At 43.9% G+C, this 133783-nt stretch overlaps 1 protein-coding gene and 17 non-coding genes across 18 annotated transcripts; 13 read left to right on the top strand and 5 right to left on the bottom strand.

Annotated features, from left to right (window-relative positions):
- Nucleotides 1-38962: 38962 nt before the first annotated feature.
- Nucleotides 38963-39034, top strand: Trnac-gca (transfer RNA cysteine (anticodon GCA)). The gene has a single exon. It is a non-coding gene; the product is annotated as a tRNA-Cys (tRNA).
- A 5404-nt stretch (nucleotides 39035-44438) lies between these two features.
- Nucleotides 44439-44510, bottom strand: Trnac-gca (transfer RNA cysteine (anticodon GCA)). Its single transcript has one exon. It is a non-coding gene; the product is annotated as a tRNA-Cys (tRNA).
- A 5178-nt stretch (nucleotides 44511-49688) lies between these two features.
- On the top strand, nucleotides 49689-49760 carry Trnac-gca (transfer RNA cysteine (anticodon GCA)). Its single transcript has one exon. It is a non-coding gene; the product is annotated as a tRNA-Cys (tRNA).
- Nucleotides 49761-53543: 3783 nt separating this feature from the next.
- Trnac-gca (transfer RNA cysteine (anticodon GCA)) lies at nucleotides 53544-53615 on the top strand. Its single transcript has one exon. It is a non-coding gene; the product is annotated as a tRNA-Cys (tRNA).
- A 12307-nt stretch (nucleotides 53616-65922) lies between these two features.
- Nucleotides 65923-65994, bottom strand: Trnac-gca (transfer RNA cysteine (anticodon GCA)). The gene has a single exon. It is a non-coding gene; the product is annotated as a tRNA-Cys (tRNA).
- Nucleotides 65995-70138: 4144 nt separating this feature from the next.
- On the top strand, nucleotides 70139-70210 carry Trnac-gca (transfer RNA cysteine (anticodon GCA)). The gene has a single exon. It is a non-coding gene; the product is annotated as a tRNA-Cys (tRNA).
- Nucleotides 70211-71101: 891 nt separating this feature from the next.
- On the top strand, nucleotides 71102-71173 carry Trnac-gca (transfer RNA cysteine (anticodon GCA)). The gene has a single exon. It is a non-coding gene; the product is annotated as a tRNA-Cys (tRNA).
- A 3587-nt stretch (nucleotides 71174-74760) lies between these two features.
- Nucleotides 74761-74832, top strand: Trnac-gca (transfer RNA cysteine (anticodon GCA)). The gene has a single exon. It is a non-coding gene; the product is annotated as a tRNA-Cys (tRNA).
- A 1036-nt stretch (nucleotides 74833-75868) lies between these two features.
- Trnac-gca (transfer RNA cysteine (anticodon GCA)) lies at nucleotides 75869-75940 on the top strand. The gene has a single exon. It is a non-coding gene; the product is annotated as a tRNA-Cys (tRNA).
- A 7665-nt stretch (nucleotides 75941-83605) lies between these two features.
- Trnac-gca (transfer RNA cysteine (anticodon GCA)) lies at nucleotides 83606-83677 on the bottom strand. Its single transcript has one exon. It is a non-coding gene; the product is annotated as a tRNA-Cys (tRNA).
- A 2055-nt stretch (nucleotides 83678-85732) lies between these two features.
- On the bottom strand, nucleotides 85733-87498 carry LOC127194188 (sentrin-specific protease 2-like). The gene is given in 3 exon segments (XM_051151512.1): nucleotides 85733-85809; nucleotides 85812-87026; nucleotides 87029-87498. Coding segments are annotated over 3 exon segments (1749 nt in total). The 5' UTR covers nucleotides 87486-87498.
- Nucleotides 87499-89746: 2248 nt separating this feature from the next.
- Trnac-gca (transfer RNA cysteine (anticodon GCA)) lies at nucleotides 89747-89818 on the top strand. The gene has a single exon. It is a non-coding gene; the product is annotated as a tRNA-Cys (tRNA).
- An 895-nt stretch (nucleotides 89819-90713) lies between these two features.
- On the top strand, nucleotides 90714-90785 carry Trnac-gca (transfer RNA cysteine (anticodon GCA)). The gene has a single exon. It is a non-coding gene; the product is annotated as a tRNA-Cys (tRNA).
- Nucleotides 90786-95070: 4285 nt separating this feature from the next.
- Trnac-gca (transfer RNA cysteine (anticodon GCA)) lies at nucleotides 95071-95142 on the top strand. The gene has a single exon. It is a non-coding gene; the product is annotated as a tRNA-Cys (tRNA).
- A 1028-nt stretch (nucleotides 95143-96170) lies between these two features.
- Nucleotides 96171-96242, top strand: Trnac-gca (transfer RNA cysteine (anticodon GCA)). The gene has a single exon. It is a non-coding gene; the product is annotated as a tRNA-Cys (tRNA).
- A 7665-nt stretch (nucleotides 96243-103907) lies between these two features.
- Nucleotides 103908-103979, bottom strand: Trnac-gca (transfer RNA cysteine (anticodon GCA)). The gene has a single exon. It is a non-coding gene; the product is annotated as a tRNA-Cys (tRNA).
- Nucleotides 103980-108735: 4756 nt separating this feature from the next.
- Trnac-gca (transfer RNA cysteine (anticodon GCA)) lies at nucleotides 108736-108807 on the top strand. Its single transcript has one exon. It is a non-coding gene; the product is annotated as a tRNA-Cys (tRNA).
- A 2962-nt stretch (nucleotides 108808-111769) lies between these two features.
- On the top strand, nucleotides 111770-111841 carry Trnac-gca (transfer RNA cysteine (anticodon GCA)). Its single transcript has one exon. It is a non-coding gene; the product is annotated as a tRNA-Cys (tRNA).
- Nucleotides 111842-133783: the final 21942 nt, after the last annotated feature.

The following is a 133783-nucleotide window of genomic DNA, read 5'->3' as shown; positions in this document are numbered from 1 at the left end:
TCCCCTCTCCTAGGCCTGTGACAGAAAGGGACCACCTCCCCCACCATATGATCACAGCCTATCAGGTCTTGTCCTGGTAGCCTGCTTACCCTTCCTCTGAGTGCCACCAGGCCTCCCCACCAAGGGGAAGTGGCCAAATAGGGGGGCAACAGAGTTCATGCCAGAGGCAGTCCCTGTTCTCCACACAACTGTGGGGAATGCGCTGTCCATTGGCTAGATCTGAATAGAGGGAGAAGGGAATCTTTTTTAAAAAAAGTTATTTGTTTTATTTATTGCATATGAGTGATTTATCTGCAGAAGAGGGCATCACATCTCATTATAGATGGTTGTGAGCCACCATATGGTTGCTGGGAATTGAACTCAGGACCTCTGGAAGAGCAGATGGTGCTCTTAACCACTGAGTCATCTCTCCAGCCCGAGAAGGGAATCTTAATTGGAAAAAAAAAATGCCTTTAAAAATTTGAGCTATAAGCAGACAAGCCTCGAGGGCATTTTCTTAATTACTGATCCATTGTGGTTTGGGCCATCCGTGGGCTGATAGTTCTGGACTCTATTAGAAAGTAGGCTGAAAGCCGAGTATGGTGGCACATGCCTTTAATCCCAGCACTTGGGAGGCAGAGGCAGAGGCAGAGGCAGAGGCAGAGGCAGAGGCAGAGGCAGAGGCAGGCAGATCTCTGTGAGTTTGAGGCCAGCCTGGTCTACAAAGCTAGTCCAGGACAGCCAGGACTACAAAAGAAACCCTGTCTCGAAAAACAAAAACAAACAAACAAACAAACAAACAAACCAAAACCCAAAACACCCCACAAACAAACAAAGAAAGCAGGCTGAGTAAGCCATGAGGAGCAAGCCAGTAAACAGCACCCCCCCCCGACCCCCGTGGCCTCTACATCAGCTCCTGCCTCCAGGTTCCTGCCCAGTTTGAGTTCCTAAACTGACTTTCTTCAGTGGTGAAGAGTGGTGTGGAAGTGTAAACAAAATAAACCCTTTCCTCCCCGAGTTTCATCGCACCTAAGACACTGACTGAGGTCTTAACACTCCTCTGTATCCTCTCCTCACCTTGTGTGGTCTGTAGGGGTGTGAGAAAAGATGGAATCATTAGAATGCATCCTTCTTAGTGTGTAAAAATTGAATTTCCCTGGGGACCACCTGGGGTGAGCACTTACTCTTAATATTTGGGGTGTCTGGGTCCCCAAATCTAATTTTCCTCTCTTTCTGCTAACTCAGCTGTGTTCTGAGGTCTCTAAAGTCTTGGGATTGCCTCTCAAAAGAATCACCTGAATCACTCAATCCTTCAAAGGGTGGAGTCCACCTCTTACCCTTACTGTAGGGAACAGTTCCAGCATCTTCTCCAAGCTCCTTTCCTATTGTTTCGGTTGGTACCTCTTCCAAGGAGGAATTACTTCCCCTTTCAACACATCCCCTCTGATGGGCTGAACCCATATGTGGAACTGAAGTTTTCTAATCCAGAGGGAAGATGATAAGGGAACACACCTGACAAGAGTCCAGCAGGTGAAATGCAGGTGCTCAGTGGTCCGTGCTTGTTGGCTTTGCTGCAAAGTCCTGGGCTGAAAAAGGAAAAGCAAGGGCACCTCTCCACTGAAGAGCTGCACCCACACTTGGTTCTTACTTTCTGCAGCTTATCTTCCAGAGGCCCATAGCCATGCTCTCAGGTGTGTTTTACTTTCTCCCGAGCATCTATCTTTCTCCTAACCTTTGTTTTTAAGCCCATATTAAATATCTTATTAACTTCAACTCTTCTTTATTAAAGAAAAATCCAGGATTAGAGCAATGGCTCTGCAATTAAGAGCACTGTCTGTGCTTTCAGAGGACCTGGGTTTAGTTCCCAGCACCCATCTGGTGGCTCCCAACTGTCCATAACCCCAGTTCCAGGGGATCTGATGCCATCTTCCTATCTATAAATCCAAAGATACCAGGCATACACACGGTACATATACCTACACACAGGCAAAACATTCCTGCACATAAAACAAATAAATCTAAAGTAATCAAAGTCAGCAAACATTTTAGAACAAACCCTTCTAGTCTGAGAGATAAATCTCAAAGGCATTACACTGATCATGAGGATATGAACAAATAATCACAGAGAGTGACCAACAACTGGGTCACCGCTTAAACTGTGGGTAGCAAACCTTTATGGGGTTGTGTAATTAAATGTGGGAATCCTGAAACATCTGTCAACAGCAAAGGGTTTCTGAGTGGATAAAGACCAAAAAAAAAAAAAAAAAAAAAAAAAAAAAAAAATTCAGGGGACCTGGGAGCCAAAAAACCTGCAGCTTCTGCCATTAACTGCCAGAGATTCTTGATCAAGTCAGCCAGTCTCCCAGGGATTTCTTTGTCTCATGTAAGATGGTCACCCTAGAAACTTACTTGATCTGCCTTCCTTTTGTTTTTTCTTTTGTTTTGTTTTGTTTGAGGCAGTCTTTCTATGTAATCCTGGTTGTTCGGGACCTCACAGAAATTCACTTGTATTGCCTCCCTCCAGAGCACTGGTGTTAAAGGCTGTGCCACTACGCCCAGGAGATCCTAACTTATTTTAATACTGTACCCAGTTGAAGCCCAGTAGTCCCTCATTCCTTCCACTGTGGAAGGACTCCTTAAACTTTTAAAGTTAAAAGCATTTTTATTTTATGTGTAGTTTGCCTGCATGCATGTTGGTGCACCACTCACATGCTTGCTGCCGTTGAAGGATAGAAGAGGGGATTGGATCCCCTGGAACTAGAGTTATAGATGGTTGTGAGCTGCCATGTGGGTACTGGGAATCGAACTCAGGTCCTCTGGGAGAGCAGTCAAAGTCTTAACCACGGATCTACCTCTCCAGCCCCAGCTCTTAGATTTTTTTAATGCTTGAAATTGTTGAGAAAATTCTACATGACCCTAGGTATATACAAATGGGTTTCCAAATCAAGCATTTTCTCATAGTAAGTATACATTTATCCTAAAATAATTCTTTGGCACCTATATACTCTTATCACTTATTTACAGGGAAAGCCACTCTGTACATGGATGAGGTGCTTGTGCTTATTTATTTTTGTTAAGAATTAAATCTTGGCTGAGTATTTGATATTGCAGGATGTGGAACTACTTCCATGCTTCTCAGAGTGGATGAATGTTTTGATTTTGTAATTTTCAATGCCGAGAACTCCACTTTGCATAAGTATGTAGTGCAGGATGGCAGAAGTTTGTTTAAAACCACTTCAAAAATTGTTGGAAATTCTACCCTAATCTCAAGCCAAAATTCATTCACTGATTCTTAAAAATGAAACTCAATTCATCATTTCAAACAGTAGTTTTAAATTTCCAATATTCACATATACAAGAATCCAAAGATATATTATAATACAGTATGAAACTTACATACCAAGAGGTGATGGTAGGACAATATAAACAGTCTTGTTTTTTGTAAACCATTGTTTCTATATAAGCAGAAAACTGGTGAAGCAATGCAGTTTATAACACAGTAGTAGTGGTAGTCTGGGCCAAGGTGTTTCAGGCCGTGTTGTTGGTACTTGGTACTGCATGCTGTGATGGCCTGTGGAGCACAAAGTGCGTATGTCGACGACCGTTCAGAACCCAACTTTCAGTGAGCTTGTTCAATGCAACATAGGCAAGTGATGCCAGAAGCACCTGGGATTCATCTTGTGTTTTGTTTGTTTATTGATTGTTTTGAGACAGGCTCTCGATGCATAGCCCAGGCTTATCCAGACCAATTTGGCCTTGAACTTACAGTGGAGATCCTCCTGCCTCTATGTCTGCCATGGTGGGCTTATAGGCATGAGCCACGATGCTGGGCTGTACATTTGCTGCTGAATTAACTTGTTGTCTTCATGACCTCAGAGGCCTTTCACTGTTGCCAAATGCTACAGGGCCTCCAACTGAGTGTCATGAACCTCACATTCGGTGTCACACCTTTGTACAGAGCGCACACCTGCTGTTTAAGAAGCTGTGGCCCGGTTGCTGGTCACTTTGTATGATCATTTGCTTATATTCTCAGGCTCCCTCCTACCCTTGCCCCAGTGTAGTCTACTTTGGTCTTGAACTCAGGATCACCCTGCCTCAGCCTCCCAAGTGCTGGGATTACAGGTCTGGTAGACCACCATTCCTGGCAGGCCAGCCCACTTCATTTTGTCTGAATAACTGCTCAGATTATCTTGGAGAAAGGGCCTTGCTTCTGCTTGAGGAGAAAGAGGTGTCAGGTCCATGGTGTTAGCTTAAGGAATCCCACTGCAGCCTTGGTGAATGTACATGGGCTCCTTGAGGACACAAGCCTCCAGATAGGGTGTTGCCTGGGTTTAGAAGACCATCTGTGAGTCCTCCAATGGGGCTATGGAGGAGGGGATCTGGTTGTGTCAGCTCTTGCCATCTAATACAGGGCAGAGTTAAAAGCATGGTACTCAACAGGTGGGAGGGCAGAACAGTCAGGCACCTGGCACAGATTGCCAGTGACTTTACATAAAGAGAATCACCCTGAATTACTTTCTTTCAAAGGGAGCTGCGGGTGTGAGAACCCTTTAACTTTCACAGACCTCTTCCAGTTTGCATCCCATTGTTTACTCTGGCTTTTTGGGCATGGGTGTTTCACTAAGCTATGGAAGAACCGCAGCTTGCTCATCTTTGTATCTCCCAAGACCAGCCAACTGCATAGTATACAACTGATAAGAAAGTAAGTAAGAGATGGTTGTGTTGAATATGTCTTGGAGCTGGGGAAGTGACTTGGTGGTTCAGAACACTGGCTGCTCTTTCAGAAGACCTGGGTTTAGTTCCCAGGACCCAAGTGGCAGCTCACAACCATCTGTTCCTGCAGTTGGAAAGGATCCATCACCTTCTCACCTCCATAGCACACACATGGTGTACAGACATACATCGAGGCCAAACACCCACACATGCAAAATAAAAATTTAAAAATAAATAAATAAATAAATAAATAAACATTTTATAATTTTTTTCTTCCAAATGGTAAGACTTTATCGAGTAGATAAAAATTGAACTGGATCTTGTTGAATAGGCAGAATTTTAGCAGAGAGAGTTTCACACCAGAGGGTGCTAATAATGGTGGGAGCTGGTGTCAGCCTGGGAAAAACTTGAGGCAGAACGATACAGAGCATTTTAGGAAGGGGGGAGAAGTCCACTGTGGCCTGAACAATAGAAGGAATAGGCTATTAGACAACTTTCTGTTACTACAACCAAATACCTGATACAATGAACTTATTCAGAGAAATGTTTATTTTGGCCTAATTAATTTTACTATGTGTGCATTTATGTTTGTGTGTGTGTGTATATATCTGTCACTGTATGTGTGTGCGTGCATGCGTGCGTACGTGCGTGCGTGCTTGTACCTGCCCGTGGAAGCCAGAAGAGAGCATCAGGTCCCATGGAACTGGGCTTACAGGTCCTAGGAATCGAACTCTGGTCCTCTGCCAGAACAATAAGCACTTTTACAGATAAGCCACCTCTCCAGTCCTTTGGCTCACAATTTTAGAGTTCCCCTCCAGGACTGGGAAGACTTGTTGCTTTAGGCAAAATGGAAGTGCACAGAGAAGCAAAGCCACTCACCTCATGGCCAGTAGGTCATTGTGATGAGTGAGCTAGGGTGCTACAATACCCCTGGACCTTAAAATTTCCAGCTCCACCATTTCTCAATAACACCACATTGGGGCCAAGCCTTTAACTTCATGGTCATTAGTGGACATTCAATATCCAAACGATAGGCATCTGGGAGACCTGGGTTGTGATGTCTGTGGCTGCGTACCTAGGAAACGTTCTATGCCAGTGCACTGGAAAAGTGAGCATATAGGAGCTGGAGGGATGGCTCAGTAAATAAGAGCGCTTGTTGCTGATGGAGAGGACCTAGGTTTGACTCCAGCACACACATGGTGGTTCGCAACCATCTCCAACACCAATTCCAGGGGCTCTGACACCATATTCTGACTTCCTTGGGCATCTGGCACACAAATGGTGAACATATATGCACATAAAATGAGATAAATAAATATAAACAAAATTTTAAATTACTATATGTCATGCAGTGGTCCTCAGGGCCAGCTGTATTGAGTTGTCGCACTGTAAAAATCTTTTTAATCTTGTAGTCTCCTCTATACAACTTCCATGCTTGTTTGCATTTTCAAAGATTATTTGGAGAAAGCTCTGGAGAGATTGCTCAGTAGTTAAGGGCATTGGATTCTCTTCTGGACAACCTGGATTTGATTCCTAGCATCTATATGGTAGCTCACAACATATGCGATGTTTTGGGGTTTTTGTTTGTTTGTTTTGTTTTTGTTTTTCGAGACAGGGTTTCTCTGTGTAGCCTTAGCTACCCTGGACTCAACCAGGCTGGCCTCGAACTCACAGTGATCCACCTGTCTCTGCCTCCTGAGTGCTGAAATTAAAGGTGTGCACCACCACACCCGGCAGCATATATGATGTTAATTACAGGTTTTATACATTCCATTCTGGCCGCTACCAACTCTAGTCATGAAGGCACAGACATGTGGGGAGGTGGGAACCACCACTACCACCACCACCACCACCAATAAAACCCCCCAAAAACCAAAACCCATACACATAAAGTAACAAAAATATAATTAAAAAACTTTTTATTGACTCTTTATGAATTTCATATCACACACCCAAATCCCAATCCCACTCATCTTTCTGTCCCTTAGTATCTGTCTTCTGCCCTTGCAACCTCCCCCACTACCAAAGGCAAAAAATAACACAGAATAGAAAAAAAAATCACGTCGTGGAAGCTGTAGTATGTCACAGTGTGTCCTGCAGTATATATCTTTTTGTCCACACAGCTTTACTTGCAAATGTTCATTGCAATGAGTCATTGGACTGGTTCAAGATCTCTGTCTTCTGCTACACTGTCAATACTGGATCTTGACGGGGACTCCTCTCAGATATGTGTTGTTGTCCTGTGTCATGGAGACCCTACAGCTTTAGATTTGGAGGACCGACCCTTTCACGCACTCCAGCAGATTATAGATGAGATAGATGTTGGAGTGGGCCAACTTAAAGCCTTGCATCTGGGCCTGGGAGGTAGGTGAGTTTGTCCCGCCAGCTGTCCTGCACCCACACCATCAGGGTGAGCTACCTCACCCAATGCTGCAGCTGGCAAGGGGCAGGGTCAGCTCTCCTGTTCTCATGTCCTTGAGGCTGGCTCACCTGCATCACCCCCGCCCCGACTGCCACCAGAGCCAGATCTACTGTGCTGCTCAGGTGAGGTGCAGGGCCTGCTCTCTCAAGTGCTGCAGCTGGTAAGGGGCAGGGACAGCTCTTCTGCCTGCTGGCAGCAAAGGGAGGGGTTGGGGTGGGGTGGAGGGTATCTCTCCCTTGCCCATGCCACCCCATGGCAGACAAGGGACAGGGCTAGATCTCCAATGCTCATACCCTGGGGCTGGCTCACCTGTGCTACCCTCCCAGCCCCTCAATCATGGGTCAGCTCTACTGTGCTGCCCAGGTAAGGAGCAGGGACAGCTCTCTTAAATGTGGTGTCAAGAAAGGGTCAGGGTCAGCTCAACACAGTGCCTCAGGTGGCAGGCAGGACCAGGGACATTTGCATGACTTTTGGTGGTAACATGGCCCTGGGACAACAATACAGACCTCCAAATTTCCATTGGACCACGGCCCCAGACATGGCCCGGATGTCCCCATAGCCTCTGGCAATAGCTCAGGCCACTCAGGTCAGCATGCACCTCCCCGCCCCAGGCAGCATGACCCTCAGATATCCACATCTTCTCTGGTGGCATCCCAGAACACGAACATCTGCCTGGTCTTTGGTGGTTACTTGGGCCACAGACCCCAGCTGCAGTAGGACCATGGAGTCAGACATGACCCTTGGTGGCAGCCCAGACCAGGACCTCACCATGGCTTCCTCGTATCTGCCTGTTCCTCACTGCTGTCGTGTTTAAACTTTATTAAAGTTTTATAACTTTATTTTATTTGGGGTATTGAAGCCTCTACCTCCCTTCCACCAATCCTTTAACCCTGGGTAAGAGAAGTGGAGAGGGGGGCACAGACCCCTTTAGTTCTCCTGGCTGTTTAGGGTCAGTTGGGTTCTTTCAGGGCGATACCAATCTCCATCAACAGCAAAGGCAGCAAGCACTCTCCTTGAGCCACTGCTGTGCTGAAACATTTCTCTCCGTTTATCTCCAAGCTGCCATACCATGTCTCAGGTCTCTCCAAACTGCAACACACCACCCTTTCTATCTCGAGGCTCTTCTATTTATCTCCCTCAGAATCCTAGACCACGCCCCTCTCCATGCTGCCTGAGGCAGGCTGTTACAAACTGCTTGGGTGTCTTTTTTCTGTCATGGCTGAGGTAGGCACTTGGGTCAAAAACATACTTAAAAAAAAAGATTATTTTGGTCTAGAGAGATTGCTTGGTGAATTAGAGCACCTGTCTTTAGGTCTCCCCATGGAGCTTCAATCTCTGAAACCTACATGGTAGGAGAGAACCAGTTTTCTGACCTCCACATGCTGCTACGACATGTGAGTGTGTATGTGTGCACATGCATGCATGTGTACACACATATAATAAATATATATATACATAAACAAATGTAATAAAAATTTAAAGGATTGTTTTGATTTATTGACTATTGGAAAACAATCAATGATGTGCTGCTTTAAGATACCTCTCTTGGGCTAGAAAGATGGCTCAGTGGTTAAGAGCACTCATTGTTCTTGCAGAGGGCTCAGGTTTGATTCCCAAGACCCACATGACAGCTACCAACTGTCTGTAACTCCACTTCCAGGGGATCTGTCACAAGTGCACAGACATATATACAGGCAAAACACCGATACACATAAAATGAAAAAAAAAAAACAATCTTAAAAGAAAAAGCCCCCTCTGGTTCCCACATCTCTAAATGCTCTGGGTACCACTCTTGGAGAGCCTCACTCTGAGAAATGTAGCTCAGAGGCATCTCAAATGTTGTGGAATTTCCATCACCCTTGGACCACCCGTGGAGAAAAGATCTTTTTTTGATGTGACTTTGAATCAGGGATGTGTGGAAGAAAATCCTGATGTCCTCGATTGCCTTTTGTTTTCTAGGAACCTCTGTAGTCAATTACTGTGACAGGCTGATGTCAGAGATTGAGTATGACAAGGGTGTCGGTGACTGACAGCTGCTTAGAGGGTTGGCCCATCCTGCGGCATCTGTGTTCCGAGAAATAAAGCTCTGATCAGCAGCAGGAATTCAGGACACAAGCTCATGGCCATCCAGGCTTCCTCTACAGGTCGAAAGCATAGGCTTTTGGCCTAAGCTCTGTAGGACAGAAGAGGGGACACTTTGCTCCAGCAGAGAGGGAGAATGTTAGAATAACCAGGTGGGCCTGTCTTTAAGTAAACTTCAAATATGAAAAAAATCTAGACACATGGAAGAAGTATCAGGTTTTGTTTAGATTTATTTTAAATTTTCAGTAACTAAAGTTACTGAATTTCCCCATAACAACTGTCATTTAAGCTCTAAATTAAAGTAATCCTTCTCAGAGGAAGGAGAGAGGAAGGAGACTCGCAAGACCCGGGAAGCTCACACAGTCACAAGATTGATAGGCCCCTTGCCTAAGTTGAGAAAAGCTGTAACCACTGCTGAGGGAGGGAGCACAGTCTCTGATGATGCTGACTGCAAGGTGTGCAAAGACCTCCAGGAACGCATCCTTGTGAGTCACCCCCACTTTGGGGTGGCTGTCTGGTGGTGCAGCTGCCTCTGAGTCCTATGTTCAACCCCAGTAAACTCATTGGCTCACCAAGCTAGACTTGGGTGGAAGAGTTTCTTTGGTATACTGGAGGGACGTTTGTTCACATCTTCCCAGGAAAAGTCACATAGTGGCTAAGTTCTCCACTTAGCCTTTTGAGAATAATGGCCTAGGTATAAAAAGTTGAATTTTTTTTTTTTACCATGTAGTTCAGGAACACCACTGTGCAGAGTTCAGTTTGCTCCAGCAATGACATTAGTAATTATAATAGAGACAAGCTTATTATTTGGATCCTGACTCATATTTACAAGACATTTTGAAGTTTTATAAGGCTGGCCATTGAGTCATCAAGTTTTGATGACCTCATAGTCAATACAACACTGCTTTATAACTTTTAGAGTGGGAAAAAGATGTCACATCAAAGGCTAATCATAAATAAAGACTTCTTTACAGGGACACGGAGTCCTTTCCAGCTTGGGTATGGACAACTGTACTGAGCAGGAGTTAGTCAAGTTTATATGGAGTTCTCACTGGGTCCTCTGGCTGGTCTTAGGTATGCAGGGCAGGCATAAAGTCAAGGAGCCCATATCTTCTAATCCCAAACTCAGGGATTCTGGTATTTTAAAGATTTTTAAAAATGACATGTATTGTTGCTGAGAGAGATTGGGAGATATAGTCTGGGCCCCAATTATAGAAAAATCGAACATTTTGTATATCCATCTGGGCAAAAGATTATCTGAGAGTATAACTGATCGAGGTATGCATGGTCATTGGTTCAGCACAGCTGCTCAGGCTTAAGCAGAACGTTGAAAGCCACAGTCCTTGCCTGAGGGAGCTTGTTGTGTAACGGTGTGCGAATCAACGTTAAGTGCACAGCGCGGGGCGGGGGGGGGGTCGTCTGGAGTTCTTGCAGAGGATGCAGGTGTGGTTCTCAGGACACACACGGTGGCTTGCACTCATCTAAAGATCCAGCTCCCTCTTCTGACCTCCTCTGGGAGAAGGCATGCAAACAGCTCCCAGACACACAATGCAGACAAAACGCACGTGCATATCAAATAGTAAATGCAGACCACCGCTGATTTAGAATCTGGGAGGCAGCTGGTACACTGGGAGGAGCTGGGACTGAACTATGGAATAGATGTTTGACAAGGCCACCCTTGGAGTTGTATGGACAGTTGCTTTGAGGGGAGGAGAGCAGATAGTAAAAGGTAAGAACAAAAGTCCAGGTGAGACACACAGAGCGGATGGATAAATTGAAGTCTCCAGCTTCCAAGGAAGAGAGGTCTTGATAAACAAGACACCAGCATACCAGACTAGCAGCGGTAAACACAATAAAAAGAAAGTAGGTGAAATTTGCACATATTGTAATTTAAAAAAGAAAATTCTTAGAGATATTTCATAGCAAGGCCAAGGTCAGTACAGCAGAAATATGTGCATATTCAAGTTTTATTTTAAAATTACATTTTTTATTTGTGTGTGTGTGTGTGTGTGTGTGTGTGTATGTGTGCACACATGCATGTAGGTGACATATATCACCACCATGGCACATGTGTGGAGGTCAGAGAACAACTTGCAGCAATAGGTTCTCTCTTTCTATCATGTGGGTCCCTGGGATTGAACTCACATCATCAGGCTTGGTTGCAAGCGCCTTTACCTGTTGAGCCATCTAGCTGACCCCATACTTAAGTGTTTAATGCAAAACCACCATTGTACTGAGAATTTTGTGATTTTTTTTTTTTTGAAAGAATACAGAGGGCTGGAGAGATGGCTCAGGGTTAAGAGCACTGTCTGCTCTTCCAAAGGTCCTCAGTTCAATTCCCAGCAACCACGTGGTGGCTCACAACCATCTAAAAGGTGATCTGGTGCCCTCTTCTGGAGTGCAGATATACATGCAGGCAAAACACTGTATATATAATAATAAATAAAATCTTAAAAAAAAAAAAAGAATACAAAAATGTTATGGGAATATGTTTTTGTTTTAATCCGAGGTATGGGGATAGAGAGCTACTTTGAAGCAGCTGACTATGATTTGCCTTGTGCTCTCTCAGGGGTGTGTGGTTTATGCCAGCTGTGAGTGTGTGATGTTTGGAATCTGGGAACTCTTCAGAGGGTATATAAATGCTCAGGGCCCTGAGAGGCGGGGCTGCTGTTGTTGGCTGGGTGTTGGATGTATGCTGTTGGTTGCTATTTATCAAGTAGTTGTGTGCAAAGAAATGAGAAGAAGAAATAAGATATCCTGATGGAGGTCAAACTTGTCCCAAGGAGCTCGATGCCCCCTAATCAGCAGGAAGCAGTCTAAGGATGACATCACTCTCTTTCCTCTTTATCCATTTTTCTCTCCTATCTAGTGTTTGGGGGCTAATAATGGTGGAGAAGGGTGGAAGAGAGCAAAGAACCCACAAAATAGCAAACTCTGGCTATACACCATAGCCTCAAATACATATAAAAGTGAAAATTAAGAGAACTAAAGGAAAAACATTCAAATACAACCATGATGGGTGATTTTTAACAGTTTCTCCATATAACTGCAGATGAAAAATCAGCAAAGATGGAAGACTTGAAAAAAATCACAGCTAATTCTATTTAACTTATAAATTAAGATGATACCCAACAATTGGGAAGACAAACCCAATTCAAGGTACAAAGACAGAACACTAACCCAAACAAATTGCTGAGCCAGAAAGTTAGCTTTGGCGGCATGCAGAGGACAGAACTGGAAGAGTGAGTACATTCTTCGTGCAGAATAGACTGGACGTGAGTAACAAAAATATGAGTAGACCATATAAAATGTTTAGAAAGGGGCTGGAGACATGGCCTATCAGTGAAGAGGACATATTGCTCTTGCAGAGGATCTGGGTTTAGTTCAAGAAAAGTAGATTGAAAAACCAATAATATAAAGTAGAAAAAGAACCAAAATAAACTCAATGAATAAAAAAAAAAAATGAAATAGTAGGAATAAGAACAGAAGTCATGTCCATAGATAGGACCAACAGAGACAAAGTTTATCAGTAAAAGAAACCAATAAATTGATAAGCCAGCAGCAAGAGTGACCAAGTGAAAATAAATGGAATCCTCAGAGTATATTAGAAAGTATAAAATGAGAGAGCACAGCAGGGCCTGGAGACTGTGAGAGCTCAAAGAGGAATATTACACACAACTTGATGCCAATATGTCAAAAAAAATTGTCACAGAAAATTTCAAACTCTGTGTAAAGCATAACGTATTAACACAGACCAACAGAATTGGGTGTGGCACAGTGCACACTTCTAATGCCATCACCCAGGAGTCACAAGAAGGAGAATCAAAAGCTTAGGGTCATCCGCAGCTTCTTACTGAGTTTGAGGCCAGCCTCAGATACATGAGACCCTGTGGAAAAGACAAAAACAAACCACCATTGAAATAATGAAAACAGAGTGCTTTTATATCTGTCAAATATTAGGTTCAAATATTGAAAGCCTCTTGAGGAAGAAAATTTGCATTTCAGATGGCTTCACTGGTGAACTCTTCTAAATATGTGTGGGGACAATATACACCTTGTACATAATTCTAGAGAAAAAAAAAAAAAGGAACTACTATCCAGTGAATTTCACAAACATTTGTGTTTACAACTATTGCTGTTTAAACCTGTTAAAGACAAAAGGAGAAAAGCAAGCTGGATGAAACTATCCTAAACAAAACACAGCTGGCTCCAACAATATGAAACACCATAACCAATTCTACTTATTCCTTGAATCAAGGCTGGTTTAACATCTGAAAATCAGCTCTGGTCATCAATTCGTCATTAACAGACTAAGAACTGTAATCATAGCCATCTTAATAGGCATGAGAAAATCACATGAAAAATTAAGCCGGAGCTGGAGAAATGGCAGAGCAGTTAAGAGCAGGTACTGCTCTTCCAGAAGACTGGAGTGTGGTCCCCTGGCCTCTGCCTCACGAGTGTTGGGATTAAAGGTGTGCACTACCATGGCCCAGTTCAAACTCTTATCATTACATGGATAAAAGATATCTCCTTGTAGCTCCTTTAAAAATGGCCACAGAAAACTGGGCATGGTGGTGCATATCTTTAACCCCAAAACTCAGGAGGAAGAGGCAGGTGAGGTGGATCTCTGCTAGGTCCATACCAGCCCGATCTACATAGTGAATTCCAGGACAGCCAGAGCTACAAAGTGATACCTTGTCTCAAAGCAAAGCAAAGCAACTCCCCTCCCACGACACCGCCCCCCCCCCAATACCCTCCCTTGCCCCACACATGAGGCTGGGCTTTTGGGAGGCAGAGGTTAAGTGGATTGCCTATGAGTTTGAGGCCAGCCTGGTCTACACAGTGGGTCTCAGGACAGCTAGAGTTCCACAACAGAGACTCTATCTCAAAAATAAATACATAAAAGACCATGACTCCAACAGCACAGTACTATTCTCCAGCTCTGGGAGCCAGAAGGTGAGCATCAGTGGTAGGCCCAAAGGGGGTGGGGTGGGGGATATAATTCCTTGCCAGTCTCCGCCTCTGTGATCATGTTGGTCGTCTTATCTGTGCCAAATCTCAAGACACGTGCGTGTCTATGTGTGTTCCTTGAATCATTAGAAACATGACGGGAGTATCTCAGTATGTAGTCTCTAAAAACTCACGCTTTCTTTCCCAAGCAGTGTAGCACTGGCCTGTAATCCCAGCACTAGGGAAGCTGAGGCAGGAGAACGACAGTTCAAAGCCAGCCTGGGCTACAGAGTGAGTTCCGGTCCTAAATGACAGGAATCTTTCTCCTATAGTACAGCCTGAAGATATTCAGACAGTAGACAAGTGGCATAACCAGCCATTGTACAACCCATAGGCTTTAGGCTGGAGAAATGGCTCAGCTGTTAAGAGCTTGGTCACTGTTCTATTGCTGTGAAGAGCCCACGACCAAGGCAACAGTTAAAAAGGAAAGCATTTAATTGGAGCGGGCTAACAGTTTTCAGAGGCTTAGTCCACGGCAGGGGGCAGGGTGGCGTGCAAACAGGCGTGGTGCTGGAGACGTAGCTGAGAGCTTTACATATAGTTTAAAAAACGTATTGGTTCTTTGTGAAATTCACATCTCGCACCCCAGTCCCACTCATCCCCCCCCTCCCCTCATACCTGGCCTCCATCTTTGCAACCTCCCTTCCAAACAGAGAAAAAGAAATCTTGTTGTGTAAGCTATAGTGTGTCACAGTGGGTCCTACAGTATACCATTTTGCCCACACATATTTACTTGCAAATGCTCATTGAAATGATTCGTTAGCCTGGTACGACCTCTGGCTTCTGCTGCACTATCAACACTGGAACCTCACTGGGATTCCTCTCAGATATCCTGTTGCTGCCCTGTGTCATGGAGATCCTGTAGCTTTGGATCGGTAGGACCAGCCCCTTCATGCACTCCAGCAGTTCATCAGTGGGGCAGATGTTGAGGTGGGCCACTTCAAAGCCCTGGATCTGGGCCTGAGAGGTATCTCAGCCAGTCATCCTGCCGACACTCCCACTCTTGTACCCTTGACTGGGCCAGTTCTACCCTGCTGCCCAGATAAGGTGCAAAGCCTGTTCTATCAAGAGTTGCAGCTGACAAAGGACATAGCCAGTTCTCCTACTCTCATGACCCTGGGGTAGGGGCAGCTTTTCTGTAGAGAGGGACAAGGGAGGGGAGGAGGGTATCTCTCTGTTATCTGCACCACTGCATAGCAGACAAGAGGCAGGGCCAGCTCTCCTGCACTCATGCCCTTGAGGCCAGCCCACCTGCAACTCCCACATTCAGGGCCAACTCTACTGTGCTTCCCAGGTGAGATACAAGAGTGCAAAACACACACACACACACACACACACACAGAGAGAGAGAGAGAGAGAGAGAGAGAGAGAGAGAGAGAGAGAGAGAGAGAGAGAGAGAGAGAGAGAGAGAGAGAGAGAGAGATATTTTTGAAACCTCAAAGCTCACTCCCAGTGATACATCTCCTCCAACTGGGCCACACCTCCTAATCCTTCCCAAATAGCTCATCAACTGGGGACTCAGCGTGGGTCACTTTCATTTAAACTACTACAGAGTACTTGCTAAGGTTGCTTCCCAGCACTCATGTGGCAGCTCACAACTGCTTGCAACTCCAGTTCCAGGGGATTATACACCCTCGTTTGGCCCCTGTGGACACCAGATATATATGTGCGCGCGCGCGCGCGCACACACACACACACACCACATCTGTGCATGCCTGCATGTCTACACACACATACACAACACCCCCCCACACACACACACCTAAATCTATAGCTTGGGCTAGAGAGATGGCTCAGCAATTAGGAGCACTTGCTGCTCTTCCAGAGAACCTGAGTTTGGTTCCTACTACATACATCAGGTAGTTCACAACCATCTTTAACTTCAGCTTTAGGGGATCAGATTCCTCTGGCCTCTAGGGGCACCTGCACTCACATGCACACACCCACATGCACACACACACACATACACATACACACTCCTCTCTCTCTCTCTCTCTCTCTCTCTCTCTCTCTCTCTCTCTCATACACACACACACACACACATACACACACACCCACACGCACACACACACACACTCCTCTCTCTCTCTCTCTCCCTCCCTCCCCCCCCCTCTCTCACACACACAATTAAAAATAATAAATTAAAAAATTTAAGCCTTTATTTCTCAATGATTGAAACAATGCCACTGAGAGCAGCCTTTGGCTTGCAGAGCATGAGCTCAGGGTCCTGGCTTCAGGGACTCCGATCACTTTAGCCTTCTGATGCCCGAGGAGCCGAAGCTGGGTGCTTTGCATTCTGCATTCAGCACAGGGTCACCAGCATGGCTGAGTCTCACAAACGTAACACTGGGAGAGAGAATGCGTACGCCCAACAATGGGACAAAATGTAAAGCTTATTTCTTCTGTATTGCAATCTTATCCTCTGGCTGATTACTAAGGGGTGGCATGCCCGTCGTCAGCAGGTTGTCTGCTTATCCCACTGTTGTGTAAGATGAATGTGATGCTTTAATTAAAGTGATGTCTGACATACTTTATCATATTCTGTTCCCCAAGAATTCTTGTCTATAGAAATTGGCATTTATCAATGATTCTGATCCAATCCAATGATTAGGATGGTCACTATAGAATAGTGAATCTATAAGTTTATCACACCACCTACATTCTTTAACTTTTTAATAAAAAAAACCCAGTGTTCTTTTGTCCACTGTAAATTAAAAGGAGCTATTAGCAGGACTTCACGGGTTCTTTAATGAGCAATAACACATTTTCATAAGTTTGGCTCAAGTTGTCTCAAATTTAGCTAGTGGTGAGTCTCTTCAGGCTGGTTCCATGTTGCCCTGGCATGTCCCCTTGGACTTCTGAGCACACCCTTAAGTTCTAGCACAAATGTTCCAGGTGCCATAAAGTTTCTGGATTCCTGCACAGCCCTGAAGTCCAGCATTTTCTAAGAGTTCCTAACTTCTTTCCAGGGCATCAGATGGTCAAGACATGGAGACAATTAGGAAGTTTGTGGTGTGTGTGTGTGTGTGTGTGTTTTCTAACACCACCATACTTTCTTGCCTCTTTCTATTATTTGTTTGCCCAGTGTCCCACAAACAGAACGACAGTCCCTCCAAATACAGACATATGCTCTTACCTAAAAAAAAAAAAAAGCACATTTGTGCTCTCAGGAGGCTGAGGTAAGGGTCATTCTCAGCTGCATAAATGACTCTGAGGTCAACCTAGGTGACATGAGGCTTGACTGAAAAAACAAAACAAACAAACAAGAAGGAAGCTACATTCAAACCACCTCTTGAATAAAGTTCAGTATTTCATTGTAGCTAAATGTCTCTTTTTCCTTAGATAATGTCACCAGTGGATCATGCTATGAGTGTAATTGTACTACTAGATTTATTGCTTTTGCTTATTTAATTTTTTCTTTCTTTCTTTCTTTCTTTCTCCTCTCCTCCCTCTCTTTCTCCTCCTCCTCCTCCTGCTCCTCATCTTCTTCTTCTTCTTGAGACAGGATCTCACTGTGAGGCACTGGCTGTCTTGGAACCTACTACGTAAGACCAGGCTGGCCTCAGACTTGTAGAGATCTGCCTCAACTTTTCGAATGCTGGAATTAAAGGTGTGCATTATCATGTTCAACAATTTTTATTTATTTTTTTTAGATTTATCTCCTCATATCTGTAGCTTTATTTTTGGAAATGTAAAATATTAAAGTGATTTGAAGTTGAGCCAAACACACAGAGACACAGAGACACACACAAAGATACACACATACACACACACACACACACACACACACACACACACACACACACGAGGCAGGTGAGAACAGGAGGAGAGAGGAGAGCCATTTGCCACCTTGTCTCTTCCAGCTCATATTCATTGCTACCTTGAATCATGTTTTGTCTCTTGATTTGGATGTGAGGTTATGCATGTAATTTTAAAAAGCATTTATATAGCTGAGTATTGATGGCATGCAGACTTGTGGATGTTTTATGCTTATATAAAAAGTCAACTGGAAATCCAGACAGTGAAGTGGGATCAGTAAGCATCACTGAATGAAGAAATTGTTATAGGAATAAGATCTTGCATGGTTATGGGGTGAGTTAAGATGCCCAGAAGGGGGAGCTGGGAGATCAAAGAACAGTCACTAACCAGCCTTTCTGTTCTCTGGAGAGGTGGACCAGTTAGTCGCAATAAAGGGAGGATCTGGGGATCCACAGTCACTCAGCAGCTGGCATGGGAACATGAAGGGGGCTGGTGGAAGACTCAGCAGTAAGTTACCTTTGCTTTTCTTCCACTGTAGATGCTCAGCCACGTGTTTTCCGATGGCCTCAGCTAATGGACGGGGCTGGCTGCTGGGAAGAACCTGGACAAGGATCGGACGGCTGCCCATCTGTGAGTCGCCTGATACACGTTCAGAGGGTGACAGGATTCTTTGATCTCACCTTTACTTGAATCTACACAGGGAGACAATATTGGGACAGTAGTTCCAGTCATATGCCAAGTTGTCACAGACCAAAATGCCACATGAGAACAGATGGTGGTCCTCACCGTGAGTAGAGATGGGAGACAGGTGAGGTAAAGTTGGTTAGACTCAGTGGTAATTAGCTGTACCGGGTTATGGAAATGGACATCCAAGAATTGGCCCATGCTCTGTCTTAGACAGAAAAAGGAAAAAGCACAAGAAACAAATGTAGACACAGAGACATGCATTTGCACACACAGAAATCCCATAAAACAAAAGCCCTAATATATACACAAATGACCTGTAAGGTCAGAAAATAATGTCCTATTTAACACTTTAACAAAGAACCTTCAAACATGTTGTTTGTTTATTATGTCTACTTTGTGTTGGTCATCTACTGCCAGGCATTGGGCTTGCACTTAACAGTTGTTTGTTTCCTCAGTGAGACTTCCTTGGAGAAAACTAATTTTTCATTTGTAAATGGCTATCGATTGGAGATAGCTTCTGGGTTAGGGATGGGGGCATGTGTCCTCTTCTCTAAGCTCTGGGACCCCGTCTGGTCCTGTGCATGCTGCCTCACTCTCTGTGAGTTCATGCGTGTACCATCCCTGTTGTTATGTCTAGAAGGCTTTGATTCTATGGTGTCCTTCATCCCCTCTGACTCTGATACTCTCATCTGCTTCCTCTTCTACAGAGTTCCCTGATCCTTGGGGGTTTGGGGTGGGGGAGATTTGATGGAGACATAAGGCTGAGTGCTCCAAGGCCTCTCACTGTCTGCACACTGTCTGGCTGTGGGTCTCTGTATTTGTCCCCTCTGTTGCAAGAGGAAGCTTCTCTGATGATGGCTGAGCAAGGTATGGATCTGTTTCTTTTACTGGCATATCTGGTGGTTCCCCCCAAGATAGATTTTTTTCCAAAATAGATTTTAAAAGCAAATTTAAACTACAGAGTGCTTTCAAGGGATATATTTAAAATAGACAAATGTGTTAAGCTTAAAAATAAAAAGAGAAAAGTCAAAGTCCATTTAAACATTTGTTATATGAAAGCTAGACAGGCTATGTTGCCAAACTTAATAATAAACACTTATATTTATTTATAAATAAGTAGAGTATTTTACAATGGTAAAAGGTTCAATTAATTAAGAAGAGACACTTTAAATGTGCTGGGCCTGGTAACACAGACCTGTAATCTCAACACTTAAGAGGGTATAGTAGGAAGAGTGTGGAAAGTCCAAAGCCAGCCTGGGCTACATAGTGAATTTAAGGAAAGCCTAGGCTACATAGTGAGACAATATCTCACACATACAAACACACACACACACACACACACACACACACACACACACACTGAGAGAGTAGGGAGAGATAGAATAAATTTAGAAAGATTTAAAGCAGGCAAGTCATGTTTATAGATCATAGATCATATATGAACTACATGCCATAATAATATGGTATATAGATATATCCACAGTTGTATATTTTCCAATATTTTTTTATTGATTATTTGGGAGTGTCAAATAATGCACTTGATCACCTTCCCTTCTCTGTCATCCCAGTTCCATCACCCCTGATGACCTCCCTCAAAAAGAAGAAGAAAAATAAATAAACAAAGATGCCAAGTTCAATTTGTGTTGCCCATATGCTCACTGGAGCATGGTCAAACTCCCCATGGCCAGCCCCTTAGAGAACTGAGTCCTCCCCACCCACACCCCTGCCAGAAACCATCAGCTGTGAAGAGCTACCCTCTAGGAGCCCTATCCCAGTTTTTAAGAGTTGTCTTCAACGGCTTCCTGCCTAGACAGTTTTTTCTTTCTTTTTTGTTTTGCTGTTGTTTTGAGGTAGGGGTCAGGGAGGGGGAGAGAGGTTGTCACAGAAGCTTTCAATCTTTCACTCTCAACTGTGAGTCTGCAGTCATCAATACCACAGCAAAAGAAGCTTCTTTGCTCTCGACAGCCAGCCACAGCACAGACATGGACATCAATGCAGCCTTCAGTGGTAACACGGACCGTGGACAACAGCATGGCCTCCAGTAGGAGCACAGACCATGGCCACAGCCTCTAGCAGCCACACAGTTTTGTAAATTAAGTACATTACTTCCTCATGAGTCGAAAGAAGAAATTGTAAAAGAAACTTTGGACTTAATGACAAAGTTGAAGCAACACTAAGAAGAATTGTGTGCGTGTGTGTTATGTGTTGGTGCATTCACATGTGTGAATATGGGTGCATGTGTGCAACAGTGTGCATGTGGAGGCTCAGAATGTAATTAGAAAGTGTGCCCAAACTGCTAAAAGCCTCAGAGCTCAAAATGACCAGTGCATTAATTTTCAGAAATCTGCTACGTTCTGCCAGAGAAGTGAACAAACCATTTCTGGCAATACTAACTTCTCAGCAAGAATGTTTATGCTTCCAGGAGTTTGTAGATGGCGCCACAAAAAGGGTCATTTGACTAGTGAATGCATGTCCAAGAGAGACATGTGAGGTAACTTCTTGCTGTTAGGAAGCAGCTTTGGAGTCCTAGATCGAAGCTCGGCAGCTGTTCCAGACAAGAGCAGGTGAGAGTTATCAGGTTATAAAAGAAACTATGATTCTAAGAAGTGTTTGGGTCTTGACAATCTCCCTTTAAGAAAACAACATTTTAAAGGCCATTTTTTAAACAAAAAAGGGAAAATGTTATGGAGGTTTTGGGTTCTCCTTATGTAAATGTTTTTGTTTTAAATCCCAGGTGTGGGACATGGGATTGTCCACAGCAATAGACTATTTGCCTCCTGTGGGTCTGAAAATGGCATGGTCTTTGCCTGCTGCAGTTAGTTTAATTCTGAGGACTCTGGAGAGGGGACAAACTCCAGAGCCCTCCCCAAAAAAATAGAAGGCAGGAGGCTTAGAAAAAGAAAAAGGCTGCTGGGTGTGTCATTATCGTCAGAGAAAGACTGCTTACTGTCTTGATGCTCATGGCTTGCTTATCCTGTTTTCTTATAGAATCTAGGATCACCAGCCCAGGGGCAGCATCATCTACAATGGACTTGGCCCTCCCCATCAATCACTAATTAGTAAAATGCCCTACAGGCTTGCCTATAGCCCAACCTTATGGCAGCACTCTCAGGGGAAGTGAAGCTGAGCTGTACAGAAGACTCTCCGACAAAAAGCTGCTTGGATGAGGTTTAGACCAACTGAGGCACTTTCCAAATTGCTGAGCTGCCTGCAGGCTGGGCAGTGTGCTCTGTGTTTCCCAGACTTTCCCCAGCTGTCACTCATACTGGGGTGGACTTAAGTAATGCAGCTGTCTTTGAGTCATTTCTGCTCTTGTAAGCAACCCCTCACCCATATTCCTGTAAGTAACCCCAATAAAATACACTGATTCACCAAAGTCTACTTTGGTAGTATCTGTACTTTGGTCTGTCATAGAATTCCTATCTGGAGTGAGTTGATGACTGCTTCATCTCCCCAGGGAAAATTTAACACAAAACACCTGACTGTTGAAAGCCAGATTCTGACTCTTTATTAAGCCTTCTGTCTCTTTACAATGCCTCAGAAACCTAACAACACTCACTTTATTTCATCCCAATTTAAGGTTAAAAGACTAGAAGAAAGAACCAGAGCTGTGGAAAGTAGTTGATGTAAGTGACATAGGTTCTGAAAGAACAGAATTTTTTTTAATGGTAAGCTTTAAAAATAACATTTGACCTTTGTCTTAGTCAGTGCTCTATTGCTGTAAAGAGACATCATGACCAAGGCGACTCTTACAAAATAAAACATTTAATTGGAGGCTTGCTCTCAGCTTCAGAGGTGTAGTCCATATTGTCATGGCAGGGAGCATGGTGGTGTGCAGGCAGGTGCTGGAGCAGTAACTGAGCTTTACCTCCTGACCTGCAGGCGCGCGCGCGCGCGCACACACACACACACACACACACACAGAGAGAGAGAGAGAGAGAGAGAGAGAGACAGACAGACAGACAGACAGACAGACACACACACATGCAGAGTCAGACACACAGACATACACACACACACAGAGACAGACAGACAGACAGACACAATGCAGAGACAGACAGACACACAGACACACACATACTCGCAGACACACAGACACAGACAGACACACAGAGAGAGACAGATAGACAGACACAGAGACAGACACATAGAGACAGAGACAGACACATAGAGACAGAGACAGACAGGCACACACACACACACACATACACAGAGAGAGAGAGAGAGAGAGAGAGAGAGAGAGAGAGAGAGAGAGAGACAGACAGACAGACAGACAGACAGACAGACAGACTGACTGACTTTGGGTTTGGCATGGGCTTTTGAAACATTAAAGCCATCTCTGCGAGACACACTTCCTCCCACAAGCCCACACTTCCTAATCCTTTAAATTTTTTCACATAGTGAAAGGTGACTAAGAATTTAAATGTATGAGTCTACTGGAGCACCATTCTTATTTAAACAACCACTTTCCACTCCCTGACCCCCATAGGCTTGTAGCCATATCATAATGCAAGATGTGTTCAGTCCAACTTTAAAAGTTCTCATGCTCTATCACAGTTTCAATGCTGTTTAAAAGTCCTAAGTTTGTGAGTTGGCGGTGGTATGCACTTTTAGTGCCAGCAGTCAGGAGGCAGAGGCAATTAAATCTCTGAGTTCAAGACCAGCCTGGTTTACAGAGGGAGTTCAGGACAGCCAGGGCTACAAAGAGAAACTCTGTCTCAAAAAACAAAGAAACAAAAAAAGCCCAACTTTCAAAGTCTCTTCTGAGACTGACTCTCTCTTTCCCCCCCTGCCCCCCCATCCTGGGCAATCTCTTAACTGTACTCTTCCCCAATAAAATTAAAAAACAACACCTAAAAAGGTAGATCACATAATTCCAAAATATAAAAAGGCACAGAATATACATTACCATTACAAAAGATAAGAGAAGGAGCATAGTGAGGCAATACTGAGCCAAAGCAAGACCTAAAATCACCAGGCAAACTCTAAACTCTGCATCTCCTTGTCTGATGTCCAACTCCTTTCAGCAGTGTTGACAGCAGCACACTTCTTTCTCTTGGCTGGTTCCATACCCTGCTGGCAGATCTCCTTGGCAGATATCCCATGACTCTAGCATCGCCAATACCTTGTGGTCTCAAATAAAATCGAGGCTTCACTTTTACAGTGTCACAAAATGGCTCCTCTTGGTTTCCACAAAGGGAAACATGGCTGGCCTCAGTGGCTTTCCTTAGCCATGAGGAAGAGCCTCCATTTTAGTATCATTGACTAAAGACAGAATCATGTAGCCAAAGCTGCCAATTTCTGCAGTTTGATGGGGCTGGAACTTGGCCCCATTCTTGGGTTACATTTGCATCAGTTTCCTGCTTTTGATGGCTTCCTTCACTGCTTAAGCTTTTGAAAGATCCCTTTGCACAGATTGGAGGTGTCTGGATGGGCCATTGTCCTGACCTTTCTTTATTCTATTTAGCATCAGGCTCTTTAAAAATTTTTTAAAATAACCTTGAGCACTAAACTTGGCTCCAACATTACATTCCTTGGTGCTCCTTTTCTCCTTAAACTGTATATTTTATAATTTTCCTTGTTCAGCTTGCTTTCATTGTAGACTTGTATAATAGTAACCATTAATAACACAGTGACACAGTCAATATTAGACTGTCTTGAAATCTCCTTTGCCAATGTCACTAACCTAAAAATCTTCAGTTTAGCTTCAGGCAGATTTTTGAACAAAGGCAAAGAGCAGCCACATTCTTTGCCAAGCTATCATAAGAATGGTCTCTAGACCACTTGCTAACATTCTTCCCCTTTAAACTACTTGAACTTGCCCCCACAGTTCAAATTGCCCTTATCTCAATCTTCCATGCTTCTTCTAGTATAATCCATTAAACCCTTGCTTAAGGCATTCAACTTTTTTCCTAATCCAAAGACCCAAAGTCTATATTTCACCAACAAACAGCATGGTCAGCCCTAGCATAGCAATACCTCACTATCAGGCACCAAGTTCTGTGTTAGTCACTGTTCTATTGCTGTGAAGAGACACCATGACGAAGGCAACTATTATAAAGCAATTAATTGGTGCTTGCTTACAGTGTCATAGGTGAGTTCACTATTATCATGGTGACAACATGGTGGCATGCAGGCTGGTGCTGGAGCAGTGGATGAGAGCTACCTCCTGATCCACAGTTAAAGAGAGAAAGAAAGGAGAGAGAGAGAGAGAGAGAGAGAGACAGACAGACAGACAGACAGACAGACACAGACACAGACAGAAACAGAAACAGAGACAGAGAGACAGAGAGAGATTGGGCTTGGCATGGGCTCTTGAAATCTCAAAGCCTACCCTGAGTGGTACATTTCCTCCGAACAAGGCCACACCTCCTAGTCCTTTCAAACAGTTCCATTCCCGGGTGACTAAGCTTTCAAATATGGGAGCCTATGGGAGCTATTCTTATTCAGACCACCATGACCTTGAAAAACAATTGTGAAAGACACTCTGATATAAGTACAAACATATGCAAGACTAGACACATTCATGCAGTGAGATAAAGGTCACAGCAGAGCTGTCTCCAGAGGCCCTTTGTGTCTTCATTCTATGTCATCCTCATGATGGTTCTGAGAACTCCGTTGCTGTGCAGTCAGGACCTGGGAAGTCCGCAGCCTACTCCTGCCTCTGCCCTTACAGCCTAATGTACATATGCACAGGCCAGGGATATGTGTTTCAATGTAGACAATACAGGTGTCTATAAAGGATTTAGCCATTGGGCCAGGAGATGCCCCAAGCCTGAGTTCACCGTCTAGAAATCACTTAAAATGTGGGATACGGAGGCAGACACCTATAATCCTAGCACTCCTGTAGTGAGATAAGAGGCGCAGTCAGAAGCATCTGCCAGAGCCTGGCACACAGTGTCCATCAGAGGAAACAACGGAGACCCTTGCCTCAGAACAAGGCAGAAGGAGAAAACCGACTGCTGGGAGTTGTCCTCTGTCTGCCATCTGACTGTGGTTTATTTAACGTGTACTCACACGTGCACACATACAAAATAAGTAAATAAATGAGTAGGTATTTAAAGAAAGGAGTTAGGCACAATGCCTTCCGTCTTAGTTATTTTTCTATTCCTGAGATAAAACACCATAATGAAAGTCACCTTGGGGAGGGAAGGGTTTATTTCATCTTACCCTCTCACAGAACAGTCTCTCACCAAGGGAGAAACCCGAGGCAGGAAGAGGAGAGGAAGAGGCCATGGAGGAGTGCTGCTTACCGGGTTGTTCCTCAAGGCTTTCTGAGACTGCTTTCTCATAGCACTTAGGACAGGGAGCCAGGGCTGGCACCACCCACAGCGAACCTGGCCCTCTCACATCCGGCTGCCATCAAGAAAATGCCCAACAGGCTTGCCCACAGACAAGTCTGGTAGGGACATTTTATTAATTGAGTTTCCCACCTCTCAAGTGACTCATTTGTGTCAAGTTGACATTAAACCAACCAACACAGCTTCCTGTGCCCCACACAGAAAAAGGAGATATTTAAGTCCTAGAGGCCGCATAGTGCAGTAAATAACATCTGCTTCTCTGACAGACTGACCAAGAACTTACATACAGACATATGAACAGGTAGAGTTGTGTACATGGGACTGGAGAAAAACCTTCCTGGATTTGTTTGTAGAAGAATCAGTGCTGGTCTTACCAATTCTACAGAAGTAAGCAGAAACTTCCAACCTATTATGCAATGCTGTACATGCCTGCGACTATAAAAGGCTGTGAGTAGACCCTCATGGCAGGGCAGTTTGTGCTTAGCTCAGTGGTTTGAGCATCTGGTTTCAGTCCTTGGTGTCACCGGTTCAAATCCAGATGGCCTCTGCCCTGTGTTTTTTCTTCTTTTTCTTTTTTCATTTACAGAAGCTGTTGTCTACTCTCAGTTCTACTCCCTCCGCCCCTATTTATCCCAGTTATGGTCCTTAGCAGAGCTGGGAGCTACAGGCTTGGACACTTGTCATTTGATGGATGTCTGTCCCTTATCTTCCTGAAGGCTGAATGCCCTCCCTGCCCCCATTGGGCTGCCCTCTTGGCCCAAAGCAAGAAGCAGCTGACAAGTGAGTTAGGAAGAACAGAGTGGAGCCGTGGGAAACAAAGCCCAAGACCATGCAGTGGTGTGGGGATGAGGGTTGGCAGACGGAGAGAGCTGGACCTAGTTCACGGTTCCACAGGAGGGAAAGGAAGGGACGAAGGCGTGGCCCTCCGCTCAGGTGAAGCGCTGTGTCCATGTATTCAGCACGGTATCTTGTCACTGAACAGTTGCCTTCTTATTTTGTAATTTATGAGAAGTAAGCATGAGGGAATTGTATTGGAAGCACACTGTGGGTCTACTAAGTGTTGAGGTTCTAGAATGGCGCAGGAATCAGGAAATACAGTTTGCCATTTTCAAGTGAGGACTTGAAGGCTTGTATTGATTTTTATATCGACTGGAAGCACGTTTTTAGGAATTGTTGCTTTTCTTTGTCAGAACTGCAGTGGTTTTGTGGAATGAGTGTTCTAGTTTCTAAGTGTTTATATAAAAAACATGTGGGGGGCTAGCAAGATGGCTCAGGGCATGGAGGTGCTTGCGCCCAGGCTGACAACCTGAGTGACATTGCTAGGTCCTGCCAGGTGGCAGGAGAGAGAACTGACTCCTTAGAATTGTCCTCACTCAGTTGTACTTACTAACATTTCAACCTCACCCTCCCCACAAAACATAATGAATTGATGACAGCCAATACCAGTACAGTTCAAACTAAACAATAAAGTAGAAAAGAAAAAAAAAACCCTAATAATCCAAAATTAAACAAGCGGGACTTAATTTGATAAAGATAATTCAGTCTGAATAGCAGTGGTACATGAATACTCACACTTGGGAGGCAGAGTCAAGGCAGACCCAGAGGCCAGCCTGGTCTACATCTCGAGGAATTCAGGGCAGCCAAGGCCACACAGTAAGACTGTTTTAAAAACCCAAATGTATCTCAGATACCTTCAAAACAGTAGAAAGAAAGGCTGGGATGGAACCTGGTGGAATGGCTCAGTCGGTAAGGCAGTTGCCTTGCAAGCACGAGGACCAGGGTTCGATTTCCCAGAGTCTTGCTCACTTTACTGGGGCGGGTCCGCAGCAGTGGGTGTGGAGTTCTCAGCTGTGCGGAGGTGGGGGTAGGGCCGCAACCAGCAAGGGATTTATTTTCCTGAGATGGCACCAGGTCAGCATTGGAAATGGACAGGCATAGGATGAAACCCAAGAATGTGGAAAAGTCCAAGAAAACTCCGAGTCCTGTCTTCTTGGCAGTGTATTTCCTCTCAATGAGGAAATGGATGTACCTATGATACCATTGTCTTCAGAGGAAAGGCGTCTCAGAACCGGATCCTGGCTGTGTGTTTTTGCACCGCCTACCTACGGAGCTCGGAACCCCGGATCTAGACATACACACCATGCTTTAAATCTTACTGAGTATGGGTGTTTTGGCCTGCATGTCTAGACCTGTGTGTGAGGTGTGTGGGACCCCCAGTGGGAACTGAATGAGAACCATCTGCAAGAACAGGAAGTGCTCTTAACCGTTGTGCGCTCTCGCGCGCTCTCGCTCTCTCTCTCTCTCTCTCTCTCTCTCTCTCTTCTCCTCCGCTCTCTCTCTCCTCTGCTCCTCTCCGCTTCGCTTCTCCTCTCTCTCTCTCTCTCGGTTTTTTTTGAGACAGGGTTTCTCTGTGTAGTCTTGGCTGTCCTGGACTCCCTTTGTAGACCACCAGGCTGGCCTCGAACTCTTAAGACCCTTGCTCACCACATCCAATCGCTAACACTCTGGATAATCTTTGAAGTTTTAAGTGGTCTTTTTTTTTGGGGGTGTGTGTGTGTGTGTGTGTGTTGTTTTTTGTTTTTGAGAAAATAGGTTTAGTTTGTGTCCCTCACCACTGTTTCCTTCTATATCTGGCCTTTTCCTGGGCAGAGAATCCTTGTCCTTCGTGTACCGTGTTGCTCTGTGGGGTTGATACTTGACACATCTCTTTTCTTTTCTCTTTTCTGCCCCATCCCCTCATATTTTGAGATATGGTTTCTCTGTGTAGCCACAGCTGTCCTGAACTCACTCTGTAGATCAGGCTGGCCTCGAACTCACAGAGATCTGCCTGCCTCTGCCTCTCAAGTGCTGGGATTAAAGGCTTGCACTGCTACCACCACCAGGCTTGACACATTTCTTGAAGAAAGTCCCACAAATTTTAGGAACTGCTCACCATGCTTGCGGAGTGCATCTGTCAACACAGAAAGTCAAAAAAGAGTTGGGGGAAGGGAGGGGTTCTCAATATGACATTTGTTGCCTGCTTCAGACTAGAAAAATAACTGAAATCAAAGTGATAGTGAAACTAAAAAGAACTGAAAAATGACTCTGGAACTCAAAGTCAGCCATCTCTTCCAGCTCCTACCAATGATGACTATACTCGTTCCTGGGTTTTTAGTGAATCTCGCTTACCTCCTGCAGCCTCATCTTTTTCAGATTTTAAAAAAATTAAAAAATTAATTTATTATATATACACTGCTCTGCCTGCATGACTAGAAGAGGACAACAGATCACATTATAGATAGTTGTGAGCTACAATATGGTTGCTGGGAATTGAACTCATGTCCTTTGGAAGAGCAGTCAGTGCTCTTAACCACTGAGTCATCATCTCTCCAGTCCCTCTCCATCGGATTTTAAAAGTCAAACACTTGCGAGGTAGCTTTGAGTAAATTTAAACAATAATTCAAATACATCATGCTATGCAGTACTAAGGTGATTCTTTCATATAAGTTGATTAAAACGAATTACTAGAAAAATGTCTGATACTTTACAATAGAAATGTGTATGGGTGAAAAAGCCAGTCACTGATTTGACGTGAGAACTGTGATTATTTTGTTAAGCCACAAGGGTGTGTGTGCTGACTGGATGATCATATACTGCTAGGCGGACTAGGGCAGGGGCTGGGGAGATGGCTCAGTGGGTAAACTCCCTGCTCTCAAGCATTAGGACAAGAGTTCAGAACCCCAGGAGAGCACTAGGGACGGGGCAGAGATGGGTGGATCTCTTGAAGCGTCCCCTGGTTTGCCACCTAGAGGCTCAGATCTCTCAGAAGAAGTGGAACACTGACAGGGGAAGCAGAGATCCCACACTTGCACACGGAACAGTAATGTATCAAACAGGAATATTTGATAATTTACTGTAAATATAAGGAGGGAAACAGATCACTTTTAAAAAATATTTTTGAGGATTTAATATAGTACTACAGGCAAAAGAAACTTTTAAGTGGGCTTGGGAGCCAGCTCTGTCGTCAAGAGCATGGGATGCTCTTCCAGAAGACCCAGGTTTGGTTCCCATTATGGCTGACACCTGTAACTCCAGTTCCACAGGATACGACGCCCTGTTCTGGCTTCTGGGGGCTACAGGCAGGCAAAACACCATACATATTATTTAAAAACAAATAAATCTTTAAAAATCTTTGTTTTGCTCACTTCCCTTGGGAGGTCAACTCTTGTAGTATCTATTTTCAATTTGAAGTGACCTGGACTTTCTCTTCCATGAGTTTTTATTTCATTTTGTTTTAAGACATAAAAGGTCTTGTTTTTGCATTGTATTTGTAAAGAGAAGGTGTTTTTGTTCTTTTATATTTTTATTGACTTTGGTTTTTTTCTTTTAACTCCTGATGCTTGTGCCTCCACCAGCAAACGCTTATTAATTTTCAAAGCTTTTATTTGTCAGTGAATGTGCATGTTATCTGCACACATGAACTTATGCATGAGTGTGCACATGTGCCACAATTTGCAGTTCTTAGCTTCCTCCGTGGGTCCCAGGGATTGAACTCAGGCCATCATATTTGTGCAGCGAGTTCTTTTCTCTGCCAAGTGGGGTGCGTGTGCATGTGCATGCTTGTGCACTTTGTGTGTGTGTTTAATTTCATATAAATATATGGTGTGTATGTGTAACTTTCATATAAATATGTACTGTATGTTGGGCATATTCTGCATTCATAATGCTATTATTCTTCCTGCTATCACCTCTCTTATCATTTCTTTTTATCCCTTTAGACAGTTTTACTTTGTTCATGTCATACACACATACATGCTTTTACATAACTATAAGAATGTAGGAACACGTACACACTGAGTAATAACAAAGATAAATTTAAAAATAAAAGTACATGCAGTCTTTTTGTTCCATATTCATTAGCACAAGCTTTTGCTTTGATTTTTTTTTTTTCTACAGCTAATGTATAAATAGTTAATGGTCAATCAGTTTGTAAGTTTTCCTTAGTGTTGATAGTGACTTTTCTTTTGTTTTCTTTTTATTTTCTTTCTATTCTCTTTTTTTCTTTCTATTTTTGAGACAGTTTCTCTGTATAGCCTTGGCTGTCCTGGAACTCGCTCTGTAGACCAGAGATCCATCTGCGTTTGCCTCCCAAGTGCTGGGATCAAAGGTGTGTGTCACCACCACCTGGTGATAATGGCTTTTTTCAGTGATATCCTTGATGTTTTCATAAATGCTATCGTACTATCTGAAGATACAAATGATTTACTCTGCTCTTTTTTATTCTTATGCCTTTATATTTGTGCCAACAAAAGCCTTAAATATAACATTGTGTTATAGAATAGGGCCCCATACCAACTTCTAGTTCATACTAGTGACAGGACTTAAAATATTACTTTTCTCCATTCTGACCACAGCTCTGTGCTGTGTATAAGGATGATCTCCACTTAGCAGGCTGCTGTGGTACCACTTATCATGGTTCCTTTTTTCTTTAGGCAACTGTGTCAGTTATTCCCATTTGGAATACCCTGTAGCCATGGGCTTCCTCAGCACCCCAATAATAAACATATGTCCACTCATTTGTATACACCAGTTCCATAGGAAAGGTATTACAGTACAACTGAAAAGGTACTTATTAGGCACCTCACCATTTGACTGCAGATCAAGAGGTCCCTGGTTCAAATCACCACCTCCCCTGGAAGTTTAGTGCTTTATTCATATGCGCATACTTTGCTATCTACCAGGGTGAGGAGTAGTAATAGAGAGTGGCCAGGGAAAGAAGCAGAGGCAGAAGAATAGATCCAGTAGAAAAAGAGTCTAGTCCCATCTCCTGAGCTGGGGCAACAGAAAGCTCCAGAACTACTAATGTAGTTTGTGCTAGAACATCATCAAGTTACAAGCATAGACTTTCTGTTCTAGTCTGTTTTCAGGGATACTGTATGGAGGTGTAAACTAAAAGGTTGCTGAGTGTGTGAATTTGAGCATGATCTGGAAGTGTGACGCTGTGCTAGATTTCAGACCCTGTGATTTGTGAAGTCCAAGCTGCGGCCTGAGAAGCTTAGCTTGCAATAACACCTTTCCTTCCTCCTTCTCCTTCTCCCACTTCACAGGACATCAGATGATTGTCTGGAGTCACAAATTTAGCTCCTACCTGTTAAGTAGATTCATCACACAGGCTTATGATTCTGAAGTTTATACCACTTGTAAGAGTTCAGGGAGACAGAACACACAGACACAGACACACACACACACACACACACACACACACACACAGAGAGAGAGAGAGAGAGAGAGAGAGAGAGAGAGAGAGAGAGAGAGAGAGAGAGAGAGAGAGAGAGAATCCCACTGGCAAGGGATTCCCAGTGGCAGAGGAGAGCTGGAACCTCCTCCGTGTACAGCTTATGTGCTATTCAGGTTTCTGTTACCATGAATAAATGCCTTAGATAGACAATGGAAAGGAAGAAATGTTTATTTTGGCTTAGGTCTCATGGCCTCTTTCCATGCCCACGAGGCTTTGCTGTTCCTGGGCTAGTGCTAAGGTGGGTTATCACGAGAGGAATCATGGGACAGAGCCAAGCTGCTCTTCTGATAATGCCTGGGAAGAAGGCTGTTTAGAAAGGAGGGCCCTGCTGTGGTCAGAGTCTACCCTGGTTTAGGTGAAGGTACCAGAGACTCTTCCAGCCAATTTCATGCAGAGCTTTCCTCACCACAGACCACCTTATACAGAGGCTCCCCTGGTTAGTTGATGCTGTGGGTCCTGTTCTTGTGGTGACCTTGGCCCCTCTGGGTCCTACAATCCTTTCTCCCCACAGTTCCCTGTCTTATACAGGCAGGGACCATCTGCCTAGGAATAGTATCACCCTTCTGATGCCAATTAACAGTTAAAGGAATTCTACACATTATTGAAAACAAATTAAAAAAAAAAACCCACAACTAATGAAAATCGCAGAAAGATGAAATGATGGAGGCCAATCTGATATAGGCATTCAACAACTGAAGCTTCCTCTCAGAAGACACTGGGTTGTGACAGGTTGACAATTAAAGCTAAGAAGAACATGAGGCTGTCACTAACTCCAGGAAAACAGTCTTACCAGACTTCTTAGTTTTGCTTAGCATGGTGTAGGTGAGCTAGGAGCACTCTTAATTAATAATAGAAACAAAGAAAATTCAACTCGAAGTTGAGATGTAAATAAATACATCTGAGAAATGAGATAACCCCAACTATAGAAAGTGGCTCTGTCTAGGTGACAGGAGAGATACACAACGAATTGAGAGGAGTTTTTAAAAAATAATGGGTAAACTTTCAAAGCAATATTTACCCTTGAAAAACAATTGTAGAAACTATTTTGATATAAGTACAGTGAACACATTCGTGCACTGGGATAAAGGTCATGGCAGAGCTGTCTCCAGATGCCCTCTGTGGTCCTCGTTCTATGCCGTCCTCATGATGGTTCTCAGAACTCCTTCATTGTCCAATCAGGCCCAGGGGATGCACAGACCCTCAGTCTGGAGAGGTGTGTCAGATATAGGTACAGCAGCGGTCTCAAAAAAAAAGTTAGGCACAGTACCTTCCAACTGAGGTTTTGTGGCGTATAACATGAGGAAATCCTAGAGCCGCTGTGGAACTGTATATGTAGTAGATGTCTGCTGTTTCCATAGTCTGAAGAAATGGGAAGGCATGTAAGAACCGTAGAGCTGGGGACACTGAAGATTGGAGAAGTATCTCTCTGGGTTGAGTTTGGAAGAATCTTGTACTAGTCTTATTAACTCTTTTAAGATAAGTAGAAACTTCCTATTATGGGAAGGAACACTGTGTATATTTGTGACTATAAAAGCTGGTTAGTAGACCCTCATGGTAGGACAATGAGATGTAGCTCAGGGGCAGAGCGTTTGGCTACAGTCATTGAGGTTCCTGGTTCAAGTCTGGGTGTCCCCTGATTGGTGTTCTGTTTTAGTTTTGTTTTTTAATTACTACTTCTTTTTTTTAATCATATGAGTTATTGCTTATACTCAGTTCAACTTTTCTCTCATTTATTTTCATTATGTTCCTTGGTAGAGTTAGAAGCTACAGGCCAGCCCTTGAACACATGTCATGCAGATGAGTAACTGCCCTCTACCTCTTTCTGTGGTTTGAATGTCCATCCTATTCTTGGTATCTAGCTCTTCTGTCTCTGTATTTGTAATTTCTCTAAGTCTAGTGAACTCTCAGGGAGTAGGTGGGGGTTTTCTCTACATCAGAAAAGATATCTATGTGTAGAGGAATTTAAATTCAGAACATGGCTACTCTCTCAAGAGATCACATGCGAAGACTTTCTAGGTCTGTCTGATCCCGCTGGAATACAAACACACCTTTAATACAGGAGACAGAAGCAAACAGATCTGAGTCCAAGGCCAGCCTGGTATAGAGCAAGTATCAGGTAAAGAAAAGCTTAGGTCCAGGTCTGGTGGTTCATGCTTTTAATCCTAAACAACGAAGGTAAAGTTAGTTTGTAGAAGGAAGCACCCATGTTTGAAAGTGATGTCTAATTGAGTGGCAGAAAAAGTGATGAATCAGAGAAGGATTTGACAGAGTAGGATACGCCCAACTCTCATGAGTAGAGAGAGGAAAGAGAAGCTACTTAAGGGAGCAAAACAGAGAATGAGAGAGAGAGGAGGCATTTTACCAGAACTGTAATAGAGAGACAGGTTGCAAAGGAGAACAAGCTAAGCACAGGTGAAGACAGAACAATCCAGAGAATGAGAAGGAGCCAGGAGATTAGAGCAGATTGCTGAGTTAGTTTGAGGCCAAGAAGAGCAATTCAGAGGCTGAGAGAGAAGCCAGATTGAATAAATTCGCTGGGAGAGGAGTTTGAACCAGAACAGCCAGCCCAGAGCTCAGAAAGAAGAAAGGGCAAGCTTATTAAGCAGTAAGTTTCAGAGGCTGAAGACATTGTAGGCCTAGGTTAGATTGTATGGAGACTAGAAGCTTCCAGGACTAGACCTAGGTTAGCAGAAGGAGGCAGTAAGCCTCCCAGACAATTGAAACAGGCAAATAAAAGTTCCTTTTACATCTATGCACAAAGTCAACTTCCCAGGAGCAGATAGTAGATAACTCGAAGGTATTTCCATTTTCTTCTTGCCATACACAGTAGTTTGGACGTTGGTGGTCAAACTTAGGGAGACAATTAGCACACTCTGTTTTCTGTCTAGTGTGGATGCTTCTCATGTGAGCTGCTTTCTCTTATGCCAGCTCCACTGGATATTTCTTTCAACCTCAGTGTCCAGAAGTCTGGCAGGGAGGGATTCTGGAGTGTTGTTAACAGTGCCAACTAAGGCACTGAAAACATCTGAGTGATAGTCTGCTCTGTCTTCACAGAAGGAGGGAGGCACGTCTGCGAGCCAAAGCAGGAGACAGTTGGTCAGCTCATGAGCTAACCTGGGACAGTGATGTGAAATGAGGCCTACAGCTTGCTTCTTTCCTTTTCCTTGTCTGAAGAGCCTATGCATGGACAAGTCTGGAAAGCTGTAGATCGGAGGGATGCCATCTTGCTGGTCATGTCTAGCAGCTTCTAGAAAGTAGGCCTGAAAGGGGACATATCTGAGTGTTGCCACACAAGCTAAAATTGAGCCATTTACCACCGGGGTCACAGTGCAGGGTTATGGTATTTGACTTCAGATCAAGCAGTGTATGTGTCCAAATCCCATTATACTTTGTGCCTACCACTTTTGCAAATGACTTCGGTATTAGAACTTACCTTTATTTCCCTACCAGGTGGTGGGATATAGATTCTGCCTGGAAGAAAGGAAGTAGATAGGTCTGTCTGGTTCTACTGTGCATGGCTTCAGACTATTTTATTTTATGTGGACTTCTATCTCCCCGGCCTGTGTGGTCTTGAGAATTTGTCTTCAGATGTGAAAAGATCCCTTCCACACATAGAAGGATGTTGGGGTGGGTGTTGGTCTGGTGATATGTATTCCGATGCTAATTAATGGCTCCCAAGATCTAGCTGCTGCCCAGAAGAGCACTTTCTCATATATTGTGTGAAGCTTGCCTAAGAAATTATTCCTGTTTGACCAGTCAAAAGCCGATACCTGGGCAGGGTCAGAGGGAGGAAGGTGTGGTGAAGGTTCACAGGCTTTGGAGGGAACAGAAGGATCATGGGAGGAGAAAGCTGACAGGTATCTGAGGAAGAAGGAAGCAGGGCTGTCATAATGGGTTAGCATGAAGAGGAACACATGGCCGGATGGGCATGGATGGAGGAAAATGGCTCAGATGAAGAACATTAGCAAGTATTTTGGAATTACGGATGGGAGGTAGCCCAGATAGAAATTATTAAAACAGATGCCATGATGTGGGGGCTTGGGAGGTAAAGATCGCTTAGGAGATAATATCTGCCATGCTCCCCGGTGAAATAAGGCTATTATAAGATCTATCCATGTCTTTATTAATTGTGATAGCGGGTTAGATATTACCACTGTGATAAGTATAGGCTAGTAATAAACATTACTAGGCCACACTTTTAAATTAACAGCAACAGAAGGACAAGGAACAGAAACTTCTACTGAGAAGCACTTATGTCAGATAAAGTGAAACATCTATTCACTCTCCTGTGGAAAGTGGGAAATCTCCTGTGGGGCCAGGTTCGCCAAAACCTGTATGTGAACTACCGAGAATTTGCCAGTGGATCCATGGATTGGGTATGAAGTATGCAAACTTCTCATCTTAATCTAGATATCAGGACAACTAGAAGGCTAGAATGATCGTTTGATGAGAAGGGGGAAGACTTGAGGAGAAGGCGGGGGAAGAGGATCAATGTTGAATTTGAGATGCTCACTAACCTTTCGAGAAGAAATGTTGAGCTGATGTGAGAACAAGGTCGGGCGGAGGCCCTCTGTCCCTTCTGTGGTGGTGTAGCGGAGGGCTTTGCTATAAATACAGGTGTGTGTCTCATGGATCTAGAGGCTTCGAAGTCTGAGGGAGGGGCTGTGTCTGGTGAGGGCTGTGTCACAGCATTTGTCATTGTTCTTTTAACTTCTGTGTCCTGGGAATTCATTTGGGTAATTCTCTGTGTCGAACATCTCTATAGGATTGGTGGATATTTTTGTGGGCGACAGCTGCTGCCTTGAGTTTTCATATTATTTATATTGTGATGAGATCTGGGCATGAGGACTTTTTTTTTTTGTTGGCTCTGGGTCTCATATGGACAGAGCAGACAGGGGTAGATCCCAGGATGTGTGGGCCAGGTTGGGTCTAAAGGATGGGTATGGCTTAGATGGAATGAAGTCAGGTAGACACAGGGGCTGCTGTGTAGGATGTGTGTCCTGGTTTGAGCCTGGCAGGGAGGACTCATGAAGGAAAGGGCAAGAGCACTGTACTGACTAGACTTTGCTGTGACCGTCACTACATCTGCAATTAACTAAAACACCTGTGAGGGATTTTTTTCCTTTTCCTTTATTTATTTTTATATTATGAGCCTAGACTGATGTTTTGCCTGCATGTATGTCTGTGTGAAGGGGTTGAATCTCCAGGAACTGGAATTACAGACAGTTGTAAACTTCCATGTGGGTGCTGGGAGTCAAACTCAGGTTCTCTGGAAAAGCAGGCAGTGTTTTAAACCTCTGAGCCATCTCTCCAGCCCAAGGACCTTTAAAAAAAACTAAATAAATCATTTGAAGTGAGAAGACCCACTTTTAATCTGGATCTTTTGAGGCGAGAAGATCCACCTTTAATCCCAGCCAGTTTGTCATGAGGATGGATGGTTATCTCTGATCTCTTCTTACACCCTCGGCGACACCCACGTTCTTAATATCTGTCTGCCCTCTTCCTGCATATATCTGCTTTCTCTTGTTCTGTTAGGTTCTTAAAGAGAAGGCAAGGGCTACGACGGGGAATTTTTCTGGGATTTTCCAGGCACAACATTTATAGAATCAGCTTGTAGGGACCTGGAAATCAGCCCAAGACACCCTAAGACCAAGTTCTCAGCACAAGGAAGATTTATTTGACCCAGAGGGACAGAGGGCAGGGATTAAGAGACAAAGACAGGAGATAGAGGATCAAGGAGAAAGGAAAGGAAACAGGGTGAGGGAGCAGGGATATTTGTCACAGAGGGACAAAAAACTGCCCTGGACAGAGAGGAGACAGACGTGGCCCATAGGCAAATGGTCGGTTTATAGAGGAAAATGGAAAATTCTAAGTTAGAATTGGTGCTTAATTTTAATTGCTCATGTTAATCAGGTGAGCCAAAGGGGGCTTTGGATTGCAGAACTTTAACACTTTGAAAGCTGGACCTCTGTAGTCAACCTCAAGAAGAGCAAGGGGCCAAATAAGGGAATAGACCTTGGTGGCTACCTTTAGGAATGATTTTCTTTTGCAAGGCAGGGAGAATCAGGGAGAAGCACAAGACCTGCCAGAGCCACGCTCAACACAGCTGGCCAGAGAGTCTCTTCTCTGCTGGTGTCCAGGGACTAGGAAGGAAAGCCCAACCATAATGGCATCTCCCTCCATGGCTGTCTGCTGAGCCTGTGGTCAGAGCTAAGGAGACAACGCACAGAACACGGCTCTCTGTGTAGGGTCCATGTTTCCCCCATGAGCTTCTCTTCCCCTTCCAGAGCCCTCTGCTCACTTGCTTCATCCTCAAAGGCTAAAGACTGGATCAGCTGCTGTACCAGGCAGAGAGGGCCCCTGCAGGGTTGCTGCTGACAGTGTCAGCTAGGGCACTGTGTGAACCTCGTGGTGATGCCCATTCTGTCTTCAGGGAAGGAAGAGAGGGGTGTCTGGGGGCCCAGGTGGAAGGCATTGGCCAGCACAGGAGCTAACCCAGGACAGCAGTGTGGATGGGCTCAGGCTCTGCAGGCTGCTCCTCTCCTTCTCCTTGGCTGATGATGCTATTCAAGGATGGGCCTGGGAAGCTGCAGAGCTGAGGAAGGCATCTCACCAGTCAGGTCTGGCAGCTTCTGAATAGTGAGTCTGTGTAATCTGTAATTTAACTTTATAGTCAGTCATAATATATCACCAAACAGGTGAAGGTTATTAACTATGCACAATGGCACCAGCGGGGGTATAGCTCAGGGGTAGAGCATTTGACTGCAGATCAAGAGGTCCCTGGTTCAAATCCAGGTGCCCCCTTTTCACACGATTTTGGATGTTAATTGACCACACTCATGACGTAGACCTACTTTTCTTCTTGTCTTCAAAGGCTTGAGATTCACCCTAGTGAGGGCACAGCTCTGCCATTACCCAACAGGTCCCTCATGTGACAGCTGACTGTGTGTCACCATTGGATCTCAAGTGTTTCAGGTGATCAAGTCTTCAGCATTTTTAGAATGTAGAGTGAGTTCCCTAAACCTAAAAAGCAGGGCTGTATTAGGAAGAACCATTAGTGGTTCTCAGAGTGAGGAATCAACATACCAATGCATCAGGCAGCATCAAAGGACCTAAACAAAATAAAGTGGAGGATACTGGGCTGGTATTCCACCATAGTTGGAGACATCCAATAGGTGCATCAGAGCTGGGAATTCAGAAGCAATGCAGATAGAAGTTTGTTGTTGGAAAAAAGTGAAATTGATCTCTCTCCACAGCTGGAGGCCTTGACTAAATCAGTTCAAGGAAAGTAGAAAACACAAAGCCTTCCAGTTAGAAACATCCTTGAATGTGTGGCTTGGATGGCCCTGATGGAGACTGATTTTACTAAAGTGATGCCTGGTAACTTCTCTTAGATGGAAAAGAGCATCCCAGAAAAACAAAGACCATCCTCCTGAAGCCCAGTGTGTCCACATATATGCCACTGAGCTGCATCATGATCATGGCCATTGAAAAATGGGGTCAGATCATTGGATCCCATATGGGAGCTCTGATGAGCCTTGACTCTCTGACCTGCTCCCTACACCTGTCCAATCCAGACTGAGGAGAAGGCACAGCCTCTGGCTTACTGTAGAAACTCAAATTGTGATTCATGGTGGAAAAGAACCCATGAGATGAATGAGGGGCCTGTGGGGCTGGAGCAGGAAAATCAGAGTCTGAGTTCGCTGGGGATGGGTCAGCTTTACTGACATGTACAGCATATTATGCGATCCACAAGGTAACACAGGTGAAATGCACCTAGGAAACTCACACCACTTGGGTATTCCTTAAGTTAGAGTGTTTGACTGCAGACTCAGGTCCTGAGTTCAAATTCTGAAAATCCCCACTGTTGCTTCTCTTCATTTGTAAGCCTAAAATTATCTTCTTCCTTTAGGTTTCTGTTTATAAGTCACCTCCACACTGTTCTTTTTTCAATCCTGTCAGTGTCCTTTGGAAACATCGGCTATGAATCATAAGTGAGAATCCCATTAATGGTTAATGATCTGTGTCTATTTCAGAAGTTTTTAATTAGTTGCACCATACACCTTACATCTTGGAGGGATGTTCTGAATAAGACCTTGTTCAGTAATTTTGTTGCAATTTAGTCGGTCAGTTTGTCCCTCTCTCCATACTGTGTAGCACTATCATGTCATTCAGCCTTTTTCCTTTTTTTCTTAAATTTTATGTGTATGGGTGTTTTTCCTGAATGTATGTCTGTACATCACATAGTTGCCTTGTGCTCAAGGAGACCAGACCACTGTATCAGACCTTCTGGGGATGGAGTTAGAGAGTGTTGTAAACTGCCATGTGGGTGCTAGGAATCAGACCTGAGTCCTCTGCAGGAGCAGCCTGTGCTCTTTGCATTGAGTGTCATTCCAGCCCATCAGTCCCGTCTCATGTTTCCACCCTTCAGTTTTGTTTCTCTTTTCTTGGTGGTCAATTCTTTCACTTTGGTTTTCTTTCTTCCTACTGTGTTCCTTGGCCTATGAGTCCTCTGTCCTTCAGGGTTTAATGTCCCCAGTAATATAATGTCTGTGACAAAATCAGTTTGCTTTAGCCTCAGATACCAGATTACAGGATACCATATCTCTTGTCCTGGTCACTTGTGGCCTTCCAAGTTCCCCTCACACCACAAGCAGTGTGTGAGGAAAAGACCCAGGTAGTTGGGATTCATCACACAGAGGGAGCAGATCTGTCATCACCCATCAGCTTGCTCACCAGTGTAAGGTGCATCCCAGATGGCTGTATGTGTTTCTTGAATCTCAAATCTTTCCTGTAAACAAGTCTTCATTGTAGGTAGAAGGTGGAGTTTCCTAACCTGAGGTTGGTATGGAAGTGCTGGTTTCTTAGTTATGTTATGATAACATGTTTTTGCTTCAACTCCAGGTGTGGGATATGGGATTGCCCACAATAGCAGACAATTTGGCTTGAGCAGATTGAAAATGGTATGGTCTTTGCTAGCTGAAGTTAGTTTAATTCTGAGAAATCTTGAGAAGATATAAATGTGAGAGTCCAGAGAGAAACAGGTGTCTCAGAGAAGGAAGAAGAATGCTGCTGCTCCCCTACCCCTGCTGCTCCTGGTTGCTGTTGAGGCAGTATGAGAAGAAGTCAGAGATCTCCTCAAATGAAGACTGGACTTGACTCCAAGGAACTACATCCCTAACAGCAGGAAGTAGCTAAAGGGACCTGAGCCCCTTCTCCCCACTACCCTTCCTCTCCTACCTGGTGTTGGGGTGTTGGAAGTGATTGGGGTGCTGAAGGGAAAAAGAAATATAAGGAAACCAAAACAAAAATAGAGTCTACACTAGTCCATGGAAATTTCAGTAGAATGTACCAGAATCTTGAACCCTGTATGAAACCCAGCACAGCATCTCAAATGGGCAGCGAGCATTGACCCTAAAGAGATGGGGATGAAGAGTGGGCTGTTCTCTGCCTCTACTAGAGAACTCTGTTGGTTCTTCAGACCTGGGGATTGGGAATCCCAGGCTGTGAGGGTGAAGCAACAAGCCACCTGGATTCCAGGCTGCTCTTTGCCCTGGTGGGCACCCAATTGTGGCCTTTGGCTGTCACTTCCTCTAATTAGTCAAGATTTGCACTGTGGAAGCCATGCTTCAGTATTTTATGTTTCACTCCATAGAACAAAATTCCCACCAAAGATCTGAGCTTTTCACAGGCAGCATCTGGTACAACACCTTCTGAAGGGCCAAGCAAAGCCTGACAGTGCTGCAGCGCCGCTGTACAATGGACAGCTCCACAGACTTCAGGCTTTGCTGCAGACACAGAAGGAGCTGCAGACCCCTCTACTGTGTGGAGGCCTCAGCTGTTTCTGCATGGCGACTAACTAAGATTACATAAAACCAAAATTGAAAACAATAATCAAATTACCACAAAGCTGTCTAGTTGCTGACTCAGCAGGCATTCCCATTTGTGGCACTAGCCTGATAATATGACTTGGATATGTACATTTAAGTACATTTTCCTAACCTATATGAAAAAGACAGACATGAGGGCACATGTATGGGATCCAAGCACTCCACAGGAAGATGAGAGTTGGAGACAGGAGACCAGTTAGCCTGAGGTATGCATCCCACTTTCAACCAATAAGACAGACTCTGCTTCAAATAAAGCAGAAGGTGAGGTGTGATGCCCCAGGCTCTCCTCTTACCTCCCCACATACTCCATGACATATACATGCTCTGACATACAAATACATCATACGTGCACACCCACTCACCAGTTTCCCCATCTGTCTTACACACTCATTTTCATTAGTAGTGAGTCAGGTTCCCCAGGACACTGGAGATGAGAAGTCACAGAGCGTCCCCGGGTGATGCCGTATGGGGATGTGGTGCTAATGAGGAGAGCCTGCACAGGTACAGGGCACAAGTCTCTGGCTGAGCAATTGCTTACAGGTCAGACAATTCCTGACTCAAGCTTGTATCCTGCCAGACTCACCACTGTACTTGTCATGTTCCTGAGACCACAGACTCTGACTCTCTCTTCTTCCCACTCTGAGGAGTGAGTGTGTGTTTCGGGTTACTTCCTCTTCTGCTACAGTGAGGGATTCTGTAAATGGAGACCGAGACCAAGGAAGATGGAGACAGTGGAGGCAGCTCCATCCCTGCACCATGAATGTGACCCTATGGCTATGGCTTGGTTATTATGAGGTGTGTCTTGCTTGGGCCTGAGTTAATCAATGCTTTTTACATCTGTAGAATAGAATTGTTTATATAAAATTCCTAGGTATAAAGAACCCATGAAGCCAGGTGTGGTGGCCTGTAATCTGAGCACTAAGGGAGGCAGAGGCAGGTGGAGAGCTGTGAGTTTGAGGCCGGCCTGGTTCGCAAAGTGAGTCTAGGAAAACAAAGGCTACACAGGAAAACCTTGTCTCAAAATAAACAAACAAACAAACAAACAAATAAACAAAAAACCCTGTGCATCTCACACATCCCTAGAGCTTCTTAGAGACACAGGTTATCCTGAGGTTCTCTTCCCAGAGAATCTCGTTTAGGTTTTCTCAAGTGGGAACCAGTCTTGAGGGACTGTACCCTTGTGTGGGAGTTCTGTTAAGTTTTCTTAAGGGTGAGTCATACTCACAGAAGTCACCAATTCCATGTATTATGCATCTCAGACAGGGAAGCTATGGAGTTTATTCAGTACACCTCAACTAATAGAGACCTCAGAGCTTCACTGACGTCCCACCTAAGGTGAATGTGGTACGTTAAACATCAAAATCATATTTAAGAAAGGGGGCACCTGGATTTGAACCAGGGACCTCTTGATCTGCAGTAAAATGCTCTACCTCTGAGCTATTACCCCACTTACAAGCAAGGTAGCCTTTCAATCTCTTCAACATTAGCACCACACCCGGGCTATATATGTGTTCATGAGCTATTGCTTCCTCTAATGATCTTGAACCTGGCAAGATTTTTTCTATTTAAGTCTGCCCTCCACTCTTCTCCTATCCAAGCTTAGGTAGTCCACCTTGATGCCCATTCTCATGGGGTATGGTAAGGAAATCATCAGTTTTGACCTAATAAACATGCTTATCTGTGGGGTTTTCCTTAAGTTCACACAAAGTGGCCAACACAAGAGCTACTTGTTCTGTGTCTTCAATAACCCAAACCTGCACCCCAGAGAGAACGTTATCTGGCCTCCAAAACATCAGGAGGGTGCTCATTACTTTACCCCATTGTTTATTCAATAATAGCGGAACTTAGTAACTTCTGATCACTATCAACCATGTTGAGGATTCAAACAAAGATAAGTCTTTTTCTTTTGTCCTCAGAGTCTAAGTATAATTAGGAGTCAAATTCGTGGGTCATGTCTTTTCTGAGAAGTAGAAGGAGCCGAAACGCAGGTAGGAGAACTGGAAGTGAGGAGCAGGCTGTCTTGGGGCTCAGGAAAGACTTCCTGAGGGGATGGCTAGGGAAAGTTGACAGAAGAAGTCCATTCAACTTCACAGGACTCCTCTATGCTGCCCTCCTGCACTGGGTGAGCTTAACAGAGCTGTAGAGTGTAGCCTGTGCCACGTGTGACCCAGTTGTGTCTCACAGTGAGTTTTATACTAGCTCCTCTCAGAGAACAAAGAAACAAAGAATACACAGCGTAAGACAACACAATGTATTATATGTCTCTATGTTAATCAATGCTTCAATTTAGTCTTTTGTATCCAAAAAAGTCAATAAGAAGGGGGCACCTGGATTTGAACCAGGGACCTCTTGATCTGCAGTCAAATGCTCTACCCCTGAGCTATACCCCCAGCTGCTTCATATATATTTAATAAACACCTAACCATCTTTGAACCTGTATAGCCACTCCCTTATACATACTTGCGAATGCTCTAATAGAATGTGCTTTCCCCTGTGAGGCTCTGGATTGAGCCAACTCTGCACACCTGCCTACCACCTCCTCATGACCAGCTCCCTCCTATCCTAGTTCACAGCTGAGACAGAACACCAATACCTGGAAGTCTGCATTTAGTTCATTCTACAGACTCACTCATAAAAGCCAAACTGAAAGGCCTGGTGTTGAGCAATTGATGTCTTACCAGGGAGAGAAACGTGTGTTCTTTAAGGGTGTGGCTCATGGTAAGTCAACCATATGGCACTGGTTGGCTCCACACAAAGCTGCATATGGACAGCATGCATTGGAGGACAGAAAGCCTGGGGAGTAAAGGTGAGATGGCTCTGTGTGGAAAGAGTTAAGAGAAGGAGTTGAAGGTGAATATGGTTATGACACATTGTATAAAATACTCAAAGAATTAAAGGAAATATTTTAAAAGAAACATGTTGTGGAGAAGAACCAATAGCTTTGGGTATAGCTGGAGATGTGATGGTGGGATTCATGAGACCCCCTCTGGCCACTAATTCAACAAGATATAATCCACTACTTGCACTGGAGGTTTTATTTACTGTCACTTAAGTTCCTTTCCTATAACTATACATTTTGTGATGTTTCTACAGTAGTTGGTTTCTGTATAGTTTTTAAAAGAGCAAAGCTAGTTGTCCCTCCCCACAGTCCTTCCCTTATCTTCTCTCCCATCCTCCTTAGTATTTAAGTCTTGATATTCTAACTCCTCTATATGACTTTATAGTCTTCTATCCTACTTCACCTTCTTTAAGCAGATCCCTTCCTCCACATTGGTCCCTCTTTAGCTGATTGTTTCTAACTCCTTCCATTTTCCTGAAACTTTCAAAACTTCATTTTTCATAATGGACAAATAATATTACATTGTGTAAATTGCCATATTTCTATTATCCATTCATCAGTTGATAGACATCTGGGTTGTTTCCAATTTTTTTGACCATTATGAGCACAGCAGAAATGAAAATGAGATGAACAAATATCTCTCTAGTAAGATGAGGATTCTGGAGTATATACCAATGAGTGGCATACCTTGTCCTGAGGTAGATTGATTTTCTGAAGTTAAATCTTACTCATGTTGTAAAATACATAAAAGTTGGGCTCAACTCCTTTATCCCTACTGTCACGTGCTCACGGTGCTGGAAGGTACTCTGCACACTACCAGAGGAGAAAGTTCATCATAAATTTCACCCAGGATACAACCCTCTTACTGACCACAGTCACCTGCATATAGGACATACTGGCTCAAGACTGACACAACTGCTATGGGAGTAACAACAACTTTTTAAAAAGTTCATAAGGCCTCCTCCATTAGATGGAACCCACTAGAGTGGCCATTAGACTGAGACTAGTATATCATATGCCCTAGGGGGAAAAACTCCTACTATTATTCTAAAGAAACAGCCGGGCATGGTGGCACATGCCTTTATTCCTAGCACTCAGGAGGCAGAGGTAGGTGGATCACTGTGAGTTTGAGGCCAGCCTGGTCTACAAAGCAAGTCCAGGACAGCCAAGGTTACACGAGAGAAACCCTGTCTCAAAAAAAAAAAAAAAAAAAAGAAAAGAAAAGAAAAGAAAGAAAGAAAGAAAGAAACAAGAAGCATCGCATCCCAGTGAAATGACTCCTAATGACTTACTGCTACACCCACAGGCCAGTGCTTTGATCAACCCACATAAGAGAAACTTGTTCTTGCATGAGATGGACATTAACACAGACCCACAGCTGGACAGTGGACAGAGGTGAGAGACTTTGGAGCACTCAGACCTAAATGGGATGCCTTTATCAAACTTCTACACTCAAGTCAGGGTCTGATGAGGCAGAAAGGTTGGAAGAGCCAAAGGTGGTGGATGACTGCAAGGAAGCAGTGTTATTTGTAGTTCCTTGTGCTTCTTTTCATTGCAGATCTGCAAAGGAATGATCGGTAATAACCTATAACATCATTAACATGAGGTAGTCTTAGAATCTCCTCTGCCAACAATATTATTCCAAACTCTTCAATTTAGCCACTGGAAGCAGACACATAATTTGCCAAAATATCTTAAGAATGTTATTATTCCTTCCCTCTGAAACATTTTGATGCCGACCCTCACATCCTAACTGCTCTGAGCACTATTCTTTTCCAAGCTCCTTTTCAAGTGATCATTGAGTCCCATTGACAGCATTCACCTGCTTTCCTAATCCTAAGTCCCAGCCTCCCCCATATTCCTCCAATAAGCAGCATGGTCAGGCCTGCCATGTCAGTAACACAGGCTCTAGTGTCAGCTTCTCCTACTTACTATTCCGTGTTACTGTAGTGTTACATACATAGTTACTATACTATTCTATTTCCTCAAAGACACATCAATATGAAGCCAATGTATAGAAAGCATTGAATTTGGTGATGTTTACAGTTTCTGAGTTTAGCCCATGGACATCATGGTGGGAAGCATGGTAGCAGGTAGGCAAGCATGTCACTAGGGCAATAACTGAGAGTTTACATCTGATGTGCAAGCAGGAAGCAGAGAGGAAGATTGGGCCTGATGGGGATTTTGAAACCTCAAGGTCCTCTCCCAGTGACAGATCTCCTCCGACACGGTCACACCTCCTAAACCTCCCTAAACGATTCTTCCAGTTGGGGACCACACACTTCAATATATAAACCCATGGAGACAATTGTTATTATCTATCACATTATTGTATAAAATTAAATATATATGGACTATCAGTATATCGCGTGGATAGAAGCAAGGCCTTTTTAGGCATATGGAGGCTAGAATTTTACTTCCAGTCACTTCTAGAAGGAAGGGTTCATGTCCCAAAAGAAACAGGGTCATTTTTATTAGAAACTTTTAAGAACTTAGGATCTGGGAAAGAGACACTTCCACACAGAAGAGATGGTGGAAAGGAAGAATGCTCTGGTTAAGGTGAAGTTAGTCACAGGTCTTGACTGTGCAGTGTGCTTTGGGGGCAACAGGAACAAAAGGAGCAGGAGCCTGGGTCACTACTAGAGAACAGAAAGTAGAAATGTTCATTACCTGTGATGCATGCATGGAAAATTGTTCTGAAACATACCACATAGAGAAGTCAATGTTTATAGAAGATGTAGATACATAGAGTTAATAAAACATTAACTTCAGGAAAAACAAATCTTCCTGACATAAACACAGAAGGTCATTCAACATAATGTGGGAACAGGACTGTCATGAGAAAGTGAGAATGGATGAAGGCATGACAGTATGATCCTCATCAACAAATCAGTTACTTACTAATGTCTAGACACATTAAAATAAGGCCTGCCACTCAGAGGAAGGATGTGGCAGTCAGAGGAAGCCTAGCAGGCTACCAAGAAGAGACTTGATACCCTATGAGCACATACAGTGGGATGAGGTCCCCCTCAGTCACAAATATAGGGGAGGGGAATAGGGGGAAGAGGGAGGGAGGAAGGAATGGGAGGATACAAGGGATGGGATAACAATTTAGATGAAATGTGGATAAATTAATAAAATATATATAAAACAAAAAATAATAAAATAAGGCCTATCAGGCTATATGTGTTTTATGTAACAGCACAGGAAAGACTAGAAGAAAATAATTGAATTGTACAATACACTTTGATTAAAAATATATGACAGTGATATGAAGACCTGGGTAGAGGTCATAGCGTCAGCATTCCCTATCCCACTGTGTCCTCCTGCTCTGCTGTTAGAGGTCCTCCATGATCCTCTGAGGCCTGAAGAGACATCTTCTGTATCTACCCAGCAGACAACCTCAGAGGCTAACACAGAGATCATCCATAGGCAGGAGATATATTTCCACATATGTCTCAAAAGTAGTTAGGTAGGGTGTCTCATATAGAAGGCTTGTGGTATCTATTACTGAAGAGTTCAGGCATGTAAGCCTAAAAGACCCTTTTATTAGCTTATCTGCATATCTCCAATTCTGCTGTATCCACAGGCTGATCTGTGGGGGAGTAGTGACATGACATCAGAGAACAGAGGTGGAGACACTGTGGCCTGGAGGGGAACCAGTCTGGGATGAGTTTGAGGAGGCAGCAGTTCTGGTCTTATCAAATCTTGAGAGATGAGTAGAAACTAAATAATAAATTTTAGGAAATGTTGAGTGTGATGATGAACTTGAAAGGTTCTTACCAAAATCTGTGACAAGAGGCAGTCTAGCTCAGGCATTTGACTGCAGATCAAGAGGTTCCTGGTTCAAATCCAGGTTCCCCCTACATCAGTTCGTTTTTTATTCATGGAGATATCACACACACTCAGTCCTATGTTTTTTAAAATTCATTCCAGTTATGGTCCTCACCAGAGCTGAGAGCTATAGGCCACACATCATGTGGTTAGATAGCTGTCTCCCGTTTCTTCCTACATGCTCACTTTCCTTCCCATTTTTATTATCTGTCTCCCCTATGTCCTCCAGAGATCTAGTATCTCTCATTATGTTGTTTTCTAATGAGCGGACAAGGACTATGATAAAGGATTCTGGTAATTTCTGGGCACACCGGGGACAGAGATAGCCAGTGTCCCGAGGCCAGGAAGGAAAGCCCAACTATAAAAGTCTCTCCCTCCATGGCTGTCTGCTGAGCCTGTGGTCAGAGCTAAGGGGACAACTCAGAGAACACAGCTCTCTGTGTAGGGTCCATGTTTCCCCCATGACCTTCTCTTCCCCTTCCAGAGCCCACCGCTCACTTGCTTCATCCTCAAAGGCTAACGACTGGCTCAGCTGCTGTACCAGGCAGAGAGGGATCCTGCAGTGTTGCTGCTGACAGTGTCAGCTAGGGCACTGTGTGAATCTCTGGGTAATGCCCATTCTGTCTTCAGGGAAGGAAGAGAGGGGTGTCTGTCGATTCAGGACAGCAGTGTGGATGGGCTCAGGCTCTGCAGGCTGCTCCTCTCCTTCTCCTTGGCTGATGATGCTATTCAAGGATGGGCCTGGGAAGCTGCAGACCTGAGGAAGGCTCTCACCAGTCAGGTCTGGCAGCTTCTGGAAAGTGGGTCTGTGAGATCTGTAATTTAACTTTATAGTCAGTCGTAATATATCACTACTCAGATGAAAATTATTAACTGTGTACACTGTGGTACCAGCAGGGGTATAGCTCAGGGGTAGAGCATTTGACTGCAGATCAAGAGGTCCCTGGTTCAAATCCAGGTGCCCCCTTTTCATCTGATTTTTAAGGTTTACTGAACATACACATGGTACAGACCTACTTTTCCTCCTGTCTCCAATGACTTGAGATCCTTCAGATCCCTCATGTGACAGCTGGTTGTCTGTGGTCACAGGATCTCAAGCCTTTCAGTTGAGCAAATTGTCAGAATTTTCAGAGTTTAGAGTGAGTTCCCTAAACCTAGAAAAGCAGGCCTGTATTAGAAAGAACAGTGGTTCTCAAAGTGTGAAATCAACACACCAAATGAATTGGGCAGCATCAAAGTATCCTAAAGAAAATGGAGTATGGCATGCTGGGGTGGTACTCCACTGAAGTTGGAGACATCCAAAAGGGTCATCAAAGCTAGGAGTGTGGGAGTCCAGACATTCAGGTGGAGGAGTATGAGAGCCATTGATCACATAGATTTCATAGATCAAGGGATCCCAAAGTGCGCAAGGGATGGTTTGCATCTAGCCGTGGCTATGACTGGCATTTGTTCTACAGGCCTAGCATCTGTAGTATAGCAGCCTTGTGTCCTGGAATGAAGTTCCCACCCAGACATCCTGACTTTCATGACAGCTGTTTCCACAGCTCAGTGGGAATGGCCCAGCAGATCCTGACCATGCTGGATGTCTGCTTGGTACCATGGACAGCTCATCTGCTTGCTGTTTCTACTGAAGACACAGCTTGAACATGGAGACTCCCCTCCACTGTGCTGATGGTCTCAGCTCTTTCTACAGAGTGACAGAGATTCCATACAAACAAACACAGAATCAAATCAGCACAGTTCTGTGGTCACAGTGTGCCTGTTTCTCATGTGTATTGCCATGTCAGTGACAAACTCCTGTGGAGTTTTGGAGGATGCTGTTAGCATGTCTCATGTCTCACATGAGCCTTTATTGGGATATTTTCCTGTAACAAGTGACATGGCCTAAGAAGATCCAAAAGAGAGTATTTAGATCTATACAGCCTTGCTTTGACTTCAACATGATAATGGTAATATGTATTGTCTTTGAGAGAGATCAAAATAAAACAGACCTAGGTAAAAAACCGAGGCTGTTAAATTACATCAGTCTATACTTATATGACTTCAAACTGCAGAATAAACAGGTAACATAATTTGCTGATCCCTCCACATGGGAATAGCTCTGAGACTGGCTGGGACATGAAAATGTCTACAGCCAGGATGTCAACTGTGCATGGCCAGTATCTCATTGGCTATAAAATCCTTAGGACTTACCATGCCATTCTTTTGAATGGCATGCATAAAAATTGGTTTTACATAGAATCATCTTTAATTGAACTGTGCTCAGTGCACAGCTCATAAATATCTTATTACAAAATATATAATACCCTTGAAAGTTTATATATTTTTACAGAGCAAGAGGACACAGACAATAAAATAAGACAAATATCCCAGGTGATCCTGCCTTACATATATGGCCTCAGTGACTATGTTTCCTTGAGAATCTTCATCTGGGACAATTTCAAAACAACTGTGTAGATCACTCAGCATCACAGACTGTTCCAATCAGGACTTCAGTTAAGCTCTGAACTTGCTCAGGATTCAGAGCCTGGACAGCAAACGTTTGAGCTAATTTCCTTAAGACTGGACTATATGCCAGTTTCATGGTCCCTCCAAAAAGAAAACTACATGTCATTTCCATGAGAAGTTGTGTGGATGGTTTTTGGTTATTCTACAGACAATAGATGTTTGTTATTGTTTAAAGGGTGGCTGGTTATAGGAATGATAAGCCAAATGACATAAAAGTAGATTACTGAATCTACTTTCAGACCAAAGAACATTAATAAGCCAAGAATCTAACATGGAATATATCTTTGTATTATATGTTGTTACAACATGCTAAAGTATTGTACCAATGTAATTCTCAAAGCTGTAATGCTAAGTTCTAGTCCTTTTGAAATCTGCTATAACCAGCTATTTAGGATAAGTAATCAATGTATATCAGCACTCAGACAATCAAACTCATACTCACGTTAGAGACAATTTTAATTAATTACAAAAATATAGATGTAACATACCTAGAAATCAAGAATTCAGATAAGATAGATAGATAGATGGTCTTCAAAAACCTCAGAGATATATAGAATATGGCATTTAAATATTTTAATAACTTAAGGATTTTTGATGAGACAGGTCTGCCCCTGGCAGCACCAGGTTCTACTTGAAAAACCATAAAAGGCTTCATATGTGGCAAGCAATGCACTCAGTAAGAAAATGCCCTTGTGTCAATTACAGACAGAACACTGTCCAAACAGGACCAATTGGGTGCAGGAGAGTTGACTGTCAAGCTTTGCAAGGACAATGTAGGCAAGTGCTTTATAAGTCCTGCTTCGCAGAAAATTCTGGGCCAGAAGGCTGAAGATGATGTTTTAACACTACAGAAAAAAATTTTAGTGACTGTTCAGGCAGTGAAAACCTTCTGTCATTTCTGTAGTTTGGGAACCTTCTTGCCCGTAACACTAAATAATGTGTCAGTAAGAACTGTCCATTGTAGTGGAAGTTTTGGTTTCCTTTAAAACTCCATTATGTTATGTAAACATGTTTTTGTTTTCATCCCAAGTGTGGGATATGGGGCTGCATTAGTGTATCCACAGCTGATAACAGCCTCCTGCCACTCAGAGAGAAGTGTGGCCGTTGCCAGCTGCAGTTAGTTGAATTCTGAGGACTCACAAAGGATACATAGACCAGAACTCAGAGACCAAGGGGAATTGTGGGGCAGGGATTTTTCAAGGAGATGGTTAGAGAAAAGAGAAGGCTGCTGGCTCTGCTGGATGGCTGGGTATCCTGCGGACTGGGGTTGGTGTGAGCCCACAGACCCCAACAGACATTACAAGCAAAAAGCAGTAAAGAGAATTCTGCTCCCTGTCCCCAGTAACCTTCTTTCTCTCCTGCCTAGTCTGAGGGGTTAGAAGGTATTAGGAGAGATATGGGGAGAGGTGGAAGGAAGATAGGAAGAGGTAATAAGAAACTTCAACAAAATAGGCTATAAAAGGTGCCAACACCAGAACAATAAGACAGCCAAAGGAGACCAAGGGGATACAAATGGAAAAAGGAGGAAGTCAAATTATCCCTATTTGCAGACGATATGATAGTGTATATAAGTTACCCCAAAAATTCTGCCAGAAAACTCTTACAACTGATAAACACCTTCAGCAAAGTGGCTGGAAAAAAAATTAACTCAAGGAAAATCAATAGCCTTTCTGTATACAAATGACAAACGTGCTGAGAAAAAAATTAGGGAACTACAACCTTCATGATAGCCACAAGCAATATAAGGTATCTAGGAATAACTCTAACCAAGCAAGTGAAAGACTTGTTTGAAAAAAAAAAAACTTCAAATTTCTGAAGTAGGAGATTTGAAGAAGACATCACTCCACAAAGCTTGCTAGAGACTACACATCAGACCCTGAGTTCCTCCTAGAGAGTGTGACCAAGGAGTTCTCAGTGGACAGAGAACTTTCTCTTCCTTAGCTCCAAAGTCAGCTAAGCAGCCAGTGTATTTGCATAAGGCCCCTTTAGTTTAGTTCAGAAGGAGGTGGAAGCAGCACCAGCTGAAGTCTCCTGAACTTCATTCCTCTGGCTTTTAGGATCTAAGGCAGGAGAATGCTAGTCATTCCTGAGGACATGGCAGTGAGATGTGCAGAGGCAGCTCATGGCTGTGCCTCACAGGAGGAAGCAGATGGTGGCACATCACTGGCCAGTCACATGCCAGTTAACAGCCAGGGAGTGGCCATGCAGGCTCTGAGTGCCTGTAAGACATTAATAAACAGGTGGGGGTATAGCTCAGGGGTAGAGCATTTGACTGCAGATCAAGAGGTCCCTGGTTCAAATCCAGGTGCCCCCTTTTTATATCTGGTTACTGACTTACCAATCATCTTGGCCTGAACACACAGGACCTTAAAAAGGCTTCATTAGTTGAGGTCTCTAGAATCAGGACTACTGTGTCCCACATACTGCTGTGGATTCCATTCTGAGTCACACACTCGTCCACTGTGCCAAACACTGGATCTCTCTCTGGCCTATGCTGCGTCCTATGTACCTTCCTGGGCTTCCCCTTCCATATTCTTTCCCTCACCCTCACCGGGACAGTGTGTAAAGGAAGTTTTCATTTCTTTGTAAATTCAGTTATCTTACATAACTATGTTTCTGTTTTAGTCCCAAGTGTGGGATTTTAGTTTGGGCTTTATTTAGTATGTCCCCAGCTGATAATAGCCTTCTGCATGGTGTGGTCTTTGCCTGCAGGTAAAGGCCTCCCTCCTGTGATGGAGAGGGATATGGTTTAGGATTCTAAGGGAAATAAATATGAGAGAATGGAGAGTGGTGTTTTTCATGTAGCTTTTTGGAGACTTCAGAGATTGATAATGTGGGTGATGGAGAGAAACGTTTCAATGTAGTAGCTTGGAGGAGACTCCTGGCTGTGTTTGCTGATGACAGAGATTTGTACTGCCCCCCAAAAGAACCTAATTGACCCTAAACATCTGGGAGAACTAAAGAAAGAGTCTATATGCCCTCCTTCCACTAACTTTATTTATCATACCTAGGGTTAAGGGGGTGGTAGAAGGGAGGTAGAGGCTTCAGTACGCAATCCCATCAATGGTTAATGATCTGTGTCTATTTCAGAAGTTTTTAATTAGTTGCACCATAAACCTTACATCTTGGAGGGGTGTCCTGAATCAGACCTTGTTCAGTAATTTTGCTACAACTTAGTGGGTCAGTTTGTCCCAGTCTTCATACTGTGCATCTCTGCCATGTCACTCAGTCTTTTTCTTTTTTCTTAAATTTTTATGTGTATGGGTGTTTTCCCTGAAGGTATGTCTGTACATCACATGGTTGCCTTGTGCTCAAGGAGACCAGAACACTGTATCAGACCTTCTGGGGATGGAGTTAGAGATTGTTGTAAACTGCCATGTGGGTGCTAGGAATCAGACCTGGTCCTCTGCAGGAGCAACCTGTGCTCTCTGCATTGAGAGTCACTCCAGCCCACCAGTCCTGTCTCACGTATCTACCCTTCAGTTTTGTGTGTCTTTTCTAGGTAGTCAATTCTTTCACTTTGGTTTTCTTTCTTCCTACTGTGTTCCTTGGCCTATGAGTCCTCTGTCCCTCAGAGTTTAATGTCCTCAGTGATATAATCTCTGTGACTAAGTCAGTCTGCTTTAGCCTCAGATACCAGATTACAGGATACCATATCTCTTGTCCTGGTCACTTGTGGCCTCCCAGATTCCCCTTACACCACATGCAGTGTGTAAGAGGAAGTCCCAGGTTGCTGGGATCATCACACAGAGGCAGCAGACCTGTCATCACCCATCATCAGCTTGCTCACCAGTGTAAGGTGCATCCCAGCCCTAGTTGTATGTGTTCCTTGGATCTCAAATCTTTCCTGTAAACAAGTCCTCATTGTAGGTAGAAGGTGGAGTTTCCTAATCTTAGGCTGTTATGGAAGTGCTGGTTTTTCGGTTATGTTATGTTAACATGTTTTTGCTCCAACTCCAGGTGTGGGATATGGGATTGCCCACAATAGCAGACAATTTGGCTTGAGCAGCTTGAAAATAGCATGGTCTCTGCCAGCTGCAGTTAGCTTAATTCTGAGAAATCATGAAAAGATATACATGCTAGAGTCCAGAGAGAGACAGGTGTCTCAGAGAAGGAAGAAGAATGCTGCTGCTCCCCTACCCCTGCTGCTCCTGGTTGCTGTTGAGGCAGCATGAGAAGAAGTCAGATATCTCCTCAAATGAAGCATGTACTTGACTCCAAGGAACTACATCCCTAATAGCAGGAAGTAGCTAAAGGGACCTGTGCCCCTTCTCCCCACTACCCTTCTTCCTCTCCTACCTGGTGTTGGGGTGTTGGAAGTGATTGGGGTGGGGAAGGGAAAAGAAATATAAGGAAACCAAAATAAAAATAGAGCCTACACTAGTCCATGGAAATTTCAGTAGAAAGTACCAGCATCTGCATCTTGGACCCTGTATTAAACCCAGCACAGCATCGCAAGTGGGCAACGAGCATTGACCCTAAAGAGATGGGGATGAAGAGTGGGCTGTTCTCTGCCTCTACTAGAGAACTCCAGTTGGTTCTTCAGACCTGGGGATTGGGGATCCCAGGCTGTGAGGGTGAAGCACACAAGCCACCTGGATTCCAGGCTGCTCTTTGCCCTGGCAAGCACCCAATGGTAGCTGTTGTCTATCACCTCCTCTAACTATTCAAGATTTGTGCTGTGGCAGCCATGCTTTGTTATTTTATATTCAATCCATAGAACAAAATTCCCACCAAAGATCTGAGCTGTTCACAGGCAGCATTTGGTACAACACCTTCTGAAGGGCCAAGCAAAGGCTGACAGTGCTGTAGCGCCGCTGTACAATGGACAGCTCCACAGACTTCAGGATTTGCTGCAGACACAGAAGGAGCTGCAGACCTCTCTCCTGTGCAGAGGCCTCAGCTGTTTCTGCATGGTGATTAACTAAGATTACATAAAACCAAAATTGAAAACAATAATCAAATTACCACAAAGCCGTCTAGTGTGCTGGCTCAGCAGGCAGTCACACTTGCTGCACTAGCCTGAGAATGTGAGTTTGGATATGGACACATAAGTATATTTTTCTAACCCATATGAAAAATCCAGACATGGAGGCACATGTATGCGATCCAAGAACTCCCACAGGAGGCTGGGAGTTGGAGACAGGAGACCAGTTAGCCTGGAGTATGCATCCCAGCTTCACCCAATAAAATGGACTGCTTCAAATAAAACAGGTGAGGTCTGATGCCTCAGGCTTTACTGTTACCTCTCCACATAGTCCATGATATTTGTACATGCTTTCATGTACAAATACATCATTCCTGCACACCCAATCACCAGTATCCCCATCTGTCTTTTATACTTATTTTCATTAGTAGTGAGTCAGGTTCCCCAAGATACTGTAGATGAGAAGTCCCAGAGTGTTGCCTGATGGTGCCGTATGGGGATGTGGTGCTAATTAGGAGACTTTACACAGGTCCAAGGGCATATGTCTCTGGCTGAGCAATTGCTTATCAGTCAGACAGTTCCTAACTCAAGCCTGTAACCTGCTGGACACACCGCTGTCCATGCCATGTTCCTGAGACCACAGACTCTGACTCTCACTTTGAGGAGTCAGTGTGTGTTTTGGGTTATTTCTTCTTCTGCAATATTGAGGGATCCTGTAAATGGAGACCGAGAACAAGGAAGATGAGGGACAAGGGAGGCTGCTCCATCCCTGCACCATGAATGTGACTCTATGGCTATGGCTTGGTCATTATGAGGTGTGTCTTGTTAGGCCTGAGTTAACCAATGATTTTTACATCTGTAAGATGGACTTGCTTATACAAACTTAATAGGCATAAAGGACACATGAAGCCAGGTGTGGTGGTGCACGCCTGTAATCTGAGCACTCTGAGAGGCAGAGGCAGATGGATAGCTGTGAGTTTGAGGCCAGCCTGGTTCACAAAGGGATTTCAGGAAAACAAAGGCTACACAGAAAAACCTTTTCTCAAGCATAAACAAACAAAAACCTGTGCATCTCCCACATCCCCAGAGCTTCTTATAGACCCACGTCATCCTGAGGTCCTCTTCCCAGAGAATAAGGTTTAGGTTTTCTCAAGTGGAAACCAAAGACACATTATCCCAAGTGTTCTTGGATTTGCAGCTTCAAACATGTATTTCCTCCTGTGAGGCCAGCCTTGAGTCCAACAAAAAGGGGTGCTTACCCTTACAACCCTCATATTCAGCATATTATTGCAGTTCACAGAGTCCACAGCTGGGAAAGACTATTGACAACTTTACAAAGCACCTTCCAGTTCTACCAATGCTAGCCAACATGGAGAGAGCTTCCTGGGCAGTACTGACTTGGGGACTCATGTCCTGTGGCTAGTGTGTGTGGTGTCTTTAGCAATAGGGCTTTGTCAGCATGTTCTGGTGGGCAACAGAGAGCAATGATAATAGCCTCTCTTGACACCAGAGTTTAACTATAATTACCCTACAGAGGAAAGTATGTTCATCCAAATAATAGATTACTAAACATCACATCCCAATGCAGGGATGGAATACTTCCCTTTGAGTTGTTGATCAGAGCTGCCCTGGAGCCTTAAACATGTTATTTATTGACGTCTAGGGTCAAGTCCTGCTGTTGAAAGGTTAAATACCACGATGATTTCTTGGTATACATCACCTGCTCCTTGTAGCCTAGGGTCTTAAGATGGTCCCTTTGGTCTCAGGATTATTTGCTACTGAGTTCACTTTTCATGCAATGTGCTGAGTACTTGCAGAAACTTAGGGATGAAGACCACATCTTCCTTCATAGGAAATTTTCTTGAATTTTGTCATTCCATCTTTCCTGTTCTGGATCAATATGCTAATGGGAGGAGTTGTGGATTCAGTCTTGATTGTTTGAGCCCTTGTGTGAGAATTATGTTAAATTCTCTTAAGGTTAAGTCATACTCATAGAAATGACCAAATTTGGGGACTCCAAGATGGCGACGAGCAGTGTGGACCGTGTTTAGAAGCTCCAGTAAACGATTCAGGGAATTGCACAGAATTCTTAATGAGGAACACCAAGCTCCCCACTCCAATACAGTGGGAATACTCCACAGTTCAAAAGGAACAAAATACAGAAAACCTGTGTATCCCTGAACACGGCAGGCATGCAGATTCTCTAGGAATATAGCGTCAGCGGCGACAGCTGAGGTTGGCAGCTGGGAACCTTCCGCCAGAGGCAATTGGTGTGGTGACTGGTGGGAATTGCTGCGGGAGAGGGGACTCAGTGCAAGATTTGGGCCCAAGCTCAACTTGGCCTGCTGTTTGGGCCTGAGACCTAAACTGGACTCAGTGCATGGTTAGGCCCCTGAGACTCTAGCAGTTCAGGCGCTGAGATCCTGACTGGGCCCAGTGTGCAATTTGGGCCCTGAGACCCAAACTGGACTCAGTTCATGGTTGGACCCCTGAGACTCTAACTGAGCTTGGTGCACGGTTTGGGCCCAAGACCCTAGTTGGACTCAGTGCTAACTGGACTAAGCATGGGGATTGGGCCCTGAGACCTGTTTGGGTCCAGAGACACGAACTGGACTCAGTGCTCAGGTTGGGTCCATAGACTCTAACAGGACTCAGTGTTTGTGTGCTTTGGGCCCCGTGACACTAACCCGAATTCTGCGAGTGGTCTGAGTCTCGAAACGGAACTGGGAACCACAGACCAGCAGAGCATCAGAGCTCCAGGACTAAGGAAATCTAGGGGAGACAGGGAATAGAGTGACCATCAGACCCCCTCCGCCCAACCTGCGTCAGTCCCCAGAGAGCTCCAGTACCACAAAGGGACCCAGAAGGCTGTGCACAATTTGGCCTAACCCAGTGTGCATTCTGAGACTCAGGACAATTCTAAGGCCCACAGTACAGGGGAACTGGAGATTACTGGCTGTGAGAGACCCAAATTATAGGACTGGCCTCCTGCCATCTTGACCAGTGAAGCATCAGAACTTCCGGCCTAGGGAAATCATGAGAAAACAGGTGAATCTATCCCCAGACTACCTCCACCCAACTCTGGAAGCTACCTCCCAAAAACAGAGATGGCAAGATGACTAAAGGACAGCATAAAATCATACACCCACCCACACACACAAACCCCAAAACAATATGACATCTCCAGATCCCAGCAATCCCAAAGAAAGCAACCCGGAGAACTCAAACACAATGGAAATTCAAGAAAATGACCTCAAATCCTTAGTAATGAAAATGATAATGGAGGAAACAAATAAAATTCTTAATCAAATACAGGAAGATGCAGCAAAATAGGTGGAAGACATAAAAGAGCCCTATAGAGAGGCACTGGAAAAATTCAGGAAAATACAAACAACCAGCTGAAGGAAATCAATAAAATTGTTCAAGTTCTGAAGGCCTATAAAAAGGCAATGGAAGAAACTCAGGAATACATAATCAGTTGAAGGAAATCAATAAAACAGTTCAAGATCTGAAGATGAAAATGGATTCAATGATAAACACACAGACAGAAGAAAAACAGGAATATGAGAGCTCAGAAAGGAAGGCAAGCAACACAGAGGTGAGACTTTCTAACAGAATTCAAGAGATGGAGGAGTGAATCACAGGTCTAGAAGATACAACTGTAGATCTTGAAGCAACCATTAAAGAAAACGCTAAAACTGGACGTCCTGACACAAAACATCCAAGAAATCAAGGACACCATGAAAAGAAGAAATCTGAGGATAACAAGCATTGAGGAAAGAGTAGATGCCAGACTCCAAGGCCCAGAAAATATTCTCAACAAAATCACAGAAGAAAACTTCCCCAACCTAAAGAAAGAGAGATGCCTATAAACATACAAGAGGCCTACAGAACACCAAATAGAATAGACCAAAAAAGAAAAACTTCCTGTCACATAATAATCAAAACACAAAATATACAAAACAAAGAAAAAATATTAAAAGCTGCAAGGGAAAAGGGTCAAATAACATTTAATGGCAAACCTATCAGAATTACACCCGACTTCTCAGCAGAGACGATAAAAGCCAGAAGGGCCTGGACAGAGGTCTTACAAACCCTAGGAGACCACAGATGCCAAGCCAACTACTATACCCAGAGAAACTTTCAATAACCATTGATGGAGAAAACAAAATATTCCATGACAAAAACAAATTCAAACAGTACCTATCCACAAAGCTGGCTTTACAGAAGTTACTAGAAGGAAAACTCCACCCCAAAGTGACAAGCTACAACCAAAACTACACAGGAAATAGATAACTACACCATATCAAAAACACAACCATACAAACTCTCTACTGGATCCAACATCAAAATAAGACTCTTAACAGTCACTGGTCATTAATATCTCTCAACATCAATGGTCTCAATTCTCCAATAAAAAGACACAGACTAACTGAATGGATACATAAACAAGATCCAACATTCTTCTGCATTCAAGAAACACATCTCACCCAAAAAGATAGACATCACATCAGGGTAAAAGGCTGGAATAAAATATTCCAAGTAAATTGTCACAAGCTGGTGTAGCCATTTTAATATCTAACAAAATAGACTTTCATCCAAAATTAACCAAAAGGGATGAAGAAGGATACTTCACGCTCATCAAAAGTAAAGTCAACCAAGATGACATCACAATTCTGAACATCTATTCTTCCAATACAAGGGCACCCACATTTGTAAAACATCTATTAATGAAGCTTAAACCACACATCGATCCCCACACAATAATAGTGGGAAACTTCAACACCCCACTCTCACTGAAGGATAGGTCATTGAAACAGAAACTAAGCCAAGAAATAACATCATTAACCAATGCCATGAATCAAATGGATCTAACAGATATCTATAGAACTTTTCACCCAAACAAAAAGGAATATACCTTCTTCTCTACACCGCATGGAACCTTCTCCAAAATTATTCATATAGTAGGTCACAAAGCAAACCTCAACAGATACAAGAGGATTGAAATAATACCTTGTATCATATCAGATCACTATGGTCTTAGGCTGCAACAAAAGAAATAACAAAAAGCCTACACATACATGGAAACTAAACAACTCTCTAGTTAATGACAACTGGGTCAGGGAAGAAATAAAGTAAGAAATTGAAGATTTCCTGAAACTCAATGAAAATGAAAGAACAACATACCCAAATTTGTGGGATATATTGAAAACAGTGCTAAGAGGAAAATTCATAGCACTAAGTGCCTTTTTAAAGAAATTGGAAACATCCCACATAAGCAACTTAACAACACAGCTGGAAGCCCTAGAAAAAAAGAAGCGGAAACACCCAAAAGGAGTAGATATCTGGAAATAATCAAACTCAGGGCTGAAATTAATAAATTAGAAACAAAGAGAATAGTCCAAAGAATCAACAAAACCAAAAGCTGGTTCTTTGAGAAAATCAATAAGATAGACAACCGTTAGCCAAACTAACTACAAGGCAGAGAAACAGTATCCAAATCAACAAAATCAGAAATGAAAAGGAAGACATAACAACAGACACTGAAGAAATACAAAGAATCATAAGATCCTACTTCGAAGGCATATATACCACAAAATTTGAACATCTAAGGGAAATGGACGATTTTCTTGATCAATTCCACTTGCCAAAATTGAGTGAAGAACAGATAAACAAGCTAAATAGTCACATTTCCCCTAGAGAAATAGAAGCAATCATTGATAGTCTCCCAACAAAACAAAACAAAACAAAACAAACAAGCAAAAAAGCCCAGGGCCAGATGGTTTTAGTGCAGCATTCTACCAGACCTCCAAGTATGAGCTAATACGGATAACTCTTCAAGCCACTCCACAAGATAGAAATGAATGGAACATTACCAAAATCATTCTATAAGGCTATAGTCACATTGATACCTAAAGCTCACAAAGACCCAACAAAGAAAGAAAATTTCAGACCAATTTCTTTTATGAACATTGATGCAAAAATACTCAATAAAATACTCACAAATGAATACAAGAACACATTAAAGATATCATTCACCATGACCTGCTAGGCTTCATTCCAGGCATGCAGGCATGGTTTAATATATGGAAATCCATTAATGTAATCCACCATATAAACAAACTGAAAATAAAAAACCACATGATCATCTCCTTAGATGCAGAGAAGGCATTTGATAAAATCCAACACCCATTCATGTTTAAAGTTTTTGGAGAGATCAGGGATACAAGGCACAAAGCTCACCATAATAAAGGGTACATACAGCAAGCCAATAGACAAAATGAAATTAAATGGAGAGATACTCAAGGAAATTCCTCTAAAATTGGGAACAAGGCAAGGCTGCCCACTCTCTCCATATCTCTTCAATATAGTACTGGAAGTCCTAGCCAGAGCAATAAGACAACAAAAGGAGATCAAGGGTATCCAAATGGGAAATGAGGAAGACAAGTTATCCCTATTTGCAGATGATATGATAGTGTACATAAGGGACTCCCAAAATTCCACCAGAGAACTCCTACAGCTGATAAACATCTTCAGCAAATTGGCTGGATACAAAATTAACTAAAAAAAGTCAGTAGCCTTCCTATACACAAATGACAGTAATGCAGACGAAGAAATTATAAAAACTACACCCTTCATGTTAGCCACAAGCAATATAAAATATTTAGGAGTTACTCTAAACTGAGTAAGTGAAGGACTTGTTTGAAAAACTTCAAATCTCTGAAGAAAGAGATTGAAGATGACATCAGAAGATGGAAAGATCTCCCTTGTTCATGGACTGGAAGAATTAACATAGTAAAAATGGCCATCTTACCAAAAGCAATTTACAGATTCAATGCAACCCCTATCAAAATACCTACAAAAAATTTAAAGACATTGAAAGTTCAATTCTCAATTTCTCATGGAAAAACAAAAGACCAAGAATAGTTAAAACAATCTTGTGCAATAAAAGATCCTCCAGAGGAATCTCCATACCTGATTTCAAGCTGTACTATAAAGCAACAGTAATTAAAACAGCATGGTACTGGCACAGCAATAGGCTGGTTGATCAATGGAATCGAATCAAAGACCCAGAAATGAATCCACACATATGGTCACTTGATTTTTGACAAAGAAGCCAAATTTGTTCAATGGAAAAAGGATAGCATCTTCAACAAATGGTGTTGGTCTAACTGGATGTCTACGTGTAAAAAAATGCAATTAGACTCATATTTGTCACCATGCACAAAACTCAAGTCCAAGTGGATCAAAAACCTCAACATAAAATCAGAGACACTAAATAGGTTAGAAGAAAAAGTGAGGAAGAGCCTGGAACACATTGGCACAGGAGACATCTTCCTGAACAGAACACCAACAGCCCAGGCCTTAAGGTCAACAATTAATAAATGGGACCTCATGAGGCTGAGAAGCTTCTGTAAGACAGCCTACAGACTGGGAAAAGATCTTCACCAACCCTGCATCTGACAAAGGGCTAATATCCAAAATATATAAAGAACTCAAGAAATTAAACACCACCAAACCAAATAAGCCAATTAAGAAACAGAGAAGTCTCAACAGAGGAATATCAAATGGCTGAGAAACATTTAAGGAAATGTTCAATGTCCGTTGTCATCAGGGAGATGCAAATCAAAATGTCTCTGAGATTCCATTTTACACCCATCAGAATGGCTAAGATCAAAAATTCAAGCAACACCACATGCTGGTGAGGATGTGGAGAAAGGAGAACACTCCTTCATTGCTGGTGAGAATGCAAACTAGCAGTTACTTTGGAAATCTGTCTGGCGCTATGTCAGAAAACTGGGAATAAGGCTTCCTCAAGCCCCAGCTATTCCACTCCTTGGAATATACCCAGAAGATGCTCCAGCTCACAACAAGGACATATGCTCAACCATGTTCATAGCAGCCTTATTCATAATAGCCAGAACATGGAAACAGCCTAAGTGTCCCTCAGTAGAAGAATGGATAAAGAAACTGTGGTATACTTACACTATGGAATACTATTCAGCTATTAAAAACAAGGAATTCCTGAAATTTGTGGACAAATGGATTGCACTAAAAATGATCATAATGAATGAGTTCACTCAGAAGCACAAAGAGTCAAATGGTATATACTCACTTATATCTGGACACTAGCCCAAGGGTCATGTCCCATGAAAATATTCACTAACCAGGAAAGTGGGACAGAGGGGAGGACATCCTACTGGGACTCTAGGTCAGAGAAACATGGGAGAATGGGGAAAGAGAAGTACCCAGAGGGTCCTACAAATCTACAAGAAGAACATTATGATGGGCAGATCTGGGCCCGGGGCTCCTGCTCAAACTATGGCACCAGCCAAGGACAATATGTGCAGTAAACTTCGAACCTCTACTCAGATCTAGCCAATGGACAGTACATTCTCCACAGTTGAGTGGAGGGTGGAGACTGACTTTCACATGAACTCTGGTGCCCCATATTCGACCATATCCCCTGGATGGGGAGGCCTGGTGGCACTCAGAGGAAGGATAGCAGGCTATCAAGAAGAGACTTGATGCCCTATGAGCATATAAAAGGGGATGAGGTCTCCCTCAGTCCCAGTCATAGGGGAGGGAATTAGGAGGAAAGAGGAAGGGAAGGAGGAATGGGAGGATACAAGGGATGAGATAACAATTGAGATGTAATATGAATAAATAAATTATAAATGACAAGTTCAATGAAGAACTTAACTAATGGTGACCTCAGGGCTTCTGGAAGTCCCCTATGAGGAGAATGTTAAAACCAAAATCATATTTAAGCAAGGGGGCACCTGGATTTGAACCAAGGACCTCTTGATCTGCAGTCAAATGCTCTACCCCCACTTATAGGCAAGGTAACCTCTCATTAGCACCTCTTCAACCTAGGCAACATACTCTGGCTTGCTATGTGTTCATGATCTACTGCTTCTTCTAATGGCAAGATTTTTCTCTCCTCAAGTCTGTTATCTACCCTTCTCCTTTCCAGCCTTATTTAGCCCACCTATATTTCTACTGTTTATGGGTGTGCTATAGACATCTGCTTCAGATGTAGAAAGACACTTAACTGTGGTGTTTTCCTTAAGTCCACAATAGAGTTTCCTCAAGTGTCCAAGACAAAAGCTTCTGGTTCTGTGTCTTCGATAGCCTAAGCCTGCACCCCAGAGAGAACTTTATCCTCCGAGACATCAGGAGGGCGCTCATTACTTCACCCCATCATTTACTCACTCAATACACACCCATGGATTTATTACCGTATGGTCACTATCAACCATGTTAAAGACTCAAAGAGAGATCACTACTTTTCCTTTTTCCTCAAACTTAGTATAAATAGGATTCAAATTCATGTATCATAGTCTTTCTGAGAAATAACAGGAGGTATAACACAGGCTAGGGGAGCTGGAAGTGAGGAGTAGGCTGGGACTTAGGAAAGACTTCCTGATGGGATGACAAAAGGAAGTTTCCAGAGGAAAAAGTCCACTCAACTTCATGGGGCTCCTCTATGCTGCTCTCCTGCACTGGGTGAGCCTTACAGAGCCTGTGACACATATTACCTGATTGTGTCTCACAGTGAGTCCTATACTGGTTTCTCTCAGAGAAGAGGAAAGAGACCAGGCTTGAGTAGAATACAATTCACAAGGGAACACAGTACTATGTTAACTAATGGCTCACATTTGGTGTCTTGTATCTAAAGGAGACAATAAGAAGGGGGCACCTGGATTTGAACCAGGGACCTCTTGATCTGCAGTCAAATGCTCTACCCCTGAGCTATACCCCCAGCTGTTTTATATATATGTAATAAACATCTCTGAACCTGTATAGCCACACCTTCATGCATACTTGCTAGTGCTCTGATTCCATTAGCTTTCTCCTGTGAGGCTCAGGCTCGAGCCCACACTGCACAGCTGTCTATCACCTCCTTATGACCAGCTCCCTCCTATCCTAGTTCACAGCTGAGACAGAACACTAATACCTGGAAGTCTGCATTTAGTTCATTTTACAGACACATCCATAAAAGCCAAACTCAAAGGGCTGGTGTTGAGCAAATGATGGCCTACCAGGGAGAGAAACGTGTGTTCTTTAAGAGTGTGGCTCATGGTAAGTCAACCATATGGCACTGGTTGGATCCACACCCAGATGCATATTGACAGATCAGAGGACAGAAAGCCTGGGGAGTAAAGGTGAGATGGCTCTGTGTGGAAAGAGTTAAGAGAAGGAGTTGAAGGTGAATATGGTTATGACACATTGTATAAAATACTCAAAGAATTAATGAAAATATTTTAAAAGAAACATATTTTGTCCTCAGCAATAGGGTCTTTACATCATGTTTTGGAGAACATCCAATAGCTTTGGGCATAGCTGGTCATGAGGTGGTGGGGTTTATGAGACCCCGCTGGCCACTTATTCAACAAGATATATCCCTTTACTTGCACTGGAGCTTTTATTTACTGGCACTTAAATTCCTTTCCTATAACTATATATTTTGTGTGTTTCTACAGTAGTTGGTTTCTGTATAGTTTTTAAAAGAGCAATGCCCCACAGTCCTTCCCTTACCCTTCTCTCCCATCCTCCTTGCTATTTAAATCTTTACATTCCAACTCCTCTACATGTCTCTATAGTCTTATATTCTGCTTCACCTTCTTTAGCAGATCCCTTCCTCCTCATTGGTCCCTCTTTGGTTACTTGGATTGTAATTTACAGATTGTATCATTAAAAGCTCACATCCACATATAAGAAAAGACATAAAATACTTGCCTTTTGGTTCTGTGTTACCTCACTCAGGGTGATTGTTTCTAGCTCCTTTCATTTTCCTGAAACTTTCAAAACTACATTTTTCTTAGTGGACAAACAATACTCCATTATGTAAATTGTCATATTTCTATTATCCATTCATCAGTTGATGGACATCTATGCCATTTTCATATTTTGGCTATTATGGGTACAGCAGCAATGAAAATGAGATGAACAAATATCTCTCTAGTAAGATGCAGGGTCCTGGAGTATATACTGGAATGGTATATCTTGATCTTGAGGTACATTGATTCTCTGAGGTCAAATCTTATTTATGTTGTAAAACACAGATGTTGGGCTCAACTCCTTTATCCCTACTGTCAAGTGCTCATGGTGCTGGAAGGTACTCTACGCACTACCAGAGGAGAAAGGTCATCATAAGTTTCACCCAGGATACAAACCCTGTTACTGACCACAGTCACCTGCATATAGAACACAATGGCTCAATACTGACACAAATGCTATGGGAGTAACAGTAACTTTTTAAAAATTGCATTTAGGGCCTCCTCCATTAGATGGAAGCCAAACCTGATAGTGTGAGAGTGGCCATGAGCCTGAGACTAGGATATCATACGCCCTGAGGAAAAATCCTCCTACTATTATTCTAAAGAAATTCTCAGTGAAATGACTCCTAGTGACTACTGCTACACCCACAGGCCAGGGCTTTGATCAACCCTCATGATAGAAACTTGTTCTTGCACGAGATGGACATTAACACAGACCCACCGCTGGACAGTGGACAGAGGTGAGAGACTTTGGAGCACTCAGATGTAAATGGGATGCCTTTACCAAACGTCTACACTCAAGTCAGGGTCTGATGAGGCAGAAAGGTTGGAAGAGCCAAAGGTGGTGGATGACTGCAAGGAAGCAGTGTTATTTGTAGTTCCTCGTGCTTCTTTTCATTGCAGATCTGCAAAGGAATGATCGGTAATAACCATATAACACTATTAACATGAGGTTGTCTTGGGATCTCCTCTGCCAACAATATTATTCCAAACTCTTCAATTTAGCCACTGGAAGATTTTTAAAACAACAAGAAAAAGCAGACACATAATTTGCCAAAATATCTTAAGAATGTTATTATTCCTTCCCTCTGAAACATTTTGAGGCCGACCCTCACATCCTAACTGCTCTGAGCACTATTCTTTTCCAAGCTCCTTTTCAAGTGATCATTGAGTCCCATTGACAGCATTCACCTGCTTTCCTAATCCTAAGTCCCAGCCTCCTCCATATTCCTCCAATAAGCAGCATGGTCAGGCCTGCCATATCAGTAACACAGGCTCTAGTGTCAACTTCTCCTACTTACTATTCCGTGTTACTGTAGTGTTACATACATAGTTACTATACTGCTCTATTTCCTCAAAGGCACATCAATATGAAGCCAATGTATAGAAAGCATTGAATTTGGTGATGTTTACAGTTTCTGAGTTTAGCCCATGGACATCATGGTGGGAAGCATGATAGCAGGTAGGCAAGCATGTCACTAGGGCAATAACTGAGAGTTTACATCTGATGTGCAAGCAGGAAGCAGAGAGGAAGATTGGGCCTGATGGAGATTTTGAAATCTCAAAGCCCAATCCCAGTGACAGATCTCCTCCAACACGGTAAGACCTCCTAAGCCTCCCTACACAGGTCCTCCAGCTGGGGACCACACACTCCAACATATAAACCTATGGAGACCATTGTTATTACCTATCACATTGTATAAAAATTAAATATGTATGGACTATCAGTATATCATATGAGTAGAAGCATAAGGCTTATCAGGCACATGAAGCTAGAAATTTTACTTCCATTCACCTATAACAGGAAGGCTTCACATCCCAAAAGAAACAATGTCATTTTTATTAGAAACTTTCAGGAACTTAGGATCTGTAAAAGAGACATTTCCACACAGAAGAGATGATAAAAAGGAAGAATGTTCTGCTGAAGATGAAGTTAGTCATAGGTCTTGACCATGCAATGTGCTTTGGGGGCAACAAGAACAAAAGGAGCAGGAGCCTGGGTCACTACTAGAACACAGAAAGTAGAAATGTTCATTACCTGTGAACCACACATGGAAACTCTTATGAAACATACCACATTGAGAAGTCGATGTTTATAGAAGATGTAGACACTTAGAAGTAATGAAAAAGGTTACACCTTAATTTCAGGAGAAACAAAAGTTCTACCTGATGTCTGTACCATGTTTACAATGGTGCACATCAATTATACACAGTGTTAACAAATCTTCCTGATAAAAACACAGAATGTCATTCCACATAGTGCGGGGACAGGACTGTCACGGAAAAGTGCGAATGGAAGAAGGCATGGAAGTATAATCTTCATCTACAAATCAGTTACTTACTGATGTCTAGACATATTAAAGTAAGGCATACTAGGCTGTATGTGTTTTATATAACTCCACAGGACCAATTAGAAGAGACAGCTAAACCCCTATAAAATGGCTTCCTTTGGGGGACAGAAGCAATGAACAAAAAAATATCATGAGTATGTGTGGGGGTTTTCCAAATAATTTTTTAAAAATAATGTTGAGTGCAATAGAATAATATAATATATTTTTATTTCAAATATATAACAATGAGTTTGTGTATTGGTGACAAGTTTGAAAGCCCAGGTGGAGGCCATAGCATCAGCATTCCCTGTCTCACTGTGTCCTCCTGCTCTGCTGTCAGAGCTCCTCCAGGACCCACTGAGGCCTGAACAGACATCGCCTGTATCTACTCAGCAGCCAACCTCAAGGACTAACACACAGGTCATCCATGGGCAGAAGATATATCTTCACATATGTCCCAAAACAAGTTATGCAAGGTCTCTTAACACAGAGGACTTGTGGCATTACTGAAGAAGTCAGACATGTAAGCCTAAAGATACTTGTATTAGCTCCTGTCTACATGTGTCCAGATGTACTGTTTCCATGGGCTGATCTATGAGGGAATAATGACATTACAACAGGGGACAGGGTTGGAGTCACTGTAGCTTGGAGGGAACCAGTCTGGGCCGAGTTTGTGGAGGCAGCAGTGCTGGTCTTATCAAATCTTGAGAGATCAGTATAAATTTAACAATATATTTTAGGAATGTTGAGTGTGACAATGAAGTTGAAAGGTTCTTACTAAACATCTGTGACAAGAGGGGGTATAGCTCAGGGGTAGAGCATTTGACTGCAGATCAAAAGGTCCCTGGTTCAAATCCAGGTGCCCCCTCCATCAGTTTGTTTTTACTCACGGAGATATCACACACACTCAGTCCTGTGTTTTTTGAAATTCACTCCAGTTATGGTCCTCACCAGAGCTGAGAGCTATAGGCCACCCATCATGTGTTTAGATAGCTGTCTCCAATTTCTTCCTATGCTCATTTTCCTTCCAATTTTTATTATCTGTCTTCTCTATGTCCTACATAGATCTAGTTTCTCTCATTATTTTCTAAAGAGAGGGCAAGGACTACGATGGAGGATTCTGGTAATTTCTGGGCACAGCAGGGACAGAGATAGCCAGTGTCCAGAGATGAGGAAGGAAAGCCCAACTATAAATGTCTCTCCCTCCATGGTTGTCTGCTGAGCCTGTGGTCAGCACTAAGGGGACAGCTCACAGAACAGGGCTCTCTGTGTTGGGTCCATGTTTCCCCCATGAGCTTCTCTTCCCCTTCCAGAGCCCACTGCTCACTTGCTTCATCCTCAAAGGCTAACGACTGGCTCAGCTGCTGTACCAGGCAGAGAGGGACCCTGCAGGGTTGCTGCTGACAGTGTCAGCTAGGGCACTGTGTGAATCTCAGGGTGATGCCCATTCTGTCTTCAGGGAAGGAAGAGAGGGGTGTCTGGGGGCCCAGGTGGAAGGCATTGGCCAGCACAGGAGCTAACCCAGGACAGCAGTGTGGATGGGCTCAGGCTCTGCAGGCTGCTCCTCTCCTTCTCCTTGGCTGACGATGCTATTCAAGGATGGGCCTGGGAAGCTGCAGACCTGAGGAAGGCTCTCACCAGTCAGGTCTGGCAGCTTCTGGAAAGTGGGTCTGTGAGATCTGTAATTTAACTTTATAGTCAGTCGTAATATATCCCTACTCAGATGAAAATTATTAACTGTGTACCCAGTGTTACCAGTGGGGGTATAGCTCAGGGGTAGAGCATTTGACTGCAGATCAAGAGGTCCCTGGTTCAAATCCAGGTGCCCCCTTTTCATCTGATTTTGAAGATTTACTGAGCATACTCATGGTACAGGCCTACTTTTCCTCTTGTCTGCAATGTTTGAGATCCTTCAGATCCCTCATGTGACAGCTGGTTGTGTGTGGTCACTGGATCTCAGGCCTTTCAGATGAGCATGTTGTCAGCATTTTCAGAACATAGAGTGAGTTCCCTAAACCTAGAAAAGCAGGCCTGTCTTAGAAAGAAGCATCAGTGGTTCTCAGAGTGAGGAATCAACACACCAAATGAATTGAGGAGCATCAAAGGACCCTAAAAATGGAGTGGGGGATGCTGGGCTGGTATTCCACTGTAGTTGGAGACATCCAATACCAATAGCTGCATCATGGCTGGAAATATGAGAATGCAGTTTCTCAGGTGGGAGAGCATGAGAGCCATAGATCATATAGATTTCATAGATCAAGTGATCTCAATCTGCTTAAGTGCATGGTTGCTTGCAGTGATGGCTCATGGCTGGCATTTGTTCTGCAGGCTCAGTATCTGTCTGTAGCAGCCTGATGCCCAGATTTTACATCCTGACTTTCTTTTTCTTCTTTTTTTCCTTTTTAGTTTTTTGAGACAGGGCCTCTCTGTGTTAGCCTTGGCTGTCCAGGACTTGCTTTGTCAACCAGGCTGGTCTCAAACTCTCAGCTATCTGCCTGCCTCTGCCTCCCTAGTGCTAGGATTAAAGTCCTGTTCCACTATGACCATGTTGGCTGTCGGCTTGGTACCATGGTCAGCTCCTCTGCCTGCTGTTTGTAATGAAGACACAGAGGGAACATGCAGACCCCTCTCTCCTGGGTTGATGGCCTCAGCACTTTGTACAGAGTGACAGAGATTCCATAAAGCCAAACACAGAACCAAATCAGCTCAGTTCTGGGGTCACAGTGTCCCTGTCTTTAGTGTGTATTGCCAGGTCAGTGACAAACTCCAGATGCATATTGGAGGATGTTGGCAGCTCCCTAAAATTGAAGGAGAATTTTGATGTCTCATATGAGCCTTTATTGGGATATTTTTCTGTAACAAGTGACAGGGTTTAAGAAGACCCAGAAGAGGATATTTAGATCTATACAACCTTGCTTTGATTTCAACATGATAATGGTAAAAGATACCCTTCCTGAGAGAGGTCAAAATAAAACAGACCTAGGTAAAAAGAGACTGCTAAATTAAATCAGTCTATACTTATATGACTTCAAACTGCAGAATAAACAGGTAACATAATTTGCTGATCTCTCCTGATTGGAATAGCGCTGAGACTGATTGGGACATGAAAATATCTACAGACAGGACGTCAAGTGTGCATGGCCAAAATCTCTTTGGCTACAAAATCCTCAGGACTTACCATGCCATTTTTAAAATGGCATAGAAAAAATTGGTTTTACATAGAATCATCTTTAACTGAACTGTGCTCGGTGCACAGCCCATACATATCTTAATACAAAGTGTATAATACCTTTGAAAGTTTATATAGTTTACAGAGCAAGTGGACACAGACACCACAATAACAGAAATGTATCCCAGGTTATCCTGCCTTATAGATGGCCTCAGTGACTACGTTTCCTTGAAAATCTTCACCTGGGACAATTTCAAAACAACTGTGTAGATCATAGACAGTTCCAATCAGGACATCAGTTAAGCTCTGAACTTGCTCAGGATTCAGAGCCTGGACAGCATATGTTTGAGCTAGTTTTTTAAAGACTAGACAGTATCCCAAATTTCTTGGGCCCTCCAAAAAGTAAACTACATGCCATTAGAGAATAGATGTTTATTTTGTTTAAAGTAGTGGCTGGTTAGAGGAATGATAAGCCAAATCATATACAAGTAGATTACTGAATCTACTTTCAGACCAAAAAACATTAAGTGGCCATGGATCTAAGATTGGAATATATCTTTGTATTATGTTTTGTTACAACATGCTAAAGTATTGTACCTGGTAATTCTTAAAGCCGAACTATTAAGTTCTAGTCCTTTGAAAATCTGCTATTACCAGCTTTTTAGGATAAATAATCAATGTATATCAGCAGTCAGATAGTCAAATTCATGCTCATGTTAGATACTATTTTAGTTAATTACAAAAATGTTTCCTAGATTGACAGATGGAAAATACCTAGAAACAAACAATTCAGATATCATGATAGATAGATGATCTTCAAAGACCTCAGAGATATACAGAATATAGCATTTAAAGATTTTAATAACTTAAGGATATTTGATGAGACAGGTCTGCCCCTGACAGCATCAGGTTCTACTTCAAAAAGCATAAAAGGCTTCAAATGTGGCAAGTGAGCTACTTGGTAAGAAAATGGCCTCGTGTCAATTACGGACAGAACACCGTCCAAACAGGACCATTTGGATACAGGAGAGTTGACTGTCAAGGTTTTCAAGGACAAGTTGGCAAGTGCTTTATAATTCCTGCTTCACAGAAAAGCCTGTCAACTACTCTGGGCCAGATGGCTGAAGATGATGTTTTAACACTATAGAGTTAAGAACAGACTAAAAATTTTAGTGATTGTTCAAGCAGATAAAAATTTCGGTCATTTCTGTAGTTCGGGAACCTTCTTGCCTGTACTTTCTAAATATTTAGGTAATATTTAATTCTTCTTAAATCTCTGATGGGGTTGAGGACTTGATAGTAATAGTTTCACAGTTAAATTAAGGATGATAGAAATTGACAGGTAGCATAATACTTTGTCCACGGATTACAAAATATACTAATGTAAGTCTTAACTAATGATTTTCATAATTCTTATATTGCATAATTTTATATTACAAATAGTGTATTATTGTAAGAAAAGGAGCTGAAAGGTATAAATGTGGGTGTAAGGTTACTGTGTAGTTTAAATTGTGATTTCTATCTCAATGTTGTATGAACTCTGCTTCTCATTTGTTCCCTGGTATGCCAATAATGCAGCTTACAGACAGTCACTGAGCAAGGGGAGAAAATAGGGCTGGATTTCCTGCCATCCAGGGGAGGAAGAGTTAGAGAAGGCAGTAGGGGATTCAGTTAGAGGATTCAGTCATGTGTAGAGGTCCATGGAAGATCAGGAGGAAGGAACTGGGGCCAAGCAAAGCTACAAAATACAAATATTGTTGTACTGTTTGCTGGGAGTAAGACAAAATAACATAGAGAGTTAAGAACAGACTAAAACCAAATAGTGTGTCAGTCAGAATTTTTCACAGAGCTTACTAGAGACTATACATCAGAGCCTGGGTCCCTCCTAGAGAGTGTGACCAAGGAGTTCTCAGTAGACAGAGAACTTTCTCTTCCTTCCACTCAGCTCCAAAGTCAGCTAAGCAGCCAGTGTATTCGCATAAGGCCCCTTTAGTTTAGTTCAGAAGGAGGTGGAAGGAGCGCCAGCTGAAGCCTCCTGAACTTCATTCCTCTGCCTTTTAGGATCTAAGGCAGGAGAATGCTACTCGTTCATGAGGACATGGCAGTGAGATGTGCAGAGGCAGCTCATGGCTGTGCCTCACAGGAGGAAGCAGATGGTGGCACAGCACTGGCAAGTCACATGCCAGAAGTTAACAGCCAGGGAGTGGCCATGCAGGTTCTGAGTGCCTGTAAGAGGTTAATAAACAGGTGGGGGTATAGCTCAGGGGTAGAGCATTTGACTGCAGATCAAGAGGTCCCTGGTTCAAATCCAGGTGCCCCCTACCTAGGATTTCTTTTAGATGACAGACAGTAAAATATCCTAAGTAACCCAAAACAACCAAATTAAACCCCTATTACCACCATGCCCCTTGTCATGGATGGTATCCCATCATGCACTAACCTATGTTTGCCTGGATTTAACTCAGGCTCCCTCTGTGTGCTGCTCTCTGAGGTCCACGCAGGTCATAGTCACTCATGCTGTGACAGGGATTGTCCTCTATGGCTGTGGCCTGGTGAATCACTCACTACAGGAAATGAATCTTAGAGTAGACCTGGAACTGAATCAGCTTCTAGCAGCCTTGTCTTTCATTACTCAGGAAGCCCTGCCTGAGCTCCCATGGTGCTCTTCCCTCCCGGCTCCCACTGTCCTGAGCTTCAGAGGTGGATCCTGCCACTTCTATGGAAACTTTCACACATGGATTATCTCCTATTAAGAACAAGACATTTTGAAGTAAATGGACAACGTGTTACATGCCTGTATGTACACAATATTGATAACAGGTTTGAGAGCACAGCAGGCTACCTAAGTGTTTATTGAAAGAAAAGAGACTGGACTGCAATAGTGAGTATCTTCCTGAGGACTCAAGAGTACAGAGAAGGCTCTCACTGACCTTCATGTGAGGGTCATCAGTGACATAAGACCAGAGGTCTTGTCCCATCTCTGTGTGACCTTAGAAAAAACCACAGCCAGGCATCTTTACCAGGTCAGAGTTGATGCCTTTAACTAACTAACTCTCTCTCTCTCTCTCTCTCTCTCTCTCTCTCTCTCTCTCTCTCTCTCTCTCTCTCTCTCTCTCACACACACACACACACACACCACACACACACACACAGGGGAGGTAGGGAGGGATGAAATGAATTAATTTGTGTGGTGACTTGCCCTGGTTAAAGTTTGAGAGAAGAGGATTGGTGGATGTTACTGTAGAAATATTCTCATTTTTTGATCAGTAACAGCAGATCATGTGCATTTAGGTTTCTTAAGTGTGGAGACAAGGTTGAGGAGGGAGTCATGGAACATTAGGTACACCTACCTACCTTGGGGGTATAGCTCAGGGGTAGAGCATTTGACTGCAGATCAAGAGGTCCGTGGTTCAAATCCACGTGTCCCCTTTTTATATCTGGTTACTGACTTACAATCATCTTGGGCTGGACACACATACCTTAAAAAGGCTTCATTAACTGAGGTCTCTAGAATCAGGCTACTGTGCCCCATTTACTGCTGTGGATTACATTCTGAGCTACACACGCATCCACTGTGCCAAATGCGGGAACCCACAAAGTATATACAGTACAGTTCACACAGATCTCTCTCTCTCTCTCTCTCTCTCTCTCTCTCTCTCTCTCTCTCTCTCTCTCTCTCTCTCTCTCTCTCTCTCTCTCTCTCTGGCCTATGCTGAGCCCCATCTACCTTCCTGGGCTTCCCCTTCCATGTTCCTTCCCTCATCCTCACTGGGACAGTGTGTAATGGAAGTTTTCATTTCTTTGTAAATTCAGTTATGTTATGTAAATATGTTTTTGTTTTAACCCCAAGTGTGGGATTTTTAATTTGGGCTTTATAGTATATCCACAGCTGATACTTGCCTCCTGTGGGGTGTGGTCTTTGCCACCAGGCAAAGGCCTCCCTCTGGGGATGGAGACAGATATGGTCTAGGATTCTGAGGGATATACATATGAGAGAGTGGAGAGGGTGTGTTTCATGTAGCTGTTTGGAGACATGAGAGACTGATCCTGTGGGTGATGGAGAGAAATGTTTCAATGTAATAGCTTGGAGGAGACTCCGGGCTGCATTTGCTGTTGACAGAGATTGGTATTGCCTCAAAAAAACCCACTGGCCATAAACAGCTGGGAGAAGTAAAGGAGTCTATACGCCATCTCTCCACTAACCTTATTTATCATAAGCAGGGTTAAGGGGTTGGTGGAAGGGAGGTAGAGGCTTCAATACTCAAAATTAAATAGAGTTTAAAAACACATGACTACAATAGTGTGTCTTAATTGTCAGTTTGACACAATGTACACTTACAGTGGAAATAAAGTCTCAACGAAGGATACCGAGTCTAGGTGAGATAGGCTGTGAGCCTATGCGCAACAGAATTGTCTTGATGACCAAGTCAATGGATGTTTGTAGACACATCTGTATTCCCTAGGCAGGGATCCTGGATTGTGTGAGTGTAGAAAGTGAGCTTAGCACTGAGAAGAATTGTGCATTGATTTTTCTCTGTTCTTAATGGTGGATGTGACATGACTGCTCAAATTTCCTGCTGCCTTGACTTCCCTGATATAATGGACTAGAACCTGAAATCGTGAGCTAACACAGTGCTTTCTTCACTCTCTTGCCTCCAGTCAGAGCATCTTATCACAGCATCAGAAATGAAACTAGTACACACCTTCCTCCCATTCCATTCACTCAATGAGCAATGGTCCCGGTGTGGTCCAGAGCTGCCATCGAGTGATCAACGGCATTCTGAACTTCAAGACTCTATTGGCTAAGATTGAGGGTGGGCAGAGTCTGAGGCTGGGCTAGCCTGGACAAATACTACCTGGGGGCAAAAACTTGTAGGAGGCAGAAAACATCAGCGGAGGACTGCTGAACGCCTCACAGTCACAGACGTACTAGTGTTGTCTGCTGAAGAGATGCCACAGAGTGCTGCTTGTGGATCAGGAAGATGATTTGCTCCCTTTGGAAGGTTGGAACATGAGGATGTCACCAAAATGTCCACTGGGTGATCCTGTTGGATTCCAAAGAACAGGGCCCTCAGGTGTGCACTGCTGTAAAGACAGTGATGGAGTATAGTTGAGAGTGTGTAAAAGCGCTGTCATGATGATCCATTAGGCAGAAATCCATATTTGAAGTTGCAGAGCTGAAAGTCTATTTCAGAGTGAAGGGATGACTGTGTGAGCTATTTGTGACAGGATGATCTTGCTGTAGATTCTATGAGAAAGGTTTGACTTCCCACGAGAACTGACTGGCTCATAAAGAGAATTCAGAGCAGTGCCTATAGAAGTTTGCTGTTGGAAAAAGTGAAACTGATCTCTCTCCATGGCTGGAGGCCTTGACTAACTCAGTTCAAGGAAAGTAGAAAACCCAGAGCCTTCCAGTTAGAAACATCCTTGACCTTGTGGCTTGGATGGCCCTGATGGAGACTGATTTGACTAAAGTGATGCCTGGTAAATTCTCTTAGATGGAAAAGAGCATCCCAGAAAAGCAAAGACCACTCTCCTGAAGCCCAGTGTGTCCACATATGTGCCACTGAGCTGCATCATGATCATGGTTATTGAAAAATGAGGTCCGATCATTGGATCCCACATGACATTTGTGGGAGCTCTGCCAACAAGCCTTGACTCCCTGACCTGCTCCCTACACCTGTCCAATCCTGACTGAGGAGAAGGCAGAGCCTCTGGCTTGCTATAATAATTCAGAGTGTGATGCATGGTGGAAAAGAACCTGTGAGATGAATGAGGGGCTCTGGGTGTGGAACAGGAGACTCAGAGTTTGACTCAGCTGGGGATAGGTCTGCTTTACTGACATGTGCAGCATATTGTGGGATCCACAGGCAGGTTAACGCAGGAGAAATACAACAAGGAAACTCTGACACCACAGGGGTATAAGTCATGTTAGAGTGTTTGACTGCAGACTCACATCCTTAGTTCAAATCGTAGTGATCCGTACTGTTGCTTCTCTACAATTGCAAGCCCAAAATTGACTTCTCCCTTTAAGTTTCTGTTTATAAGTCATCCCCACACTGCTCTTTTTTCAACCCTGCCATGTCCTTTGGAAACATCGGATGTCAGTTATAAGTAAGAATCCTATCAATGGTTAATGATCTGTGTCAATTTCAGAAGTTCTCAAAATTAGTTTCACCAACAACCTTACACCATGGAGCGATGTCCTGAATTAGACCTTGTCAGTAATTCTGTTGCAACGTAGTGGGTCAGTTTGTCCCTCTCTCCATACTGTGCAGCACCAACATGTCACTCAGTCTTTCTATTTTTCTTAAATTTTATGTGTATGGGTGTTTTTCCTGAATGTATGTCTGTACATCATATGGTTGCCTTGTGCACAAGGAGACCAGAACACTGTATCAGACCTTCTGGGGATGGAGTTAGAGATTGTTGTAAACTGCCAAGTGGGTGCTAGGAATCAGACCTGAGTCCTCTGCAGGAGCAACCTGTGCTCTTTGCATTGAGTTCTCATTCCAGGTTATCAGTCCTGCCTCATGTATCTACCCTTCAGTTTTATGTGTCTTTTCTAGGTAGTCAATTCTTTCACTTTGGTTTTCTTTCTGCTTACTTTGTTCCTTGGCCTATGAGTCCTCTGTCCTTTAGGGTTTAATGTCCCCAGTAATATAATGTCTGGGACAAAGTCAGTCTGCTTTAGCCTCAGATACCAGATTACAGAACACCACATCTCTTGTGCTGGTCACTTGTGGGCTTTCAGGTTTCCCTCACACCAAAAGCAGTGTGTGAGGAGAAGTCCCAGGTGGTTGGGATTCATCACACAGAGGCAGCACATCTGTCATCACCCATCAGCTTGCTCACCAGTATAAGGTGCATCCCAGCTGACTGCATGTGTTCCTTGGATATCAAATCTTTTCTGTAAACAAGTCTTCATTGTAGGTAGAAGGTGGAGTTTCCTAACCTGAGGTGGGGATGGAAGTATTGTTTTCTTTGTTATGTTATGATAACACGTTTTTTGCTTCAACTCCAAGTGTGGCATATGGGATTGCTCACAACAGCAGACAATTTGGCTTGAGCAGCTTGAAAATAGCATGGTCTCTGCCAGCTGCAGTTAGTTTAATTCTGAGAAATCATGAGAAGATATAAATGCTAGAGTCCAGAGAGAGAGACAGGTGTCTCAGAGAAGGAAGAAGAATGCTGCTGCTCCCCTACCCCTGCTGCTCCTGGTTGCTGTTGAGGCAGCATGAGAAGAAGTCAGAGATCTCCTGAAATGAAGACTGGACTTGACTCCTAGGAACTACATCCCTAACAGCAGGAAGTAGCTAAAGGGACCTGCGCCCCGTCTCCCCACTACCCTTCCTCTCCTACCTGGTGTTGGGGTGTTGGAAGTGATTGGGGTGCTGAAGGGAAAAAGAAATATAAGGAAACCAAAATAAAAATAGAGCCTACACTAGTCCAAGGAAATTTCAGTAGAAAGTACCAGAATCTGCATCTTGGACCCTGTATGAAACCCAGCACAGCATCTCAAGTGGGCAGCGAGCACTGACACTAAAGAGATGGGGATGAAGAGTGGGATGTTCTCTGCCTCTACTAGAGAACTCTGTTGGTTCTTTAGAGCTGGGGATTGGGGATCCCAGGCTGTGAGGGTGAAGCAACAAGCCATGTGGGTTCCAGGCTTTTCTTTGCCCTGGCAAGCACCCAATGCTGGCCTTTGGCTGTCATTTCCTCTAACTAGCCAAGATTTGAACTGTGGCAGCCATGCTTCAGTATTTTATGTTTTATTACATAGAACAAAATTCCCACCAAAGATCTGAGCTTTTTACAGGCAGCATCTGGTACAACACCTTCTGAAGGGCCAAGCAAAGCCTGACAGTGCTGTAGCGCCGCTGTACAATGGACAGCTCCACAGACATCAGGAATTGCTGCAGACACAGGAGCTGCAGACCCCTCTACCGTGCAGAGGTCTCAGCTGTTTCTGCATGGTGATTAATTAAGATTACATAAACCCAAAATTGAAAACAATAATAAAATTATCACCAAGTTGTCTACTGTGCTGACTCAGCAGGCATTCCCACTTGCTGAACAAGCCTGATAACATGAGTTTGGATAAGTACACATAAGCATATTTTTCTAACCCACATGAAAAAGAGAGACATGGAAGCCCATGTATGCGATCCAGGCTCTCCTATAGGAAGATGGATGTTAGAGACACGAGAACAGTTAGCTGAAGTATGCATCACACGTTATACCAATAAGAAAGACTGCTTTAAATATAGCTGAAGGTGAGGTCTGACACCTCAGGCTTTCCTATTATCTCCTGACATACTCCATGGCATATACATGCTCTTACATACAAATATACATGCACTCCCATTCACCAGTTTCCCCATCTGCCTTACACACTTAATTTCATTAGTAGTGAGTCAGGTTCCCAAGGACACTGGAGATGAGAAGTCACAGAGCGTCCCTGGGTGATGCCGTATGGGGATGTGGTGCTAATGAGGAGACTTTACACAGGTCCAAGGGCACAAGTCTCTGGCTGAGCAGTTGCTTACAGGCCAGACAGTTCCTGTACCCTGCTGTATACACCACTGTCCTTGTCATGTTCCTGAGACCACCGACTCTGACTCTCTCCTCTTCACACTCTGAGGAGTGAGTGTGTGTTTCGGGTTACTTCCTCTTCTGCTACAGTGAGGGATTCTGTAAATGGAGACCGAGACCAAGGAAGATGGAGACAGTGGAGGCTGCTCCATCCCTGCACCATGAATGTGACCCTATGGCTACGGCTTGGTTATTATGAGGTGTGTCTTGCTTGGGCCTGAGTTAGCCAACATTTTTTTATATCTATAGGATGGAATTGCTTATACAAAATTAGCCAGGTGTGGTGGTGCACTCCTATAATCCAAGAATTCAGGGAGGCAGAAGCAGGTGTATTGCTGTGAGTTTGAGGCCAGCCTGGTTCACAAAATGAGTCCAGGAAAACCTAGGCTACACATGGAAACCTTGTCTCAGAGAACAAAACAATACAAAACAAACAAAAAACTCTGTGTATCTCACACATCCCCAGAGCTTCTTATAGACATAGGTCATCCTGAGGTCCTGTTCCCAGAGAATCTGGTTTAGGTTTTCTCAAGTGAGGACCAAGGACATTCGCTTCTGGCCTACCTCATCCAAAGTGTTCTTAGATTTGCTGCACCAAACACCTATTTCCTCCTGTAGGGCCAGCCATGAGTCCAACAAAAAGGGGTGCTCCTCATCGTAACCCTCATATCCAATATATTATTGCATTTCACAGAGTCCACAGCTGGGTAGGACTGTTGATAACTTTAGAAGCAGCTTCCAGTGCTACCAAAGCTAGCTAACAAGGAGGAAGCTTCTGGGTCAGCACGACTTGATTGGTCATATCCTGTGGCTAATATGTGTGGTGTCTTCAGTAATAGGGCTTTGTTAGCACAACTGGTGGGCAACAGAGAGCAATGATAATAGCCTCCTTTTTCCTGGGTGTCTCTGAGATCTAGACTTTAATTGGAATTACCCTACACAGGGGTTTATGCTCATCCAAATCATAGATTGCCAAACAACACATCCCACTTCCAGGGATGGCATACTTCCCTTTGAGTTGTTGGTTGGGGTGTCCTGGAGCCTCAACTATGTTACACATTGACTTCTAGTGTCAAATCCTGCTGTTGAAAGGTTAACTACCATGATGATTTCTTGGTGTGCATCACCTGCTCCTTGTAGCCTAGGGTCTTAAGATCTTCCCTTTGGTCTCAGCATTATTTGCTACTGAGTTTGTTTTTCATGCATTGTGCTGAGTACTCGCAGACACTTAGTATGGAAGCCCAGTCATCCTTTATAGGAACATTTCTTGAATTTTGTCCTTCCATCCTTTCCTGTTACTGATCAATGTGTTAATGGGGGAAGTGTGTGGATCCAGTCTCGTGGGATTGTGTCCTTGTGTGAGAATTATGTAAATTTTCTTAAGGTTAAGTCATACTCCTAGAAATGACCAAATACCATGTATTATGCAGCCCAGGCAGGGAGGCTATGGGCTTTATTGAAAAAGAAAAAAGAAATCAACTAATGGTGACTTCAGAACTTCATGAGGTCCCACATAAGGAGAATGTGGTAAGTTAAACACCAAAATCATATTTAAGCAAGGGGACACCTGGATTTGAACCATGGACCTCTTGATCTGCAGTCAAATGCTCTACCCCTGAGCTATACCCTGTCTTATAACATCTTATTAGCACCTCTTCAACATTAACACCACACCCAGACTTTATATGTGTCCATGAGCTATTGCTTCCTATAGTGATCTTGAACCTGGCAAGATTTATCTATTTAAGTCTGTCCTCCACTCTTTTCCTATCCAAGCTTCGTTAGCCCACGTCGATGCCCATTCTCATGGCGTGTGGTAAAGAAATCATCAGTTTTGACCTAAAAAACACACTTATCCGTGCGGTTTTCCTTAAGTTCACAGAAAGTGGCCAACACAAGAGCAACCGTTTCTGGGTCTTCAATAACTCAAACCTGCACCCCAGAAAGAACGTTATCTGGCCTCCAAAACATCAGGAGGGTGCTCATTACTTCACCCCATTGTTTATTCAACAATAATGGAACTTATTAGCTTCTGATCACTATCAACTATGTTGAGGATTCAAACAAAGATCAGTCCTTTTCCTTTGTCCTCAGAATCTTAGTATAATTAGGAGTCAAATTCGTGGGTCATAGTCTTTTCTGAGAAGTAGAGGGAGCCAAAGCACAGAGTAAGAGAACTGGAAGTGAGGAGCAGGCTGTCTTGGGGCTCAGGAAAGACTTCCTGAGGGGGTGGGTAGGGAAAGTTGACAGAAGAAGTCCATTCAACTTCACAGGACTCCTCTATGCTGCCTTCCTGCACTGAGTGAGCTTAACAGAGCTTAGAGTGTAGCCTGTGCCACGTGTGACCCAGTTGTGTCTCACAGTGAGTTTTATACTAGCTCCTCTCAGAGAAGAACAAAGAACAAAGAATACACAGCATAAGACAACACAATGTATTATATGTCTCTATGTTAATCAATGCTTCAATTTGGTCTTTTGTATCCAAAAAAGTCAATAAGAAGGGGGCACCTGGATTTGAACCAGGGACCTCTTGATCTGCAGTCAAATGCTCTACCCCTGAGCTATACCCCCAGCTGCTTCATATATATTTAATAAACACCTAACCATCTCTGAACCTGTATAGCCACTCCCTTATACATACTTGCGAATGCTCTAATAGAATGTGCTTTCCCCTGTGAGGCTCTGGATTGAGCCAGCTCTGCACAGCTGTCTACCACCTCCTCATGACCAGCTCCCTCCTACCCTAGTTCACAGCTGAGACAGAACACCAATACCTGGAAGTCTGCATTTAGTTCATTCTACAGACTCACTCATAAAAGCCAAACTGAAAGGCCTGGTGTTGAGCAATTGATGGATTACCAGGGAGAGAAGAGTGTTTTTTTTAAGGGTGTGGCTCATGGTAAGTTAACCATACTGCAGTGGTTGGCTCCACACCCAGATGCATATGGACAACATGAATCAGAGGACAGAAAGGCTGGGGAGTAAAGGTGAGATGGCTCTGTGTAGAAAGTGTTAAGAGAAGGAGTTGAAGGTGAAAGTCGTTAAGAAACATTGCATAAACTTCTCAAAAAATTAATGGAAATATTTTAAAAGGAACATATTTTGTCCTCAGCAATAGGGCCTTACCATTACGTTGTGGAGAACAACCAGTAGCCTTGGGTATAGCTGGTGATGAGGGGTGGGATTCATGAGACCCCTTTGGGCACTAATTCAACAAGATATAACCCTTTTACTTGCACTGGAGGTTTTATTTACTGGCACTTAAGTTCCTTTCCTATAACTATATATTTTGTGTGTTCCTACAGTAGTTGGTTTCTGTATAGTTTTAAAAGAGCAATGCTAGTTGTCCCTCCCCACAGTCCTTCCCTTATCTTCTCTCCCATCCTCCTTGGTATTTATAGCTTTACATTCCAACTCCCCTACATGTCTCTATAGTCTTATATTCTGCTTCGCCTTCCTTTTTTTTTTTTCCTGCCAGACAATCTTTTATTACATCATAAAAGCAACACTAAGCACTAGATCTTGTAAAATATGCTCTGACCAACTTTCTGAAATTAAAAATGTATAACTGCATCTGTAAGATTTTTAATGAACAAATAAGTTAAATACAAACTTTCATATGCAAAATAGATGACTGTAAAACAGGCAACCTCAGAGCCAAGTACTAAATCTCTCTCCAGAGGCTCAGTAGGACTGGAGTAGGGCATGCTAGTGAGCCAAGAACTTAAGTTCAGCTTGATATATATATTTTAAAAAACTCTGAGGAAAAATAGGCTTAAATTGAGGAGTATCTTCTGAAATAGGCAGCTCAGGCCAGCCCTTTGCCATTGTGAGGTTCATACTCAACCAGACCTAAGATGAAACATTTCTGGTCATAGTTACTTTGAATCCAGTTTTGAGAGGAAGCCGAGTTTCTTCAGTTCTAGAAAAGAAAGTCTCTAAGATGAGCGTGTGCTGTTCTGAGATGCACAGACCGAGCTCCTTGACATTTCCATCAACTGTGCCATGCCACAGCTTCAGACCTTCTCAAAGGCAGCCAGATCCCTACAGCGCAGCAGCATCATTTCTCCTGGCATTTTGAAGCGTCCAGAGAGAGCCTTAACTCCACATCGGCAGCTCTTCCTCCCGCATTAGAGAAGCTGGGAACACCTCTGTTCTACCCTGCAGCAGCGGGTAGCAGTTGGATTAACATTCTTTTCAGAAATAAATGGTTCAAACAAATTCTTTATAGTTAATTATAAAAGAGCAGTGAGAAAAGGGCACTGCCCAATGTTTGCAAATGAGTGAGTGAATGAATACACTTCAAGAAATATACAGACAAAAAAGGATTCATAGAACAAATCTTGCATTTCCCACATTCATATGGAAATAACTTTAGAACAAAACAAAAAACCCATTAATTAGCATTTGTTCTTGTGTGTGGTAAACAGTCCAGGGCTCTGAGCAGGCACAGCCTTACGAACAGGGTTGTAAGCCAGCCCCCCACACCTCAAGTCAGGGCCACTGTGGAGAGGCCTTCATGCACTCCATAGCTCAGTACCTGTGAGCAAACAGAAATGATCTGGGGACTTTTTAACCCACAACGCATGAGGTATATGGAAACATCCATGAAAGAACCACCAGCAGCTAGAGGCCCAGCAACTGCTGATGAAGGATTTCCCACACCATCTTCTTCCGGAAGAGAGGCATCTGGTGCTGAGTAACGTGATAGGTTTGTCCCTAGAAATATAATCTGCACATTTACAAGTAAACATTCCGCAATCACTCCCATTCAACTGCTGAGGAATCTCGTGTGGCTTCACGCTGCAGTGGGTCCACTCTAAGAGACTGAGATCTGTATTTCTTTTGGTCTTACTTTCATCCTGTAAATACTCAAGAAGAACCTCACAGATCCTGTGGCCTTTTTGTCCCATAGAATCCAGATATTTAAGACACTTTTTTCTTAGGTCCATCACCACCAGGCTCCAATGCACCAGAACGAGTTCTTGTTCGAAGAGGTTCACCCCTTTGGTCCACCGTTTCACTGCGTGGTAACCCCCGGCCTTTAGTTTAGGGTAGAAGAAGGTACTGAATGCGTGAAGTGCTGGATAGCCTTGCTTTCTACTCCTTTCCGCTAACAGATTCATATAAAAATTAATGACCTCATCGTTGAGCCAGTGATAGTTCTTTAAGGTCTGGATATCTCCCCGAGTAATTTGCAGTTTGAAAGCACTGCTCAGGATCTCGTCGGGTGGCCCATGGCCCACGGCATTGCTGATATCCTTTTCCATGTCCTCTGTAAGTTCAAAGAGCTCCTCTGTCCTTCTGTCCTTTTCTTTGCTGGTGAAGTTCTTTTCCTTTGCCTCCAGCACTGGCCCTGTCCTCCTGAGTAGGCCATTGCTTCCACTTCCCAGGCGAAGCCGGGCAGACACTTCTTCTGACAGATCAGGCCCCAGGTGCTGTCCTCTTGTACCTGCCTTTTCAAGTTGGAGTCCCACCACCTTCTCTGTGTCAGCTTTTCCCTTTGAATACCTCTTTTCACTTCTCATCGAACAGAGAGGTCCCCTTGTTTCAACAACTCTATACTGTTTTGGAACAAAATGGGTTGTCCTGACTCCATGATTCTGCTCCTCCACCCAGCCTTTGGTCTTTAACGTGTCCACTTGACTTCTTTGAGAACTGTGATGTGAAGCTACTGGAGGGAGGGTGTTTCCGTTCCCACTTTCTTTAAGTCGCTCCAATAACTTTCTATACTTTTCTCTTTCATCCCTCTGGACACCCTCCTCCACAGTGCAATGGGGACGCCTCACACCCTTGCCTCCCTCTTCAGAAATCATCTCTGTTACACCCTGTTCCTGAGGTTTCCATGCTAAGGAACTCTCTGAATTGCTTTTGCTATGGCGACGGCCACTTGGTCTTCTATTATAGCCTTCCGATTTCATGTAAAACCAGAGGAAGGCAGGACTCTATGTGGCTGATCTCGGGTCACTGTCACTCTGATCTTTGGATAGTCACTTATTCCACTAGGAGACTTATTACCCAGTTTCAGCATGCTGTTGCAGGACCCAGAACCTGTCAGTTCACAAGATGAGGAGCTCGCAAATACCTCTCTTGGAGGGGCCACACTTCGTGTTCCATTACAAGCAGAAGACACCATGGGTTTTGTGGTCAGCTGAAATGGAAATCCGAATAAACTGGCAGCATTGTAGAGACTGTTCTTCACTTGGTGAATGAAGCAATCTAATCTTGGTCTTTTAGCTGGGATTTCATCAGTGTCCACTGTAGTAGAAAACAGAGTGCTGCTCGAGCGCCGCCTCTTGAGCCGGGCGCGGGTCCCGGGCGCCGGCCACTCGCACAAACAGAGAATGGTGTCGAGAACCTTAGCCAGGCATCTGTACATTCCAGGCCTCAGCAGCAGCAGCGGCCAACACACTCGGAGACAGGAACCCCAGAGCTGCCGCCTCCGCTGCCACCACCGCTACTGCTGCCTTCGCTCCTGCTTCGCCTTCTTTAGCAGATCCCTTCTTCCTCATTGGTCCCTCATTGGTTACTTGGCTTTAATCCACAGATTGTATCCGTAAAAGCTCACATCCACATATAAGAGAAGACATAAAATACTTGCCTTTTGGTTCTGTGTTACCTCACTCAGGGTGATTGTTTCTAGCTCCTTCCATTTTCCTAAACTTTTGAAAACTACATTTTTTGATGGAGAAATAATATTACATTGTGTAATTTGCCATATTTCTATTTTCTACTTATCAGTTCATGGATGTCTAGGCCATTTCCAAATTTAGCTATTATGAGTACAGCAGCAATGAAAATGGATGGACAAATATCTCTCTAGTAAGATGGAGTGTCCTGGAGTATATACCAAAGAGTGGTGTGCCTTGATCTTGAGGTAGATTAATTCTCTGAAGTTAAATCTTACTTATGTCATCAAGCACATAGAAGTTGGGCTCAACTCCTTTACCCTTACTGTCAAGTGCTCATGGTGCTGGAAGGTACGCTGCACACTACCAGAGGAGAAAGGTTTCACCCATGATACAAACACTGTTACCACCACAGTCACCTGTGTATAGGACATACTGGCTCAATACTGACACAAATGCTATGGGAGTAATCCCAACTTTTTAGAAGTACATTTAAGTCCCCCTCGACTAGATGGAACTATACATGATACTGCTAGAGTGGCCATGAGCCTAGGACTAGCTATATCATATACCCTAGGAAAAATCCTCCTACTATTATCCTAAAAACATCTCAGTCAAATGACTCCTAATGACTACTGCTACACCCACAGGCCAGGGCTTTGATCAACCCTCATCACAGGAACTTTTCATTGTCTGAGATGGACATTAACACAGACCCACAACTTCACAATGAACGGAGTACTTGGGATCTGGGAAAGAGACATTTCCACACAGAAGAGATGATGGAAAGGAAGAATGCTCTGAGGAAGGTGAAGTTAGTCACAGGGCCTTGTCCGTGCAGTGTTGCTTTGGGCGCAACAAAAACTAAAAAAGCAGGAGCCTGGGTCACTAAGAGAAAATAGAAAGTAGTGATGATCATTACCTGTGATCCATGCACAGAAACTGTTCTGAAAAATACCACATAGAGAACGCAATGTTTATAGAAGATGTAGATACTTAGATGTAATGAAACAGGTTACACATTAACTTCCAGGAAAAACAAAAGTTCTACTAGATGTTGGCACCCTGTTTATAATGGTGCACATCAATCATACACAGTGTTAACAAATCTTCATGATATAAACAGAACGGCATTCCATATAATGCGGGGACAGGACTGTCATGGAAAAGTGAGAATGGAAGAAGGCATGGAAGTGTAATCTTCATCTACAAGCCATTTACTTACTTGGGTGTAGACATATTAAAATAATGCATGCCAGGCTGTATGTGCTTTATATAACTGCACAGGACCGACTAGAAGACACAGCTAAGCCCCTATAAAACGGCTTTCTTTGGGTGACAGGAGCATTGACCAAAAGAATTCATGAGTATGTGTGGGTTTTTTGTTAATAATCTTAAAATTAATGTTGAGTTTTCAAAATAATTCAATAGTATAATATACTTTGATTAAAAAATATGACAATGAGTTTGTGTATTGGTGACAAGTTTGAAAGCCCAGGTGGAGGCCATAGCATCAGCATTCCCTGTCTCACTGTGCCCTCCTGCTCTGCTGTCAGAGCTCCTCCAGGACCCACTGAGGCCTGAAGAGACATCTCCTGTATCTACCCAGCAGCCAACCTCAAGGGCTAACACACAGGTCATGCACAGGCAGCAGATATGTCTTCACATATGTCTCAAAAGAAGTTTTGCAGGGTCTCTCACACAGAGGACTTGTGGTATTACTGAAGAAATCAGACATGTAAGCCTAAAGATACTTGTATTAGCTCCTGTCTACATGTCTCTAGATGTACTGTTTCCACAGGCTGATCTGTGAGGGAGTAATGACATTACAACAGGGGACAGAGTTGGACACACAGTGGCCGGGAGGAGAACCAGTCTTGGCTCAGTTGTGGAAGCAGTAGTGCTGGTCTTATCAAATCTTGAGAGATGAGTAGAAATTTAACAATAAATTTTAGGAATGTTGAATGTAACAATAAAGTTGAAAGGTTCTTACTAAACATCTGTGACAAGAGGGGGTATAGCTCAGGGGTAGAGCATTTGACTGCAGATCAAGAGGTCCCTGGTTCAAATCCAGGTGCCCCCTACATCAGATTGTTTTTACTCATGGAGATATCACACACACTCAGTCCTGTGTTTTTTGAAATTCACTCCAGTATGGTCCTCACCAGAGCTGAGAGCTATAGGCCAACCCATCATGTGGCTAGATAGCTGTCTCTCGTTTCTTCCTACATGCTCACTTTCCTTCCCATTTTTATTATCTGTCTCCCCTATGTCCTCCAGAGATCTAGTTTCTCTCATTATATGGTTTTCTAAAGAGAGGGCAAGGACTATAATGGAGGGTTCTCGTAATTTCTGGGCACTGCAGTTACAGAGATAGCCAGTGTCCAGGGACGAGGAAAGAAAATCTGAGTATGAAAGTCTCTCCCTCCATGGCTATCTGCTGAGTCTGTGGTCAGAGCTAAGGGGACAACTCAGAGAACACGGCTCTCTGTAGGGTCCATGTTTCCCCCATGAGCTTCTCTCCCCCTTCCAGAGCCCACTGCTCACTTGCTTCATCCTCAAAGGCTAACGACTGGCTCAGCTGCTGTACCAGGCAGAGAGGGACCCTGCAGGGTTGCTGCTGACAGTGTCAGCTAGGGCACTGTGTGAACCTCAGGGTGATGCCCATTCTGTCTTCAGGGAAGGAAGAGAGGGGTGTCTGGGGGCCCAGGTGGAAGGCATTGGCCAGAACAGGAGCTAACCCAGGACAGCAGTGTGGATGGGCTCAGGCTCTGCAGGCTGCTCCTCTCCTTCTCCTTGGCTGATGATGCTATTCAAGGATGGGCCTGGGAAGCTGCAGAGCTGAGGAAGGCTCTCACCAGTCAGGTCTGGCAGCTTCTGGAAAGTGGGTCTGTGTGGTCTGTAATTTAGCTTTATGGTCACTTGTAATACATCACCATTCAGATGAAAATTCTTAACTGTGTATGCATGGTACCAGTGGGGGTATAGCTCAGGGGTAGAGCATTTGACTGCAGATCAAGAGGTCCCTGGTTCAAATCCAGGTGCCCCCTTTTCATATGATTTTGAAGATCTACTGACGATACTCATGGTGTCGTCCTACTTTCTTTTTGTCTCCAATGACTTGAGATCCATCAGATCCCTCATGTGACAGCTGATGGTGTGTGGTCACTGGATCTCAGGCCTTTCAGATTATCAAATTGTCAGCATTTTCAGAATGTAGAGTGAGTTCCCTAAACCTAGAAAATCAGTATTATATTAGAAAGAACCATCAGCGGTTCTCAGAGTGAGGAATCAACACACCAAATGAATTCGGCAGCATCAAAAGGTCCTAAAAAATGTAGTGGAAGATACTGGACTGGTATTCTACTGTAGTTGGAGACATACAATAGGTGCATCAGAGCTGAAAATGTGAGAGTCCACTCTCTCTGGAGGGAGTATGAGAGCCATAGTTCATATAAATTCCATAGATCAAGTGATCCCAAGCCGCTCAAGGGTTGGTTTATGTCCAGAGGTGGCTCATGACTGCTATTTGTTCTACAGGCCTAGCATCTGTGCAGCAACAGTCTTGGTTCCCTATTTTAATTGTTCCTCCTGGAATGAAGTTCCCACCAGACATCCTGACTTTCTTGGCAGCTGATTCCACAGCTCAGTGTGAATGGCCCAGCAGATCCTCATCATGCTGGCCCCATGGATAGCTCCTGTGCCTGCTGTTTCTACTGAAGACACAGAGGGAGCATGGAGACCCCACACCACTGTGCTGATGGCCTCAGCTCTTTCTATAGAGTGACAGAGATTCCATAAAACCAAACACAGAATAAAACACCCCAATTCTGTGGTCACAGTGTGCCTATCTCTCGTGTGTATTGCCAGGTCAGTGACAAACTCCAGTGGAGTTTTGGAGGATGTTGGCCGCTCCCTAAACTTGGGAGAATTTCCATGTCTCACATGAGCCTTTATTGGGATATTTTCCAGTAACAAGTGACATGGCCTAAGAAGATCCAGAGGAGGACATTTAGATCTATATAACCTTGCTTTGATTTCAACATGATAATGGTAATATATATCATCTTTGAGAGAGATCAAAATAAAACAGACCTAGGTAAGAAAAACAAGACTACATCAGTCTATACTTAAATGACTTCAAACTACAGAATGAACAGGTAATGTAATTTGCTGATGCCTCCACATGGGAAGAGCTCTGACACTGACAGGGACATGAAAATGTTTACAGCCAGGAAGTCAACTGTGCATGGCTAATATCTCTTTGGCTACAAAATCATCAGGACTTACCATGCCATTCACTTAAAGGGCATAGATAAAAATTTGTTTTTATATAATCATCTTTAACTGAACTATGCTCAATGCACAGCCCATACATATCTTAAAACAAAAATGTGTAATGCTTTTAAAAGTTTATATAGTTTACAGAGCAAGTGGACACAGACACCACAATAACAGACAGGTATCCCAGGTGATCCTGCCTTACATATATGGCCTCAGGGACCACGTTTCCTTGAAAATCTTCATCTGGGACAATTTCAAAACAACTGTTTAGATCACTCAGCATCACATACTGGTCCAATCAGGACTTCAGTTAAGCTCTGAACTTGCTCAGGATTCAGAGCCTGGATACCAAATATTTGAGCTAGTTTTCTTAAGACTGGACAGTATCCCAATTTTCTTGGGCCCTCCAAAAAGTAAACTACGTGCCATTTCCATGGGAAGTTGTGTGGGTGGTTTTTGGTTCTTGCACAGACAATAGATGTTTGTTATTGTTTAAAGGGTGGCTGGTTATAGGAATGATAAGTCAAATGATATAAAAGTAGATTACTGAATCTACTTTCAGACCAAAGAACATTAATAAGTCAAGAATCTAACATTGGAATATATCTTTGTATTATGTTTTGTTGCAACATGCTAAAGTATTGTACCTATGTAATGCTTAAAGCTACAATGTTAAGTTCTAGTCCTTTTGAAATCTGCTACTACCAGCTGTTTAGGATAAGTAATCAATGTATATCAGCAGTCAGACAACCAAACTCATAGTCATGTTAGATACTAGTTTAGTTAATTACAAAAATTTTTCCTAGATTGACAGATGGAAAATACCTAAAACAAACAATTCATATAAGATAGATAGATGATAGATAGAAAGATAGATAGATAGATAGATAGTTTTCAAAAACCTCAGAGATCTACAGACTATGACATTTAAAGATTTTAAAAACTTAAGGATTTTTTGACGAGACGGGTCTGCTCCTGACAGCATCAAGTTCTACTTAAAAAACCATAAAAGGCTTCATATGTGGCAAGTGAGCTACTCGGTAAGAAAATGCCCTTGTGTCAATTACAGACAGAACACTGTCCAAACAGGACCAATTGGATGCAGGAGGGTTGACTGCCAAGCTTTGCAAGGACAATGTAGGTGAGTGCTTTATAATTCCTGCTTCACAGAAAAGTCTGTCATCTATTCTGGGCCAGAAGGCTGAAGATGATGTTTAAACACTATAAAAAATTTTAGTGACTCTCCAGGCAGATAAAAATTTCCCTGTAGTTTGGGAAACTGCTTGTACATACTTCCTAAATATTAAGCTAATATTTGTTTCTTCTTAAGTCTCTGATGGGGCTGAAGACTAGATAGTAATAGTTTCACAGTTAAACTTAAATTTAGGATGATAGAAATTCATAGATCATATAATACTTTGTCCAAGGATTACAAAATATACCAATGTAAGTCTTAACTAATAATGTTCATAATTTTTATATTACATATTGTTATATTACATTAAGTTTGTTATTGTAAGTAAAGGAGCTGAAAGGTGTAAATGTGGGTGTAAGGTTATTGTGTATTTTAAAATTTGAATTCTGTCTAAATGTTGCATAAACCCTGCTCCACAATTGTTCCCTGGTGTGCCAAAAAAGCAGCTTACAGACAGTCACTGAGCAGGGGAAAAATAGGGCTGGACTTCCTGCAGCCTGGGGAGGAAGAGTTAGAGGAGGAAGTAGGGGATTCCGCCAGAGGATTCTGTCATGTGTAGATGTCCAAGGAAGATCACGTGAAAAGAGCTGATGAAAAAAAAAGCTACAAAATACAACTATTGTTGGAGTGCTTGCTGGGAGTAAGACAAAATAACATAGAGGGGATAGAGGGGTAAGAACAGACTAAAACTGCTCAAGATTGAGTTGTATAGCTTTATAAACTAATATGAAAGAGTCTCAATTACTTGTGTGATAGCCAGGTTAAGAAATAAACAACAAGAAACAAATACTGTTTTATAAAAATAACTTCAACAAAGCAAGACTATTTTGTTTGTCCTTAATTTAACTCTTGTCCATTTCTCTGATGTCTAGAGCATGGAAAGGCAGGGAGCAAAGGAGTAACACTAAATAGTGTGTCAGTAAGAATTGTCCACTGTAGTGGAAGTTTTGGTTTCTTTTAGAATTCAGTTATATTATGTAAACATGTTTTTCTTTTCATCCCAAGTGTGGTATATGGGGCTGCATTAGTGTATCCACAGCTGATAACAGCCTCCTGCCACTCAGAGAGGAGTGTAGCCTTTGCCAGCTGCAGTTAGTTGAATTCTGAAGACTCAGAAGGGATACATAAACCAGAACTCAGACACCAAGCGGAGCTGGTGGGGCAGGAATGTTTCAAGGAGATGAATAGAGAAGAAAGAAGGCTGCTGGCTCTGCTGGATTGCTGGGTATCCTGCAGACTGGGGTTGGTGTGACCCCACAGATCCAGATGATCATTAGAAGCAAAAAGTTGTAAAGAGAATTCTGCTCCCTGTCCCCAGTAACCTTCTTTCTCTCCTGCCTAGGGTGAGGGGTTGGAAGGTATTAGGAGAGATACAGGGAGGGTTGGAAGGAAGATAGGAAGAGGTATAAGAAACCTCAATGAAATAGGCTATAGAAGGTGCCAGCAGTCCACAGAGGGTACTAGAAACTATACATCAGAGCCTGGGTCCCTCCTAGAGAGTGTGACCAAGGAGTTCTCAGTGGACAGAGAACTTTCTCTTCCTTCCACTCAGCTCCAAAGTCAGCTAAGCAGCCAGTGTATTTGCATAAGGCCCCTTTAGTTTAGTTCAGAAGGAGGTGGAAGCAGCACCAGCTGAAGCCTCCTGAACTTCATTCCTCTGCCTTTTAGGATCTAAGGCAGGAGAATGCTACTCGTTCATGAGGACATGGCAGTGAGATGTGCAGAGACAGCTCATGGCTGTGCCTCACAGGAGGAAGCAGATGGTAGCACAGCACTGGCAAGTCACATGCCAGAGGTTAACAGCCAGGGAGTGGCCATGCAGGTTCTGAGTGCCTGTAAGAGGTTAATAAACAGGTGGGGGTATAGCTCAGGGGTAGAGCATTTGACTGCAGATCAAGAGGTCCCTGGTTCAAATCCAGGTGCCCCCTTCCTATGATTTCTTTTAGTTGACAGACAGCAAAATATCCTAAGTAACCAAAAACAACCAAATTAAACCCCTATTACCACCATGCCTCTTGTCATGGATGGTCCCTCATTATGCACTAACCTATGTTTGCCTGGATTTAACTCAGGCTCATCTGTGTGCTGCTCTCTGAGGTCCATGCAGGTCACAGGTCTCATGCTGTGACAGGGATTGTCCTCTATGGCTGTGGCCTGGTGAATCACTCACTACAGGAAATGAATCTTAGAGTAGACCTGGAACTGAATCAGCTTCTAGCAGCCTTGTCTTTCATTACTCAGGAAGCCCTGCCTGAGCTCCCATGGTGCTCTTCCCTCCCAGCTCCCACTGTCCTAAGCTTCAGAGGTGGATCCTGCCACTTCTATGGAAACTTTCACACATGGATTATCTCCTATTAAGAACGAGACATTTTGAAGTAAATGGATAATGTGTTACATGCCTGTATGTACACAATATTGATAACAGGTTTGAGAGCACAGCAGGCTACCTAAGTGTTTATTGAAAGAAAAGGGACTGGACTGCAATAGTGAGTATCTTCCTGAGGACTCAAGAGTACAGAGAAGGCTCTCACTGACCTTCATGTAAGGGTCATCAGTGACATAAGATAGAGGTCTTGTCCCATCTCTGTGTGACCTTAGGAAAAAAGCCAGAGCCAGGTATCTTTACCAGGTCAGAGTTGATACCTTTAACACACACACACACACATACACACACACACACACCACCACACACACCACCACTACCACCACCACCACCAGCATCACCATCACACACCACCACACACAGAGGAGGGGGCGGTAGGGAGGGATGGAGTGAATTAGTTTGTGTGGTTTCTTGCCCTGGTTAAAGTTTGAGAGAAGAGGATTGGTGGATGTTACTATAGCAATCTTCTCATTTCTTGATCATGAACAGGAGGTCATGAGCATTTAGGTTTCTTAAGTGTGGAGACAAGGTTGAGGAGGTACCCATGGAATATTAGATACACCTACCTATCTTGGGGGTATAGCTCAGGGGTAGAGCATTTGACTGCAGATCAAGAGGTCCCTGGTTCAAATCCAGGTGCCCCCTTTTTATATCTGGTTACTGACTTACAATCATCTTGGGCTGGACACACATACCTTAAAAAGGCATCATTAGCTGAGGTCACTGGAACCCACAAAGTACATACAGTAGCGTTCACACAGTAGATCTCTCTCTCTCTCTCTCTCTCTCTGGCCTATGCTGAGTCCCATCTACCTTCCCGGGCTCCTCCTTCCGTGTTCTTTCCCTCATCCTCACTGGGACAGTTTGTAATGGAAGCTTTCATTTCTTTGTAAACTAAGTTATGTTATATAAATATGTTTTTGTTTTAACTCCAAGTGTGAGATTTGTAGTTTGGGCTTTACTTAGTATATCCACAGCTGATACTAGCCTCCTGTGGGGCCTGGTCTTTGTCAGCAGGTAAAGGCCTCCCTTCTCTGAAGAAGATAGAGATGGTCTACGATTCTGAGGGATATAAATATGAGAGCATGGAGAGTGCTGTGGTTCATGTAGTGTTTGGAGACATGAGAGACTGATTGTGTGGGTGATGGAGAGAAATGTTTCAATGTAATAGCTTGGAGGAGACTCCGGGCTGCATTTGCTGTTGACAGAGATTGGTATTGCTTCAAAAAAACCCACTGGCCATAAACAGCTGGGAAAAGTAAAGGAGTCTATACGCCATCTCTCCACTAACCTTATTTATCATAAGCAGGGTTAAGGGTTGGTGGAAGGGAGGTAGAGGCTTCAATATTCAAAATATAATAGAGTTTAAAAACAAGTATCTACAATAGTGTGTTTTAATTGTCATTTTGACACAATGTACACTTACAGTGGAAATAAAGTCTCAATGAAGGATACAGAGTCTAGGTCAGATAGGCCTGTGAGCCTGTGTGCAGGGGAATTGTCTTGATGACCAAGTCCATGGATGTATGTAGACACATCTGTATTCCCTAGGCAGGGACCCTGGATTGTGTGAGTGTAGAAATTGAGCTTAGCACTGAGAAGCATTGTGCATTGATTTTTCTCTACTATTAACGGTGGATGTGACATGACTAACTGCTCAAATTTCCTTCTGCCTTGACTTCCCTGAAATAATAGACTGGAACATGAAATCGTGAGCTAACATAGCACTTTCTTCACTCTCTTGCCTCCTGCCAGGGCATCTTATCACAGCATCAGAAATTAAACTACTACACACCTTCCTCCCATTCCATTCACTCAAAGAGCAGTGGTCCTCATGTGGTCCAGAGCTGCCCATTGAGTGATGAACTGCATTAGAACTTCAAGACTCTATTGGCTAAGATTGAGGGTGGGCAGAGTCTGAGGCTGGGCTAGCCTGGACAAATACTACCTGGGGGCAAAAACTTGTAAAAGGCAGAAGACATCAGTGGAGGACTGCTGAACACCTCACAGTCACAGACTCACTAGTGTTGTCTGTTGAAGAGATACCAGCTTGAGTGCTGCTTGTGGATCAGGAAGATGATTTGTTCCCTTTGGAAGGTTGGAACATGAGGATGTCACCAAAATGTCCACTGGGTGATCCTGTTGGATTCCAAAGAACAGGGCCATCAGGTGCTCACCACTGTAGAGACAGTGATGGAGTATAGTTGAGAGTGTGTAAAAGCGCTGTCATGATGACCATTAGGCAGAAATCCATATTTGAAGTTGCAGAGCTGAAAGTCTATTTCAGAGTGAAGGGATGACTGTGTGAGCTATTTGTGACAGGATGATCTTGCTGTAGATTCTATGAGAAAGGCTTGACTTCCCACGAGAACTGACTGGCTCATAAAGAGAATTCAGAGCAGTGACTATAGAAGTTTGTTGTTGGAAAAAGTGAAACTGATCTCTCTCCATGGCTGGAGGCCTTGATTAAATCAGTTCAAGGAAAGTAGAAAACCCAGAGCCTTTCAGTTAGAAACATCCTTGACCTTGTGGCTTGGATGGCCCTGATGGAGACAGATTTGACTAAAGTGATGCCTGGTAAATTCTCTTAGATGGAAAAGAGCATCCCAGAAAAGCAAAGACCATCCTCCTTAAGCCCAGTGTGTCCGCATATGTGCCACTGAGCTGCATCGTGATCATGGCTATTGAAAAATGAGGTAGATCATTGGATCCCACATGACATTTGTGGGAGCTCTGCCAACAAGCCTTGACTCCCTGACCTGCTCCCTACACCTGTCCAATCCTGACTGAGGAGAAGGCAGAGCCTCTGGCTTGCTATAATAATTCAGAGTGTGATTCATAATGGAAAGGAACCTGTGAGATGAATGAGGGGCTCTGGGTGTGGAACAAGAGACTCAGAGTTTGACTCAGTTGGGGATGGGTCTGCTTTACTGACATGTGCAGCATATTGTGGGATCCACAGGCAGGTTAACGCAGGAGAAATACAACAAGAAAACTCTGACACCACAAGGGTATAAGTCATGTTAGAGTGTTTGACTGCAGACTCATGTCCTGAGTTCAAATTGTAGTGATCCGTACTGTTGGTTCTCTTCATTTGCAAGCCTAAAATTGACTTCTCCCTTTAGGTTTCTGTTTACCACTCACCCCTACACTGTTCTTTTTTCAACCCTGTCAGTGTCCTTTGGAAACATCGGATGTGAATCATAAGTGAGAATCCCATCATTGGTTAATGATCTGTGTCTATTTCAGAAGTTCTTAATTAATTGCTCCATAAACCTTACATTGTGGAGGGATGTCCTGAATCAGACCTTGTCAGTAATTCTGTTGCTAATTAGTGTGTCAGTTTGTCCCAGTCTTCATGCTGTGCAGCACTGCCATGTCATTCAGTCTTTCTTTTTTTTTTTTTTTCGTAAATTTTATGTGTATGGGTGTTTTTCCTGAATGTATGTCTGTACATCACATGGTCCCTGGTTCTAACACTGTATCAGACCTTCTGGGGATGGAGTTAGAGATTGTTGTAAACTGCCATGTGGGTGCTAGGAATCACACCTGAGTCCTCTGCAGGCGCAACCTGTGGTCTCTGCATTGAGCGTCACTCCAGCTCATCAGTCCTGTCTCACGTATCTACCCTTCAGTTTTGTGTGTCTTTTCTAGGTAGTCAATTCTTTCACTTTGGTTTTCTTTCTTCTTACTTTGTTCCTTGGCCTATGAGTCCTCTGTCCTTCACGGTTTAATGTCCCCAGTAAGATAATGTCTGGGACAAAATCAGTCTGCTTTAGCTTCAGATACCAGATTACAGAAGACCATATCTCTTGTCCTGGTTACCTGTGGGCTTTCAGTTCCTCTCACACCACAAGCAGTGTGTGAGGAGAAGTCCCAGGTGGTTGGGATTCATCATGCAGAGGGAGCACATCTGTCATCATCCATCAGCTTGCTCACCAGTGTAAGGTGCATCCAACTGACTGCATGTGTTCCTTGGGTATCAAAGCTTTCCTGTAACCAAGTCTTCATTGTATGTAGAAGATGGAGTTTCCTAACCTGAGGTTGCTATGGAAGCGTTGTTTTCTTATGTTATGTTATGTTATGTTATGTTATGTTATGTTATGTTATGTTATGTTGTTAACATGTTTTTTGCTTCAACTCCAAGTGTGGGGTATGGATTGCTCACAGCAGCAGACTATTTGGCTTGACCAGCTTGAAAATGGCATGGCCTTTGCCAGCTGCAGTTAGTTTAATTCTGAGAAATCTTGAGAAGATATAAGTGTGGGAGTCCAGAGAGAGAGACAGGTGCCTCAGAGAAGGAAGAAGAATGCTGCTGCTCCCCTACCCCTGCTGCTCCTGGTTGCTGTTGAGGCAGCATGAGAAGAAGTCAGAGATCTCCTCAAATGAAGACTGGACTTGACTCCTAGGAACTACATCCCTAACAGCAGGAAGTAGCTAAAGGGACCTGCGCCCCGTCTCCCCACTACCCTTCCTCTCCTACCTGGTGTTGGGGTGTTGGAAGGGATTTAGGTGGTGAAGGGAAAAGAAATATAAGGAAACCAAAATAAAAATAGAGCCTACACTAGTCCAAGGAAATTTCAGTAGAAAGTACCAGAATCTGCATCTTGGACCCTGTATGAAACCCAGAATAGCATCTCAAGTGGGCAGCGAGCACTGACACTAAAGAGATGGGGATAAAGCGTGGGCTGTTCTCTGCCTCTACTAGAGAACTCTGTTGGTTCTTCAGAGCTGGGGATTGGGGATCCCAGGCTGTGAGGGTGAAGCACACAAGCCACCTGGATTCCAGGCTGCTCTTTGCCCTGGCGAGCACCCAATGGTAGCTGTTGTCTATCACCTCCTCTAACTATTCAAGATTTGTGCTGTGGCAGCCATGCTTTGTTATTTTATATTCAATCCATAGAACAAAATTCCCACCAAAGATCTGAGCTGTTCACAGGCAGCATCTGGTACAACACCTTCTGAAGGGCCAAGCAAAGCCTGACAGTGCTGTAGCGCCGCTGTACAATGGACAGCTCCACAGACTTCAGGATTTGCTGCAGACACAGGAGCTGCAGACCCCTCTCCTGTGCGGAGGTCTCAGCTGTTTCTGCATGGTGACTAACTAAGATTACATAAACCCAAAATTGAAAACAATAATCAAATTACCACAAAGTCTTCTAATGTGCAGGCTCAGCAGGCATTCCCATTTGTGGCACTAGCCTGATAATGTGAGTTTGGATATGTACACATAAGCATATTTTTCTAACCCACATGAAAAAGCCAGACATGGAGGCACATGTATGCGATCCAAGAACTCCTGCAGGAAGATGGGAGTTGGAGACAGGAAACCAGTTAGCCTGAGGTATGCATCCCAGTTTCACCCAGTATGATGGACTCTGCTTCAAATATAGCAGGTGAGGTCTGACGCCTCAGGCCTCTTACCTCCCACATACTCCATGACATATACATGCTCTGACATACAAATACATCATATGTGCACACCCACTCACTAGTATCCGCATCTGTCTTACACACTTATTTTCACTAGTGGTAAGTCAGGTTCCCCAGGACACTGGAGATGAGAAGTCACGGAGCGTCCCCGGGTGATGCCGTATGGGGATGTGGTGCTAATGAGGAGAGCCTGCACAGGTACAGGGCACAAGTCTCTGGCTGAGCAATTGCTTACAGGTCAGACAGTTCCTGATTCAAGCCTGTATCCTGCCGGACACACCACTGTCCTTGTCATGTTCCTGAGACCACAGACTCTGACTCTCTCTTCTTCACACTCTGAGGAGTGAGTGTGTGTTTCGGGTTACTTCCTCTTCTGCTACAGTGAGGGATTCTGTAAATGGAGACTGAGACCAAGGAAGATGGAGACAGTGGAGGCTGCTCCATCCCTGCACCATGAATGTGACCCTATGGCTATGGCTTGGTCATTATGAGGTGTGTCTTGCTTAGGCCTGAGTTAACCAATGTTTTTACATCTGTAGTAACGAATGCTTATATAAAATTAATAGGTACAAACGACCCATGAAGCCAGTTGTAGTGGTGCATACTTATAATCTGAGCTCTCATGGAGGCAGAGGCAGGTGGATTGCTGTGAGTTTGAGGCCAGCCTGGTTCACAAAATGAGTCCAGGAAAACAAAGGCTACACAGAGAAACCTTGTCTCAAAAACAAACAAACAAACAAAAAACCTGTACAACTGACACAACCCCAGAGCTTCTTATAGACACAGGTCATCCTGAGGTCCTGTTCCCAGAGAATGTAGTTTAGGTTTTCTCAAGTGGGAACCAAGGACATTTGCTTCTGGCCTATCTTATCCCAAATGTCCTTAGATTTGCAACATCAAACACCTATTTCCTCCTGTGGGGCCGGCCTTGAGTTCAACAACAACAACAACAAAAAAAAAAAAAAAAAAAAAAAAAAAAAAAAAAAAAAAGGGGGGGGGGCGCTTACCCTCATAACCCTCATATTCAATATATTATTGCAGTTCATGGAGTCCACAGCTGGGTAGGACTGTTGATGGCTTTATAAAGCAGCTTCCAGTGCGACCAACGCTAGCCAACCAGGAGGAAGCTTCCGGGTCAGTACTGTCAGTACCGACTTGGTTGGTCATGTCCTGTGGCTAATGTGTGTGGTGTCTTCAGTAATAGGGTTTGTTAGCACATTCTGGTGGCCAACAGAAAGCAATGTCAAAAGTCTCTCTTGTTCCGTGGGTCTCCGAGACACTAGAATTTAATCAGAATTACCCCACACAGGGGTTTATGTTCATCCAAATCATAGATTGCCAGACAACACATCCCACTTCCAGGGATGGCATACTTCCCTTTGAGTTGTTGGTCCGGGTGTTCTGGAGCTTCAAACATGTTACACATTGACTTCTAGTGTCATGTCCTGTTGCTGTAATGTTAACTACCATGATCATTTCTTTGTGTGTATTACCTGCTCCTTAAGCCTAGGGTCTTAAGATCTTCCCTTTGGTCTCAGCATTACTTACTACTGAGTTTACTTTTCATGCAGTGTGCTGAGTACTTGCAGACACTTAGTATGGAAGCCCAGTCATCCTTCATGGGAAATTTTCTTGAATTTTGTCCTTCCATGCTTTCTTGTTTCTGATCAATGTGCTAATGGGGGAAGTGTGTAGATCAAGTCTTGAGGGACTGCATCCTTGTGTGGGAGTTCTGTTAAGTTCTCTTAAGGGTGTTCATACTCACAGAAGTCACCAAATACCATGTACTATGCATCCCAGACAGGAAGGCTATGCAGTGTATTCAAGAAACCTCAACCAATGGAGACTCCAGAGCTTCATTGAGGTCCCACGTTAGGTGAATGTGGTAAGTTAAACACCAAAATCATATTGAAGCAAGGAGGCGCCTGGATTTGAACCAGGGACCTCTTAATTTACAGTCAATTGCTCTGAACCTGAGCTATACCACCGCTTATAGGCAAGGTAAGCGCTCATTAGCACCTCTTCAACATTAGTACCACCCCCTGGCTTTATATGTGTTCATGAGCTATTGCTTCCTCTAATGATCTTGAACCTGGCAAGATTTTTTTAAGTCTGCCCTCCACTCTTCTCTCAAAGCTTAGTTAGTCCAGCTCAATGCCCATTCCCAAAGATATGGTAAAAAAAATTATCAGTTTTGTCCTAAAAGGCATACTTATCCGTGGTGTTTTCCTTAAGTTCACAAAAGTGGCCAACACAAGAACTACAGGTTCTGTCTGGGTCTTCAATATCCCAAACCTGCACCCTAGAGAAAACGTTATCTGGCCTCCAAAACATCAGGAGGGTGCGCATTACTTCACCCCATTGTTTTATTCAATAACAGCCATGGAGCTTATTAGCTTCTGATCACTATCAACCATGTTGAGGATTCAAACAAAGATCAGTCCTTTTCCTTTGTCTTCAGATTTATAGTAAAAATATAAGTCAAATTCGTGGGTCATAGTCTTTCCTGAGAGGTAGAAGGAGCTAAAGCACAGGCTAGGGGAACTGGAAGTGAGGAGCAGGCTGTATTTGGGCTCAGGAAAGACTTCCTGAGGGGATGGCTAGGAAAAGTTGACAGAAGAAGTCCATTCAACTTCACAGGACTCCTCTATGCTGCCCTCCTGCACTGAGTGAGCTTAACAGAGATATGGAGCGCAGCCTGTGTCACATGTGACCCAGTTGTGTCTCACAGTGAGTCCTATACTAGCTCCTCTCAGAGAAGAAAACAAAGAACAGGTTTGAGCATAATACGCTGCATAAGACAACACAATATATTATATGTCTCTATGTTACCCAATGCTTCAATTTGGTCTTTTGTATCTAAAAAAGTCAACAAGAAGGGGGCACCTGGATTTGAACCAGGGACCTCTTGATCTGCAGTCAAATGCTCTACCCCTGAGCTATACCCCCAGCTGCTTCATATATATGTTATGAATATCTAACCATCTCTAAACCAGAATTGACACTCCCTTATACATACTTGCTGGTACTCTAATACAATGTGATTTCTCCTGTGAAGCTCGGGCTTGAGCCAAGTCTGTACACCTGTCTATCACCTCCTATGACCAGCTCCCTCCTATCCTAGTTCACAGCTGAGACAGAACACTAATACCTGGAAGTCTGCATTTAGTTCATTCTACAGACTCACTCATAAAAGCCAAACTCAAAGGGCTGGTGTTGAGGAACTGATGGATTACCAGGGAGAGAAAAGTGTTTTCTTTAAGGATGTGGCTCATGGTAAATCAGCCATACTGCAACGGTTGGCTCCACACCCAGATGCATATGGACAACATGAATTAGAGGACAGAAAGGCTGGGGTGTAAAGGCTCTGTGTGGAAAGAGTTAAGAGAAGAAGTTGAAGGTGAATATGGTTTAAAAACATTGTACGAACTTCTCAAAAAATTAATGGAAATATTTTAAAAGGAACATATTTTGTCCTCAGCAATAGGGCCTTACCATTATGTTGTGGAGAACAACCAATAGCCTTGGGTATAGCTGATGATGAGGGGGTGGGATTCATGAGACCCCTTTGGGCACTAATTCAACAAGATATAACCCTTTTACTTGCACTGGAGGTCTTATTTACTGGCACTTAAGTTCCTTTCCTATAACTATATATTTTGTGATGTTTCTACAGTAGTTGGTTTCTGTATAGTTTTAAAAGAGCAATGCTAGTTGTCCCTCCCCACAGTCCTTCCCTTATCCTTCTCTCCCATCCTCCTTGCTATTTAAATCTTGCTATTCCAACTCCTCTACATCTCTCTATAGAATTACAATCTACTTCACCTTCTTCAGAAGATCCCTTCCTCCCCACTGGTCCATTAATAAGGACCTTGCCTCTTTGGATATTTCGATTTAATCCATAGATTGTATCCTTAAAAGCTCACATCCACATATAAGAAAAGACATAAAATACTTGCCCTTTGCTTCTGTGTTACCTCACTCAGGACGACTGTTTCTAGCTCCTTGCATTTCCCTGAAATTTTTGAAACTACATTTTTCTTAATGGACAAATAATATTACATTGTGTGAATTGCCGTATTTCTATTGTCGATTCGTTGATGGATGTCTAGGCCATTTCCAAATTTAGCTATTATGAGTATAGCAGCAATGAAAATGGATGAACAGATATCTCTCTAGAATGTTGGAGGGTCCTAGAGTATATACCAAAGAGTGGTGTGCCTTGATCTTGAGGTGGATTAATTCTGTGAAGTCAAATCTTACTTATGTCATAAAATACACAGAAGTTGGGCTCAATTCCTTTACCCATACTATCAAGTGCTCATGGGGCTGGAAGTTACTCTGCACACAACCACAGGAGAAAAGTCATCATAAGTTTCACCCTGGATACAAACCTTGTTAGCAACCACCATCACCTGTCTATAGGACATACTGGCTCAGTACTGACACATATGCTATGGGAGTAACCACAACTTTTTAAAAATTGCATTTAGGGCCTCCTCCATTAGATGGAACACATACTTGATAGTGTGAGAGTGGCCATGAGCCTGAGACTAGTATATCATATGCCCTAAAGAAAAATCCTCCTACTATTATTCTAAAGAAATTCTCAGTGAAATGACTCATAATGACTACTGCTACACCCACAGGCCAGGGCTTTGATCAACCCACATCACGGGAACTTTTCATTGTCTGAGATGGACATTAACACAGACCCACAACTGGACAGTGGATGGAGAGTGAAAGACTTTGGAGCACTCAGACCTAAATGGGATGCCTTTATCAAACTTCTACACTCAAGTCAGGGTCTGATGAGGCAGAAAGGTTGAAAGAGCCAAAGGTGGTGGATGACTGCAAGGAAGCAGTGTTATTTGTAGTTCATTTGGCCTCTCTTGATTCTTTTCATTACAGATCTGCAAAGGAATGATCTGTAATAACCTATAACACTATTAACATGAGGTTGTCTTAGAATCTCCTCTGCCAACAATATTATTCCAAACTCTTCAATTTAGCCACTGGCAGATTTTTAAAACAACAACAAAAATCAGACAAATGATTTGCCAAAATATCTTAAGAATGTTATTATTCCTTCCCTCTGAAGCATTTTGGGCTGGACCTCCACATCCTAACTGCTCTGAGCACTACTCTCTTCCAAGCTCCTTTTCAAGTGATCATTAAGTCCCAATGACAGCATTCACCTGCTTTCCTAATCCTAAGTCCCAGCCTCCTCCATATTCCTCCAATAAGCAGCATGGTCAGGCCTGCCATATCAGTAACACAGGCCCTCATGTCAACTTCTCCTACTTACTATTCCATGTTACTGTAGTGTTACATACATACTTACTATACTATTCTATTTCCTCAAAGACACATCAATATGAAGTCAATGTATAGAAAGCCTTTAATTGGGGGACTGCTCACAGTTTCTGAGTTTAGCCCATGGGCATCATGGAGGGAAGCATGGTGGCAGGTAGGCAGGCATGTCACTGGAGCAGTAACAGAGTTTACATCTGATGTGCAAGCAGGAAGCAGAGAGGAAGATTGGGCCTGATGGGGATTTTGAAATCTCAAAGCCCAATCCCAGTGACAGATCTCCTCCAACATGGCCATACCTCCTAAGCCTCCCTACACAGGTCCTCCAGCTGGGGACCACACACTCCAACATATAAACCTATGGAGACCATTGTTATTATCTATCACATTATTGTATAAAATTAAATATGTATGGACTTTCAGTATATCATATGAATAGAAGCATAGGCCTTATCAGGCATACGAAACTAGACATTTTACTTCCATTCACCTGTAACAGGAAGGGTTCATGTCCCAAAAGAAACAATGTTATTTTGATTAGAAACTTTCAAGAACTTGGGATCTGGAAAAGAGACATTTCCACACAGAAGAGATGATGGAAAGGAAGAATGCTCTGGTGAAGGTGAAGTTAGTCACAGGTCTTGACTGTGCAGTGTGCTTTGGGGGCAACAGGAAGAAAATGAGCAGGAGCCTGGGTCACTACTAGAAAACAGAAAGTAGAAATGTTCATTACCTGTGATCCACGCATGAAGACTGTTCTGAAAGATACTGCATAGATAACTCGATGTTTATAGAAGATGTAGATACTTAGATTTAATGAAACAGGTTACACATTAATTTCAGGAAAAACAAAAGTTCTACCAATGTCTGCACCCTGTTTATAATGGTGCACATCAATTATACACAGTGTTAATAAATCTTCCTGATATAAACACAGAATGTCATTCAACATAATGCGGGGACAGGGCTGTCATGGGAAAGTGAGAATGGAAGAAGGCATGAAAGTATGATCCTTATCTACAGGTCAGTACATACTGATGTCTAGACATATTAAAGTAAGGCATACCAGGCTGCATGTGATTTATATAACTCCACAGGACTGACTAGAAGAGACAGCCAAGCCTCTGTAACATGGCTCCCTTTGGGTGACAGGAACAATGAACAAAGAATTCACGAGTATGTGTGGGTTTTTTTCTTAATAATCTTTAAAAAAAATAATGTTGAGTTTTCAAAATAATTGAATAATATAATATATTTTGACTTAAAATATATGACAATGGGTTTGTGTATTGGTGACAAATTTGAAAGCCCAGGTGTAGGCCATAGCATCAGCATTCCCTGGCCCTCTGTGATCTCCTGCTCTGCTGTCAGAGCTCCTCCATGACCCACTGAGGCCTGAAGACATACCTCCTGTATCTACCCAGCAGCCAACCTCAGGGGATAACACACAGATCATCCATGGGCAGGAGATATGTTTTCACATGCATTTACTACCTGTGTCCCTAAAGAAGTTAGGTAGGGTGTCTCACATACAGGGCATGTGGTATTACTGAAAAAGTCCTACATGTAAGCCCAAAGACGCTTGTATTAGCTTATATCCCTGTCTCCAGCTGTGCTGTTTCCACAGGCTGAGATGTGGGGAAATGCTGACATGACAACAGGGAACAGAGTTGGAGACACTGTGGCCTAGCGGGGAACCAGCATGAGCCAAGTTTGTTTTCTAAAGAGAGGGCAAGGACCATGATGGAGGATTCTGGTAATTTCTGTGCACAACAGTTACAGAGATAGCCAGAGTCCAGGGACGAGGAAGGAAAATCTGAGTATGAAAGTCTCTCCATCCATGGCTGTCTGCTGAGCTTGTGGTCAGAGCTAAGGGGACAACTCAGAGAACACGGCTCTCTGTGTTGGGTCCATGTTTCCCCCATGACCTTCTCTTCCCCTTCCAGAGCCCTCTGCTCACTTGCTTCATCCTCAAAGGCTAACGACTGGCTCAGCTGCTGTACCAGGCAGGGAAGGATCCTGCAGTGTTGCTGCTGACAGTGTCAGCTAGGGCACTGTGGAACCTCAGGGTGATGCCCATTCTGTCTTCAGGGAAGGAAGAGAGGGGTGTCTGGGGGCCCAGGTGGAAGGCATTGGGCACCACAGAAGCTAACCCAGGACAGCAGTGTGGATGGGCTCAAGTTCTGCAGGCTGCTCCTCTCCTTCTCCTTGGCTGACGATGCTATTCAAGGATGGGCCTGGGAAGCTACTGAGCTGAGGATGGCATCTCACCAGTCAGGTCTGGCAGCTTCTGGAAGGAGGGTCTGTGTGATCTGTAATTTAGCTTTATAGTCGGTTATAATACATCACCACTCAATTGAAAATTACTAACTATGTACCCTGTGTTACCAGTGGGGGTATAGCTCAGGGGTAGAGCATTTGACTGCAGATCAAGAGGTCCCTGGTTCAAATCCAGGTGCCCCCTTTTCATATGATTTTGAAGATTTACTGAGCATATTCCTGGTATAGACCTACTTTTCCTCTTGTCTCCAATGACTTGAGATCCATTAGCTCCCTCGTGTGACAGCTGGTTGTGTGTGGTCACTGTATCTCAGGCCTTTCAGATGATCAAATTGTCAGCATTTTCAGAGTGTAGAGTGAGTTCCCTAAACCTAGAAAAGCAGGGCTGTATTAGAAAGAATCATCAGTGGTTCTCAGAGTGAGGAATCAGTACACCAAATGAATTGGGAAGCATCAAAGGACCCTAAAAACGTAGTGGAAGATACTGGGCTAGTATTCTACTGTAGTTGGAGACATCCAATAGGTGCATCATAGATGGAAATGTAAGAGTCCAGCCTCTCAGGTGGGAGAGCATGAGAGCCATAGATCATATAGATTCTATAGATCAAGTGATCCCAATCTGCTCAAGTGCCTGGTTTGCATGCAGCCGTGGCTCATGCCTGGCATCTGTTCTACATGCTCAGTATCTGTGCTGTAGCAGCCTTGTATCCATATTTTACATCCTGACTTTCTTTTTTTTTTTTTTCTTTTTTGGTTTTTCGAGACAGGGTCTCTCTGTGTTAGCCTTGGTTGTTCAGGACTCGCTTTGTAGACCAGGCCAGCCTCAAACCCACAGCAATCTGCCTGCCTCTGCCTCCATAGTGCTGGGATTAAAGTCCTGTGCCACCCACTCAGAGGAAGGACAGCAGGTTACGGAGAAAAGACTTGATACCCTATGAGCATATACAGGGGGAGGTAATCCCCCTCAGGAACAGTCATAGGGGGGGAATAAGGGGAAAAGGGGAGGGAGGGAAGAATGGGAGGACACAAGGGATGGGATAACCATTGAGATGTAACAAGAATAAATTAATAATAAAAAATTAAAAAAAAAATCCTGTGCCACCATGACCGTGCTGGCTGTCAGCTTGGTACCATGGACAGCGCCTCTGCCTGGTGTTTCTACTGAAGACACAGGGAACATGTAGACCCCTTGTCCACTGTGTTGATGGCCTCAGCTCTTTCTACAGAGTGACAGAGATTCCATAAAACCAAACACAGAATCAAATCAGCACAGTTCTGTGGTCACAGTGTCCTTGTCTCTCGTGTGTCTTGCTAGGTCAGTGACAAACCTCAGTGGAGTTTTGGAGGATGTTGGCAGCTCCCTAAACTTGAAGAATTCAATGTTTCACATGAGCCTTTATTGGGATATTTTTCCTTAACAAGTGACAACGGCTACAAACGTCCATCACCGAATCCAGGGATCTTCTGTAACATTCATGGCAAACACTGAGGTGGGTTGATGGTTAGCAGTCACCAAATGCCAACTGCACACTTTGTTTCTAACACAACCATGCTTTCCAAAAAACAGGTCATGTGAACGCAGACACACAGACACACAGAGACACACAGAGACACATACACACACTTTTCCAAACTGGATATTAAAGTTGTGCTGACTCCATGGTGAATAGATCAGTGTAACTTTCTTTTCTGGCCACTGCAAGGCTTGTGTGAACCTCATGGTAATTACGTAAGCATTTGTAAGAATTCACCAATGAGGCTTCTAACCCTAGTTGGGTGTAATTGTTTTACTACTTAGCAAAAATCCTTTCTATGAGTAAAAAAATACAGCAGAAGCATATTACTAGATAAAATTTGAATCAATATTTTCACATAAAGAAGCGTTCTGTGATTGCTTTAATAATTTTAAGCAGACCACAAAATTGGACTATATGCTTCCTGAGATCCTCCCTTGCTCTCCATCTCAGCAGACTCCATCCTTTGGCTATGGTCCTCTCTTGCATCCTTGGCATCTGTGTGGTCTTTTAGCTTCACTGTGCTGTGGAAGGTCCACATGGCAGACATTCCCAGTCCCACTCTGACACATTCTGAAGGCTGAGCTCTGACTGTTCCAATGGCCAGTCTTTGTACCTGGTCCCTGGTGATGCTGAGCTGATGGTTAAAAACTGTCAGATTTGGAGATTTTCTTTTAAATTTAGGACTAGAAAATCATAAGGCAGGAGAGCAGAGGGTGAAAAAATCACAGAAAAGACTCCCAATCAAGAATGTGCTGAGGGCTGGGAGAAGGGTAGGGAGGGACAAGGAAGGTGGGAAATTGGAGGTGAAACCACAGGAGAAAAGCAGAGCAGGACTCCAGCCCTGCACACTGACTCTAACTGAGGCCCACAGATGCTAGGTGGCAAAGGCTGCAGTGAGCGGTAATGGACGGATTCTGGGTGTCCTGTGGTGGGTCTGTGGGGAAGGACATGGTGAATCCAATCCTGATAGAGTCCAGTCTGAAGGATGTGGGTCAGGTCCCCTAGCACACTGGAGATGAGATGTCACCATGTATACGATATCCCTGTGTGACCTGCGCTAGTGAGGGATCTACACAGGTAGAAGGACAAGGCTCAGGAACTTTATGTCAATCAAGTCTGTCACCTGATGATCACATGTTATCGACCACTGTCCTGTGTTATGCTTCAGTAATTATGGTCTCTCGATGTTCACCATATATTTAGACTATGTATTGACTTTGTTATTAAGCAAGAATGTTTTATTTGTCCCTCCTAGAGAGTCTCACCAAGGAGTTCTCAGTGGACAGAGAACCTTCTCTTCCTTCCACTCCTGCCTTCCATTCAGTCCCAAAGGTCAGCTAAGCAGCCAGTGTATTCTCATATGGCCCCTTTAGTTGGGTTGAAGTAGGCTGAGACAGCACTATATGAAGACTCCTGAATTTAATGCCCCTTCCTCAGCTAGGATCTAGGGCAGGAGAATGCTAGTCATTCATGAGGACATGGCAGTGAGATGTGCAGAGGCAGCTTATGGCTGTGCCTCACAGGAGGAAGCAGATGATGGCACAGCACTGGCAAGTCACATGCCAGAAGTTAACAACCAGGGCGTGGCCATGCAGGTTCTGAGTGCCTGTAAGAGGTTAATAAACAGGTGGGGGTATAGCTCAGGGGTAGAGCATTTGGCTGCAGATCAAGAGGTCCCTGGTTCAAATCCGGGTGCCCCCTTCCTAGGATTTCTTTTAGATGACAGACAGGAAAATATATTTGAAATTTCTGGTTTCTTTAAAAACTCAGTTGTGTCATGTGATATTTTTCTGGAAGCTGTCTTGTGAGAGGGCATGTGATGTTTTGCTGAAAATAGTCATGTTAGAGGGTGCCGGATGTTTAGAAAGAATATAAATAGAACACGGACAGTGAGATGATGCTTTTGCCTTGCTATGCCCTACAATGCTTCACTGGTCTTTGCGGGTCTTCACTTCATAGAGAGAAACATGTCAGAGAACTTCTTGTGGTTTTTCAGCGGATTCTGGCCACTTCCACCAACTCATGCCAATTCAATGGAGTCTTGCTGTTTCTCCTGGACTGTGCAGCCACTACTGATTTATGTTGCTGTTTGGCGTTTGCTATTGAACTGGACTTTTGGTATCCTGACAATGCAGAGTGGTATTGGCCCAAGAAACTACACCTAAACTTGTCCACAATCTCCTTTTCCTATTAACCTTCCTTCTCCCCTACCTCTGGTTGGTGGGTTAGAAGGGAGGTAGAAGTGTTTAACAGCCCTAAATAAAGTAGGTTCTGAAAAAAATCTAAGCCTACATATCTTTCTGGTCTAAGAAGAACCAAATAAAACTCCAGTTAGCCTCAATGTCCCTTGTCCTGGATGATGCTCCATTATAAACTGACTTGTGCTCACCTGTGCACTGTATTCTAATCACACCCCAGCTGTGTGTGGCTCTCTGAGGTCCATCCAGGTCACAGTCACCCATGCTGTGCCGTGGATTGTCATCTACAGCTGTGACCAGGTGGCTTACTCACTCCAGGAAACTAAGCTTAAAGGAGGCTTGGAGCTGAAGCAGCTTTGGGCCACCCTTATCTTTTATCTCTCAGGAAGCCCCTCCCAAGCCCCCAGATGAGGTGCTCCTCATTTCTGGTTCCCCCTAGCCTGTGCTTCAGCTTCTGCTAGTTCTGTGGAAACATTTCACCCATTGGGTATCTCCTTTGCTGGGAAGACTGAGGTCATCTGATGGGAGCTCTTCAGCATCCTATGTTGCTGTCTGTCCAGTCTCTTCTCAAGTCTAAAAGGAGAATTCCTATGAGCTCATCCTATGAGCTTGATCCATCTCTCCACCTTCTCCAAGATCCCAATGAAGCACCAACAACCTTTCTGTCATCTTCACACAGGGATGTGACCCTACAGTTTCTACTCAACTTATAAGACAGGGACAATAGACTCAAATTTGCACTAATTATGGCCCAGTATGTGTGATGAGGTGAAGTACATTGGTCTCACAAGCACATGGCAGGACCCACCTGTCAGGAGCATGGAAGGCTTCTCAGGAGAGCACCATCCACTGCCCATCATCTCTCTCACCCTTTATCATCTCTTGAAGCCTTTTCTTAGCATTTGAGTCAGCTCCCAGCAGTCCTGCCTTCGTTGACTTGGGGCTCTCATTCTTTTTCTCATTGTTTTCTGTTGATGTTATTTTTATAAAACAGTGTTTTTTTTTTCCTCTTAGCTTATTTCTTAACACAGCCATCAAACAAACAATTGAGACACTTTTATATTTGTTTTTTAAAAATTAGCTTTACAACACAATCTTGAGCAGTTGAAGTCTGTTCTCAACCCTCTATGCTGTTGTGTCTCACTCCCGGCAAACATCCCAGTGATGCTTGTACTTTGTAGTTTTCCTTGGCTCCAGCTCCTTCCTCCTGAGCTTTCCTTGGGCCTCTACCCATGGCTGAATCCCCTACTTCCTCTAACTCCTCCTCCCCTGACTGGCAGGAAGTCCAGCCTTATTCTCTCCCCTGCTCAGCAACTGGCTGTAAGATGCTTTATTGGCATACAAGGGAGCAATTGGGGAGCAGGTTTACACAACAGTAGACAGAAATCAGCATTTAAACTACACAATAAACCTTATGCCTACAGTTTTCTATTTCACTGGCCATTTTTTCCTGTCTCTTTTGCTTGTAACTTCTCAACAGCTCATCTTGTGAATATCTAAGGGCCTAGGAGTTAGTCCTGATGATGTTCCTCATTTCTGCTCATGCCTCCTCAGTGACCTCATTTTGTCCTGTGGATGGGATCGGTTTGTGACCCTCATATTTGTATCAGGACTTCCCTTATGTAGCAATTTTCCTCCAACATTGAAACATTCCACCCTGCTCCTCCCCTGCACAAGCTACGAAGCCCCTTTTGCTCTTCTTCCCCCAGCCCCAACTGCATGGAGAAAACTCCAGGCTAACATGTCATCTCTCTCGTCTCCACTTTTCCAGCAACCCAGCCATGAGTGTATACCCAGGGTCCCAGCGTTTCCCTCCCCTCCCCTTTATATGAACAGGCACACTCTCAGATGCTAGCTTACATATCATCACCCCTGCACCAAAGAACCTATAAAATCCAGGCCTGTGACTCCATTGACCTCTACCCATGAGATGAGTGAACTCTCCAGAGAGCTGCCTGGCAATAAACCTGCCTTTATACTCTTGATTTGGCTTGAATTGGCTTATCGTGTAGGTGGAGAAACCTATTAGTAATAACTCAAAATAGTGCTGAGACAGTATGAGGGAAATCAGTTCCTGGTGGATTGGCTTATCAAAGCCTTTAGGGACACTTGGTTATCGCTGAATGAAGGGCCATAGCAGGGGAAAGGCATCGTTGAGAGAGCTAAGATTAAGGCAGGCTGTGTTTGAACCACAGTTCACTGGATCAGATAGAAGAGTAATCTAGCAGGGGCCTTAAGCCTGGTGTGGAGCTTTAGCTCAGCCCTTTGGTGAGGCAAGATCGGTAGGAAAGGGTTTGGCAGATCTCAGCGACTTGGACCAGCATGTAAAGAGCGTCTGTACAGTGAGAGAGCTGCCCACAGGAGATAAGGAGAAGCTAAAGCAGAGGAACGGGTCTGTCTGGGATGTGCTTTGGTGATGCAGGCATCTTTGAGTCATTTCCCCTCTACGTAACTTCTCACCCACATTGCTGTAGGTTAGCTCAAGTAAATTCATTGGTTCACAAATTGAACTTTGGTGATATCCATGCTTTGATCTGCCATTGACTCCATATCTGTGGTGGGTAGGTGTGTGTGTTGTGCCTCCCCAGTGAACGTCTTGTTGTGCAACATTCCTTTAGCCTCTACCTTCACCTGGGCATCTCCACTTGGCTTTAAGTGACTATGGGGGTGCCATCATCTCCTAATTTTATTTTGTGTCTGTCTGGTTTCTTTTTAGCCTTTCACTCCCCAGCAGCTACATTCACCTTGGGAGTACTTTTGGGACTGTCCATGACCTTGTTCCAAATGGATTATGGAAAATGCTGCTAAACTTTACAAAGAAAGTAGAATGTTACTAGTCTGCCCCAAGTCCTTCACCAATGCAACTCCACTTCACTGATGTCATTGTGGGATTGTCTTTACAAAACAGTGTAGCGCTCGTCTTGGGCACCGAGAAACTTTGGTTTAATCAGCACGGTTGTGACTATCTTACATGGATCTTTTCATCTGGAGGGCCCAGTGAGGTTTTGCCATGCACAGTGGCATTCTGCCTCCCGCGTGGCCCCTCCTGGGAGGGACAGGTTGCAGGGGCGAGGTTCCAGGGCTCTGCTCCTTTCACTGAGTTTGGAGGGTCTGGAGTGACTGTTGTGTTCCTGACACCAAAACAGTCCTTCTGATGCTCCTCACTCCTCGGAGGTCAGTCTGTATACCGAGCTCACTTCTGGTTCCGGTTGAAGAGGATAAGCCCAGTGGGGAGTCTTCTAATGAAAACAGACATGCCCCAGAGGAAGCTCTCTAACTATGAGGAATAGGCCCTTTTTCTAGGGAGATATCTTCTTCTGGATAAGACCAAGAGATCTCCCTTGAGATTATGGAAAAATTGAGATTACCTTCATTCAGGGGGCCCTCTTATGGTCTGGAAATTTTTCTGCTTCTGCTTGGAGATAAAAATTCCAACAGGAAAATCTTCCCCAGTCCTCCCATGCTAAACTAGGACTCAGCAGCTAGGTTCCACCTCTCATGAGAGAGACGGTTTCGATGTTGCTTGAATGAATGGCCAGCCAGCCATAGAAGTGAGTGAATGTGTGATGGGCAAGTTTGGCCCTGGGGCGATTTTTATTTAATTTGTTGATTTTGTTGCTGGTGCTTCTGTTTTGTTGCCTCTCCCCAAGAGGAGCTGGGCGGTATTTGTTCTGGCTGACTTATTTAAATTTTTGCCGGTTTCTCTGGATTCTGCCACTAGGTGGCACCATGTGTACTTTGTTGTTAGCTATTTGTCCTTTTTGTCTACTATTTTTAAAAAAGTTTCCTTTCCTCTGTAGGATTGGAAATTTCCAGTCTGTTCCTGGAGTCACACCCACCCACCCACCCTGCCCTCTTGTGGACGGGGACAGCAGGGCATGCAATGGAGAGCCACTCCTGGCTTTCCAGTCCCAGCTATGCTTGCCTTGGTTGGGCATTGGTCCAGACTCCCACTTCTGCCCAGAAGATGGAGGACCTGCGGAAGGTCCTGAGCCCTTCACTACACTGTGCCAGCCAGAAAGCTGGGCCTGGGGGCCTCTGTTGCTTCTCTTCTCTGTACTGAGGCCTGGGCTGCCAGGAGCTGCATGGGTGAACTCCCCAGGGATCATGGGCAGCCTTCTCTGCTTTGCTGCTTTGCTGCTGTCACTGGCTTCTGCTTTCCCACTGCGGAAGGTGGAAGGCATTGCTCCCTCCTGGGGCAAGGGGCAAGAACTTTCTTACTCTATGATGTTTTTGTTACGTTAGCGCTATATACCTAGATGATCCAGACACCCTCCTCCAAGCCCTAATTGCCCTCTATCCTCTACATCCACTGCCTGGTACAATTGCCAACAACTTCTTCTGACTCAGAGAAAAGGGAACTTATTGGGATATAGTGGGGGGGGGGGATTTTTTTTCCTCAGCCACTGGTATGGATGCTGAAAAGTCATTCCCCGTTGAGACAGCTTTCCCATCCAAAGTCCCTGACTGTGGCTAACACCACAATCCAGTAACAACACCGACACAGTCCCCAGGCCCTGGACACTTGCCATTGGACTGCCATTGACTGGAATTCAGGAAGCAGCTCAGAAAAAAAACTAATTTGTCTAAGACTCCTGAGGTTCTCTGGGGCCCAAAAGAGTACCCCGAGGCATTTCTCAAATAACTACCAAAATTTTTTCAAAATGTATACCCCTTTTGATCCACAGGCTCCATAAAGCACTAAGACATTAAACTTAGCTTGCCATTCAATCAACTCTGGACATCCAAAACCAAAAACCAAAACCGAACAAAACTCCAAAAGCTAGATGGCTTTGCAGCGATAAATACCTCTCACTTCATCCAAGTGACGCAAAAGACTTACAGTAACCAAACCACTAAAAGACAGAAACAAGCCGCCTTTGCCACTGACTGGGCCACATATAGAGACAAAGATTGTGCTTCCCCCTGCTGCCTGTACTGCTTATGTCCAAAAAATAATCTTTAAAAAAAATAGGGAAGATGGTGCAGGCCCCACAGGAAAGGGATGAATGTACGTATTGTTTCGAGGGAGAGGGACACTAGAGGAATGAACATTCAAAGGTGATGGATAGTGGATCCAAATGAAGGGGCCAGTGTCCACCCTCTTAAACCTCCAAGAGCCCTTGGTCACAGTGTTAATTGGAGGCCACCCACTTAGGTTTCTGGTAGACATTGGGACAGAAGATTCTGCTTTGAAAAATCCAGTGGGGCCAGTGGGTCTAGGCCAAAAACAGGTGACTCATTCCTTCGTGGTGGTCCCAGATTGCCCCTTCCCCCTTCTGGGCAGAAATTTCCTCAAAAATTAGCATCTACGAAAGAAACTAAAATTCCCTTTACACCTGCCTCCCAACTCAGCTTAATTGCCCCTCTGTCTGAATAATATCTTTAGCTCATCCAGACTCTATGACAGAAACAAACCCAGACCCAGGGACCCTACTCCAGTGTCTGGCAATACCCTATGAACCAAAAGTCTAGGCTTCCCATATCAAGTCCAGGATCTCTAGGAGGTAAAGAAATAGATTGAAATCGTTCATCCTATGGTTCATCCTTGCCAGACCACCAGGCCTATACAGTCCTGCATTTTTTTATTAAATTGTATTAATTTATTCATATTACATCTCGATTGTTAGCCCTTCCCCTGTTTCCTCCCATTCTTCCCTTCCTCCCACTTCCCCCCTTCTCCCCTCCCCTATGTCTGTGATTGACGGAGACCTCCTCCCTCTATATATGCTCTTAGAATATCGAGTCTCTTCTTGGTAACTTGCTATCCTTCTTCTGAGTGCCGCCAGGCCTCCCCATCCAGGGAACGTGGTCAGAAAAGGGGTACCAGAGTTTGTGTGAGAGTCAGATCTCACTCTCCACTCAATGGTGGAGAATATCATGTTCGTCGGCTAGGTCCTGCATCTTAAAGATGCTTTCTTTTCCACTTCCCTGGAACCAGTGAGTCAGCCTGTATTTGCCCTTGAATGGACTGAACCAATGTCCAGCTCAGAGCTAACTGGAAGGAAGCCATCCTATGGATCACCACTCCCCAAATCAGAAAGCATGCAGGAGAATTCCAGGAGATGGTGGGATATTGCAGGCTCTGGATTCCTGGGTTTGGTGAAATAGCCCCGCCCCTTTATTCTGTCACTGAGGGGTACCAACCTTTGAAATGGACCGAAACAGAGGAACATGCTTTCTAGGAACTAAAGCGAGCTCTAAGCTGAGCCTCAACCAGATGTCACCAAATCATTCCACCTTCTCATTCGTGAGAATGAGACATTGCAAATGGCCTTTTGACTCAGACCCTGGCAGAGGCCTGTAGTATTTCTGTCCAAGTGTCTGGACCTGGCAACCTTCAGTTGGCCATCCTGCTTTTGTGCCATAACCACAACCGCTATACTAGTTAGGGAAGCTGAAAGCTCACCTTGGGCCAGCACCTGATTTAACAGCTTTTCATACTATGAAAACCCTAATCAGGCAAATGGCCAGTGGATGCCAAATGCCCACATCACTCGATATCAGAGTCCATTGCTTGATCAGACCCATCTCACTTTTGCCACAGTACAGCCTCAATCTTGAAACACTGAGGCCTCATGATCTTGAGGTCCCCTCCATAGCTATGAGGCCTTGCTGGACAATTCTCAGGCCTCCAGGACACTCCCCTACCTGAGACAGAGGTCTATCTGTCTACTGATGCAGCCTGGCTAGCAACAGAGCCAGGAAGGCCGCAGCAGCAATAACTACCTAATGGGCCACCACATGGATACAAGCCTTGCCAAAGGACACATCGGCCCAAAGGCAAAGCTTATTGCTCTCACTGAAGGCCCATGCTGAAAAAAGGACAACTGAGTAAATGTTTACACAGACGACAGATATGTTTTTGCTGCCCTTCATGCCATGATTTATAGTGGGAGCTCTACTGACTGAAAAAAAATCTGTTAAAAACAGAAAAAACTAAAGTGGCCTGGATCACCAAGGAGATGGCTGGTATCCATTGCAAGGGGCATCAAACATCCAACGCTCTTGAAGCCCAAGGGACTTGGAAGCAGATCAGGCAGCCTGACAAGCAGCGGAGACGCCATGGAGTCCCTTTTTGTATTGTCCATTGCTTTTCCTGGTCCACACCTCCCTCCCCAACCCATTTACTCCTAGGAAAAGAGAGGACAAGGCCTGCTCCAAGGATGCAAAACAGGGTCTGTCTGACTGGATGGTGTATCTTGCTGGCCTCAAGAATTACCCTGCCTGCGGCCTTTGGATGCCTTTTGGTGCATCAATTGTACCAGATTACCCATCGGGGTGCCACCAGCCTGACTGAGTTATTATATTCTAGGTACCAGATTCTGTGTCTCCAAGAGATGGCCATCCAGGCTGCCTGTCACTGTCTCTCTTACATACTGTTCAATCCAGAGCAAGGGACAAAACGAGTCCCTGCTGTTTGTCTGAGGAGACTAGCCCCTGGTGAAGAGAGAGCCTCCTCACACCAGGTGTAAGTATTCCACAGTGTTTGTAGACACCTTCTCAGGATGGGCAAAAGCCGTTAACACCCAGAGGGAGGCTGCTCAGACAATGGCCAAGACTCTCTCATATGAGATTGCTCCCAGGCTCAGGTAGACCCTGTCGATTAGATCAGATATGGACCTTCCTTCACTTCCTCCTTACCTCTGATGGTCAGGAAGGCCTAAGTGTGATCTGGAAGCTTCCCTGCTCCTACCAACCTCAGAGCTCCGGAGAGGTCACTTTCATGAACCAGACTACTAAGTCTGCTCTCTCTAAATTAACTTTAAAAAACAGAAAAAAAAATTGGTTTAATCTTTCACCCCTGGACCTTCTAAGAGCAAGATGCCCCTGTGGAAGGGACAATCTATTTCCTATGAGCTTATGTTTAAAAGGCCACCCCCTTGGTGCCCAATTTAACAGACTCTATCATTTAAAAAATTAGTAATAAGTTTCTTTTAAAGTATCTTCCATCTTTGCAACAGGTCCAGACTACAGTCCATTCTAGGGTTTGAGATGCCCTTACTGGTGCCTTGTCATTTATTCCAGTCTAGGCACCAAGTATAAATAAATAAATAAATAAATAAATAAATAAATAAATAAATAAATAGGACTCGCACATGTCTGGAAAGGACCTCACACTGTCCTCCTGATGGTGCTGACTACAGGCGAAGTTGATGGGATCCTCCCACGCCAAGCCTGTTCAAGACTAGGACTGGAAATGAACTATTGCACCTGCACCAGATCCATTCAGACTAAAACCCTCTCACAAGTAAAACCCCTGCTTGGTTATATATCCCCCCAACACACACACACACACACACACACACACACACACACACACACACACACACACGCACTCATCTTTTCTGCCTCTTGCAACACTTGTCTTACAGTTACTTTTAACTCAGACACTTATTTAGCTCCCACAGTGTGACAGGCCTGGACCTGGGAACTAAGGAAGACAGAGAGAACCTGGGAAATCAGATTCTGTGCCACAGAATCTGTGGGATAGATTTACTATCAGGAAAAAGCTCTCCCACTCCCCCATCTGCAGACCTTTGAGTCCTAACAAAGACCCATCTGTGCAGAAGCCCTGACCAACTCTCCCCATCAGAGAAACTAACTCACTTAACACACCCAGGGTGGGTGTCCTGCCTCCCGCTGTCCAGGAAGCTGAGGGATAGGTCTATCACTTAATCATTCCCAGTCAGCCAGGATTTCTGATTATGCTTAAGCCTGTGAGTCCAGTACTACACAGGGGTAGGAACTAACCAGACTGTCAGCCCATTGACTGACAAAACTCACTGTGGCTGGGGTAGCCCACATTAACATTAGAGGAACCGGAAAGGGTGGAACTTGTCTAACCCCAAACCTTTACCTTAGGCACTCCCCTTACCCTGTAGCCTGTTACTCTGCTTTTGGGTTTACTCATTGGTACAACAGAAATATAACTGGGCTCCTGAGACCACTTGGTGGGCGTGTACTAACTTTGACTAATGTGCCTCTTCTGAGGCCTCCCAAACTGAGACACCCAGCCCTATTATGCATCCTGGTACACATTCTTCCCCAGGTATACCTGTATAGTGGGAAAGAAGGGAGAACACATTTTAATATGGACCCTGGACTACAAAGGGGAAAAAAAGCTGCACCAGTCCTCACCCAACTCCTGGTGGTGCAGGCATAGCTGGCTCAGCAGCCATAGGCACATCAGCCTTTTCCAGGGGGTTACAAACATTAAGGGACTGAGCAGACAGGCTGATCAGGGCATACAGGGGTTAAATGTTTCCATTTCTGAATTAGAACAACAGTTAGAGTCCCTTGTGGAAGTAGTCCTACAGAGCCAGAGAGGCTTAGACTTACTTCCCATGAAACTGAAACTGGGAGTATGGATGGCCTTGGGAGAAACCGGCTGTTTTGATGCTAACCAGTCAGGAGTAATTAGAGAAAATCTTGACATCCTTGGGGAAAACCAGAGAGAGAGAGAGAGAGAGAGAGAGAGAGAGAGAGAGGGAGGGAGGCAGGCAGGCAGAGAGGTGTCAGATCATTGGTACCAGTCTGTTTTCTTGGTTCCCCCTGGCTACTCTGTTATCAGCACTGGCTAGGCCTTAATTCTCATTCCAATTGAATTAGTGGTAAGGCCTGCATCTTAAACTATAAACAATTATGTAAAATGAAGGATTAATTCAGGCAAATTAATGGTCCTTAGGACCAACTACACTCTTTAAAGCAGGATGAATCCATGATTTAAATCATTCACTAAGACCAGTGGGGAATATGATAAGGCAGAGGTTCCTCCATTTTGTCTCATCTGGAGTCATTTTTGGCTTAACTTGAAACAGATCTCCCTTTCTACCCTTACCATGAAGAGTCCCATGGGAAAGCACCAACTCTGTTCTAGAAACTCAGGGTTGAAATGCCCCAGATAACTGTGTGAGTTTGGCTTCTGTTAAATTGCTTGCTTCGGAGGATCCAAGATGGCGGCGAGCAGTGTGGACCGCGTTTGGAGGCTCCAGTGAACAATTCAGGGAATTGCACAGATTTCTGAGCCAGGAACACCGAGGTCCAAACATCACGGCAGCGGGAGTGCTCCACGGTTCGGAGGGACCAGGGTGCGGAGGACCTGCGTGCCCCTGCACACGGGAGGAGTGTGGTTTTTCTCTGATCGGAGCAGCAGCGGCAGAGGCAGCAGCACCAGCGGCACCAGCAGCGGCGGCTGAGGTTTGCAGCTCATAGCCTTCCGGTGGAGGCGATTGGTGTGGTGGCTGGTGGGAATTGCTGCGGGAGAGGGGACTCGGGGCAGGATTTGGGTCGCGTGGAGCCTTTGGACCCAGATTGGACTCGGCGGACAGTTCGGCCCCAGAGTCCCGGGTATTGGCCCGGCCCAGCAAACAATTCTGCCTGAGGCACTAACTCAGCGTGGCCATAGCTCCCCTGCTTTGGCGCAGGCTTAGTTGAGCACGCTGCTCCACACTAGGCACCACCTCAGCTCAGCGGCAGCTCCCCAGCGGTAACACAGTCTGGGCGGAGCACTTGGTTTCACCACAGGCGCTAACTCAGAGCAGCGGCAGTTCTCCTGCTGTGGCGCAGGCTTGGTGACGTGCTCGGTTCCATCCTAGGCACCACCTCAGCTCAGCGGCAGCTCCCCTGCGGTGACACAGTCCGGGCGGAGCACTTGTTCCACCACTGGTACTAACTCAGAGCAGCCGCAGTTCTCCTGCTGTGGCGCAGGCTGGACAGAGCTCTCGGTTCCACCAGCTCTAAGACTCTGGTTGGACACAGTGTGGCAGTTTGAATCCAGAATTCCTGGCTGAGATTGGTGGTCAGTTCGGGCCCTGAGTCAATAACTGACCACAGCACGCACTTTGGGCCAAAAGGCCCTAGTGGAGCTTGGTGCGTAGTCCCAGCCCAAAAATTCTGGCTGGACCCTGTGTGCATTTTGGGCCCAAAATCCCTAGCTGAGCTCGGCAGACGGTTCAGGCCCTGAGAATCTAGCTGAGTTCTGCCCGTGGTTCGGTCCCAGTGCTCCTGGCTGGACTTGGCAGGGAACACAGAAGGCTGTGGATACCTTGGCCTGACCCAACGCTCATTCAGAGACCCAGAACAAGTGCAGGATCCACAGCAGAGGGGGGACTGAGGATCACTGGCTGTGAGAGACCAGAACAACAGGGCTAACCTCCTAACATCCACACCAGTGAAGCTTTGAGCTCGCAGCCTAGGGAAATCGTAAGAAAACAAGTGAATCTATCGTCAGACACCCTCCATTCAACTCTGGAAGCTACCCAACAAAAACAAAGACGGCAAGATGTCTAAAGGACAACGAAAAAGCATACGCAAAAAACCCCAAAACAACATGGCGTCTCCAGTTTCCAGCTATCCCAAAGAAAACCACCCAGAGAACTCAAATACAACGGAAATACAAGAAAATGACCTCAAATCCTTAGTAATGAGGATGATAATGGAGGAAACAAATAAAATTCGTAATCAAATGCAGGAAGACGCAGACAAACAGGTGAGAGACATAAAAGAAGCACATAGAGTGGAACTGGAAAAATTGCAGGAAATGCAAACAACCAGATGAAAGAAATAACTAAAACGGTTCAAGCTCTGAAGACCTATAAAGAGGCAATGGAAGAAACTCAGGAATATACAAAAAATCAGATGAAAGAAATCAAAAAATCAGTTCAAGATCTGAAAATGAAAATGGATTCAATGATAAACACACAGACAGAAGAAAAACGAGAACGTGAGACCTCAGAGAAGAAGGCGAGCAACACAGAGGTGAGCTTTTCTAACAGAATCCAAGAGATGGAAGAACGAATCTCAGGGCTAGAAGATACAATCACAGATATTGAATCAACCATTAAAGAAAATGCCAATCTGGAAAACTCCTGACACAAAACATCCAGAAATTAAGGACACCATGAAAAGAAGAAATCTGAGGATAATAGGCATTGAAGAAAGAGAAGACATCAGACTCCAGGGCCCAGAAACTATTCTCAACAAAATCATAGAAGAAAATTTCCCCAATCTAAAGAAAGAGATGCCTATAAACATACAAGAGGCCTACAGAACACCAAATAGAATTGACCAGAAAGAAAAACTGCCCGCCACATAATAATCAAAACACAAAACATGCAGAACAAAGAAAAAATATTAAAAGCTGCAAGGGAAAAGGGCCAAATAACATTTAATGGTAAACCTATCAGAATTACACCTGACTTCTCAGCAGAGACCATAAAAGCCAGAAGGGCCTGGACAGAGATCCTGCAAACCCTAAGAGAACACAGATGCCAGGCCAGACTACTTTACCCAGCAAAATTATCAATAACCATTGATGGAGAAAACAAAATATTCCATGACAAAAACAAATTCAAACAGTACCTATCCACAAACCCAGCTTTACAGAAGGTACTAGAAGGAAAACTCCATCCCAAAGGGTCAAGCTACAACCAAAACTACCCAGGAAATAGATAACTATCCCATGGCAAAAACACAACTACACAAACGCTCGACTGGAAACAACATCAAAATTAAGACTCTTAACAGTCACTGGTCATTAATATCTCTCAACATCAATGGCTTCAATTCTCCAATAAAAAGACACAGACTAACTGAATGGGTACATAAACAAGACCCAACATTCTTCTGCATCCAAGAAACACATCTCACCCATAATGAAAGGCATTACCTCAGGGTAAAAGGTTGGAAAAAAATATTCCAAGCAAATGGTCACAAGAAGCAAGCAGGTGTAGCCATTTTAGTATCGAACAAAATAGACTTTCAACCAAAATTAATCAAAAGGGATGAGGAAGGACACTTCATACTCATCAAAGGTAAAGTCAACCAAGATGACATCACAATTCTGAACATCTATGCTCCCAATACAAGGGCACCCACATATGTAAAAGATCTCCTAAAAAAGCTTAAACCACACATCGATCCCCACACAATAATAGTGGGAGACTTCAACACCCCACTCTCACTGAAGGATAAGTCATTGAAACAGAAACTAAGCCAAGAAATAACATCATTAACCAATGCCATGGGTCAAATGGATCTAACAGATATCTATAGAACCTTTCACCCAACAAGAAAGAATACACCTTCTTCTCTGCACCCCATGGAACCTTCTCCAAAATTGATCACATCGTAGGTCACAAAGCAAGCCTCAACAGATACAAGAGGATTGAATAATACCTTGTATCCTATCAGATCACCATGCTCTTAGGCTGCAATTCAACAACAACAGAAATACAAAAGCCTACACGTTTGTGGAAACTAAACAACTCTCTGCTAAATGACACCTGGGTCAGGGAAGAAATAAAGAAAGAAATCAAGGAGTTTCTGAAATTCAATGAAAATGAAGAAACAACATACCCAAATTTGTGGGATACATTGAAAGCAGTGCTAAGAGGAAAATTCATAGCACTAAGTGCCTTCAAAAAGAAATTGGAAACATCGCACATAAGCATCTTAACAACACAACTGGAAGCCCTAGAAAAAAAGAAGCAGAAACACCCAAGAGGAGTAGACGCCTGGAAATAATCAAACTCAGGGCTGAAATTAACAAATTAGAAACTAAGAAACAGTCCAAAGATTCAACAAAACCAAAAGCTGGTTCTTTGAGAAAATCAACAAGATAGACAGACCATTAGCCAAACTAACTAAAAGGCAGAGAGACAGTATTGAAATCAACAAATCAGAAATGAAAAGGGAGACATAACAACAGACACTGAAGAAATTCAAAGAATCATAAGATCCTACTTTGAAGGCATATACGCCACAAAATTTGAAAATCTAAGGGAAATGGACGATTTTCTTGATCAAGTTCACTTGCCAAAGTTGAATGAAGAACAGATAAACAAGTTAAATAGTCCCATTTCCCCTACAGAAATAGAAGCAATCATCGATGGTCTCCCAACCAAAAAAAGCCCAGGGCCAGATGGTTTCAGTGCAGAATTCTACCAGACCTTTAAGGGCGAGCTAATACCGATACTCTTCAAGCTACTCCAAAAGATAGAAATGGATGGAAAATTACCAAATTCATTCTATGAGGCCATAGTCTCATTGATACCTAAATCTCACAAAGACTCAACAAAGAAAGAGAATTTCAGACCAATTTCTCTTATGAACATAGATGCAAAAATACTAAATAAAATACTTGCAAAACGAATACAGGAGCACATCAAAGATATCATTCATCATGACCAAGTAGGCTTCATTCCAGGCATGCAGGGATGGTTTAATATACGGAAATCCATCAATGTAATCCACCATATAAACAAACTGAAACTAAAAACCACATGATCATCTCCTTGGATGCAGAGAAAGCATTTGATAAAATTCAACACCCATTCATGTTTAAAGTTTTAGAGAGATCGGGGATACAAGGCACTTTCCTCAACATAATAAAGGCTATATACAGCAAGCCAATAGCCAAAATCAAAGTAAATGGTGAGATACTCAAGGAAATTCCTCTAAAATCGGGAACAAGGCAAGGCTGCCCACTCTCTCCATATCTCTTCAATATAGTACTCGAAGTTCTAGCCAGAGCAATAAGACAACAAAAGGAGATCAAGGGTATCCAAATGGGAAAGGAGGAAGTCAAATTATCCCTCTTTGCAGACGATATGATAGTGTACATAAGTGACCCTCAAAACTCCACCAGAGAACTCCTAAAGCTGATAAACACCTTCAGCAAATTGGCTGGATACAAAATTAACTCAAAAAAGTCTGTAGCCTTCCTATACACAATGACAAGCTTGCAGAGGAAGAAATTAGGAAACCACACCCTTCACATTAGCCACAAGCAATATAAAATATCTAGGAGTTACCCTAACTAAGCAAGTGAAGGACTTGTATGAAAAAAATTTCAAACTCTGAAGAAGGAGATTGAAGATGACCTGAGAAGATGGCGTGATCTCCCTTGCTCATGGATCGGGAGAATTAACATAGTAAAAATGGCCATCCTACCAAAAGCAATCTACAGATTCAATGCATCCCTATCAAAATACTACACAATTTTTTAAAGACATTGAAAGTTCAATTCTGAACTTCATATGGAAAAACAAAAAACCCAGAATAGCTAAAACAATCTTGTACAATAAAAGATGCTCCGGAGGAATCTCCATACCTGATCTCAAACTGTACTATAAAGCAATAGTACTTAAAACAGCATGGTACTGGCACAGCAACAGGCTGGTTGATCAGTGGAATCGAATCGAAGACCCAGATATGAATCCACACACATATGGTCACTTGATTTTTGACAAAGAAGCCAAATCCATTCAATGGAAAAAGGATAGCATCTTCAACAAATGGTGCTGGTCTAACTGGAGGTCTATGTGTAAAAAAATGAAACTGGACCCATATTTGTCACCTTGCACAAAACTCAAATCCAAGTGGATTAAAGACCTCAACATAAAACCAGAGACACTAAGCCACTTAGAAGAAAAAGTGGGAAAGAGCCTGGAACATATTGGCACAGGAGACAACTTCCTGAACAGAACACCAACGGCCCAGGCCTTAATGTCAACCATTAATAAATGGGACCTCATGAGGCTGAGAAGCTTCTGTAAGGCAGGAGACACTGTCAAGAGAACAAAGCGACAGCCTACAGACTGGGAAAAAATCTTCACCAACCCTACATCTGACAAAGGTCTATATCCAAAATATATAAAGAACTCAAGAAATTAAACACCACCAAACCGAATAACCCAATTGAGAAATGGGGCTTGGAACTAAACAGAGAATTCTCAACAGAGGAGTATCAAATGGCTGAGAAACACTTAAAGAAATGCTCCACCTCCTTAGTCATCAGGGAAATGCAAATCAAAACAACTCTGAGATTCCATCTTACACCCATCAGAATGGCTAAGATCAAAAATTCAAGCGACACCACATGCTGGCGAGGATGTGGGGAGAGAGGAACACTCCTTCATTGCTGGTGGGAATGCAAACTAGTACAGCCACTTTGGAAATCTATCTGGTGCTATCTCAGAAAAATGGGAATAGGGCTTCCTCAAGACCCAGCTATTCCACTCCTTGGAATATACCCAGAAGATGCTCCAGCACACAACAAGAAAATTTGCTCAACCATGTTCATAGCAGCCTTATTCATAATAGCCAGAACATGGAAACAGCCTAAGTGTCCCTCAGTAGAAGAGTGGATAAAGAAACTGTGGTACATATACACTATGGAATACTACTCAGCTATTAAAAACAAGGAATTCCCGAAATTTGTGGATAAATGGATTGAGCTAGAAATGATCATAATGAGTGAGTTAACCCAGAAGCAGAAAGAATCAAATGGTATATACTCACTTATATCTGCATACTAGCCCAAGGGGCATGTCCCACGAAAGCCTTCACTTACCAGGAAACTGGGACAGAGGGGAAGGCATCCTATTGGGACTCTAAATGAGAGACGCATGGGAGAACAGCAAAATAAAAGGATCCAGAGGGTCCTAGAAATCTACAAGTAGAACAATATGATAGGCAGATTTGGGCCCAGGGGTCCCACTCAAACTAAGGCACCAGCCAAGGACAATACAGGAGGTAAACTTTAAACCCCTTCCCAGATCTAGCCAATGGTCAGAATATTCTCCACAGTTGAGTGGAGAGTGTGATACGACTTTCTCACGTACTCTGGTGCCTCACTTTTGACCATGTCCCCTGGAGGGGGAGACCTGGTGGCACTCAGAGGAAGGACAGCAAGTAGCCAAGAAGAGACTTGATACCCTATGAGAATATATAGGGGGACGTAATCCCCCTCAGGAACAGTCATAGGGGAGGGGAATAATGGGAAAATGGGGGGGGGGGGAGGAATGGGAGGATACAAGGGATGGGATAAACATTGAGATGTAACAAGAATAAATTAATAAAAAAAAAATAAATAAATAAATAAATAAATTGCTTGCTTCCTGCAACTGTCAACCAGGATGTAGTTCTCTCTCTCTCTCTCTCTCTCTCTCTCTCTCTCTCTCTCTCTCTCTCTGTGTGTGTGTGTGTGTGTGTGTGTGTGTGTGTGTTCCTTGCCCTTTTAAAAGCTCCCTGTATAATGCACTTGACGCTGTTCTGTGAGAAGTGTTTGTTTCTCTCCAGGCTTAATACAGACTCTCGATTTGGACTTTGGTTGAACCGAGTGAGCTTGGGTCTCCACCCTGCAACAGCAGGAACTGGTTTGCCTGCACCACCGGTCTCACCTGCTCTGTAACCTCAGAGCATCTGTACAGTGGTCCAGTGTTCTGTATGGTTATGCATGTACTTCCCCAAGGGGATGCTCGCTCAGGACTAGAGGGGGCCACTCTTACTCCCCTTGGGGCTGCCTCATCAGCAGACAGAAGAGCCGCCCTTCTTGTTGTTCCAATGGAATAAATTGCCTTTTAATGTTCACCAGACAAAAACTGCCTCCGTTTATGCTAATGATCCTCAGAACTCAGTATTTATCCCTTAGCCAAAGTCAAAGGTTTAAAGATAACTTAAAGGGGGGGGGGGTGCAGGGATGAAAGGACCAGGCAACGCCATCCTATCCTAACTTCATTTTGTGCCCACCTGGTCAGTCTCAGCCTTCCACCCCCAACAGCCACATTCTCCTTGGCAGTGCCTTAGGTACTGTCCATGACCCTGACCATGGTCCAAATAGCTATGTAGTGCCTAGAAAATACCACTGAGCCTTACAAAGAAAGCAGATGTTACTTGGCCATCCCTGATCTCTCTCCCTAATGTAAACCCCTTTAAACACTGATATAATTATGGATTTGTCTTTAAAAACACTGTACCCCTTGGCTTGGGCACCAACAGACTATTCAGAGGCATGAGCCCACGCTTGGTCTGGCTATTAATAAAAAGACTAAAGACTTTAATTGGCTTAGTCAGTGCGGTTGTCAGTAACTACCTTGTGCGGGTCATTTTAAGTTACTTCAGAGGGTTCTTAGCACCATGCCCTAAAGTGAATTGATTTCTGGTACAGCTATTCTTCCAGCTACACAGCCAAAGGCCAGCGTGCTTCCCTTTATGGTTTTCTTTCTCTCACCATCTGCACCTGTGGTGGTTTGAATGCAAATGGCCCCATAGGTACCAGGGAGGGGCACTATATGAAAGGATTAGGAGATGCTTCAGGTTCCTTCGCTGGAGGAAGTTTGTCACTGGTGGTGGACTTCCAACACCCGAGTCTCTCTCTCCCTGCTGCCTGGGGATCCAGACACAGAGCTCTCAGCCACCACCTCTCCAGCCTATGTGTCACCATGCTCCCCACTGTGAGGACAATGGGCTGAACCAAACCTGGAAGCCAGCCCCTATTCAATGTTTTCCTTTATAAGATTACCATGGTTATGGTGTCTCTTCACAGCAACAGAGCACTAAGACAGCACCCAAATCACTAGCACCTCCTGTTCATGTGACTTCCAAACACATCCTTCCTACTTCTCCTTACCTCTACCATTGGGATGCTGGATGGATTCCCAACCATCTGTTTCCTAGCTCACTGTAGCTAGTTTAGATCAGGGTAGAAAGGACAGGGGTATGACCCATGCAGGATGAGGATTTGGGAACCAGGTGCAGCAAGGATGGGGTGCTGGAGTCTGCAAGAGTTGCCTCAGTCTCCTACAGGGATGCCCTTTGCCTGCTGACAACTCAAGTAGGCAGAGATGTTTGAACTGGATGGGTGGCTGCAGCTGAAGAGGAAGGATGATGTCAGAGGAGACAGGCTGGAAATGAGCATGACAGAGGAGACGAGTGGAAAATAAGACACACAAAGCTTTGGGATTCAAACCCCTGAATCCAGGCATCTGCAGGACTGCCTTGCTAGTAGTATTCCACTCAGGTAAAGGCTATTAATTATAGTAACTCTCAAACCAGGGGGTATAACTCAGGGGTAGAGCATTTGACTGCAGATCAAGAGGTCCCTGATTCAAATCCAGGTATCTCTTTTGCTTTTCTGATTCATGGATATGCTCACTTGGAATGTCTTCAGTCATCCCTATCCCCCTTTGCCAGCCTGTCCCTCCTCTGTCTGCTGAGGAGTGGCAGGTTCACAACCCTGCCAGACTCCTCCCTCTCATGGACCACACTTTGAACCTTGAAATATTTTCTCTCCTCCCTCAGTACTGTGACACTCTTCCTGTCCTCTTCCTTCAAGCTTGGCCAGTTGTATCAATCACAGACACCTGAAGACAGAAACCTAGTAATCAAGTACAGAAAATGTAATAGGAAGAGTGACTATGCTAAGAAAGACGAGTATAAAGCTTCAAAGAAAGCTATCATGTGTTCTGCAGGTAAGGGCCCATGCAAGTTCAAAGTTAGAAAGGACTCATCTCCAAGGCAAAGGTCCCACTCACGTTGGGGAAAAGGTTTTTTGTTTGCTTTTAATTATTATTTTGGGGGATTAACATATGAAGTGATGGGTTTTATTATGGCATCTGTATACAGGGGTCATTATACTTTGTTTTCATCCCCACACCCTACTGCCTTCCACTGTGTTCCCTTCTCCCCTACCGCGTTGCACCTTCTGCTTTTTAGCCTCTCGATTGCTCCTTTCCCTTATGACATCTTCTTCACTTTTCATGAACCCAATTTTAGTGCCCTCTCTGTGTCACACACTCTCTCTCTCTCTCTCCCTCTCTCTCTCTCTCTCTCTCTCTCTCTCTCTCTCTCTCTCTCTCTCTCTCTCTCTCTCTCACACACACACACACACACACTTTAAATCAAGTTTCTGCAAGCCCAAAGCATGAAGCATTTATTTTTTTGAGCCTGCTTTCTTTTGTTTAACATAATTTCCATGTACATGATTTTTCTGCAAATGCCATGATTTTGGTCCTTCTGTATGGCTGAATAAAATTCCACCGTCTTCTCATCCATTCATTTCTAGCTGGGGGAGAGAGGCATTAGTCAGTTACCAGTCACCCTTGGTGACAGCTTCTGGGCAAGCAGGAACTAGCCCTGTATAGACTATACGAACCATGAGGAAGTAAGGCCATGGGTGACAGTGTTCCTTAGAAATGGTCCAGGCATCCAGAGCTTCAGGGGAGCTGCCTAGGGCTGTGAGGTCTCCATGGGACTTCCTTCTCCAGGTGTGTGCCTGGACAGAGCACCAGCAGAAGTGAGTGTGCACTACTGTAACAACCATCTGGGCCCAGGAAAGCAGGCACACCTGGGGAAGCTAGAAAGCTACCTGTTCCTAAAGCACGCTTGCAGGAACCGGTAAGGACAACTGTCAACATCATGCTTTCTAAAAGGGCTCATTATGACAGAGTACGTGGAAGCCTGGCAGCCGAGAATCACAGACTGGTCCACTGGACCTGAAGCTTGAATCTGTGAAAATAGTTGGAACCAAAATGGAGTCGTCTATGCCAAATCATAATGAAGAGGGGTCCGGAGGCCATGAGAGAGGGGTCATCACACAAGCCCATGTCTGTAACTAAAAGTACAACAAGGTCTCTCTGAATCTGCAACCCTGCATAAAGCCCACTGACCTTGCACAGGATACTTTTGCCTGCCCGCTGTCTACCTGTTCAACTGTGGACAGATACCATCTCATTTCCAACCCTTGTCTTTGATTCTTGGATAATTGTTTCAAATAGCACACGCCCATACTTTCCCTGTCCACCTACCTGGCTGTGTCTCTGGGTTATCAGAGTCTGTGCATCCTGGATTCTAATGTATCTTCTGGGCCTGAGCAAACTCATTCTTATGTAGAACCTCTCCCCGTGTCACCATTTGCGGCTGACAAAAAGCCCAGGCTAGATCCTTCCATTCACATTCCAACCACAGACTCACAGCACCGTGACAGATGGGTGTATTTTGTGACACTAGATTTTCCCATGGCTTGTTATGCAACATCGCTGTGAATAAGGCTGCCAAATGCTGAAATGGGTATATAGAAGGGTTCTTGCTGGGACAAATCCCAAAATACTTGGCTTTCTGTGCACTAGTGTGTGGCAAGCAATCTGTTCTCCAGCTGTAGGAGTAGTGAGGAAGCTTCTACTGAGGGTGGGTAGATGGTGGCCTGCGAAAGCCTGGAAGGCAGGAAATGTCCTTGATGGTGCAGAGCAGGGGAGGGGATGCTGGGGGGGAAAAGGCTCAGTGCATGAGGTACTTTGCTGAAGGCTGCGCTTGGCAAGGGGGGGGGGTCCCAAAAAAGATCTGAGTTCAGATGACAACTGCCTGGCTTTATAAACAGAATTTAAAGGTGGTATGGATTCCTCAGAAATTGCATAGTTGGGAAAATACAATTGATTTGTCCAAAATTACCATATCAATTTAAGAAAAGGGAAACTTGGCATCTGCCAAAGACACAACCTCAGGGAAAAGACCAACTTGACTGTGTGGCTTAAAAGCCCTTTATCAAGACCGCTGATATCACCAAGGTGGTGCTGGCCAGATACTCGCATTGGCAAGTAAGTGTTCCTAGAAGATGAAGGGTGTGGCCCCATAGGATGAGCCAGGGGAAAGCAGTATGAAAGAG

This window comes from Acomys russatus, chromosome 10, assembly GCF_903995435.1.
Source record: "Acomys russatus chromosome 10, mAcoRus1.1, whole genome shotgun sequence".
NCBI classification, from domain to species: Eukaryota; Metazoa; Chordata; class Mammalia; order Rodentia; family Muridae; genus Acomys; species Acomys russatus.
Note: the sequence above shows the minus strand (reverse complement) of the source record. Positions and strands in the feature narration are given on the sequence as shown.